The sequence below is a fragment of the Lemur catta genome, chromosome 3, assembly GCF_020740605.2.
Source record: "Lemur catta isolate mLemCat1 chromosome 3, mLemCat1.pri, whole genome shotgun sequence".
NCBI classification, from domain to species: Eukaryota; Metazoa; Chordata; class Mammalia; order Primates; family Lemuridae; genus Lemur; species Lemur catta.
The window spans coordinates 113,813,472-113,954,595 of record NC_059130.1 but is presented as its reverse complement, the minus strand read 5'-3'; the positions used below and the strand labels follow the sequence as shown (position 1 = coordinate 113,954,595).

Below are 141,124 nucleotides of genomic sequence, written 5' to 3'. Positions count from 1 at the left end.
AGGGGCAGTAGCCTGCTCGGTTTCACAGCACCCGAAGTGGCTGCACCGGGACTCCCCCTGGGACTGGCTCCAAGCCCAAGCCCTCCCCACTGCCCCCCACTGCCAAATACAGGATGGGGCAGTGTTCGCATCCTTGCACCTGTTCAGCAACACTGGTGCCAACTGCAGAATGGGTACAAAAACGCACTGAAGTTCATTCAGTAAGTATTCTTTGAGCACCAACTATATGCCCAGCTCTGTCCCAAGGGCTGAGGCAGAGCAGAGAATAAAACAGACAAAACTGCGCTCTGCGGGGAGTGGGGAGGAGGGACAGATAAACACCATGAATTAGCACATACATGTCCTGCCTGGTGGTGATACGGGCTGTGGAGTAAGATGGAGCGTGGAGGGAGGGTAGGGATGGGGGTAACGAACAGGAGGCTCAGGAAGGTGTCATTGAGAGGGAATGTTTGAGCAGAGACCTAAAGGAGGTAAAGGGACCAGCTGTGTGGCTGCAGCTTCCAGGCAGATGAAACGGCCTGTGCAAAGGGCCTGCGGCAGGGCCGTGGTTAAGAAACAGCAAGGAGGCCAGTGCGGCAGGGGCAGAGGGGAGAGTGAGAGGAGGCAGGTCAGGCAGGGCCCTGCAGACACCATGAGCACCCGCTGTTACTGAGATGAAATGGGAGCCATTTTGAGCAGGGAAGTAGCAAATCTGATTTGAGGTTTAAAAGGCACTGTGGACATTGTGTGGCTAATAGACTGTAGAGTGTTGAGGGCAGAAGCAGGGAGACCACTGAGGGCTGCCCAGCACCTGGGGTGACACGATGGTGGGTCAGGCTAAGGTGGTCAGGGTGGAAGAGGCGCGAAGCAGTCGGATCTGTGATCTGTTTTTGAAAGCACACACACACGTACACACACACGTGGGGACCAGCCACGCCAAGCCATTCACTCTCTCCCGTGGTGCCCAGGTGACCGGACTGCACACAGAGGCCAGAGGCCAGTCGGAGCCCAGCGTGGTTTGTCCATTTCACTCTTGCCCCAGAGCAGTCCTGTGCCACTGTGAGAAACAGCTTAAACCCTCAGCTCTTGCCAACCCCGTCATTATGCAAGAGGGGAAACTGAGGCACAGTGAGGCCAAGGGACTTGTCACAGTCACTCAGGGTGTAAGAACTCGAGTACAGGCTCCTGACTCCCTGTCCAGTGCTCTCTCTCTTATACCCCAAGCCAAATCTGCCTCTTAGGACTGAGTGACCGAGGGACAGGGGCTTGGTCAGGCGTGCCCAGCTTTTTCTAGACAAGGGGGTGATGGTGAGGGGTGGGAAGGGCACAGGTCAGGCCTCCACACTTCACCCCCCTCCACTCCATGCCACAGTTTGCTCCACCCAGGCAGAATCTGGAAGAGTCCCCTAATGGCTCAGATCCAACAAAGAACGAAGACTATCTGTTGTTTTCATAAGAAAGGACAAAAGAGTGACCGTTAGCCCTTGGCCCCTAAATCAGAGGCTAAATGAAGATACCAATGAGAAAGAAAAGGATCAGCATTAACATCCTCATCGCCACCCCCATCACCACCACCATCACCATCACCAACAACAACACCATCACCACCATACCACCATCACTATCATCACCCCCAACACCGTCACCATCATCCCCACCACCATCACCATCATCACCACCAACATCACCAATATCACCACCATCACCACCAACACTATCAGCATCACCACCATCACCACCATCACCATCACCATCACCACCAAACATCACCACCACCACCACCATTGCTGCCACCACTATCATTACCATCACCACCATCACCATCACCACCACCACTATGATCACCCCCAACACCATCACCATTATCACCACCATCACCAACATCACCATCACCACCACCAACACCATCATCACCATCACCATCACCCTCAACACCCATCACCATCATCACCAATACCATCACCACCACTATCACCATCACCACCATCAATGACACCAACACCATCACCACCATCAATGATACCAACACCATCACCAACAGCACCACTACTAACAGCGCCATCACCAACATAAACAGTACCACCACTGTCATCGCTACAACCACCGCCTTCACCACCAGCATAAACACCATCATCGGCATCTCCACCAACACCACCATCATCATCATCACCCTCACCACCATCAACATCTTACCGCCCTCACCACCATCATCACTGACCGAGCCAGATCTAGGTTGAGTTGCACCAGAGAGCAAAGAGGACCCCCTGCAGCTGACACTGCACCCAGAGCCTTCCTGGAGAGAGTGACAGTGGGCGGGGCATCTGGCCCCAGGGAGAGCCAAGTGGCTGAGTCAGTCAGCAGGGAGCAGCGCTGGAAGGTCAGAGACTGGGTTAGAGCTGGGACTGCAGAGTAGAAGCAGCAGTCGGGAGCCTACCCAGGGCGGCCATCAGGATGGCTTGGAGAAAGAGGGACTGGGGAGTCTGAGGAGCGAGACAGCAGCGGATAGTCGTCCTGGCGGAATGTCAAAGAGGGGAAGAGAGCGGCCTCCACGGGAGCCTGCTCGGGGGGCGAAGAGCAGGCCAGGAGTGGCAGCTTCTCCACTGGTACTGACTGATGCCACGGCTAGCGTTTACGCAGCGTTCACCGTGGACCGGGCACAGTCCTGAGCACCCGACACGGATTCCCTCACTTCATCCTCATGGCAACCCGACTACGCGCCGTCTTACGGACGAGGTCAGTAACGGATGAGTCGCTTAACTGACGGGAAGTAACCGGCAAAGCCAGGATCTGAAGGAAATCTGTCCACTTTGCGTGAGGCGGGACTGTTTCCCCCCATTTTACAGGTGGGGACGCTGAGGCTCTGAGAGGCAGAGGCACTTGCCCAAAGCCACACGTCAGTCCTGTCACTTGTCATACAAGAAGTAAGGACTGAGGCCTCCCCACTTGGGGCTCAACCGTCCTCCACCACCTCTCTTTGCCACGGCTGGACCCGAAGGCTCTTGGATGTCCCCGACCACAGCTGGTGTCAGGGAAGTACCCTGTGCGGGCTCTTCCCTGCTCCTCTACATTCAAGCTTAAGTTTTAGGAGACCCCGTGCCCATCCCAGGGAGAGAAGGCAGGGCCGCATCTGCCCGGCACTTCAGAGCTTTCTGACACTTGCTAACACCATCCCGCTCCCGTGCACGAGGCTCTGGTTCCCATTAGCACCCAGGCCTTGGTGGGCGGATGCAGGGCTTGGGCTCCGTCCAAAAGCGTCAGACTCCGCTGGGGCTGCTATAACTACTTATCTAACACGGAACATCAAATGGTTTGATCTGGCAATTAGGCTCACCCGGAGCTGCTAACTGGAAGCAGATGGGCCGGCATCGCGGTGTGGACGACTCACACTCCCCACTGCCCTCCAGGAGGGGACGGTGGCGCCCTGCCCCTCTCCGCTCGCCCACTTGGAAGCCCCCAGACGGCAGCAGGTCTAAGGGTCTCCTAGGGAGGCCTTGGGTGGGGGATTTGAGGCCCGGGGAGAGCTGGCCTCGGCGCCTATTCCCAGAGGACCGGAGGAAACTGTGGCTTCTGTCATGGCTTGGCCCCAAATCCCCAGAGTGTCCACGGGCTTCTGCCAGCTTCTTCCACCGAGTACCCGTGGGCCTGCCCTGGGACACCTTTATCCATTGGATCGGCACCAGCCGCAGACTGGGTCCCAGGCCCGCACAGGGGCAGGGGGACGGTGTGATGACTTCAGGGTGTCCCTTCTGACACCCGGGTGGCCCAAACCCACCCACCCAAGCCCCTCCCAGCTAGCCACTGCCCACACCAGGATCCCCACTCCCACCCCGACACTCCCACGGCTGGGCGGTCACCAGGACCGTGGATGCGGCCGCCACTGGCCAATGCCAGGCCACCCTCCTTGCTCACCTGGGCCTGGTGGCAGACTCTCAGTGGGCCTCCCACCTCCTCTCTCAGACCCCTGTAGCCGTTCCCCACCCTGCTGTCTCCTGGCTTCAGAAACCCTTCGAGGTTCTATCCCAGGACAAAGTCCAAATTCCATACAATCTCGGCAGCTGACACTTAGGGAGCGCTTGCACCTCTGGGTGTGTCCGTGCCAGGCACCCCGCCTGCTTCCCCGCGCCCTGGGGGGCTGTGCTGTCACCGGCAGCCCCTTGCACAGAGGAAGGGACTGCAGCACACAGGGGGGAGGTGACCCAACCAGAGTCCACAGCTGGACAGACGCCCTCACTCTCCCTGTCCCTCCCTCCCTCCCTCCTTCCTTCTCTCCTCCCCTCTCCCTTCTCCTCTCCCTCCCTCCCTCTCCTTCCCTGTCTCTCAACATTTTCTCACTCCCTCTCCTCCTCTCTCCCTCTGTATCCCCCGTCTCTCCCTTTCCTCTCTTCCGCTCTCTCTCCCTCCATCCCTCTCTCCTTCCCTCTCTCTCTCTCCTCTTCCCCTCCCTTCCCCTCCTCTCCTGAGCTCCCCACTTTCCCTCAAGCTCCAGCGCCACCAGCCTCCCTCTGCTTTCAGGACCTTCCCAGTCTCCTGGCCACTGGGCCTTTGCCCAGGCCACTCCCCTGCCTGGCACACACCCCCCGTGTCCCCCCTGCCTGGCGCACACCCCCGTGTCCCCCCTGCCTGGCACACCCCCCCCCCCCCGTGTCCCCCCTGCCTGGCTGACGGCCACTCCCCCTTCAGGTCTCTGCTCAATGTCCCTCCTCAGGGAGCCTTCCTCGACCTCCCCAGCAATGGGTCCTTTCCGGCTGTCTCCATGGCCCCGTGAGCCACCCCCTCACAGACTGTCACATGGTGTTGTGATCATCTGTGTGGTGTCCTGAGTCCTCCACTAGAACCTGTGCTGCTTGGGAGCAGGGACACGGCAGGGACTGTGCTGCAGTCCCTTCTTCTTGGGTATTGTATCCTCAGTGCCGCACAGAGCCTGACCTTAGTGCTCAGTAACCATTGGCTGAGTGAATGAATGAATGAGTGAGGGAACAAATGGATGGATGGGTGGATGGATGCTGGCCTCCAACACCCTCTCCTTGCTTCAGACGCACCCTGGCCATGACCCTCTCTACCTCCTGGTGTGCAACAGGCAACATGTTTGGAGAACAGCCAGGCATCCCCTGGGGTCCCTGGGGGCGGAGGCTGGGAGGTGAGGAGGGTGCAGACTTCGTAGGGCTTTGCATGCACGAGAGAGAGGTCACGCATGGTTGTTCACAATGGCATCAATAGGTTTTTGGAAACTTCTACTTTAAGCAAAACAACGTACAGAACGTCCTCGAATAAAGTCATTTTGTTCAACGTTGTTTCATTATAACATTGATAACAAAAAACCCATTAGTTTCATTATTTACCATTTCACCTAAAGTCAGTTTCCAAGAAACTATGGACGACGTTAACTGATGACTTAATGTATGAGCACCGGGAACCACCAAGTTTTCTCAGCTGGGAGGGCCGGGGACTGTGACTGAGTTCGGGGGCCACTGCTCAGGTGGCCAGAGACCGTGGATGTGGGAAGAATGACGGGGCCAAGGAGAGGATAGCTTGCCGGGCACTCTCAGAGACAGGTTTGCAAGTCAGAGTGTGTCCAAGGAGAGGACCAGATGGTGGTTACAGTCAGGTCCTAAGAACAATTGGGGACCTTGGGGCCAAAGAAGAGATGACCTGAGGAAACTCAAAAAGCTGTGACTCCTCCCAGATTCTCCCTTGAGCCCAAATTCTAGCTCCCCCACTTAAGAGCTGGGTGACCCTGGGTGAGTTAATCAGCGTCTCTGAGCTTCAGTTTTCTCTTCAGTAGTATAAGGACGCTTTGTGTTGCCAGGGGCAGAAAATCCAACTCAACTACCTTAAGCAATAATGGATGTTAATTGATCCATGAAATGGAAGGTTCCAGAGGTAGGGCTGCACGTGGGTGAGATCCATTAGCTCCAAAAGGATTCCAAGGACTCAGTTTTTCCGTCCTTCCATGATGCCTTCTGCAGGGCTCCCCGGAGGCTGATCACCTTGGGATCCCACAGAACTGCCCCCAGCTCTTGGGTCTACGGCCTTGCCAGTTCCCAAAGAATGTTTGTCCCAGAAAAAGTTCTGCAAGTCTCTCTGATGAGACCAACCAAGGGCCACCCCCTGAAGCCAGGACACGCAGTCGGCTTCCCTAGAGCCACATGGTGCCGCTGGGCAGGGAGGGAGGCACCAGCCCGTGTCCACCGCCGGTCATGCTGCCCATCCTGCAGGGGCATTGCGAGGATCAGAGACGAGGTGTGGGAAGTACCTGGCGCACAGTAGGTGCCCCTCAAAAGGCAATTATTCTTTTTGCTATGACATATAAATGGCCACCGTGAGAAAGAGGAATCATATTTAATTCATAGTCCTAAAAGATAACACTAGTGTCCATAAATAGAAATCCCATGGAGTCGGGTTTTAATTCAATCTAAGAAAAATTTTTCTAATGACTGGTGCTGTCCTCAGTGAGCCTCCTGTCACCGGGGAGAAGCAAGAGGGGTTAAGGTCGCGGCCGTCAGGGCGGCTGCAGAACCAGGTGACGAGCAGACGCCCTCCGAGGTAGCTGGGACTCCAGGATTCTCTGCTCTAACGGTGGCCACGAGGCAGAACCAAGAAACGAGGTGATTAGCTCTTTTTTTAAAAAAAATATTAAACCGAGGCATGAGAAGCACGCAAGAAAAGAGAATTAAGAGCTTAAAATTCCCTGAGCCCCTGACAATCTGGTCCCGAGGGCCAGGGGGACGGGACGAAGCCACATCCAGGAACAGACTATACCGAGTTGCTTCCCGAAAGCTCAGGGCTGAGAGGGGCCGCAGCAGAGGCTCTGAGCTCCCCTGGGAAGCAAGTGGAGGGGACAGAGAAGGAATGTTCCAGAAAGACCCCGGTAGTCTAGCAGTCTACCGCCCACTAGGCCAGGCCAGGGCTGAGGACTCTGGGAAGTGGGTGGAGCCAAAGAGGAGACCGGTCACAGTGACCAGAGAGGGCCAGATGGCATCTCGGCTGACCCAGGAGAGGGACAACCCAGCATGTGCACAGGATGCTGGCAGTGGCCACCCAGGGAGGACAAGGTCCAGACGCCCAGGGCTGGGACCCCCACATCCAGCCCCTGCTGCCCTTCCAAGCGGGGTTCTCACCGCCCAGCCACTCTCAGCCACCTGCTCCTCCTAGAACTGCCTGGGCTCCCTCCCGCCACACCTGCCCTCCCCCTCACACCCAAACACCTGCCTTCCAACACTTCTCTGTCCCTTAGGCTCTTTCCAAATGCCAGCTTTTCCAGAATTCTTCCCGGGTCACTGCCCCCACCAGCCACCTCCCTAAAATCTGAAGCCCCTCCCACAGTGCGGCCCCTTCCCTGGGGACACCAAGTCTTCCCTCTGTGCACTGTGGTGGGGACCGCTTTCCTGGCAGGGCTGTTGGGGTTTCACCCCATAGGGGACAGCAGCTCCAGCGGTGGGCTGCGTGCTGGGCTCAGATGAGCTGTGTGGCCCTGGGTGAGTGTCATAACTTCTCTGAGTCCCCTTTCACTCTCTGTAAAATCAGGATCCTAACAGTTCCCAACTAACAGAGATTTGGGAGGGACAAATGGATAAAGTAGTAAAGTTCTCAGCGAGGGGCCTGGCAGTAAATGTCATCTGTTTTCCTCACCGAGGTCAACGCCACCATGTGATTGTAGGTGCAAATGCTTGTGGGCACCAAGGTCTGTAATAGGTGAACTAAATTATGAGGCTGTGGCCCGGGAAGCGGTGACAGAGGAGAGGGTGCAGGACGTGTCGAGATTCAGCCGTTCGGTGGTACTCACAGGCACCGGCTGTGTGCCGGGCTCTGGGAAGAGAAACAAGCACCATCCCCACCATTGTGGAGAAGTGGCCCCAAAATGTGAAGGCCCCTCCCCCATGCACCAGATGATTCCAGCCAAGATCCCACCACCGCCATCTCGAAGTGTGACAGAGGTGAGCTGGGGACAAGGAGGAGGCAGCCCTGCCCTCCCAGCGGAAGTGGTACCTGCTGGGGTTGGCGCCGGACAGACTGTGAGTCCCTTCCAGGGCAGTTCTGAGAAGGCCACGACGTGGCACAGGAGTGGATTCTCGGGGAGCCTGGCTCTGCCTGAGCTCGGGGAACAGCAGAGGCGGCTCTGACGCCGGCTCTCCCACCTGCGAGCTGGGGGCGGCTGGGCCCGTCACTCAGCCCCTCCGGGTGGCAGTGTGGAGGCCTCAGCACTGGAGTCCTGGCTCCCTGGTGAGAGGCCAGGCCTGGTGCCTGGACAGAGGGAGTCAGGGCCCCCACCCCCCGTCTCTGGGGCCACCACTGGGGCTGGTTGGCAGAGGCCCAGCCACGCCCAGCAGCGTGGTTGCCCCAGGGTTCGACAGCACCGAGATGGCAGTGCCACCACAGTGCACACCGGCTCTGGGGCACGCCTGAGGCCTGAGCACCCCCAGGACAACACTCAGAGTTTGCCGAGGTGGGGTGGGGCTGGGGACCAATTTGAGGAAGGCTAACTTCCAACAGAAGCCAGTCCCAGGGACTAGAACCTGTGTCTAGGCATAAAAAACAAAAACACAACTTTCTGTTGTCTCCAATGGTTTCAGGGCCACATGGATTTGCAATGGTTGGCATTTATTGAGCACCTACTACATGCACTTCACAGACATTATCTCTGATCCTTAAATGTCCCTGTGAAGCAGCTATTGTTCCCATGTTAGAGACAGAATGTGTAGGCTCACAGAAGATAAACGACCCGTCCAGGATCACACAGCTTGGAGGTGGCAGTGCTGGAACTGAAACTGAAGTCCCTCTGACTCCACATGTTTTTTCTTAGGGGACCTCTGGAAACAGGCAGGAAGCTCATCCATTCACCCAAGTGAGGTTTATTCACAAGCACGTACGAGGCACCCACCATGCCCAGCCATCACTTAGACACAGCACAGAAGCCTGGGCCCGGGCTCTCCAGGCACAGGGACACATACCGCAGACACACGGGCCGCGTCACTGGAGCTCACGCACTGATCGGCGGACCCCACGGTCCCACCCCAACCCCAGCCCAGTCACCAGCGTGGCCCCTTCACCTGGAACTCAGAGAGGGGGACGAGCTGCAACCTGTAGATGCCCAGTGCGACCACCAGATGGCGACTGTAAGCTGCTAAATCGGACTGTCCTTGGCGACCAAGAGGTCACCTGGGGTCGCTGTTTCTAGAAAAGAGTGGCAGAGCCTGACAAGCAAAATAGCTCAAGAGAAAGGAACAAGATCACTAGGTGGGTAAAATGGCCAGGATGCAGAGAACCTCAGAGGGACACCCAATCAGAGGCCAGGGGGACGCGGTACTAGCTGCGGGTGGGGGTGGGGGTGGGGGGAGGGCTTCCCTGCATCCACCTGGGGTTGAACAAACGAGAGCCCCGAGAGCCCCGGCTCCCAGCCCCAACGCGGGGGACGCTAGTCCTTCCCCATGGTGTAGCCCTGGATCATGCTGTTGAAGTAGGCCTGCGTGTTGCGCTCCGGGTAGAAGAGGATCATGTAGCACTTGGGGCCGAAGTACCCCAGGCTGATGGCCAGGAGGTTGAGCACAGTGACCAGGAGGTCCATGATGGTGACCAGCACCCCGCTGTAGACAGACATGAAGGTGCAGAGGGAGACGGAGGAGGTGAAGTAGAAGGTCATGCTGAGGGTGATGAACTTGGCCTCGTTGTAGTTGGTGGGCAGCTCCTTGCCCACGTAGGCGAAGCCGAAGCCCGCCACCGAGAGGGCCAGGTCCAGGCCGGCGTTCACCAGCAGCAAGCTGCGGAAGTTGGGGTTGCAGGAGAGGATCATGACCTGGGGGTCGTCGGGGTCGGCACGGGCGGTGGGGCTGGGGCTCGTGGTCAGCAAGTTGCCCACCACGATGGCCACCTTGAGTGCCGTGGTGACCACCACGGAGACGTAGGGCCCGTGGTAACGGACCCAGTAGCTGTAGGCGCGCGGGAGGCGGCTGGCCATCTTGAAGATGTAGACGATCTGGAAGGAGCGCACGGTGATGCAGGAGATGCAGACGGTGAAGCAGATGGGGAAGACCGTCAGGCGCCAGAGGCACGTGGAGACCGTGGGCAGCCCCACGTACACCGGGACCACCGTGTAGGCCACCAGCAGTGGCGTCAGCATCAGGAAGCACATGGGGCCCCCCGCCGAGCGAACCACGGGTGTCTGGAAGTGCCTCCAGAATATCAGCAGGATGGCCAGCGTGCTGAGGAAGCCCAGGGCAGCCAGCAGGGCCACGAAGATGGTGGGCGCCTCGTGCCACTCCAGGAAGGCCAGCCGCCGCTTGAAGCAGGAGGTGGCATTCCTGTGGGACCACTTGGTACTCGGGCAGGGCTGGCAGTCATACTCATCTGCAAAAGCCCACGGCAACTTCCATCAGCCAATCCCGCCCTCTGAGCACCAACAGCCGCAGGCCCCGCACTGGGGCACCCCCTGTGTTCACAGCCAGCACTCCCTGAGTCCCTTACACGCACTGGCTCATCAAAGCCTCACAGCAGCCCCATTTCACAGATGAGAAAACTGAGGCTCAGCAAGGTTAAGGAATTTGCCCAAAGTCACGGAGACAGGAAGTTACACAGATAGGATTTGAATTGGGGTCTCCTTGACTCAGAGCCTACCAAGTAAAGCTCCTGCCTTCTAAGACCTCACTCTCTGGTATGAGAGGCTTGCAAACACTTATTCACATAGTTTATTCAGCAAATGTTTGTTTGAGCATCACCCACGGTGCTGGGGACTTGAGGTGGAAGGCCCAGAGAGATGCATGCACCAGCCCACGCCTCCAGGCTCCTGGCCAACCCTCAGGGGAAGGCCAGGGAAATCAATCAACAAACTTCTGTCCGGCACCCACTCAGTGCCCAGTGCTCTGCCAGGCACATAGTAAGTGCTGTTTCGGTAGATGGAATCATCCATTTAATTTGCATTCATGCTGTCATGAAACACATGTTTGAGCCCTGACTGTGAAGTGTACTAAACACTGATGTGGACACCTTCCTCGAGTTTATGTTCTACAGGGAGAAATGTTCATTCTTCTAATCAAGGAGGTCATTCGACAAACATTCACTGAGCAATTATATGCTCTGAACTACACCAAGCACTCGGGAGGCCAGAGAGATCAATCACACACTGTCCCTGCCTGCCAGAAACCTGCCTTCTAGTGGCAGAGCCATTCACTCACCCTCCAGCAGCTATTCCCCTGCCTGGCACCCCCACACCCTGCACTGTGTGTGGAGTGGGGCTCAGCTCCAGTCCTGCCGTGGGGCGGTTGTCCCTTCTCCTTCCCCCCGAACCAGCCTGTATTGAGGATTGTCCCCCACACTGGGTCTTGAGGAGATACAAGAGGAATCAGACATGGTCCTTGATATCTGGATGCTTACATGCCCTGGGAGAGACCCCAGAGGCCCTGCCAAGGGGAAGAGCCCTGGCGACCCCAGGGGAGAGCAGGGGCATGGCAGGGGCGGAGCCTGCGGGCTGTACCTGCGCTCTGGTTGAGGAAGGTACCAGGGAGGCAGTCAATGCACTCAAAGCAGCAGGGGTGGATGCCCACAGACTTCTTCCTTTGCCCAGGGTGACAACTCCTGGAACACATGGACAGGGGGACCTGGAGGGAGGAGAGAAAGAGACCCTGAGCCCTCTCTTCCCACTCTGTGGGCTCCACCTCTCCCCGCCTAGCAGGATGCTCCGGGGAGGGAAGCCGGGTCGCTGCCTGGGAGGGGAGGGGATGCTGGAACTGCCCTTATAGGGACCCTCCTAGTTTTGCCTGCTCAGGACCGAATCCACCTTCCTCCGGTATGATGAAAGCACCCGACTGTCGAGACAGACCCTCTGAGGTTCTGGGAGGACAGGACGCAGCCCCCGGGGCTGCTGGCAGCCGTGTTGTCACAAAGGGGCCAACGTGCCCATGGAAGGGTCTTTGAGACGGAGTGAAACCCTGGACCCACACCCACCTGAAGCTTCATGGTCCCCTCTGGAGTTTTCAGCTCTGTGAGGCAGTCAGTTAACTCCGCTGCTCATTGCTCCTAATGACGGCTGCCCACAGCATCTCCTGTCCCTCACAGCCACACCCCTCATGAACACGGCCTTTCCGGAGGGGCAGAGGTTTTCCAGGTGACCGAGAGCAGGTGGGCAGGGACCCGCCTATTGTTTTTACTGCCACATCTCCAGAACCCAGACGAGCACCCAGCACAGAGGAGGCTGCCGGTCATGGCGTATTGAATGAATGAATGATCACACGCAGAGCCAGCGGGAGCACAGGGGGGAGAGGGTGCAGAAGGGGGGCTTGTCCGTGGCACACGGACAACATGGGCAGGGGGAAGCAGCCGTGGCTCCCGAGTGGGCACGTGGCCCAGTAAGACCCGGGTTGTGTTAGGAGAGTGTTGCAAAAGCTCACATAAGAAGGGCCCAGACGAGGGGAGCCACCTAGGAACACTCGGCCCCAGAGCCCCTCTCTCCCGGCCCCTCCGAGGTCCCCTGCTTTCCTGTTCTGTCCCCCCAGCCACAGCTGTCAGATGACATTTCCAGACATCCCATTCTCCTCTCTGAAACATGTTTGTGGAAGAACCTGGGTGACTTTCCACCAGCCAAAATAAAACCTCTGACCCCTGCCAGGCTTTCGAAGCCCTCCATGGCTTTCCCTGCCGTGCACGTGACTGCACACGTGTGCAAGTATGTCCACACACACACACACGCACACCCCTTACCCAGACCCACACCCCACCACTCCCTTGCCAGGGATCCTCTCCTCACTTCCAAATTCATCTCTTCACTGTCTCCTAAATAGTCAAATTAATCCCACCTCGTACCCCTGGAATCGCAGCCTGCTATTCACTCATTCATTCATTCATTCAAAAGTTACTGGGCACACACGGATGCCAGGCACGGAGAACATAGCAGTGACCTAAATGAGTCAAAGTCCCTTTTCTAAAGGAATTAGTATTTTCACGGCTAAGAGAGGACAACAAATATACAAATATGTCATGTGATGGACCGTCAGAAATACCGCGATGAGAAATAAAGCAGTGCAGGCCGGGGGAGAGTGCTGGGGCGCAGGCTGCGATTGCAAACGGGGTGTGTGGGAGAGCTCTCGCCACGCACGTGACGCTGGAGCAGAGACCCCATGAAGACACCTGCTCCAGGTGGAGGGAACAGCACGTGCAAAGGCCCCCCGGTGGCGGAGACGTGGCACAGCAGAGGGACGGCCAGGCCGGCGTGGCTTGGGACGAATGGACAAGAGGGAGAGGGCAGGTCAGCTCACGGAGGTGGAGTCAAAATACTTTGGCTTTTACTCTGAAATGAGAAGCCACCAGAGGATTCCACGCCGAGAAGTGGCAGGATCTGACTTCGGGTCGGCAGCGTCACCCTGTTTTCTGTGTTGAGTATAGACGGTGAGGGGCAAGGGCAGAAGCGAGAGGCCAGTAAGACATCAGAGCAACGGCCCAGGTGCGAAAGGACAGTGGCTCTGACTAGAGAGGTAGTGGTGCAGGTGAGAAGGGGTCACATTCTAGAGGCAGACTGGACAGCGTGTCCCGGTGGATTGAGCGAGAAAGAAAGGTTCATGAATAGCTCCAGTGCTTGGGGTCTGAACAGTGCTGAGACGGGCAGACCCCAGGGGAGCAGGCTTGAGTAGGCAGGTGGATATTTAAGTTGAAGTTCAGGGGAGCAGTCCAGTCTGAAGATACAAAAAAACTGAGAGTTGTAAAAAATGTGGATGAGATTTCAAGCCATGTAGACAGAAAAGAGAACAAATCCAATCCCTGAGCCCTGACACCCTCCAGGGTTAAAGATCAAGGAGATGAGGATGAACCAAGAAGGGAGACCTAGAAGGAGCAGTCACGGGTGTGGGGAAACCAGGAGAAAGAACGGCCCAAATCCAAGTAAATGTATTGTGTTCGAAGAGGAGAAGTGATCGGTGTGTCAAATGCTGTCCACAGGCTGACCATGAGGTGACACACAGACACTGGTAACCTTGACAAAAACACTGTCAGAAGAGTGCTGTGGATGTGAGCCTCATCCGGGTGGCACAAGAGAGACTGGGGCACCTCCAGCTGACAGCAAGAAGCTTGGAAGTCATCACTCCCACCCTCACAAAGAAAAGCAGAACAAACTGAAAATCAACAACTCTTCTCAGATCCATCAGAGAATTGGGGTCACGGGGCAAACTGCAGCCCTCCAAGCTAGAGAGTCCGGCGAATGCAGACAGTATTCAGAGAATGCAAACAGAATTCAGCTCACCGGGAGCAGAAACCACCACTGAAGACAGCAACTGGCAGGAAAACGTAAAGAGAAAATGACTAATTGCCGGACACTGAGTGTGGACTAGCTTAGAGATGAAAATTTCTGGGGTACGGCCTTAGGGGTGCCCCAACATTTTCATAAGTTTAACCTCCAGAAGCACCCCCCCACTCAGGTTTTGGGGGTGAAAACTGGAGAAAAATCACCTTATGTTTCCAGCAGGGGGAGGGAAAAAGTAACTGTTTTGAAATATGCCCTTTGTTCTCCTTAACAAAGGCCCGCCCTCAAGCAAAGCTATTAATATTTTACCAGAACCCAACTGATGTGGGATTTTCCAGAGCTTAACTGCCATGGGGGAAGGGAAGCTCCCCTCTCCAAGCCCCCCTAGCCTGTCCGTCTTACCTAAGGTGGGGGAGTGGCTGAGAAGCCCTTGTGAAGGGCACAGCTTGGGGCCCAGGCTCAGTGAGACACTGAGACCTGATCACAGGGTGACAGAACACCCCTCTCCTCCCCACACCTCCCCACCACATCCCTCAGACTCCCGTGAGATAAGAGAAGATCACAGCTGAAAGACTCACAAAGCTCAGACTCTGTTTAAGAAGGAGTCTTCAGGGAAACCCAAAGACAACAGGGAAGACCAAAAAAAGGACATCCAAGGAAATTTTGGCCTCTGGCAACACAGCTATTTGTTTACTCCTCCCCAGATAAACATAAAACCTCATCCTAAAGGTTTGTTTATCTCAATTCATTTTACCCAATACATTTTGTTTGGCTTTCAACAAAAAGTGGCAAGGCATGCTAAAAGGCAAAAAAGCAAAACAAAACAAAACAAAAAAACCACATAGTCTGAAGCAGCAAAACAAGCATCAGAACCAGACTCAGATATGACAGATATTTTGGAATTATCAGATGGGGAATTTAAAATGGATTGATTTGCTAAAGGATCTAATTGAAAAAGTGAACAATATGCAAGCAAAGATGAGTAATGTAAGCAGAGAAGTGGAAATTCTAAGGAAGAATCAAAAGGAAATGCTAGAAATAAAAAACAAACAAACAAACAAGATAACAGAAAGGGAGAATGCATGTGATAGGCTCATCACTAGACTGGACGTGGCCGAGGAAAGAATTAGTAAGCTTGAAGATATGTCAATAGAAGTTTCCCAAACTAAAAAGCAAAGCAAAAAACCAGTGGAAAAAAAAAGAACACAATGTCCAAGAACGATGGGAAAATTACAAATGGTGTAACATACATGTAATGAGAATTAGCAGAAGGAGAAGAAAGAAAGAAAGAGGAAGGAAGGAAGGAAGGAAGGAAGGAAGGAAGGAAGGAAGGAAGGAAGGAAGGAAGGAAGGAAGGGAGGAAGGGAGGGAGGGAGGGGAAGGGAAGGAAAGGAGGGAGGGAGGGAGAAAGAAAGAAAGAAAGGAGAAATATTTGAAGTAATAATCACTGAGAATTTTCCAAAATTAATGACAGACACCAAACCACAGATCCAGGAAGCTCAGCGAACACCAATCAGGATAAATACCAAATAAACTATACCTAGGCATATCATATTCAAACAGCAAATAACAAAGGCAAAGATAAAACCTCAAATGAAACCAGAGGAGGGAAAATACCAACAAAAACAATTACTAGGCCAGGCGTGGTGGCTCAAGCCTATAATCCTAGCACTTTGGGAGGCTGGGGTGGGAGGACTGTTTGAGGCCAGAAGTTCAAGACCAGCCTGTGCAACATAGCCAGACCCTATTTCTACAAAAAAATAGAAAAATCAGCAAGGTGGGGTGGCATATGCCTATAGTCCCAGCTACTCAGGAGGCTGAGGCAGAAGGATTGCTTGAACCCAGGAGTTTGAGGTTGCTGTGAGCTATGATGACACCACTGCACTCTAGCCTGGGCGACAGAGCAAGACCCTATCTCAGGGGAGAAAAAATAGTAGCCTGAGAAAGCTGGGCTGAGGGACACCCAGGAAGAGGACTGCAGCTAAGGTCGGTGCTTGCCTGCCTCGTACTGGGAAGGCTACAGGCCTGGCTTTAGGGGCAGAGGCTGGAACAGACCCTCCCTCCTCCCAGCCCTCAGAAGGAACCAGCCCTGCAGACACCTTGATTTTGGACTTCCAGCCTCCAGGACTGTGAGACAACACACTTCTGTTGTTTAAGCCCCCCAAGGTGTGATACTTTGTTACGGCAGCCCAAGGAAACTAATAAAGACACCAACCCAACCACTCCACCAAACCCTGAGACGCTCAGGAATAGCAGCATCGGGTGCCTCTGGGACGGGGGATAAAGTGTGCTGTGCCGGGTGGGCGGAAGCGGGTATAGGACGTTATCAAGGGAGAGGGCTGAAGGCTCTTTGAGAAGCTTTTAGATCCCTACATCCCCTCCCCAGGGGTAAGCGTTGGTCTCTATCCCTCTGCACTCCGGGAGGATTCTGATGGTCTATTATCTATAGAGAGCAAAACAAAGGATCTTTAACTTGACAGATGTCAGACACCGTTGAGGGCACAGCTACCATACCAAAAATGTGAGTATTAAATGGCAGGATGTAGCCTAAATGCCATAGATAGAGAACCTCCACCACGGACAAGCTCTGCGGCCTCGGGCGGGTCATGCAACCTCTCTGTGCCTTCAGTTTCTGAATCTGTAACATGGAGAAAATGGTGGTATCCATCCCGTGGGGTTGATATGAGAATTGAATTCCTGGCCAGGCGCAGTGGCTCACGCCTGTAATCCCAGCACTCTGGGAGGCCAAGGCGGAAGGATCGTTTGAGGTCAGGAGTCTGAGACCAGCCGGAGCAAGAGAAAGACCCCATCTCTACTAAACATAGAAAAATTAGTTGGGTGTCATGGCACACGCCTGTAGTCCCAGCTACTTGGGAGGCTGAGGCAGGAGGATTGCTTGAGCAACCTCAAATCCAAGTTTGAGGTTGCTGTGAGCTATTATGACGCCACTGCACTCTACCCAGGCACTCTACCTCTGTGTCAAAAAAAAGAATTAAAAAAAAAAGAGAGAGAGAGAGAGAATTGAAGTCCTTAGCATGGGTCCTGGAACACACATGTTCAGTGAATGTTTACTTTGCAGAGGCCCCCTGGACCCCTCTGTCCCAAGGAGCTGGAAAGCGCAGAACAGTGATAGTTCTCAATCAACGGGAAAAGAACAGGACTCTGCAAAGAGAGGTCCCACCAGCTATAATAAAGACTTCCCAGACACCCTTCTTGATGAAAAGGGCCACCTGGCATGAGCCCCCAGGCCCCACCCCCCACCCGTCCCTGTGAGCTGACCGTGTTGTTGGGGGTGTGCCAGGAGATGGAGCCGATGTTCGTCAGCTGCCGCTGTGTGGGGTAGTAAGACGCGACGCTCTGGAACGGATTCTGATTCATGCCCCACTGCCACTGGATGACCTCCAAGGGTATAGGCATGTCCCCCTCCTGGTTGAACTTGATCTGGTGGCCCAGGAGGGTGAAGTTGACCTTCCAGAGTTCCTTAAGTAGCTGGGGGGTTGGAAGGAAGGGAAGTGGAGCTGGCATCAGAGTCAGAGCTAGACCTGGGAGAGTCCACGGTCCCACTAGCCTTGATTTCCACCACTGTGAAATGGGGGCAAGAAGTCTTCAGAAAGTGGCAGTTTGGGAGGCAGTGGCTCCAGAGAGCTCTGCTCTGGAATCAGATGCCTGTGGGTTTAGGCCCCAGCTCTGCCACTTACTGTGAGGGCCTGGACCTGTTGCTTAACCTCTCTGAACCCCGGTTTCCTCTTCTGCAAAGTGGGAGCAATAAAACCCCTATCTTCCGGGCTCTGAAGCAGTAAAGGGGTTCATCTACGTTAGGGGGTTAGAACAGTGCCTGAGGAACAGTAGGTACCCACTTCCTACTGGGGTGCTGTTATTATTCCTTTTTCCTGGAAGTCACTTCGGTCATCCCTCTGGGACTCAAAACGTGAGGTCCAGAGTCCACTGTCTCTCTCACCTGCAGAGGTCAGCTGGAATCTCCCCCTGCTCCCAGGGTCCTTGCTGTCTCCCCACACCTTAGGGCCAGCTCTCATTCCAATCTCTCCCAACGCCTCCACACTCTCCGTATGCAGAGCTCGTACCACCTAGAGCATGCTTTGCACTAAGCGTCCTCTGGCCTGAATTCCAGTCCTAGCTCTGTCCTCAAATTGCTGTGTGACTTTGGGCAAATCGCTGGACCTTGCTGGGCTGACCCTGAAAGGGCTTCCAGCTCAGATATTCCACCAGTCTGGCTCCTAGATTTTCCCTCCATAAATGGGAGAGTCCACTGGGCTACACGTCAAGAGCTCACCTCAGCTCAGGGACTGACAGACAGACACACAGAGAGCCAAGGGAGTCTGGGCCCTAGCCTCCTCCCTTCCCTGTTCAGGGGGTGAGGTGCTGGGTGTCCATGTCATACCCCTGCAGTGACCTGGGATTTGAGGGATCCAAGATATGACCCCCAAGGGGTCAGAAAGCGTCACCCTGTAGTTCTCCTGAGTAGGTGGGACCTGGACTGGCATTGGCAGAGACTTGGCATCTTGGGGCTGCCCCCTTGGGTCTGAGTCCTGTTTCCCCTTCCTCACCTAGTCCCACCCCCACCCCCGCACTGGCTCCACACCCAAGGCAGACAGACCCATGCACCTCTCCAGCCCACACTGTCTCCTGGGGCCAGGCACCTGGTGTCAGAAATGAATGAGGAAGAGGAAGAGGAGGAGTACATTCAGCCTCTACTCCGTGCCAGGTTATCTGCATACAGGCTTGCTAATCCTCTCAATAACCCAGCAGGGTACCCATGATGAGAAAACCAAGGCTCAGAGATATTAAACAGCTTGCCCGAGTTTGCAAGCTAGCGGTGGCAGAGCTGGGATTCCAATCCAGGTCTGTCTGGTTGCAAAGCTCTGCCCAGCTCACCACTACCGCCTGCCACAGTACGGACAGGTGGGCCATACCTGAGACACCTGAGCGTGCACAGAGGTGGAGAGAAGGGTATGGTGGGAGTCAGAGTGGATGGCAAGTGGGCAGCAAATGCACCAGGCTGTGGTCCCGGCTCCAGGGCAGGCTGGCTGACTGGAGGGTCCCTATCAGGGCCCCAAGGGCCCCATTTCCCCCACTTGGGAAATAAAGGGATTGGACCAGAAAATTCTGAGCAGATCTCACAACTCTGACCCTCTAGGATTCGATAACCTACTGAACATTGCCACTTGGACGAGCTCAGGACCCCCCAATTGGCCAGCTTGGGTTTACCCCCATGGGCAGCACATCCCCCCAGCACCACCCCAAGTCGTCTCACCAGCCCTCTGCCTCTCCCTCTGCCTCACTTCTCATGGGGTGCCCGTCCCCACCGCCCCTGCACTATTTCATCACCATCCCCTACCACCACCCCTGGCCACTCCCTAGCTGGGTGGCTGTCCCCTCTTGGAACCTCAGCCCCATCTGTATATGGGAAAGCAGCAGTATAGTAAGCGTGTCTACTCACAGAGTGTCTGGGGATGGACGATAATTCATATAAAGGGGTTAGCACAGCGCCGGGCATGGTAAGTGCCCATTCATTCATTCATTCAGGCAATAAACATTCACTGAGCCAGCCCAGGGCCAGCAGCTTGGGATGCATCATTGAACAGGGCTGATAAGGTCCCTGCTCGCACAGGCTTACATCTGGGGGGTGGGCTGGGAAATTGACAATAAATAGAAAAGCAAATAAACACAGTAACAGCTTGGGGTATGTGTTATGACAAAAATAAACAGGGTGTTGCGGTGGGACCCAGCATTGGCGTGGGGGAGTACAAGGACACCACACACAGGTTGCAGGTTTGTAGGCTGCACCCTGCACAGGTGGGTCCACTGAGGGCAATTGGGAGGAACAGCTGGAGTCCCGCCCACTCAGGTCACCAAGCTGGGCACCCCGCAGGGCTGAGTCCACACAGAGCAAAGGGCATCTTGGTCTCACTGGTCTGCACAAAAGGGCATCACCTTCTAATTCACAATGACACTGTTCATGCCGGTGGAGATGCTGGGTGAAGCCTGCACTGGCCGGGCTGGGCTCCCCATGCCTCTTGTCTCTGTCACCTCCCACCCCAATCCTAAATTGGCTTCTTGTATTTTACCAGCTGGCATCAAAATTCCTTTTAATGAATAACTACAGTTTTGTTTTGTTTTTTTTAAAGATGTGTTTAGGGTTGCAAGGTTAGGCTCTGAGATTATGGGATGGAGAGGTACAATTGAAATAGAATGAGAGAATTTTTAGAGAGCTAACTAAATTGCTCTGTTTGTTAAGGAAGTGAACAGTTATTTGGGGGCAGGGATCTGGGAAAGGGAGGAAGAGGACAACAAAGAGGGCAGGTGGGCAAGGTTTGGGGACATGGCTGAGCAGTATGGGGGCGGAAGGCCCCCAACTGTGAAAAAGTCAAGGAACTATTATATTTAAGAACAAAGAAGTGGGGCTCTCACTGCCTGTGGGACTTCCTTCCAGCAAATTCCACGTGAATCCCTGAGGACAGACTGTCTTGGACGGTGAGGGTTAAGTTAATTTAAAAAGGAATTTTGTTTGGCACCTGAAAGGACCTCTGGTGCTATGTGTCTGGAGGAAGGGGGGGGATGCCCCATGGCCTCTCCCGCACCCATTTGCCCAGAGCCCCCCAAGGGAGGTGCAAGCTAGAGCAGAGCTTGGGGGAGGGGGTGGCCCTGCGGTCTCCATGGCAACCGCGGAGTCTGCGCCTTTGGCTGGCTTTGGCTTTTCGCTCAGACCCGGCCTCACCTGCCAGGGATAGACCACCTTCTTGGTGCAGCCGGTCTCACTGCAGCCCAGGAGGTTGTGCAGAGCGTGCGCCACGGCGTAGACGGCCGTGTACACGCTGTAGACAACGCGCTCTCCCGAGAGCGTGAGAACGTTGTTGTAGTTCTCGGTGGTGTTGAAACACTCGTCGCACTCCTGGTTGCAGGTGGACGCCTGGCTGCTCCTGCGGGGCGGCGGCCCGGCCCGCCTGCTGCGCACACGGAACTCGCTGAAGCTGGGGATGGGCACGTTCTGGGTGGTGACGCCCAGGAAGGTGCCCGTGTGGCGCAGCTCGATCAAGTTGTGCAGGACCGGGTCGATGGCCCAGGACTCGGAGGCGATCCACACGGCGCCCGTGTAGTTCCGGCGCATCACCTCGAGGAAGAAGTTGTGCAGGGCCAGGTCTGGGGAGAACACGACTACCACGCGCGCGGAGCTCTGCTGCAGCTTCTCCACGATGGCCCCCAGGCGACTGTGCTCCTCGGGCGTCACCACCTGGTTGGGCTGCGGCACGGGCAGCGACTCCTGGAAGGCGATGCAGATGTCGTGGCCGGTCAGGCGCTCGCTGAGCCGCTGGCCGTTGTCGCGGCCGTAGTCGTCGCTGCTCACCAGCACGATGATCCAGTTCCAGCGGAAGTACAGCATCAGCTGCGCGATGGCCTCCACGTGGTGGTCGGCGCTGGGCATGGTGCGCAGCAGAGCCGGATAGCGCTGCTTGTCGCGCAGCTGGTCGCTGATGGCGCTGTAGGTGATCTGCGGGGGGGGGGGGGGGGGGAGGAGGGGCCGCTGGCATTAGCGAGCGCCATCGTCATCCTGGGCCAATTTGGGGAGCACCTAGTGCGAGCTACGCCCAGGCTAGGTGGTTTACACCATCATCATCACGGTCACAAGGGAGCAACATACAATAAGAACCTACTGTGTGCCAGGACCTAGGCTAGGTGCCTTACCTGCGCATCATCATGATTTTGAGCCCCTACTGTGTTCCATGTCCTGGGCCAAGTGATGCACACCGTGGTCACTAGCACGGTAGCATTTAGTGAGAACCAGCCCTGGGCCAGGTGACTGGCATCGTTACCATTCCCATCATCTGGTAACATTTAGTGAGCACCTGCTGTGTGTCCCCGAGCATAGTGCTTGCCTCATCACCATCACCATCGGGCTCATCAACTAACCACATTTCTCCCCTCTGCCTCCAGGTGGCCACACTCTTGGTTTTCCTCCCACTTCACTGCGTGGTCCATCTCCTTTGCTGGTTCCTTCTCTTCTCCATGACCTCTTAACCTTGGAAGACCCCAGGGCTCTGGCTCGGGTCACTGTCTCTTCTCCAGCTACTGTCCCTCCCTTGGTGATCTCCTCCTGCCCACGCCGACAGCTCCCAGTGTGTAGCCCTGGCCTGGACCTCTCCCCTGGACTTCAGACTCATGTTTGCAGCTACCTGCCTGACATCTCAAACTTCACACACCCAACACTGGACTCCTGTTCTCCTCTGAGCCTGTTCCACCCACAACCTTCCCCATCTCGGTGGATGGTGACTCCGTCCTTCCAGTTACTCAGGCCAGAAACTCTGGATTCATCCTTGACTCCTCCCTTGCACGTGCCACATTTGGTCCATTAGCAAACCCCACTGGATCTCCCTGCAAAATGTGTCCATCGGGTACCTACCACCTTCCCGCTCCCTCCTAGTCCAGCCACCCTCATCTGTGCCCACATTGTGACATTCTCCTCCCACCTTTCCTCCTACTGTCTATGCTTAATGTGGCAGCCAGGTGATGCTGCTTTCGTACACGTCAAGTCACGCTACTCCTCTGCTCAGGCCCCTTCCACAGCTCTGAATATCACCCAGGAAAAGCCAGAGTCCTTCACTGGCCCCTTAAGGGGCTCCATTGTTTGCCCAGCCCTCCCCTCTCTGATTTCGTCTCCTCCCCGTCTCCCCCTGGCCCCAGTTCTGCTCACCGAGCTCCATGAACAAACCAGGCACCTCCCAGCCTTTGCACTTGCTAACCCTCTTCCTGGAATGCTCTTCTCCTAGATCCTATGTAGCTCCTTCACTCCTTCTCCCTCAAGTCTTTGTCCAGGTGTCAGTAAGACCCACCTGACCACACTGTTGAAAATTGCAGTCTCCCTGTACTTACCACCGACGTGCTCGATCGCCTCTACCCTGCTCCACTTTTGCTTTTATCCATTGCACATCTCACCTCCTAACATCCTCCGTCACTCATTTATTTAGGCTTATTGGCTCTCTCCCTACCAGAAGAGAAGCTCCATGAGGGCAGTGGTCTTTGTTTTGTTGCCAGCTGTATCCCAGCACCTACAACAGTACATGGCACACAGTAGGTGCTCAATAAATGTTTGTTACATGAATTCAGTCCTTGACTGGTTCTTTCATGTCAAAATATTAACATTTCTTGAGTACCTACTATGTGTCAGACCCTGCAGTAGGTGGTTTGCATAATAAAAACTGTAGCAACAATTACAGTATTTGTGATGACCTACTATGTGCCAAGTCTTATGCTAGCTGCTTTTTTTTTTTTTTTTTTTTGAAACAGAGTCTCGCTCTGTTGCCCGGGCTAGAGTGAGTGCCGTGGCATCAGCCTAGCTCACAGCAACCTCAAACTCCTGGGCTTAAGCGATCCTCCTGCCTCAGCCTCCCGAGTAGCTGGGACTACAGGCATGCGCCACCATGCCCGGCTAATTTTTTCTATATATATTTTTAGTTGGCCAGATAATTTCTTTCTATTTTTAGTAGAGACGGGGTCTCGCTCAGGCTGGTCTCGAACTCCTGACCTCGAGCGATCCACCCGCCTCGGCCTCCCAGAGGGCTAGGATTACAGGCGTGAGCCACCGCGCCCGGCCCCAGCTGCTCTTTTAATTAACAGACACTCAATACCAGTATTGTACTAGGTGCTTTCAATCATGACGGTGATAATAGTTAGAATAATAGTAGTGATACTAATGGCCCTTTGGTGAGGACCTACTACTGCAAGGCAGACCCTGTGCTGGGGAATTGTACAGAATAATATTGAGCTTTTTAAGTTTTTTATCTCCTGTGCAAAATGCTTTACATGCTAACGATATGTTGCCATTGCTATTGACTACTGTGTGCTAGAAACTCGCACCCAGGTTGAACGCTCTAATCTTTAGACAGTCCTGGGATGGAACTCTTATCATCTCACTTTATAGGTGGGGAAACTGAGGCTCAGAAGAGTTAAGAGATTCGTCAAAGGCTTCACAGTGGCTAAGACTCAGTGCCAAGATGCACACCCAGGTCAGTCTGCCTCCAAAGCCTGAGCTCTTACCCCATAGCCTGAGCTGTCTTCTCAGGATTGGGGTTGATGTCCTGGCCCTGCTTCTCCTCCTACCACCCCCGTGATCAATGGAGGAAGGGGCTACTGAGCCCTCTGGACAACCACTCCTCAGGCCCCTCCCCAGTCCCTTCTCCAGGGCCCAGGGACCTCACCTGTGGAAGGAGAAAGAGGGAGAGAAAGTTGGCCACAGTCACAACGGCCTCAGAGTTGTCAGGGCCAATGACAGCCACCACCCGGGGCACATATTGGCTGTAGTCTTCCTGGATGGGCAGGAAGTAGTTGTCCTGCGCCAGGAAGTAGAGCACCGGCTGCACATTGTTGGAGACATAGCACACGTCCACCATCTCGTAGCCCAGCACCACGCCGGGCAGCAGGCTGCTGTGGTTGTTGATCTCCTCCACCGCGAAGCGCATGGCCTGCATGAGGTTGTAGCCCAGCACCTTCATCTCGTACCTAGAGGGGCCGCAGTGGGGGGAGGTCGAAGCAGGTCCAGAGTGAGAAGGGAAGGGAGTCGGAGAACCAGCCTGCTCCTCCTCCCTGCCACAGGTGTTGACCAAAAGGAGCCACTCTAGACAGTTCTGGCATTTTTACCACATCACTGTCACCATGCCACATCTTTAGGGTCACCATCATCCCTATGGCCACCACTGACACTATGATCCATGTGACCACCTTCACTACCATCCTTATAACCTCCATCACCACTCTACTGATGTCCACTGGTGTAACCACCATCACCCACTGTGACCTCCAAATCACCATCACCACAGTCACCATCATCACCCTTATCCCTATTACCAATATCACTGCCACTGCCCTCATTGTCACCACATCTTTGTGACTGCCATCACCACTACCACCATCACTACCAACACTACCGTCATCATCATCACCACCACCATCACCAGCATCATCACTATCGTCACCACCACCACCATCATCATCATCATCACCACCACCATCACCACCATCACTACCATCACCATCATCACCATAATCACTATCACTGCCACCATCACCACCATCATCATCATCACCACCACCATCATCATCATCACCACCACCATCACCAGCATCATCACTATTGTCACCACCACCACCATCATCATCATCATCACCACCATCACCACCATCACTACCATCACCATCATCACTATCACTGCCACCATCACCACCACCATCATCATCATCATCACCACCATCACCACCATCACTACCATCACCATCATCACTATCACTGCCACCATCACCACCACCATCATCATCATCATCACCACCACCATCACCACCATCACTACCATCACCATCATCACCATCACCACTATCACCACCACCACCACCATCATCATCACCACCACCACCACCACCATCACCACCACCACCACCATCATCATCACCACAACCATCACAACCATCACTATTACCATCATCACCACCATCACCACCATCCTCACCATCACCACCATACTCTTCACCATTGTCATGATCACCAGTATTTCATGATAATGGTATTACTGTTTATCAGCATTATCAGCATCACCACTTTCATCACCACCATCACTGTCATTATCCTCCCCGCCATTATCACAGGCATCATGCTTAGTACCATCACTGGCACCACTACCCTCAGCATTCTTAAACCAGCATGTGATCTTCCGCAGTGTCATAAATGGTGCATTTCTTATAGTCAACCCGTAGTCAGCTTTTACACCCTCCTTCCCTTCTCCCTGTCTCCCAGAATGCCTTCACCCTCTCTGAATGAAGTCACAATTTTATAGTCCCAGGCTGGCTCCATGTCCCAGCCTTCATCCTTGCATGAGGGTGACCCATCCAATCTCCAAGTGATGCCTCAGTCCCGATGGGCTCACAGAGGAGGTGAAGAAATCCCCTCCAGTCCTGGGAGCACCCTACCCACCCACCCACAGCCCTGGGGAAATGCAGACCTCCCCTTCCAGTCTGAGAACCTCCTACAGAAAAATCACATTTTGCCTCCCAATGATTTTTAGACCAGGCCTTGGCACAGACTCATCGAGGAGTCCCCCAGTTGCCAAAGTGGATGGGGTGGTTTTGATGGTCTCTAAGACCCCTCAAGGCTCAAACATCCTGTAAATCTTTATAAAGAAATGTGACATTGGGACAACCCAGGTCTGGGTTTCAGAACACAATTGCCAAAGATTTTGGTAAAGTGGATTGTGTGGGTCATCCCTGGGGACCAGTGGGCTGAATCCAGGATAGGGGATTTGGCCAAGAATGGGGAGGAATGATCTGAGCCCTCAGTCCTGGCCTGGCCCCCAAGGACCACACGACCAGCCCTGGCCTCCCACCCCACCCCAACTACCATTTCCAGCCTCACACTGGAGACTCACTCCTTGCACTTGGGCACCTGCAGGTAGTTGAGGTGGACAATGCCCTTCACGTTGGCATGGAGGGTGAAGAGGCCACCCAGGAGGTAATCTCCAGCCAGGTAGAAGTCTGAGTTCCCGGCCGGCTCTGCCAGGACCTGCAGCAGGAGGAACAGGGAGCAGAACACCCTTGCCCAGGGCCCCATGGCTAGGAAGTGTTGGTCTCAGGAGGTGGCCCTGCCTCACTGGAGAGGTGGCTGGTTGATACCCAGACATTTGCACAGACATTTACATAGCAATGGTCCTGCCATTGATGGTGGGGCACCTGGGACAGGTGGAGAGGTTTAAGGGCTCTGGGGGCAGGAAAGGAGGCAGGAATTAGGATGATCCTTTCTTACAGCACAGTGGGGCCTGGGTGCTCTAGGTGAACCCTATTTGGAGGGAGATAGAACATCCTGGTAACTTGGCCACACCTCAGTCTTCTGCCACTTTTTGTTTGAGACCAGGTCTCATCTCCCTGACGTTTCAAACATTTCCAGAGTAAAGGACAGAGGTGCTCTCAGGAGACAGAGAAGGGTGGCAAAACGAGCCCAAGCTTGAGCCTAGCCAAGTTGAGCCTGGCGTGTGGCGATGCACATGTGGCACCTGAGCCATTCGGTGTTCAAAAAGTAGTGGCCATTGTCAGTAAGAACCAGGCATCGCACTGAGTGCTGGCATCCATCATCTCGTTTAATGCTCCCAATAACTGGGACTATTAATAACCCATTTCACAGATGAGGACATTGAGGCATTCAAAAGTTAAGAAACCCACCCCAGGTTGCACAGCTAGCAGAGCTGGGGTTCAAGCCACACAGTCTGACTCCAGGGCTGGCACTTCATCGCCACGCCATGTTACACCGCGAGGTTAGTGTTTTCGGTGAATGGCAGCAGCAGAGAGAGTGGTGGGGGCGGGGGAACCTGGTCTCGCTCCCTCTGACGGTGCCATAACACGGCAGCCAGCTCTGTGGAGTGAGTCCCCTCTGGGTGCACCCCGCTCAGACGGCCACGCCAAGGGGCAGGAATGTTGGCAAAATGCAAAGCCGAAAATTCCTAAAGTCAAAGGTGACCACCCCTAAGGAATTAGAGGGAGGGAGACGGCTCCAGTGAATTAGGGACCCTCATGAATCAGAGACCCTTGGCCACCTACTCTGTTTTGTTCCTTTCCAGCCCTGACAAAGTGTGGCCTCGCGGGAGCCTTGGGACACCTGGCATATGATGTGGGGCGCAGGTGGTTCTGTTCCAGCCCATCACGGCTGCCGGGTTCTGGGGCTCTGATGGGCAGAGGCTTCCAGGTACAACACCCCGGCCAGGCCCAGCGCCTCCTTCGAGGCCCAGTCGGAGCTTCTTCTCCTCCAAGAACCCCCTGCTCAGAGCAGCAGCCACCCTCCTGTCTGTATGGTCACCAGCCACCTATGACCAGCCTTGCACTGTTGACCAACTCCTGCTGCAGTGCCTGTCCACCAGACTCAAGGAGCCTTGAGGCCACGTGACTCTGATCGACCTGGATTTGACATCAGCTGTTTGCTGTGTGAGCATGGGCAGGTTACTTAACCTCTCTGAGGCTGTTTCCGCCCCTCTGACAAAGACGTGATAACTCCAGCCACGTGGGTTTGATGTGGGGATTAAGTAAAACGGCTTGTGCGAAATGCGGGGTGCAGAGCAGACCCTGCAGCAAGGTGAGTTTGCCCAAGGGCAAGGTTGTCCCTTCTTGGAATGGAATGAACTGTCACAGGGCACCACCGGCTCTGTGCCCCAAAGCTTCTCGAAGTTACCCTGAAGGATGCTGGATGTCAGCAGTTCCAGAGCTGGGGGAGCACCCCTGCCTTGCCCCGACTTCTCCTGCGGTGAGGTCCTCCCGTGGGCCTTTAAAACATCAGGGAGAGCCTCCTGATGCTGCAGAAAGACTCGGGATTTGCTGTGTGACCTCGGGTCTGTTCCTGCCCCTCTCTGGGCCTTTGTAAACCAGTGGGTGGAGAAGGGGAGACCCCTAAAACACAAGGAAACGCCTGCATGGGGCTTTTGGAGGTGTGGGCTCTGGGCCTGACTCTCTGCTGAGTCTCAGTTTCTTCATCTGTACAATGGGGGGTCCTCTTCACACTGCCCTTCTCCCCATCCACGTTAGCCGGCCCCAGGCCCAGTGCTGACTGACCTCTGCCCTACGGTTCCCGCCAGACTCCCCATTTTCCACACCACACCCCCTCAGACCCTCATCACCTCCTTTCTGGACCTCTCCATCTGCCCCGTGCTGTTTAAATCCCCAAAAGAGCTCTCGGCCTTTCGCTCCTCTGCTCTAACACCTTTTGGGGCTCCCCGTCACCTGCAGGGTCAAGTCTGAGCTCCTGGTCCTGGCATTCGAGGCCTTACCAGCCTGGCCCGGCTCACTCATCCACCCTCTCCAGCCTTTGCAGCCTGCCATCTCCTGTATCACGTGCCCCAAAACACAGCCATGCCGGCCTGCTGGGATCCGGGCCCCTGCAGAATATTCTGGGGTGGCATTCTAGGGACCTCCAGGACGACAGTTGCCTGCCCTGCCAGACACCGAGGGGGTTATGAAGTTATAATAACAATAAATAGCACATTTTCCAGAGTGCATTAAACGCCAGGCACGGTGCCAAGCATTTTACACAGATATCATCTAATCCTTACAACTACTCTGCAAAGTAGCCATTTTTGCTTCCATTTTTAAGATGAGGCTCAGAGAGGCTAAGCAACTTGCCAGAAGTCACACAGCTAATAGGTGGTGATGCCAGAACTTAACAAGCTCTTAACCCCTGTGCTGCAAGACTTGGGTGTGTTCCGCCCTCGGTGGCTGATCTAAAAGCTGTCGCACTGACAGGGTGAGCTTCTCAGTGTGGGCTGTCAGTATGGACGGACGATCCTGCTGAGAATAAAATCTGAAGAAGCAGCACTAGATAGAGGGTCACAGTCCTGGCGTCTGGCCCAGCCCTGCCCCAACTTGCAGGCTGCCCTTGAGCAAGTCACTTCCGTTGTCTGGGCCTCAGTCTCCCCATCTGTAAAACGGACTCAGTGCTTCTCAGCATTGGTGTGGCAGGGGCCGTTTTGAGATTCTGACACACGCCCTGCGCGCTAACACACACACTCAACAAACGCAGCCGAGTGCGCAAATCCAAGCTGTTGCCAGTGCGCGCAGCTCAACAGAGAGCCCAGAGCTGAGGTGATCACTGCGGATCACCTAGGAGGGGCCAGCGGATGCCGCCCTGAGGACAAATGCCCGGGAACACCGAGTCACTGTGATTCTCCTTCAGTGCCACACACACAGCGTGTGCCCCAGGGTGGCCAAACACAGCCCAGACCCGACAGACCCGTCACCCTCATGGCCCCGTCCAGGGCCTGAGGCCCCCATGCTCATACCTGCGTGGCCACCAGTTGCCGAGGTGACGGACAGCGTGACAGACATGCAAAGCACGTGGGTGGGGGGGAGAGGGGAGAGTCGTGGAAGCGGCAAGCCCATAAGCCGCCCATTTGCCTTGGCATCTGCCTGCCCTGGTGCTCACGGAAACGAACGGGCATGTCGGCTGGGGGGGCTGCCGGCGGTTGGATGGGGGCTGGCCCTGGGGACCGGGGGCTGCACGGGCTCCTCTTCCCTGCCCCACCCTCCGACCTGTCTCTCTACCCACTTGCTCATCTCCCATTCACTTCTCTGCCCCCATCCCCTCTCTCTGTCCCCCAGTGCTCTCCACTGGGGACAAGATTGGGCTGCTGGAAACAGACCTCCAATCTGGCTTAGGGTGGGGGGATGGACAAGCAGGACCACCCCCAGGAGGGTCTGGGAGATGGGCAGCCCCTACGCCTCATCAGCCCTCCCAGCAGCTGGAAACCCAGGGGCCAGCTAAGGCCTGAGGAAGGGACTCTGCTGTGGTTGGGACACCCTCTTGAGCCCAGAGATCCACTCAAGCCTCCTCATGATACTTTGCTGGGTGATGTTGAGCAGGTTGAGTGTCAACCAGAAAAAGATCTGGAGGTTTCAAATGACCACAAGCTCAATAAGAGCCAAAAGGGTGATAGTCACTAAAGCCTAAAGGAAAGGAAGCAAACTTTATGGAGCTTCTGTAATGCTTTCAAACATCTCTGCACAGCCTCACCAGAGTTCTGTGAAGGATTTTTATCCCCATTGTACATTTGAGGAAACCAGGGCTCAGGAGGTTAAATGGCTTGCCCAAGGTCACTGGGATTTGGATCCAGTTTTGTTGCACTCTAGAGTTCATTCCATTGCATGAGCAGAAACCATCTTAAATTTAAAGTTATATCAAAAGAAGCAGATGATCCAGAACAAGGGAGGTGATAGTCCTGCCATGTGATGTGGTAATCAGACCTCACCTGGGAGGATGGCTGTAAAAGTAATGGCTCATGTCGACTGACCCTTCCTGGCCGCCAGGCTCAGCACTAAGTTCATTTTCATGTTTTAGACCATTCAGTCCTCACAACTGCAGGGATGTATCCCCATTTCACACAAGAGAATGAGGCTCAGAGAGGTGATGTGACTCAGCCGAGGTCACGCAGCCAGGATCCCAGTTCAGAACAACTCTAGACTGCACGCCTTGGGCCCACCAGAAGGTCACAGGTGGACAAAGGTCTGGAAACTGTATTCCACAGGGAACAGCTGCAGGAAGTGGGGATGTGCAACCTGGGGAGGAAGAGGTTCAAGGAGCCCTTGCCGGGGGCGTAAAGGGCTGAGATGGGGACAGGGCGTGGTCCGGTTCTGTGGGGCTCTGGAGGGCCCAGCCTGGCCCTGCGGACAGGGGCCAACCAGCAGGCTTTGCCTGCTCCCGGCTTCCTCACCTGTAGGATGGCCACAGCCACCCTCCAACAGTGAGTAAACGAGGTTAACGTGTCGGGCACCTGCTCAGTAAATGACAGCAAAGATTACACAGCATTGCTCCTGGCCAGCTTCCTGGCGTGCCATGGGCAGGGGACCCTCAGTCTTAGCCCCAGTGAAAGCCTGGGCTCTAGGACTCTGCGTGACTCTTGACTCTCTGGGCTGACCTACCAGGGTTCCATCCGGGCTGTGCCACCTGCTGTGTGACCTCCCCCAGGCATCCCCCTGCCAGAGCCCCACCGTCCTGGCAACGCCTGCCCCGCGCATGCCCCGGAGCAGGTGCTCAGCGAGCGTCAGCTCCCTCCGGCCTCTGCATGCCAGTGCGCAAGGGCTGAGGGTAAATGCCTGGGTGCTGAGGGCTGAAGGCAGGCACGGCACAGCCTGGAACAGCCTGCTGCTGTCCCTGGGGCACGGGAGTGTCAGGTGGCACCTGCTCTCCCCCCCAGGGTGGCTTTCAGCAACCTGGGCCAGGGGGGACGAGGCTGGCTGGTCGTGTTTGGAACCACAGCATCAGCAGTGCCCTGTCCCACCCACCCAGCCACCCACGGGCACCCAGGAGGCCACTGGGCTCCTGCGAGGATCCAGGACCAGGGGTGCTGGTGCAGCTGTCAGGGACAAGTTCTGCTCTTGCCCTGCCCCTTACTGGGCAGGTCTCTCTCCACCTCCCCGAGCCTCAGTTCCTCATCTGTGAAATGGGAGTAAAATGCCACCTCCCCCACAGGCCGGTAGGGTCCAAGGTGATCAGCGGGAACACCTGGCCCATGACCAGGTTAGCTCCAGCTTTCCCCTGGGTGCACACGCAGCCAGCACGGAGCAGTGTTAAGACTGAAATGGAAAGTTCACGTTTGCTGCGCACCTCACGGGCAGGACGCAGCACACAGCACTTCGTTTGAAGACTCTTCATTGGACCCTCCGCTCCCGGAGGAAGCTGCGGCGGGGGTGGAGGACAGGCCTGTCTGGCTCCGGGGCTGTGCAGTGGCAGTTACAGCCCAAGGCTTGGCGGTCAGAGACATGGGACTCATTTCCTTCTGCTGTACTCATTACTTGACCTCTCGGTGCCTCAGTTTCCTCATCTGTAAACTAGGGGTTGCTGTGATGTCCACAGCATTTGGCACAAGGCCTGGCACACGGCCTGTGTTCACGCGATGGTGGCTGTTACCATTTCTGAGCACGCAAGGATCGTGATGACGAATGGTGGCTGGAAGAGCCAGTGAGAATGAAGAGGCGACTCCCTGAGCAGGGCGGTCTGCATCCTGCCACTTCCTCTGGCCCCTCAGGGGCTCCAGGTCAGCCTGGTGGCCAGGAGCCGGCACAGGTGGCCCCTCATTTCCTTAGCGTGCACGCTCGGCTGGCAGCCCGTGGACAGCATTGGCAAGGACGTCCGGCCTCAGTCAAATGGTTCACGCTCACAGCCCAGGGCTGGGGCTGGGCCCCCCGCCACAGCAGGGAAATGAAGGGGCTCCTTGGCTTACCGCAGACACGGGGACTTACTGTGGTGACTGTGCAAAGAGGCCTCGGGTCCCCAAGCAGGCACGGGGCCCTCGAGAGCTGCCGGCCCCGAGTCTGGGGGACAAGGGAAAGCAGAGGGGGGTGAGTGACGGCTGTGAGCCACCTCGGCCCTAGGGAAAAGGGAGGCCCAGGGACAGGCTGGGAGAGGGCAGGGTAAAGTGTCCGTGGTAGAGGAGCTTGGAAGTTGAGGACCCACCAGAGCAGGTGCCAAGGAGCCCAGGCCATGGGCACCCACAGGCCCTGGTGCAAACCCGGCCTTCCTGCTAACCAGCTGCATGGCCTCGGGCTAGTCATTCCACCTCCGACCTCCAGTAGCCACGGTGACCTGGTAAGGTCACTGCCAAGCTCTATGAAACTAGGCAGGTGAAGCACTTAGCCAGTAATTAGTCACCTCTGCTAATGTAAGTCACACCACTCATTCGAACACATTCACAGAGCCTACGGGTCCCACCTACAAATGCAGGTGCCACCCTTCCCTTCTGTGGGCTCCAGCCTGCGGCACCCCGGGTGCTGCCCCCTGTGCCTGGGGGTGCCGGTGTGGCCTGGGAAGCAGCCCTTTCACGTTCGCTGCAGGTGGAGACAGGCCAGGACACGCATTTCCTCTCCCTCCAAGTCAGCCGGCCTGCATGGGCTTGGGCTCAAGGTTCTCGGCTCAAGCCAGCTGGCCAGTGGCTCCCCTCAAAGTCACCTGGTCGGCTGAGCAGGCCTCCCCAGGGCAGTCTGGCACAGGTGTGGATGTCGGGGTGAAGGAGAGAATGGTTCTTGGAATCAGACCTGGGTTTACATCCCAGCAATACCACACCCTTGGGAAGTCCCTTGACCACTTTGTACCTCAGTTTCCTCATCCGCAAAATGGGAGCATGGCAGTACTTACTTCACAAGGCTGTTGTGAGTGAGGAAACATATGCAGAGTCCTTGGCACATATATTAGGCAGGGTTCTCAAGAGAATTCTTCATTCTATTAAGGCCTTCAACTGATCGGACAAAGCCCACCCACACCATGAAGGGGTCACCTGCTTTACTTTTTAAAGTCCACTGAGTTCAATGTTAATCTCCTCCAAAAACACCTTCATAAAAACATCCAGAATGACTAAATATCTGGGTACCATGACCAGCCAAGTTGACACATAAAATTAACCATCATAGCACATGATGATGGTTGTTACAACAATAATAAATGGGTACCATTTTCGAATAATTATATGTCTGGCACTATTCTAAGCACTTATATGAATTAATTCATTCAATTTTCATTATAACCTGTATGTGTGTGGCGGTGGGGGGGTGGGGTGGGATTATCCCTATTTTACAGATGAAGAGACAGAAGGTCAGAGAGGTTGTATAACGTTTTGGAGATCACCCGGCTGCAGCAGTGGGCCAGGGTTTGAACCCAGCCCATCTGGCTCCAGAGCTCCTGCCACCTCCAGCAGGGATCCCAAACATCAGTGCCCACCCCTCCTCCCATCATGTTGAGGGTGCTATACCCCATTACCTAACAATGCACAGGCAGTGCCAACAGACTGAGACGGTATCAGCTGTCCCCCACCAGAAAGACCACCGACTGTTTGACCAAGTAACAGGGATTTTATTGGCTGGCATCAGGGTGAATCCCGCTGCCACCTCACAGTGCAGAACCCACACCTGGCCCAGGCAGCACTGGCACCAGCCCCCAACCACGGGCCATGGTGTGAAACGGTGGCACTTGGGGAATAGCCACACCAGGTCCATGGAGGCCCCGTCCAGCTGTCCTTGAGGAAGTCCCAGCACTTCCACAGTCCCCTAACAGCCATCCCTGAAAGTCATGCCTTGCAGATCCCTGACTCCCAGAATCTGGCAGGAGTCTGCAGGAGAAGTCACGGCCACTGACTGGCGGAGTCAAGAACGGGCCACTGAGGGGCCAGTCCACACAGGGCCCCTGACATGCTAAGGAGGGACGAGTCTATAGTCAACGTCCTCGGCCCAGGCAGACGGGAACCCATGGCCCGGTCTCGGGGGCTGGGAGACGGGTGGGGCACCATTGGCCTGGGCCTGTCTCACCATGGCCCAGCGGGGACCTGAGTCCCTGCAGGGAAACCTCAGGCCCTGAGATAGGCCCCAGGAGCGGACGTCTCTAGAGGTAGGACCAGAGGAGCTAAGGGCAAGCCCACCAAGGTTTTCCAAAATCCCAGCCCAAACAGGAAGGACCACCGCATCCCACACGGTGACAGGTGACCTCCAGAACCCCCAGGCCCTGCCACGTGGGGCAGGCCAAGAATCGCGTGGGCCTCAGGTGAACACAGTCACCCTGGAGAAAGGCGTGCAGGTGTCTAAGGCACACGGCTGGGCACGGGTACCTGCTAAGGCAGATGGTTGGGCACAGGTAAGGTGCTGCCTGTGTCCTGTGGGCCACCCTGGGTCACACTTCACCCTGGACACCTGGAGGAGCCGGGGCCAAGGCCAGCAGCCTCTGGGAGTGGTGAGGTTTGCCAAGGGGCCCAGCGCTGCCTCCTTTTCCCCAAAGGATCCCAAGAGCTGCTCGGTCATCACCCCCTGGTCCCTGGGCCCCAGGGCCCCAGTGGAGGGGATAGGAAGAACCCGCCAGGCCGCGAGGTCACAGCCCCCAGGTGGAATTTCTAGACTGACCAATGGGATAAGGGGTAGTAGCCCCGTCCTCCCCAACACGATCTCAAACCAGAGCGCGGGCATCTGACACCGAGGGGCGGGACAGGCCAAAACACAGGACAGCGGGGGCAGGGGGTCGAGCCTGGCTCTAGAGAGGGGGCCGTCGTGAGGAATGGAGCAGGGGCTGGGGCAGCGGAGTGAGGTCAGTCATCTGGACGGACGGACAGCTGGACGGGGCAGGCACCACGGGCCTCACTGCATGTACGAGTAGCGCCAGTCCCCCAGGGGCTCGTGGGTCTCCTTGATGACCTGGGGCGACGTCCAGCGCAGGATGTAGTGCCGGCCCCCTGGCTTGTCGTTGGTTCCTGTGGAAAAGACAGTTCTGGTTTCCTCTGGGGAGACACAGCGGTCGGGCAGGAGGAGGGGAGGCGCTGGCGGAATAGACAGGGCACCAGCAGCGGGCCTGCCCCACCGAGGTGCCGCGTGGGCGCATGCTACAGTCGGAGGGTCGGACAGGAGACCTGCCCCCGGGCTGCTGGGTGAGAGGTGCTGGGGAACTGGGGCGCCCCCCGGCAAGGGTGCCTGGGAGGCAGGTGCCGCCCGGGGAAGGCGCCGGACTGGGGGTCGGAGACCTGCGTGACAGGGGGATACCTAAGAAACACACACCTGGTCGTCACCCCTGGTTCCCGGCCAGAGCTCCTAACGCTCTCGGGGCTTCCTGGGCAGTGGGGTGAGGGGGTGTCTTCTGCGGCTCAGGAGAAGCCCCTCCAACCACACCCGGTTTATGCCAATGCGCTGGCTGTTTCAGGACGGGGCTGGCTGGCAGAGGAACCAACCCTGTCGTCAGAGGCTGGAACTCTCAGCACCGGGGCGGGGAGAGGGGCTGGAGGCTGAGCTGATCACCAACGGCCAGTGATGTCATTGGCCACGCCGGGGTAATGAGGCCGCCATAAAACCCCAAAAGGACAGGGTTTGGAGAGCTTCCCAGTCGGCGATACGTGCACGTGCCAGGAGGGTGGCACCCCAAACTCCAAGGGGACAGAACTCCCGTGCTTGGGACTCTACCAGACCTTGCCCTGCGTATCGCTTCACCTGGCAGCTCATCTGTTCCCTTCGAGATGTCCCCCGTACCGAATCCATAAAACTGCCTTGGGTTCTGTGAACCGTCCTAGCAAATTATGCAGCCTGAGGTGGGTCCTGTGGAACCTCCGATTTGTAGCCAAGTTGGAGAGACGTTGTGGGTGGGCGGGGGACCCGCCACTTGTGATTGGCATCTGAGGTGGGGGCAATCTTGCAGGACTGAGTCCTTAACCCGCGGGGTCTGCACTGACCCCAGGTCTGTCGGAATCGAGTTAAACTGTAGGGCACCTAGTTGGTACCTGCAAGAACTGAAGAATTGGTTGGTGCAGGGAACCCCACATGCACCTGGCTTCAGCCCTGGCCCTGCCACTCGGGAGCACAACTTCTGGTGAGTCGTTGCCCCTTCCGAGCCTCAGTTTCCCCTTGTGAAGTGGAAGGCATTGGACTTATGTGACGTTGGGCATGACGGTGGGAAGTGCAGGTGCTGGAGACAAAATCGCAACCCCACCACCTCCCAGCCATGTGGCCTCGAGCGAGTCACTGTCCCCTGTGCCTCAGTTTCCCCCCTCTGTAAAATGGGAAGAGGAATAGTACGTTGGCTTGGCCCACGGTGAGTGCTCAGCAAACAGTGCTGTTCCTGTTACTCTTAACTCCCTCAAGATGAAGGGTCCAGGGTCTCCCGCCAGGAACATGGCTGCCCTCTGGGAAGGGTGGGAAGGACCCACTCACCAGAGGCTCGTGAGCCCCCAAAGGGCTGCTGGCCCACCATCGCGCCAGTGGACTTGTCGTTGATGTAGAAGTTGCCGGCAGCGTTCCTCAGCATCTTTGTAGCCTCCTGGATGACCTCCCTGTTCAAGGCAGGGCGGTGGTAAGAGGGCAACCAGCCTGTCCCCGCCTCTAGCCCCAGATCCGACCTCCAGCATCCCTGCTCCAGCCCACGCTGGCTCTGCAGGTTAAGCACGAGACCAGCCCGGGACAGGGGCGCTAGCCAGCTGCCAGCTGTGGGCTCTCGGACAGGTTCCGTAGTCTCTGGGCTTCAGGAGAGGGGCTGGCACATCACATGTGAGGACAGAGGGTCAGGCCATACCTGAGGTGTGGCCCCTCCTGGTCCAATTTTCCTGCCTCTTGGGAGCAGGGGGCACTGCCAGACCTCCACCCTTCCTCCCAGGCTCCAAGCCCACTCCACTGTCTCGTAGAGACAGACTCGGGGTGGCAGCTAGTGCCGTGGGGCAAGGAAAAGGCAGAGCTTCCGGTTTAGCACCACGGGAGGGACCCAGGTGCCCATCCTGCCTCTGCGAGACCAGCACTGAGCCCCTGCCTTATTTCAACTCTGCAGCGTGGGGCTACCGCCTCGCTCAGTGGGACCCCAGCAGATCCGGGATTCCCGGGCCCTGCCCCCAGAGGTTCAGATTCAGCCGTCCCCAGTGGGGTCTCGGCACCTGGGTTTGTGACAAAGACTCGCTGTCGGTGTGGGCCTGTCAGGGGTACGGGGAGGGGATGGGGGCTGCAGGGCAGCATCATTACTAGGAACCACGGCCAGGAGGTGGGGACGGGGCAGAGAGCGGCAGGGACAGGACAGCAGGACTCCAGCGCTCGGGGCTGCGGCCGGCCACTCACTTATCCTGGGCGAACACTGCCCCCGTGAGGCCGTAGCTGGTGGTGCTGTCGACCAGCTGCAGCGTCTCCTTGTACTTGTCATCCGGGTAGACGTACACGGTCAGCACAGGCCCGAAGATCTCCTGGGAGACAGGCCTCGGGTCAGGCCTCCACCGGGCTGCCGCCCTGAGCACCCGCAGCATCCCTGCTCTGGCCACCCCCTCCCCTCCAGTCCCTGCACGGGGCCAGGTGCTGCCTGCTCCCAGGACCCTCCAGGACAGCCGTGTGCCCACTCCCTGCCCACTCCACCGCAACCTGGCAAAGACCCAACAACTTTCTGGCCCTCCCTGCCAAACCCACACCTGGAGGACAAAGGGGCCGAGCCCTTGAGAACGGGAGGTTTCTGGCAAGCAGCGAGCATGAGCGTCACCCAGCGATACCCCTTCCTCCAGGAGGGTTCACGGTCCCCTCTGCCACCAAGGGGCTGGGGGAAGACCTCGTTCTCTGGCACCCCTGCCCCCGCCCCGTACTGCCACCTGGGCCAGTGCCTGGATCTCTGGAGCCTCTGCTTCTCATCAATAAAATGGAACCAGTAACACCCACCTCATCTCCGCCAAGTGCCCCGCCACGGCCCACCCACACGAGAGTCTGTAACGTCAGCTATTGCTGTTACAATCACTGTGGTGGCCATGGTGCCTGTGGGCAGTGGAAGTGCTAGGACCCTGGCCAGCGTCAAGGACAGAGCACTGGATCTGGAGTCAGGAGGCCTGAGCTCAAGACCTGACTCTGCTCTCTCCAGTTTGAGACGTTCCCTTTTAAGGCCCCACCTTCCTCATCTGTGAAATGGGATAATGTCTCTAGAAGGAAACACAGTGCGAGTGCCCCGTGCATGTGCTGCACTCTGGTGAGACCGTCCTCATCTCAGCCCAGGCTGCCCGTCCCGGTCACCTCCTTCATGATGGGCTCCTGCGGGTCCTTGCTCTCCACGATGCAGGGCTCCACAAAGTAGCCCACGGAGTCGTCGCACTTGCCGCCGGCCAGGACGCTGAGGCTGGGCGAGGAGCGAGCGTGCTCCAGCCACTTCTTGATGCGGCCAAAAGACTGGGGTGGGCGGGGAGGAGAGGGTCAAAGGCAGGCTGGGAGGTCATTCCCAGCAGCAGCCCCCCAACACACTCACCCCAAAACACCTGTACCTGAAAAGCCCTACTTCTAAAATGGAGGGGTAGGATGGGGGGACCCCAAGGGCAAAAGCCAGGGTCTGGGGTGCAGTGGCCCCTGCCTATAATCCCAGCACTTTGGGAGGCAAGAGGATTGCCTGAGACCAGGAGTTCGAGACCAGCCTGGTCAACATAGCAAGACCCCATCTGTACACACACAAAAAAAAATTTAAAAAAAAAAAGGCAGGGTCTGGCTGAGCCATGGCAGAGACAAAGGCAGACGTGCACGCTCGTGTGTGTGTGTGTGTGTGTGTGTGTGTGTGTGTGTGTGTGTGTGTGTGCGCGTGCGTGTACATGTGGCAGAACCACAGGGGTACTCACATATAAATATACACACGCATAATGGATAGATAGGCATATGCACAGCCACATATCTTTATGTTTAAGCATGTAGGCATCTGTATGCCTTATACATGTGTCTGCATGAGGGCAGACTTGTTTAGGAAGACATGTGTGAGCTCATGTGTGCATGGATGTGTATGTGTCTATGTGAGTAGACCTACATGTGTGGCTACACAGAGATCGATCCAAACGTGTTCGTGGATATGCATGCACATGTACACGTGTTCTTGGGTTTATGCACGTATATACGTGGGCCCGCCGGTGCACATGCACGTGCACTTATGAGGGGCTTGCGAGCCTGGTTCCAGGGTGTGTGGGGAATGAGCTCTTTTCTGGTTAGGCATGACGCTGCCCTTCCCGAAGCCGGGGGTGTGCGTGCGGCTGTCGAGCTGCCTTGATCAAAGCAGGGGGGCTGGGTGGTTCCTGGGTCAGGGCCCCGAATATCTCCTCCTCCCTCTCCCTCCCAGTCCAGGGCTCGACCCCCTAGGAACACCCTGCTTCCTGCCACGTACCTTGGCATCAATCACCGCCGAGAAGAAGGTCCCAAAATCCTCTGCAGGCTGGAGGCAAGGGAGATGCCAGTAGAGATGAGTCCCCGCAGGCCGAGACAAAGGGAGCCCCTCCCCACACACCCCAGCCCGAGCTGCACAGGCGCCTCCAGGGACCCAATCCCATCAGCCCCCCGCAGGGCCGCGACAGCACTCACGTCGCCCACTTTGATCCGGCCGTGCTCCTCCAGCAGCCGCCCTTTGATCTGCGGCCACAGCGACTGGGGCACGTAGAGGCGCGAGCAGGCGGAGCACTTCTGGCCGCCGTACTCGAAGGCTGAGCGCAGGGTCCCGCTCACCACACTGTCCACGTCGGCCGAGCGGTGCACGAAGTGGAAGTTCTTTCCGCCACATTCTACAGGGGCAGGTGTGGGGATATGACTGGGGGAGCTGGCTTCACCAGCTGCCAGGGGCCCAAAGCACCACCTACACCCGTCCCTGGGGCGTGACCGGCACGGGCCCTGAGCGGCCCTGAGCAGGAGGCCCAGGGTGAGCACTGGCCAACATCCCGTAGACCAACAAGCCAGGCCTGCTCTCCCACTCCACAGATGAGGAAACTGAGGCCCAGGGAAGGATGAAGGGCACCAGAGGTCATCAGGCCCAACTCCCCCATCACACAGATGAGAAAGCTGAGACTGCCCAACACAAAGGCAGAGGAAGAACCAGAACCCAAGGCTCCCAGGAGCCAGTCCCTTCCCAGAAGTGGGTGCAGCTTTCTTTGAGGCTTCCCCTGACACCCAAGAGTCCACCCTCCTCGACTGCCAGGGCTGAGCCCCACTCCCCACCCATGGGGGGACATCACTCCAGTGTCCCCTCCAGGCAGGTCACTTCACCCTCCCAACTGCTATTTCCCTCCTTGGGGGAAACACCAGCTAACAGCAGCTGCCAGGCTCCAGAAAAAGCAGGTTGTGCTCCGTCTGACTGAGGCCTGACTGCAACCTCCCACTGTTACTCCCAATTTAAAGACAAGAAAACTGAGGCACAGAGAGACGACATCACGTGCCGCAGGTTGGGAAGTGGGAAACTGGTTTCAGGAGGGGTGGGGAGGAGACAGAGCAGAAGGCCGTGTGCGGCCCCACGGAAGGGCTCGCTGTCTATCTCGTAAACATGGGACTGGGGTGCAGGGGCGGCAGGGGCTCGCCTTCCCTGACACCCCCATCGAAGTTCCCATCACTCAGGAATGGGGTCCAGACCCCCCTCCATGGGCTCCACTCTGCCCTGGGGACAAGAACAAGGAACCACCAGCCCCAGTTCTGCTGTTAACATGCTGTGTGGCCCCAGTGGCCTTTCCCCTCTATAGTCTCGGCACTTTCCCAAAGTGTGTTCCACAAGGCACTTGATCCACGAGGCCTCTGCAAAAATGGGGTTCTGTGGCCCAGTGGGTTTGGGAAACACTGCATGGCAGACCTTGCCTTTGAAGATGTGCAATGCATATTAGAGCATTAAAGGCTCTGAGAAGTCCTGCAGGAGAGGAACCCATTTTGCTTTAACACACATAGCACATGCCAAATTTCCTTGACCGTGAAACTGTTTGTTTGTGGGAAAATTTTAATATGCCAACAAGATCTGGCCTGCCGACCTCTCCGCCCCAGCTCCTACCAACCCTCTTCCCTCTCTACTCCAGCTACACTGGAGAGCACGGACGTGGAATGCTGCCGCCACTGCAGAAAGTCCTCCTGGACAGTGCCAGCGCCCGAGACACTTCACTGCCTGACCTGGGGCCGCGTCACCTCCACCTCCTCTTTCGTGATGGCCAGTGGAGGTGTCCCTGGGGCTGCAGGGGAAGAGGGCGCAGGGAGAGGGGCCCTTACCTCCAGCCAGGCGTGGGAAGGTGCGGAACCGGTCCAGGTTCTGGGCCACCTGCTTCCACAGGCGTTTGAAGGTGCTAGAACCAGAGGAGGACAAGGCGGAGATCAGGGAGCCAGGCTCGGGCACCTGGGAGGGTGAGGGTCCTGGGGTGAGGGGAGCAGGCCCTACCAGAAGGACGGGGTTGAAAAGCCCAGGGAGAAGAGCCCGGGGCAGCAGCCCCGCAGGAGGTGGGCAGGGTCACAGTGGTCGTGGGGGGGCCACACGGGTGGTGGCAGCTGCATTCCAGGCCTCCAGGAAGGAAACAAAGGGAGGCTGGGTGGCAAGATGGTGCGGACAAGGTACAGGCTTTGCAGCCAGGTAGTGCTGGTTCCAGCCCTGACTCAGACACTCAGGGCTGTGCGATCTTGGGCTCATTACTTAACCTCTCTGAGCCTCAAATTCTGCACGTTATCTGGGAACTGGAGAGAATCATCCCCACCTGGCAGGGCCGTCTGTGATTAGCTCAAATGTGAGTCAAGTGCTTAAGACCGTGCTGAGCACACTCCAGGTGCCCGATGGGGACGCACACTGCCGTGGCCTGCGTGGGCACCCCCAGCCCAGCGCCCTGGCCTAAGAGGCCGAACCCAGGAGGGTCCTGGGAGAGGGAGCTCAGGGCCTCGCCCCAAGCTGCCTCCCTGGAGGTCCTCTCCTCCTCCCCAGGCTGAGTGTGACCAACCTCAGCGCCACAAAACAATAAAAATGCTAATCACCCGGGAGCCAGCGACACAGTAGCTAATACTAATTTATGACTTTCCTACCTTTAGCTGCCGCTCATCAGAGCGTGGTAAATGGGGCCAGGCCCGCTCCGCCCGCTAACAGGCAGGGCCCGCGCGGCCCGCGGCTGGCAGGGCAGGCCTGTTGCAAAACGGCCCTCCTCAGCAATTCTAACACCGCCATTGCCACCCGGCATACCTTGGCAGGACAGAGGGTGGCGGAGCCTGAAGCCCGGCAGAGGAGGGGAAAAGCCACCTGCAAGGACCCCGAGCTGCAGGCCCAGACACCCGGCTGCCTCCAGACATCGCCACCCAGATGACCCTCGGGCACCGCAAGTGACCAACATGTGATTCGTCTGCCCCAAGCCCACTTGCCTCCCTGTGTCCACCTTGGCAATCCCCTCCCCTTCTGCCCAAAGCTGGGATGTGCCCGCTGACTCCCAGCTCCACGGGCAGGTGACAGCCACTATGCCTCCCTGCCACCTTCTCACTGGAACCCGCCCACTTCTCCATAGCACACTCTCTCCACCCCAGCCCGGGCCATCGTCTGTCCCTTCCTGGGGGTGACAGCTCCCAGCCAGCCTCCCGCTTCTGGCCACAGAGCTGTCACCTAAGATAGATGGTGCACACACAGGGGCCTGGAGGGGCCACCCAGCCACCTCCAGCCAGTGGTACCACGGGAAATGCAGGCCCTGGGGGGTCGGGGTGGGGGCAGAGCATCCAGTCCAGGTGACCAAGAGAAGCCAGCATTTGGATTTTTGTATGAAATTGCCCCAATTATACAAAGTTGGGCCATCACTATTAGGAGTCAAAGAAAATAGAGCCACTTGCCAGGCCAATCTGAGGGCCACCACTTGCAATCTCCGTCTGCAACAGAACTCTGATGCAGCCGCTCTGCCTGCTTAAAACCTTCCATGGCTCCCGTCACCTTCAGGATAAAGTCCAGGCACCTTCGTAGACTCAGAAGACTCTTACAGTCACTGGACTAAACCCCACCCCCTCCCCAAGAGCCTCGACCTGTCTCTGCTGCTCACTCACCACTGAGCCCCGCGTGAGCATGGAGGCCAGCGAGGGCTCTGCAAACCCCTGCTCGGTCGGTGAGCGAGTCAGCGGTGCAGATCGGGCAGCCGCGGCCTCCCCTACCTCATCTCAAACCACGCTTGCCCTTACCTTCTTGCCCTGTGGCCCCCAAACCTCACAGCCCAGCCACACGGGACCCCGCCACGCCCTAGAGCACACGTGCTTTTGTCTCGAGGCCCTGCATGTGCTGTTCCCTCTCCTAGAACTCTCTTCCCCTGTCCTCTCCCCTCTGCCTGGCCAACTCCTCTGCTTAGATGCCACCTCTTCCAAGAAGCCCTCCTGACTCCCCCTCCAATCCATTCCGTGCGCCCTCGTGCCCTTCCCGGTGGCAGAGGTGGCGCTGAGATCAGTACCGCCCAACATCTGCAGGCCGCCCTGCCAGCTGCGAAGCTCTTTCCTGTTTGTTAACTCATTTAATCCTCACGCTCGCTCTGCAAGGCAGGGATCATCACTCCCGTCGTGCAGGCAAAGAAATAGGGGCTCAGAGGGGTGAAGAGGCTACCCCACAGCCACACAGCGAGTAAGCGGGTACAGTCAGGGCGTGACCCCCGGGTCTGCAGCCCCGGCCTGTGAACGTCCCCTAGCCACCCCACCCTACCGCGCCCCCAGGGACCTACGGCACACTGCCTGTGAAGTTGATGCCGCAGAGGTGCTCTGAGCTGGTGATGGTGTCCCCAAATGTGGGCCCGTCAGCTGGCACAAACTGGATGATGTTCGGGGGCAGGCCGGCCTCCCGGAGGATCCGGTAGACGGCATAGCTGGCCAGCATGGCAGTGTCACTGGGCTTCCACAGGACCACGTTGCCCTGCCCGGGAGGTGTGACAAAGACTCATGAGGCTGAGGCCAGCAGCCCCCGACCCCCACCCCAGCCCACCCCACAGCAGGGTCGGCCCTCACCTTGAGCCACCAGGCCCCCGTGTTGACCAGGATGTCCCCTACCCAACTCCACTCCTCCAAGTGTCTGGCACTGTGCCCCAAAGCCCTTGCCAACGAGGGCACAGCCCGGCCCCGTCCGGCCCGTGCTCTGGCCCAGGCTCCCTTTCCCCAGAAGCCTGTGCCGACTGGCCCTGCCATCAGCCCCAAGCAGTCTGTTCTCGGGGTTTTGGAGCCATTGGGTGCTCACTGGGCGTGGCTGGATAAGTGCGCACGGGCCTTCTCTGCACGTGTCCTGGGTCACGGCACGTGCAGCGCCTGCGTGGGTGCCACATCTGTCTGTGCACAGATGCACGAGGACATCCCCGTGCATGCGCCCAGCCCACACCTGGGCGTCAGCAGCTAGCCACCTGACCTGGGGCCCGGGGCTCCCAACGACTGTCGACCCTCTCCTGCCCAGGCTGTCTGAGGGCTGGGCTGGGTGTCCCCCATCGGCTGGGACCTCATACAGTGACAGCTACCTCCACTCTGATAATGGCGGAGGAGCCCAGGGACTTTAAGAGCTCCGGCCCTGAAACAGACTAAGTCTGCATCCTTCTCTGTCCCGTCTTTTACTAGTCATTTGGCCTTGACAAGCAAGTCGCCTCTGTCTCAGTGTAGTCATGTGGCAAAAGGGCATAACCAACGACTCCTCTCTCCAAGCTGATGAAGAATGAATGCGATCATCTATTAGGTGCTTGGCAGTAGCAGATATGCAGTAAGCACTCAACGTGAGCAATAGCTGTCACCATAAACAGTCACCAACACTAAGCCGGTTCTGGGCCAGACCTGCCTGCTGTTAGATGTGTCCCGTTTGATCCTCACAAACCTGTCACGGAGGCTTTCCTATTATTTCCACTTTGCAAATGAGGAAACTGCGCCTCAGAAGTTCAGGGCTTTGCCGGGGCGTCCCAGACAGAGAGGGGCAGAGCTGGGATCCAACCCGGGTCTCTGACCCCAAAGCCTCCCCCAGCCCCACACTGCCTCCACCCTCTGCACTTCTCCCCACGAGCAGGCCTGGGACCCAAGGGGTTCAGGGTGGCCTCTGTCTGTTGGGACAAAGAGGATGACTAGCTGTCGCTGTCCCCACCTGCACCCAAAGCTCACCATCAGGGCCGGCACCCCCGCCAGGTTGCCGCCGATCGCAGTGAAGTTGAAGGGGGAGATGGCCGCCACAAAGCCCTGGGGAAGGAGGAGGCGGTGAGACCAAACTCGGGCTGTCCAGCACCCCCGCCTGCCCGCCCGCCACCTGCGGGTACCTCCAGCCCGCGGTACACCACGCTGTTGGTGCTGGGTGGCACGCTGATGGGCTGCTCCCCCTGCAGCTCCATAGCAAACTTGGCATTGAATCGGTAGAAGTCGATGAGCTCGGCTGCGGCGTCGACCTCCGCTTGGATCACCGTCTTGCCCTGCAAGGCAGCCGGAGGGGGGTCAGGGGCAGTGGACAGCCTCCCACCAGCCTCTTCCCTCGTCCGACCCTGTGTCCACAGTGGGCCTCGAGCTGGGCCCCAGCAGGGCCAGAGAAACCTTCAAAGGGCTGACCGGCCCGTCCGGGGGCTGGGGAGGGAAAGGATTCACGTCTCAAGACCCTGAGCCTGAGCCGCCACCTCGCGCAGTCGGCCTATTGCCCTCTGGGCTGGGTTGGGATCTGTGGCGTTTACTGACCCCCCGGCACGGGCTGGGCCTTTCAGATGTGCTGTCCTAGTTTCACAGCAACTCTGAACGGTGGCACCGGGGAATGATCTGGGATCATGATCCTCAGGCCAAATCCAGGATGGGAACCTTCCAGACAGAAGGGCACATGGGCGCGGACAGCCAGGGCAGGGACGCTGTGTGCAGCACGCGACAGCCCCTCCCCTGGGATTGAGTATGGGGTCGCTGGTTCGTCTGGGCCAAGGACCGGGGCTGATGACTGCAATTCCCTTAAACTGTCCCCTCTTCCTGACCGAACGTGAGCCGAGGGGAAAGGACCCCGGGCAGCAAGGACGGGGCTTTCCCAGCCCAGAGCGGCCCCTCCTTGGCGTGCAAGGTCAGTGGCAGGTGCAGAGCGGAGGAAGCCGAGCTCAGATGTGAACCGTGCCTCCTACAAGCTCCCGAATCTTACGACAAATAAAGAGGAAGCTAATCTGATCTGAGAGAGAGACAGAGAGTGTGTGTGTCTTCCTTCTTGCCAATGTGCAGCTCACTGGGAACACTTGGGGCCTGACACCCGCCCAGGGACTGCTAAGGGGACCAAAGGAGGCACTGACAGGGTGTGGGGCCGTCACGCCAGCCCTGGGCAGCAGAGGGGGCCCTCACCATGGGGACGGGTGAGCCCGCAGGAGCAATGGGCTGAGCCAAAAGGCAGCCTGGGCTTTGGCTTCTGTGATTTACCCTTCAGAAACCCAGGTTAGCTGGCACCCCGAAGGCACAGTCCCTGGAGATGGCAAAATTAACCCGTTCTCCCTCGGCTCCCGCCCCCAGCACACTCTGCCTGCCACAGCCACTCCTCGCTCAGCCTGCATCCACTCAAGACCCGTTCACCAGGAGCTTGGACTCCTTGAAGGCATTGTGTCAAGCCATGATTGCTACGTCCAGAAAGTTTGTCACGGGGCAGTGAGCACATACGAAACTCAACATGCCCCAGTGCGATGGGAGCTGTGACTGATGAAGGAACAACACGCTATGGGAGAACAGCAGCGGGTCTAGTCCTTTTGGATGGAGAAGTTTCGGGAAGCCTCATGGAGGAGGTGATATCTGGGCTGGACCAGGAGGTAAGAGTTCACTGGCAGAGAAAAGAGCAAGCACTCCTGGCAGGGGACACTGCAGACAGAGGCAGAGAGGACACCCACAGTGTCCCGGGATACCATCACTAAGTCCAAACGGGTTGTGCCATGGGCAGGATGGCCTGGCACAGAAGGGCAGAGCAGCTGGTGAGCTGGACAGAGCGGGCCTGGGTACGGGGCTCAGGACTTGCCACTTGCTCTCGGTCATGGAGAGGTCTCGGTGGTTCGCAAGCCAGGAATGACCTGCTGCAGGTGTGGTGGGGCCTTTACCCAGCAGAGAGGGTAGGGCACTGCCAGCCAGGCAGAGTGACAAAGGCCTAGGAGCCAGGATGGAGACGGAGGGAGGGGACATTTCCACGGTAGCACACACAGGCTTAGCTCAAACTGCCTTGTCTAATAATTTATGTTCATCCGTCCTGACTCCTAGGTCTTGTTCCCTGAGGACATCTCTGGGTCTCCCACGGCGTGACACCCAGAAGCTGTCAGCTGGTGTCCACTGACATGGATGGGCACAACTGCGTCCCACCCCGCCCCACCCGGGCCCCCCAGCACCTCACCTGTCCCACCATGGTCTTGGCGAGGACCTCAGCCCTGCGCGGCCCACTCAGCATATCTGCCGCCTTCAGGAAGATCTGGGCTCGATCTGCGACAGGCTTCAGGTCCCACTCTTTCCTCGCAGCCAGGGCGGCCTCGATGGCTTTGTTGAGCAGGCCCTAAGGAGAGGGAAAGGTTGGGGGCCGCCCCCTGCAGCAGGAAGGCCCCAGGGAAGTAGGCGAGGGAGAGATCTGGAAGGCCACCTTGCCCCCCGGGAAGATGCCTGGCTCCCTTGGCCCTCAGACCCCGTCCCCACAGCTGCAGGCACTTTGTCCCATCACCGGCTGGGCCACCCCTAGGCTGGGAGCCTGTCCTGCTGCCAGTCTGAACAGACCTGCCAGGTTGGCCGCATGCCAAGGCCTGGGCACCGAGTCCCTCAGCTGTTAAACTGGCTCCGCTTTCTCTCATGGTCTAATCAAGGCCACACTTTATTCTTAGGACCTGGTGCCCCTGAACCCACTGTCCAAAGCCTCCAGCCCTTGAGGTCAGAACCGCAGTCTGAGATGCATACCTGCGCTGGCAGCCCAGACACCAGCTGCACGCATGGCTGCACGACACCAGCTCCTAGACCCCCGGCCATGGGCCACACCCCGGCCCCCGCTGGCCTGCCCCGATGCCAAGTCCCTGCCCTGCCTCCCATCTACGATGTCTTCAGTTGCCCTGACTCAGCCTTCCAGAATCTACTTCCTCCCCAATCCCAGGTCGGCCCCACTGCAACGGCATGTCCAGGGACGTCTCGGCCCTGGCCCAGCAGCTCTCACCTGGCGCAGGTTAACCTCGGCATGCTTGGCCCTGTCAAAGACATGCCCAGGGACTTCATCTGTGCCAGCCGCCCCCAGCCCCGACCTACCCCCATGGCCAAAGAAGGAAACAGCGACTGAGGCCCAGGCTACATCAGCAGCTGGCAGGGTAGGGCAGCAACCCCAGCCCCAAAGTCACCAGCACTCACTCACCTTGTCTGCATAACAGAACTTGGCCACCTTGTGTCCGTGGTTAAAGGGCTAAAAGAAGAGAAGGGTGAGGTCACTGCTCAAGAGAGGGGTGCCAGGACAGGTGGGGAGGGCCCGGGCATGCCCGCTCTCTCCCTCCCTGCCCTCGAAGCCGTCTCCAGCCACCGGCCCACACTGGGGGTTATGGAGCACCCGCTGTGCGACGAGTGAGGCGTGGCTCCTGTTCTGGAAGGTTCGCGGTGCAGGGGAAAGGCATAAACCACAGGGTCTTTCAAGGAAAGCCTGGACTTCTGTGGTCAGACACACACGGGTTTGAATCCCAGCTCTGCCACCTGCTGGCTGTGGGGCCTGGCATAAGGTCCCTTCCCTCCCCAAGTCTCATCTGGGAAGCGGGCATTGCACACTCTTTCCTAGCATGGAGAGGAGGACCAAACAGGATCACGGATGAAAATTCTTCCAAACCCAGCCCGGCATGAGTCTGCGGCTCAGTAATGGCCGAGTGGCAGGGGCTCCAGGACACCTCCGTGGACAGCTCCAGCCCCAGACTGTCCTTGGAACCCTCAGAGTGGGAGCCTGGGTCCTCCTGCCTTGTTCATCCCCCCGCCCCCTGCACACACCTGCTCAGGGTTCCACCTGGACAGAGCCAAAATGCACTGACCTTGTTTGCAAAACGCTTTCCTCTCCCCCAAATTACAGACCCCTGAGTTTCCTGGCCCACCTACAGTGTGTGCAGGTTTCTAGAAGGGTATAAATTCCAAGAAGGGGAGGTGCTAGCCCAGTGCCATCTGAGGGGCATGGGGCTTAGGGACCAGCTTTCTGCCAGTAGTTTCCAAACCCCCTTGTGGAGAAATCCATCAGGAATAACAGAAGATGCCGTGTGGCCCCTTTATTTTTTTGGAGATAAGGGTCTAGCTCTGTTGCCCAGGCTGGAGTGGTGCAGTGGCGCCATCATAGCTCACTGCAGCCTCGAACTCCTGGCCTCAACTCATCCTCTCACTACAGCCTCCCGAAGTGCTGGGATTACTGGCGAGAGCCTCCACACCCGGCCTTCATGGTCTTTCTTGCCTGTGGACGGGACTCGGTTATGGACTAGGTGCAGTATGGGCACAGCCCTTTGCTTTTGGAGGTTTTACTGGCCACAGAATTCAAAATACGGGAGAGCACCACAAAGCCCTTGAAGTCGGAGCCCACACGTTACAAGCTGTCAGGGAGGGAGACGGCAGATTCAGGGGAGGGGCCGAACCCCGCCTGCCCGCTGGACGTACCGACACCTGGTACTGCACGTCCGACGTCCACACCTCCTCATCCCCCACCACGCACGGGATGGCTTCCGTCCTGCCCTTCAGGTCCTTCAAGGCCTGGGGAGAGGGACAAGAGCGCGGATGGGCACCTCCTTCCTCTCTTCCTCCCGCCTAAGCCCCGATGAGTCAGCAGACGGAGGTGGCCAGGCAGAAACGTAAACGAGGGGGGACCAGGCCTGAGGTCACCAAGCCTGCGGTCACCAAGAGCGTGTCCTTCCCCAGGGGGCAGCAGAACTTGGCTCCAGCCACTGTCACCCTGCAGGAAGGTGAGGCCCCATCACCAGGTCTACTAAGTACCAACAAATAAAACACTGTGTCGGAAATGTATGTGAAATCTCACAAGTTTTAAAATACTGGTAATTAATTGGAAAGCGCTTTTTAAAAGTATAAAACATCTGGGCTTATAACCTCTGACCTGGCCTGAGAAGCCCCTAAGTTCTTCCACCCTCCGGTCCCACAGCCCTTCCCAGACCCCACTTGTCCTCCCAAGGCTGGGAGCGGGGGCAGAAGCGGGTGCTGGCCACAGGCAGGGAGAGCTGTCTCGGGCACTGCTATCTCCATTCCGTGCTCTGCGCCCCCCACTCTGCCCCCCACTCCCCTGTTACCTTTTGCAGTGCGTCTCGCTCGGGGCTGCCCTGCGTGAATGCTAAGACGGGTTCGTTGGCCACCTTCAGGGAGGAGGTGTGCTTCCACCGCAGCCTGGGCACAGGGCAGGGAACAGAGGCAGACAGGTCAGCAGCGGCCCCCAGCTGCAGGGCCCCAGCCCCTCCGTCTCCCACAGGGGCTCAGAGCCTGAAATCCAGAGCAACTCTCGAGCTGGGGGCAAAATCTGGCCTGGGGTCCAAAACCCAAGGTTCAAGTCCCAGTCATGCCACCACGCCCTTGGGCCTGCGACTTGCCTCCTCTGAGCCCGTTTATACATCTGTTAAGCGAGAACAATCACCAGACTCACGCGGTTGTTTGAAGTTGAAGTGCATAGATGCAAAACCAATTTCAAGTATTAACATTTCGCACACGCAGAGGGTCACCCTCCCGTCGTTTCCCCACGGTGCAGCCTCATCCCAAACAGACCCAAGTTGCTTCTTTCTCTAAGCAGCACATTCCAGAGCCGAGTCTCCTCAGCATGGGAACCAGCTGAGAGTCCCTTGGCACAAAGCGCCGAGAGCTCAGGGTAGGCAAGAATGTCCAAGACGTGGATCGTGAACTTGGAAAACTGCCCTGGGCTCGGCTCACAGCAACAGGGAGGCTGCTCTGGGGGTTCAGTGTCTGACTCCAGGGTACTGAGTTGCAGGAATTCTTTGCTTGGATCCTGCAATCTCCCTGACTAGTGACCACCACCCCCTGTCACATCTGGAGTTCTCCAGGTGGGAGGACAGGCGGGTCAGAGCCCCAACTCTGCCACCTCCCAGCTGTGGGACTTCCCCCCCAGGCCTCAGTTGCCCCCCTCCGTAAATGAGGGCAGTAACGATGGCAAAGACTACCTAATGCCCACAGGGCACATCCTCCCAGCCACCATGGCATAGGGTGGGCCTCCCCAGCCGCCCCTTTAGAGAAATAGGTCATTTGGGTCCAAAAAGGAGAATGACTAGCTTGAGACCAAGAGTAGGAGAAATCTGCCGTTGAGTCCAGAAAAACCCAGATATCGTCTCCCTCTGGCATCAGCGGTCCCCACCAGAGACTGGCAGGGACACAGCTGGAGCTGGACGAGTCGGTTCACAGGTCGCTGCGGGGAGGGGGAACACAGATCACCGGGAACCGCAGCGCATCCCGGCAGAACGCTGCGGGACAAAACCTATCACAGGACTCGGGCGGGTGAGGTGGGGAGGGTTAAGGCGCTGGCATTTGCTCCGGATTGGACTCTGTCTGGAAGTGGGAGCAATTTGTGACTGAGCAAAAACTAGCAGTTCCTCATTCAGCCAGAGAAGGGGCATCTGCTACTCTGTGGGTGGCACAGCGATCTTGCTTTTTGTCTGTACGTAGACAAAATTATGAAAGAGGCTCATTGTGTCTCGTCTTATCACGGTCTCCAGAGTGACGCAGTGTGAGGCTGGTGTTCTGTGAGCTTGTTTGTGCCCCACAGGAGGAGAGAATGGCCTGGCTGTGCGTGTCGGGGGACAGAGGAGGCTGGGGGCTCAAAGATCCAGCCTGGGAGGCTAGGGGACGGACATAAAATCAGGGGCCCTGGGGGCAGGCCCTGCGCTCATTCTACAAGGGTGACCGAGGACCTACTGCATCTCTGATGCCTTCCTAGGCCCTAGAGATGCAGCAGTGACTGAGACAGCAAGGCCTCGGCTGCACCTGCTGACCTCCAGTGCTGCCATGGCCGGGAAATGAGCCCGATAATGACACATGGTGACTCTGAAGATGAGTGACTAAGGGGAAGGGCAATCAAGGAGGGCCTCTCCAAGGAGGTGACCTCTGACTGAGACCCGAAGGAGGCTGTAGAGGTGATGGACAGAGCAATGGACAGAGAGAAGAGCAGAGACAGAGACTGGGCCACACAACACCCTGATGGGCCGTGTGAGCAGATGGGACCTTCCCCTCCTCCCCCACCACACCACACCCTTGCCCGCCCTTCCCTGAACCAAATGAAGAAAAGCAAGACCAGGGTACACCTGGGCTCCAGTCTAGCTCTGCCTCCCATTAGCCGTGTGACCTTGGGCACGTCACTTGTCTCGAAGCTGGTTTCCCTGTGTCAAATGGTAACTCCTATCTTATGGGTTACTATGGAGAGTTTACACGGATATAAAGCCATAGATGCACCCAATAAACTAAAGTCCACACATCCTCCTTCCACTAACTGCCATGGAAAGAAAGGAGTGTCCCTGGTCCCTCAGGAAGGGGGAGGGTGGTGTCACGTGTTTGGAAGTGCAAGTTTAGGGGTGCCCAGCTAACAACTGTCCAGCGCTTGATAGTCTAAAGGGGGAGAGAGAAAGTATTTGAAAACTGGCAGGTGGAGAACCTTAGAAAGCTATAATACCTGCTTCTGTGTGTTGTATGTCTGTATGTTCACATGTGTCATGTGTATGTGATATTTCACTACTAAAATATAAGAAAACTAATTAATTGGTTCAAAAAAAGACCCTTAAACCAAATATTTTATCAGAAAAATAGAAACCAGCAAGTGGCAGGTTTGTGGAAGATTAATCTCATGAAAGGAATTTTATGTGTGATCAAGTTAGCTAAAATTAGAAGGGAATTATTATAAGTTTTTCTAAAACTTCAACATTAATATCAAAAACACACTGATACGAGGCCAAAGCCTGGGCCCCTGTGTCAGAACAGGGTTTTCTCGAAGCATCAATCTGTCGATCTGCTCTTTAATAGAAAACTGGATGAGGTTATACGAGGCTTATGGAAATCTTATCTTGTGTAGTCAAAGCCGACTGAGATTGGATGGATTTGTTTACACAGTTTTATTAAAATTAGCTTTAGTCTTGATAAGACGCTAATAAAAGTAAAATTTGGTTTCCTCGTATGAACAAGAGTATCGTGTAGTATCAATAAGAGACAGTAAAAGATTTGTTTATCTTTTGAGTAAACTGCAATAAAAGAGGGGAGGGGAGAGTTTGCCTCACCTGTCTTTTTTAGGTCTGCTCATTGGAAAACTGAGACTATGCTCTATCAAAGAGTAAAAGTTTTTACTTCTTGAAATCTTTGATTTATCAATTTGACTAAATGAATGACTAATATTGTACAGCGACCTGTGATTCTATTTTTATCACGTGTTTTAAATCTTTCTTATTTTATTTTATTTTATGAATTTATTTATGAGACAGAGTCTTTACTCTGTCACTCAGGTTAAAGTACAGTGTCGTCATCATAGCTCACTGCAAATCTCAAACTCCTGGGATCCAGTGATTCTCCTGCCTCAGGGAGCTACAGACGTGAGCCACCAGGCAGGGCTAATTTGTTTTGGTTATTTTATTTATTTATTTTTTTCTAATTTTTGTAGAGACAGGGTGATGGGGTCTCGCTCTTGCTCAGGCTGGTCTCGAACTCTTGGCCTCAAGCGATCCTCCCAATTCAGCCTCCCAGAGTGCTAGGATTACAGGCTTGAGCAACTGCACCCCGACCATTTTATTTTATTTTTTCTGAAAAGGGATCTTGTTATGTTACCCAGGCTTGTCTTGAACTCCTGGGCTCAAGTGATCCTCCCACCTTTGCCTCCCAAGTAGCTGGGACTACAGGCATGTACCACCACACCTGGGCACCTGGCTCTTTCTTAAGTTAATATCAAGTGTTTTAAACATTTGCAAAACCAAACTGCAAATTCTAAATTCAGTCTTTTTGACCTGAAACTAACTTTCTGGACATTAGGGCCCCTGGAAGTCCGAGAGAGGCATGTTAGGCTTAATATGTGCTAAAATCATACGGGAAGCATTGTCAGATAAGAAGCAGTTTAACTTTCTTGGAGTTATATTTATATAAATGTGTTAATAATGTGTTCCAAAAATATGAGATTCCCAAAATTCTGATGTCTTGGTATATGTTATCAGTAATAATTCTGATTCTTATATTACTATATGCCACAGATATAACCAAATTTCCTTCTCAGTTGTGTTTTTAACCATGGCTATTCTAAGTCTTTTGTCATCCACAGACATTTATTGTTTTTTTTATTTTGATTCTTCTTGGACAGTGGTTTATAATCAGCTACAGTTCAAAATGTGCTGCCTCTTCAAGGAAATTCATGGAAAAAGATCCTGACAAGTACTCTTGAGTACAGATTTCTGAAAACTTTAAACATCATACCACTGGACTAAGTAAAAACTCCCAGAATTCTAATAAAAAAATGGATGTATTCATGAAGATTGCTAATCCAGCATCAAGCAGAACAAAGATTAATTATACGGGACTGAAGTGATCGAGGATGGAAATGATTTTTATGACTTTTTTTGTTTGCAACATCGCTGATCCTTTTTACTAATATATTCTGTTTCCCAGAGTCAAGAAAACTTTTTTTCTTTTCAGCTAGTTAGAGTTTACAACAGTTGGGTAAAGCATACTTCTGTGAGCAAAACAGAAACATTTACCTTTCTCTCTACCTGATTTCCCCCAAATTTGGCAACTATTTGTGAGTATTCCTATTTTATGGCAATACAGTTATCTGCATGAGTTGAATAAACATATGTTTTCTTTCGTAACAGGACACGTTGGAGACACTGGCAATTTTACCAAGGCTTTGACTGGAATAATATATTCTCAGATAAGACCAGACTGCTCCAGGGAACTGATGCTGACTTTATAGAGCCGATAAAAAGCCCCTTGGAAAGAAAAGCCTGGTGCGTTGTCTGCACAGTTTCCTCACAAGGTTCCTGACCTTGCGGCAAGTAAAGAATGTCACTTTCTGCCAGGCTCAGGAAACTCAAGATATTTTGGGGACTTTGAGAAGGGGGGAATCCACCCAGTTTGTACAAGTATTACAACCACAATCCGATGTTGAATTCCTGGCTTGGCTTCTTAGCTTTGAGAGGCTTTTAAAAGCCTAATCCGAAATTCCCTGTGAAAAAGTTCCAGCAAAGCCAACTTAAAAAGAGCCTAGATGGCCCGTCGCTATTCTTGCTGCGCTTTATGCAAATCATCAGGCCAAGTATAATGAGACTAAAACGTACTTCGCAAGTAAATGGGTCCTAGTAAGATTTATCTTTGGTAGAAATGGGGAACTGGAGAGAGAAAAACGATGTTTCAGAAGAAAACGATAGTATACCTGTTATTAGATTCCAGCCCCAACCATTGTTTTTTGAGTTTTTAGCAGTTATTTTCCTACAACGTGGACTGAATCCTGAATTACTTCTTGGCTAAGTCTCTAAAGAAGGACCAGGTTTTAATTTCCCTCATGATGTTTTTCGTTGACTTCCCAGTGGAACAGGTTTCTTCCACTCTGCCATACAAATGCTCTTTTTGATTAGCATCTGTACGTACATACACTGTATTTCTGCTATGTCTCTCTTGTTTTACTTCTTCTGAGAAAACTAAACTCATGGTATTCTGAAGACTAGAAATGATTCAACAAGCAGCTGTATAAACCAGGGACGTGACCGGGGTCTCATTTCTGCCACCCTGTGATGCCATCCAGTTTGGCTTTTGGGGCTCTCACAATGCCTCCCTGAGACGTCTCCTCCCCACCCCTGTGGGGAACAGGAACATCCAGGAATGAGCCTTCCTGGCTCAGCTCCAGAACATAAAAGGAGCCCAAAGCAAGTTGGGCTTTTGGGGGGCGGAGGGGGTGGGGCGTGTGATTAAAAAAGAAAAATGGAGCAGTCTGAGCTGTAAGAGGTTTGCAAAATTCATCAAGCCCCAGGAAACTGTAGGCCCAGCGCACCCGCCCACGCCCACGCCCAGGGCAACTGTTCAAAGGCATTTTTGTTGCTCACTAGCTGCCTCCCCCATTACCGTCACATCCCAGGAATTTGTGATACCAAGAACAATGTATAAGCAATCAATAGCTTACCTTATTTTAATGTAAAATTTTGGTCAACGCTTTAGGAACTGCCTCTTCATTTTTCCTTAAAAACCCACCTGTAACCGGGCCAATGGGAGTGTAAATTCTGAGCAACAGGCATCTACATTTGCAGGTGGCCACCCTCAAGCTCCTAGTGGAATAAACTCCACACTCACAAGCAGATTTTCTGAATCTCATTATTTAAGGTAGACGCTACGTCCCTTGCAAGGTCACTGGGAGGATTAAAAGTGTGGGTCTCTCCTCACCCGTCCTGTTCCTGGGCTTTTCTGAGAAAACCGTAAAGCTGTCCCAGAATCTATTCCACTAGGCTGGGCTTTCAGAGGCAAAGGGGTTCCCAGATGCCCCCAAGGAGCACATTCTCTTAGCACCAAATTCCACCCCCTGCTTAAACTGTAGTAACCCCCAGCTCTCCTCGCCCTGTTCCCTCCCAGGAACAGTCAGAGGCAGGAATCCTGCAGACCCCCCTGCGCCTTGCAAAGGACAGAGGTCCACGGTGGCCTCAGGATCACATGCCCCTCTGATTTCCTCCAGTCCTGGAACGAGGAGGCCCTGGCCCAACTGTTCACCCATCAGTCCACGTGTGGGGCACAGAGACAAGTTCAAAGTTCAGCCTGAGTCAGCTGCAGCCAAAAATAACCCAGGGACTTCTGTCCAACATTTTTTTGGTCAAACTTCTTTTTCCTTGTGGACAATTTTGGGTTAACATGAGTACCCTTCCAGGGGCTCAGAAGGCAGAGATGAACCCCTCACAGGACTTAGGGCCTCTATGAGGACCTGCGAGGACCTTCTAGGCAGGACCACGTTCCTCATCCATTCATGTGCTCAGTTCTTGCAAGAACTGGGACCTGGGCCACAAAGGCCACACACCGTTTTACCTCCTGCAACGGGCAGTGCCAGGGCTGCGGGCCAGCCAACCCAACCGTGTAATCCACAGATGGCAAAACCTCAGTAGTCTACCAGGTCACTCCCTCAGCCTCCATCCCGTCCAAAGAACTGGTCACTTTCACCTGGTTATTGCAACACCCGTCCTGCCCCCGTGTCAAAGCCACTCACATCCACACTGCAACCAAAGTTATATTTTAACATGAAAATCTGATCATCAGAGAGCGCAAGAATGCTCAGCTAAAAACTACTCAGTGGCTTCTCATTCCTTCTAAAATAAAAAATCAGAATCCTTAATGAGGCTTCCAACCCCACTCCCCATCACCCCATCCCATCTGCTGCCACGCAGCCATCCTGGTCTTTTCTGGGGTCTCCTCTGCTAACCTCACACAGTCTGAATGGGGCTCCTATCAGATCAGCTCATAGTCCTATACTTTTCTCGAAGCACCGGTGAAAGTCCTGGTCACAGAGCTCTGACTGGCCACCTGTGCTCCTGCCAGGCACAAGCCCCACGCAGGGCGCCTGTCCTCTGCATTCACCACCGGACACCGGGGCCCAACACACTGCCCGGCTCGCAGTGAGCACTCGAGAAAGACCTTTGGAAAAATCGAGGCACAAGCCATGTAAGAGTTGACATCAGGCCCCCAAGACTGGACTCTGAGGCTAGTGGTCTTCTGCTAACACCTGGGGCTGGACACAGTTCCCTTGGGTTCCCCAGTGGCTGCGTGGCCAAGGCCAAGGCAGGAGAAGTAGGAAGGAAATCACCTTGCTTCGCTCAGCCTCCTGGGCTTCCCGCTGTTATCTGAGGCCTGAGGCCCGATAAGGCTAATCCGCCTTATCACTGAGATAAAGACAATGGCAGGGGAGCAGGGAAAGTGCAGCGCCAGGCGGTGAGGAAAGGCCTGAAGCCCAGGATGCGCTGCCTCAGTCACTGTCCCTTTGTGAGCGCGGACACGCTCACTGGAGCATTCCGGATTTCAGGATTTGAAATTAGGGAGGCTCAACTGGATCTGCAAATGTTCCAAAATCCAACAAAGTCCAAAATCCTAAATACTTCTGGTCCCAAGCACCTTGGATAAGGGACACTCAACCTGTAGTGCAACAGCCATTTTACAGAGGAGGGTCAGGGACCGCGGTACTCACTCAAGGCTCAGGGTCACAGCTCACAAGTGACAGGGCAGGATCCGAGCCCAGGGCTTCCTTACTCAGGAGACACACACTCTAGCTGCAGTACCTGGAACGTCTCAGAGACCCACGATCAGACGGGGCTGATGGGACAGGCCAGTCCTCCTCACCATACAGCTAGAACGTCAGTTCCCACCTGGGCACAGAGGCTATCCCGACATGGGCAGTGACCTACCCGAGGTCACTCGGCTGCCCGCTGGCACCACGACTCAGCCCCAGGGTCTTCCACTGCAGGCCCCGGCCTCTGCCAGGAAAGGTCTGAGGGGTAAGGAGCCCCTAAGAAGGGCAGGAGTGAGCAGGGTCAGCAACAACGGCAGAGTTCTGCATCTGGGATAGCTAATTAGAATAAAGGGAAGGGACTGAGGACATGTGAGTTCCATACCTCCCGCCCTGACACCATCCTTGCTGCTGGGACCCTCTTGTCTTGATATTCCTGATAAAGGTTGATCGCTCAGGTAGTCCATGGTGGGAGGGGACCACGATAATAGTCACAGCAACATTTACTGAGCATTCCAGGTGCTGAGCACAGATCGAAGTGCTTTAATCCCCAAGACAGCCCTATGAGGTGACTACTGTTGTCATGTTTATTTTCAACATGAGAACATGAGACAGCACAGAGAGGGTGAGTAACCTGCCCAGGGCCACAGAGCTGCCAAGAGGTGCAGCCAGGATCCACGCCGTGCTGCGTTCTGGGCCATTCCAGCAGCAACTGTTCAACACCTACCGTGTGCCAAGCCAGGTGAGGGCACAGGAGGCAGAGTGCTCTCAAGGGTTCCAGCGCCAAAGGCTGCCTCAGTGGGGACTTTAACAATGTTAACGGTATTAGGATAATTGTAGGTTCTATTTATTCTTCCTCTCACATACTTACAGAGCACACATTAGGTACCAGGCACCCTGCAAGCCACGGGTCATCACTAACCCTTACAACCACCTGCTACATGGCTGTTGATATGATCACCCCCATTTTGCAGGTGAGGATGTGGAAGGGCCAGAGGACAGCTGCCTCACCAAGGCCACAAAGCGCTGGGTGAGTACGGGTTCACTGAGGTGGCCGGGAGGAGGGCGTTCCAGGCCAAAGACACTGCCCGCCATTGCTTGGAGGAGTTTAAGAACGGAGTATGTCCACAGAATAGTAGGAAGTGCCAGCTCCATGCCCACGGCACTCTGTGCCCATCCAAGGACTGGGCAGGCTGGGAAAAGCACTGGGTGGTTCTGATACTTTGAAAGTTAAACAGGCCGGGTGTAGTGGCTCACGCCTATTATCCCAGCACTTTGGGAAGCCAAGGCAGGAATATCACTTGAGGCCAGGAGTTCCAAAACAGCTTGGGCAACATAGCGAAACCCTATCTCTACAAAAAATAGAAAAGTTAGCTGGGTGTGGTGGCATGTGCCTGTAGTCCCAGCTACTCAGGAGACTGAGTCAGGAGGACTGCTTGAGCCCAGGACTTTGAGGTTGCAGTGAGCTGTGATCATGCCACTGTACTCCAGCCTGAGCGACAGAGCGAGACACTGTCTCAAAAAAAAGAAAAGAAAAGGAAATTAAACAGGCAGATTTAAATAGAGAAGAGTCCAAAATCACCAAGGATAACCGCAGGGCACAGTTTCAGTCCACGAGCTCTCTGATGTCAGGTGGGCCGAGTAGGAGTCATCTCTGGATTTAGCACAAGGACAAGGGGCAGAAATCAACATTTCTTGTAAGCCTACTATGTACCTGAGTTCACTTGTTTATTATCAAATTTACACATAAATCTGTACCCTGTCTGTTTCCAAAGAGAACTTGCAGAGAGGTGTGAGGACACAGATGACAAAGTTAGTAGAGAAAAGAGCAGAAAGTCAGGGCTGAAGGAGGAAGGAGCCAGTCAGCTGGGAAGCCTGGTCTTCACTAGCTTGAGGTCTTTGACTAGTTTCCCTTAATTTCCACGGGCCACAGTTGTTTAATCTGTGACATGGGGAGAGTAACGCCTACATCATAGGTTGCTGTGGAGCTAAGTAAAATAATCTGCATAAAAGGCAAACGGTAGCCATTGTCAGCAGCCACCATCCCTGGGCCCATCCAGGAAGGCCACATGTTTGCGGCGACTGTTGAGACTGCAACCAGTGAGAAACACCTGTTGACAAGGAAGGGCTCACATGCTAAGTTCATTCGTGCACCAAAGGTTTGCCAAGGGCTGACCAGGCGTCAGACACAGTTCTAGGTCCTGGGGACATGCAGTAAGGCAGACAAGTCCATGATGGGAGAAAACACACTATAAAAAAAAGTATCTGCAGGCCGGGCGCGCTGGCTCACGCCTGTAACCCTAGCACTCTGGGAGGCCAAGGCGGGAGGATCACTTGAGGCCAGGAGTTCGAGACCAGCCTGAGCGAGACCCCGTCTCTACTAAAAATAGAAAGAAATTATATAGACAGCTAAAAACATATATAGAAAAAATTAGCCGGGCATGGTGGCACATGCCTGTAGTCCCAGCTACTCGGGAGGCTGAGGCAGTAGGATCGCTTGAGTCCAGGAGTTTGAGGTTGCTGTGAGCTAGATGATGCCACGGCACTCACTCTAGCCTGGGCAACAGAGTGAGACTCTGTCTCAAAAAAAAAAAAAAAAAAGTATTTGCAGACAAGCCTGTTTTTATGTCGCTTTTTTAAAGCATATATATCCATGGAAAGTTAAAAGGAAATCAAAATCAAAATGTTGACCAGTTACCTCTGTGTGGTGAAATTACAGGTGACGTTTGCATTCTTTTTTGCTTTATCCGTACCTTTTACAATGGGCATGTATTAATTTATTAAAAATAAAACACACTATCAAGGGTATTTTAAAAAATAGGTTGAGATTCCTGGCACTCCAGGCAAAAAAGGAAATGCTAAGGACAGACCCACACTGTTCCTCAAAAGAACAGTTTTTCTCCGCACCAGAGTTTGACACATAGAACACTGAGAGAGATTACTAAAAATGCCCTACAACTGTTTCTCTACAAATGCAGACCTGGCACGCCACAGGCGTGTCTTAAATGTTTGTCAAATAAACGAACAAGTGATCAAATACCAAATAGCAAAGCTGTTCTCCTGGACCTAGAGCAATGACTCTCAACTGGCGGGGCAGTGGAGGGCATTAATTTTGCCCCCAAGTGACATCCAGCAATATCTGCAGATATTTTTTAAATGTCATGACTGGGGGTGCTACTTATCCGGTGGATAAAGGTGGGGAGAGGGATGCTGCTAAACGCTCTACAATACACAGGGCAGACCCCACAACACCAACAATCTGGCCCCACATGTTAATGGTGCTGAGGTTGAGAAATCCTGTCCAGGGCATGGGGCCAGCTGCCGCATCAGAAGAGGTAATCTGAGCCTGGGAACTGGTTACAAAATGCTCTCTCTCCCTTCTCAACTGAGGAGTCCTCATTATTAAGAGCATGAATCTGGAGTCAGACCAACTGTAATTTTAGTCCTACGTGTGCCTTAACTGGCAGATAGGTTCCCCATCTGTAAAACGGGGATAATAATATAGTGCTTATCAGCATGGTGTTGGCCCCAGGACACTTGATGTCTTGATAATTATTGTTACTATGGGCTTTTCTTTTAGAATATGGATTGTTTTCTGTCGAATATTAGACTTTTTTATGTCTAAGCACTTCTCCTCCCCCAGTAAGCTGAAAACGCCTCAAAGGCCCCACCCACATGTAAATTGCCAGGGTATCCCTCACCTTCAGTGTGTTTAGCAGATCACTGCTCATGGCAGGTACTCAGTAAAGATGTGAATCTACAAGGTGGCCCCACCTCCCTGGGGCTTGCATCTGGGGTTTGAGAAAGGTGGTCTCAGTGCAGGGAGATGCCTGCAAATGCAATCACACTCAGGGTGTGGCAAGGTGGCCCCTGATCTGGGCCTGGGAAGATGAACCCTTCTGTCCCATGTCCTCTTCTTGTGCCCTTTCCTCCCCCCTCCCACCCAGAGGACATAGAGCAGTGTTGAAATTCACCTGTGCTCAGAGCATCCTGTGCCATCCCTGGTGGGGGCAGGGGCAGTAGGGGTGAGGGGTGTAGACAGACACTGATTAACTCAGAAAGGGCACAGCTCAGCAGAAGAGACATACCAGGATCATGCAAACAAAACTCAAAAGTACAGGGCTGGGGGTGGGGGGCCCTCCACAGGGAGGTGGGGGAGCAGCTCTGAAAGGGAGGACAACGTAAACACTGAGGGCAGCCCCACCAGACTATGAGCCCCTATTTACCTCCCCCACCTAGCCCAGAGCGGGCTCTGAAAACATGTGTCACTGAGTGGGCAAGGCTCCAGGAACCCAACTTCACAGTGTCAGGATTTGCAAATCTGAGTCTGAAGGGCAGCTCCACCTGGGAACTGCTCCTCGGTTTCTTCATTATTTGGAATAATATCTACCTCCCAGGATTGAGAAGTTTAAATAAAAGTGATAACGACGATCATGACAATAATAATAACTGGGCACTCACTGCCCAGGTGCCAGGCGCTGTTCAGTGCACTTTCCATGTATTAACTCATTTAATCCTCACGGTAAGACACATGCCAAGAGCCCAGCACAGCATTTGGCACATTATAAGCACCCCATAAATGTTATTTATCCCACCTACCAGAAGAAAGAAAGGAGTCTCTCTTTTCTGCCCAACATTTAACTTAAAAAAAAAAAAAAAAGGAAAGAGTAAAAGAGGTCGAAGTGCCCGTAGAAGAAGAGGACTCGGGGAATTCCGGGGGGGCGGGGGTCCTGCACGTGAGACGAGGGCTGGAAGGCGACAGAGGTGGCGTGCTAAAAACAGGTGCCCCTCAGGGGAAGCCGGCCAACTTCGACGGTCCAGCTTCAGGAGGACAGCGAACACGAAGGCTGCTTTCCAGGCGTGGGACCCGGCAGCGCCCGAGGCACCCCACCCACCCCACCCGGTGGCAGGACTCGGGAAGGAGGGTCCCCTAGCTAAAGGGAGGTGACTCCCGAGGGAGACGGGGCGCGGGGTGCTAAGGGATCTCGGTAGGAGAAAGGCCTGAGTGGAGGCCGGGGGGCACTAGAGGAAGCGACCTCGGGCGGAGGGGCGCCCCTGGGGAACCCGGCGGGGACCGGAGCAGCCCGGGGGTCGAGCAGGGAGGCAGCGCGGCGCCCAGCGACCCCCTGGCTCCCGTACACGCTCCCGCCGTCCCGGGCCCGGCGCTCACTCACCTGGCTCCCCTCCAGGGGCGGGCCAGCAGGGCCTGGCGCAGCGCGGGCCAAGGCTGCGACATCTCGGGCACCCGGCGGGGATAGTGGCTAGAGCGTCCGCCCGGGCACCGCGGGACGGCGCCGCCCCGCCCCGAGCGCACCATCTCGATGAGCGGGGGAGGACGCATCACCCCCAATGTCCTCCCAGCTGGAGATCTGCCAGAGTCCCTCTGCATTTACCTTTGACAAATAAAACTCTACACTTGTTGGAAAGATGGAGGAATTGCGTAGCACAGGACAAAGGAACCCGAAAGTCAAGTCCTAAAATATATGCGTTTTCCCCTTCTCTCTTTTTGGTACGACCCAGGGTGGGAGAGGGCGTGAACCTCGCCAACCAATCAGAGTGACACATGGAAGCTCCTGAGCCAATCAGCGGGGCGGTCAGGTTGCTGCCTTTCTAGGCCGGAGGAGAGAGGGGCCGAAAGAGCCAATGAGAGCGCCGGGGTGGGGTCCTGGGCGCGCCAGGTGCAGCGGGCGCCAGGCCGCCAGCTCCCCGGTTGCGGGACCGGCGGGCTGGGAACGTGCCTTTTGCCAGGCTCGGCGACCCGCAGGCCGCACCGCGTCTAAGCCCCGTCCCCGCCTCTACCGAGAGCCGCGGGCCGCGGGCCCCGGGCCGAGCCTGCCTTCCAGCTTCCTGGCCGGGCAGCCTCCCTCCACCGCCCGGCCCGGCGCGGGGCCGCTCCCCGGCCTGCCCCCCTTGGCTGATTACCATCAGCACAAGCTAAGGCACGAGCCGCCCATGCCTGGCTTTTCCTTCAAAGCCTCTGGCCGAAAAACCAGTTGTTCCTGAGCTTTTTCCCCCCCGTGTGAAAATTTCAGTTTTCTCTGCGAGCAGTTGTTTGCTTTGGTGAACACGCGAAAGTTTATTGAAAACTTGGATTCTTAGGTCTTCTCTGATGAGCAGGTCTCAGGCACCCAATTGGCTCCCAAAGTGCTATTATGGGTTTTCTCACCCTCCGTTCTAATTTGTGCTTCCTCTAGCATCGCGAGCCTGGCACCTGCTCGGGAGTCAGTTCTGATGCGGATTCCAGGTCCTCCGTAGGAGACTGGGCACGTTACATAACTTCTCCGGCCTCAGTTTCCTCCTCTGTAAAATGGAGGTAATAATAACCCGCTTCAGAATGCCCGCATCATCTCAGGCCACTCCTTTTCCTCTAGATTACACCATTTAAGACAGGAAAGGGAAACGACGTAAGTACAAGACTTAGAAATAGCAAAACGTAAACTGGAATTACTAGCGGCTGTTTGTCTTCATCCTTGAAGAAGACCCTGGTCAGGTGGGCTCAGTTCACACTGGGGCAATGTTGTCCTAATGCAGCAATGCAGCATTAACAAGAAGAACTAGAACACTAGACAGGATCAAACCCAGAGCCCTGGGAGGTGGCCTCTTGTGGGCGGGGTGGAGAGGCTTGGGAAATGGGGGCTTTGTTGTGGTCATAAGGACCTCAGTTCCAAACCAGGCTATGCCAGTTACGTGGCTTGTGATCTCTGTGGTTCTCTCTTCCCCTTCCATCAAATGTGTAATAATTCCTGCTTTATCTTCTTCCAAAGATTTTATTGTGAGATGCGAATGTAACAGGTGACATGAGATTTCCCTGTGTTATCACTGATTAGCTAAAGAGTTTATTGTAGTGTCTATATGGCCCCAGTCCTCTCACCCCTCCCCCAGCACCAGATTTATCCTTAATTAAAAAAAAAAAAACACCATCAATTCTAAGACATTTCACTTTATTTAAAAGAAGCCAATATACAGGATATAAAGGGCATGATATTTACAACAGTACAGTAAACAGGTTGGTTTCCGGTAGGATCAGTAGTCTCAGTGAGTATAAACCCCGCTTCCCGGTGATGCTAGACCCAGCTGGCAGACAAACGGCAACAGTAGGGTGGGATGGAACCATGGGATATAAAGTCTCCCTGGATGGGGCTAAAAATCAGGTAGATGCTAAAATGTCCACAGAGGGGTCTTGTGAGGAGGAGGGCTTTGCCTCATTTCTTTGAGGGCTTGGGAGGGAGGGGCGTGGTGAGGGATTTGCCCAAGACTAACACGCAGCCCACGCTGGGCCCGGGAATCCTCCACTCGTGGGGGATTCTCTTCCAGGTTGAATCTGGCTTTACATGCACCCGCCCGGCCACCTCCAGACTCCCCACTCTAGCAGAGTATCCCTCTAGAGTGAGAGTCCGGTGTCTCAGGGGGAGGACCCGACAGCCCCACTGCCACCCACGCTCTGCTGCCTATCAACCCTCTCCCAGCACAGCCGAGTTGGAAATGGATCTTGGCAGACCAAAGTTAGAGTGACAAATCAGAGCCCATCCTCTGCAGCAGAGCTTGTCCCTGCCTAATGCCCCCGTTCCCTCCCCACGGCCACCTCAATTCTGAATTCCCCACAGCCCACTGGCCCCCACAAGTGCCCCTCCAAGACTTCCAAGGAGCTGAGGCATCAGGGGAGAGGGAAGTGGGGTGAAGTGGGACCTGTGCTCTGCCGAAGCTGCTCCCGGGTGTGGATGACCAGAAGTGAGGACGGAAGACAAGCCGGGGGAAGGGTACCGATTAGATTCAGTCCTGCGGCAACATGCACCCTATCTTGTCCACGGGAAAATGCTGGGCTCCCACAACTGCCTACCCTAGATTTAAAAAACCTTGCCTTTCATAAAAATAGATGAGAGTCTCTTGCTTTATAAATAGATTATATTTAGCTTAAGTTACACCTTATATTATCCCCGACCCTGCCCCTCTCCTCCCATCCCAAGCCAGGGTGGTTTGAGTCTCCCTAGGTCACCTGAGCTCTACCACTGAGCTAAGCCCATGTCTGGTGCTTCAGGGACCTCAAGACACATTGCCACAGGAAAACCAGATATGTTTGCTTGCCAATAGTATTTTTCCCTGTTCAGAGTCCCAGAGGAGTGAGTGTATGTGTGAATTTCACAACGAACCAGGGAGCCAAAAGGACGCTGCTCTCCCTGCCCCTCCCCAATCCTCTGTATAAAACCCCCAAAAGCAGGAGAGTGAGAGAGGACAGCACAGGAGAGCCCATCTGAGAACAATTCTAAAATACCAATGTCAATATGACACTGGGCTTAGACATAGAAAATCAAAATCAAGTATTTACAGCTTTACAAAGGACGGACCAATTCGTCCCAGCTAGGCCCGGTGCTACCCCAGCAAGCGTTGGAGTCTTTCTTGGCAAGCTGTGGGCTCGTGGCAAAGGGACAAGCAGGGCCCACTGGCAACTAACTGGAAAAAGCACATGGTGGGGAAACGGGCAGCCAGGCCAGACCCAGGAACCAGCCCAGGGGGACAGGCCGGTCACACCCGTGCTCTCCTGCCCCAGCCACCTGCCCCAAGTCCTTGCTCCCAAGGGGAGGGCAGACACTGAAAGCCAGCACTCTCAGGCCAGTGTCTCTCTGGCTCCTGCTGCTTTCAGACTCCCTGGGCAAATTCAGAGCACCCTCATCCCCAAAGACAAATGACCTATGTATACAGGGGGGAAACAAAAATAATACCACGAGACACCAATCACCATGGTAACCTTAGTTACCCTCAGACTCTTAGCACTGCCACCTCACTGTCTTAACTCCAAAGATACGTCTGTCACCCTCCCGCCACCCTGAGGAACGGCCCAGGGCCGCTTCCTCTCCACCCGCCCACCTCCCCAGCCACACACAGTTCCTTGCCTCCCCCCGCCCTGGACGGAGGGACCCACGGGGCGGACACTCTCCTGCCCTCGTGGAAACGGAAAACCTTTTCAGCAGCTGAGGTCCAAGCCCAGCTGGCTCTGTTAACCTTTGGTTCAAATAAAAATAATAAAACAACAATAACAATAAAAATCAGGTACGTTTGAACCCTGTAACCTTTAGAACAAGGGTCAGTGAGGAGGAGAAAAAGGAGCTGTCTCTCTTCCAAAACCATTGTCCCTCCGAGTGCCTCTGCCAAAAGGGACTGTTTGGCTAACAAGGGACGCTGACCATGGAAGCCTCCGCAGCCAGGCTGCCACAGGGGACCAACTGGGATGTTCCCCCAACAAAACAAAACAAAGGAAAAAACTCATGATGAAGGCCACCAAATTCTGATAAATTACATCACGCACAGTCACTAACACATTCTCACTTTCTCTCACTATACATATATATGAGTACTATGTACAGTATTTTTAAGACCGTAAAACAGGGGGGCGGAACGGAAGAGAGAGAAGGCCCTTAAAGGTCCGTGGTACCCTGGGGAGACCACGACCCCACCCAAACCCAGGGCCCCTTCCTCTGCCTGGGGAAGAGGCAGTGGGTAGCGAGTTCTGGTCCTTGGGCACATTTTGCTCCTGTGACCACCAGAGGGAGCTCCTGGGCCAACAGCAACAACAAAAAAACGATACTCAGCCATCAGCCCCACTGCAGTGGGCACAAAACATCTAAAAAATAATAAGAAAGCAAAGCCTGCTCAGCTGGCTCCAAGCTGAGATTTGGTGGGTGGTCTCCACACAGCGCCCTGCAACTCGGGCCCACTCAAGCCCTGGGGAGATACTGGCTCAGATTAACTCCCCAACTGGTCAGTCGAGTGGGTTATGCAGAGAGGCTTGTGACTGTCCCCTCCCCTTGCCGATGCCTCACTCCCGCCAGGGGCCGGACAGTGGGGCAGTGGAGAACCCGGCCGGCCCCGGCCCAAGGCCAGGGGAAGGGAGCAAAGACCAGGCCTGGCCCCTTCAGACTTTCTCACAGAGAAATTACAGATCTAGAACCCCCGTACTGCTGGCTGGAGGGAAGAACATTGAGTCATCAGAGCAACAAAAGACCCCCACGCCCACCCCAAACCCACAGAGACCCCAAGGAGAACAAGCAGTCAGGCTGCCGGTCAGTGCCCACCCTCGGAGCTGCGAGAGAGACCACCCTAACCTGGGCCCCCTCCCAGCCCTGGGGGGAAGCCAGGAGCCTGGGGAGGGCCCGCCTTCCACAATAGTATAAGGCAAGCTGCTTTTTTTTTTGTTTTGTTTTTTGCATAGTAGTTAAAACACAGTGAGGCTCCACCTTGCCCCTCACAGTGCCTTCTCCCCCATGTTGCCACTCGATCCAAAAAGAAAATAAAAATTTGTCCTCCCCCCCTTCCTTCCACCCTTCTCTCTTTCAGAGACTGAGAAAATCTGGGACACCCCCACCCAGGCCTGGAAAGGTCACAGAGGCAAACAGCCCCTTCCCAGGGGGAGGTGACCACCCCGAGCTGAAGGTCACAGGTCGGCCGATGGAGGAAGGGAGGGCACAGCTCTCCGCCAATCAGAGGAGCAGGTGGGAGGGTAGAAAATCGCATTACACCTCGCCTGGCCCCGGCCCTCACCTTAAGAGTTTTGTATAAAAACACCTGCTAGGAATAATTCTTTGGAGCTCAAAGTGGCTCAGCTTAAGGGAGAAGGCACCGTTAACACTGCATCGTCCGGACAGAAGTCTGCATTTGTGATGTGGAGAACAATAGAAATTGACAGCACCATTCCTTGGGTGGGTGGGTGGATGGAGACGGTCAGTCGGTGGTGGGGGTGGAAGGGAGGAAGGAAGCAGCGGTCCCTCGGGGCCTCCAGAGAAGGGAGGGCGTGGGAAGTCTGTGTGGGGAGGACTTGAGCCCCGCTCCGAGGAGCCTTCCTGGCCCGTGGGGAGAGGGGCAGGGGCCCCACCACCAAGACCACCAGGCGCGGGGCCTCGGTCATCAGCTGACCATGGGCTCCACGTCTGCCTCCCGCTCGAACTCGTCCTGGATCTCGTCTGTGCTTCCTGAGTCGCTGCTGGCCACGGAGCTGGGGGACGGTGAGTTCCTGGAAGGCACAGGAGGATGGGGGCACTCAGAGAACAGCCCGGGGCCCCCGAGGGGTCAAGGAGCCGGAAGGCTGAGCCACTCCTGTCGTGGCCACCCTCGCGGGGTGGGGTGGGGGGGCCGCCCCGAGACCCTACCCCCAGCCCCCGCCCCGGGTTCCCTCAGAATCCTTTAGGCTCACGGGTTGAATGTGGCTCTCCAGACCTCTTGGGACCCCTGCCCCAGCCTCTAATGGGCCTGGGTGTGTTGGCTTTGCTAGACACAAAGCCCCTGGGGAGCAGAGACCATGGACCCAGCTTGGTTCTGACCCTCCAGTCACCTAGCACAGGTCTGGACACAGAGGAGGAGCTCAGAAAACCCCAGGACTCAGCACTCAAAGGGAGGCCGCGCCGGGTGGTGGTGAACACCGGGTTGGAATCCTCGCCCTGTCTCGGATGAGGCGGGGTGGGGGGCCTCAGGCAAGCTCTTTAACCTGCCTAAGTGTCTGCTCCTCCACCGGAATACAGGTGGTGACAGCAGCAGGTCCTGGGGGGTTGGCGAGTTAAAGAGACGACCGGCCAGGCCGAGGCCCCACGCGCTGCCACCCACGGCCCCACGCACTGCCCCCCACAGCGCTGCCTGCCTCACGTGCATCCTGCAGCCCCAGCCAGAAAAGCAAGTCCAACAACACGTATCTGTGCTTCGTGCCAGGCATTCTCCCTGCACTATCTCATTTTGTTATCGGCACGTCTGTCCCCCAGCAAGGCTGTGCGTCCCCTGAAGGCAGGGGCCCTGTCTGTTCGTGTGTCAGTTTCCTGGGAACAGACCCCGGATGGAAGAAGGGAAAGGAAGGGGAATCTCTTCCTACAGACAAACGGGGGCCTCATCGGCAGCGGTGGGGAGGGGCGCCCTGCTCACCCCCTCCACCCCTTGGGTCAGCAGAAAGGGGGGTGTGAGCCCCATGAGGGCAGGGGGTCCCCGTGACCTTGCACAGAGCAGTATCTGCTGAATTGGGGGGTGCGGGGCCAGTGCTGTGGTGGGAGTTGCATTTAGATAGGTAAGTCATCTAGCACACAGTGGGTGTGCTGATATTCAATGGATGGACGGACGGACAGACGGGTTGGGAAGATGAAGTGCGGCCAGGCTGCAGGTCGCAGCCCCGGAAAGTCCCCTCCCAGGAGGATGGGCCGGGTACCTGTCTGCGGAGCCTTTGATGAGCCGGCGGCAGGTCTCCATCTGCACGTCCAGGCCGCGCTTCATGCTGCACATCTCCATGTACTCGTGCAGGTGTCGGTTCATGTCGCTCTTGGCTGTGGCCAGCTCCAGCTGGGGGAACCACCGGGCAGTGAGGGTGAGAGCGAGTGATCCGCGCGCAGAACCCCCAGCAGCCTCCCTCCCCGATGCCTGGGTGGGGGCACCGTCGAGGCCGCCCTCTGCTCTCTGCACACTGGGCCTTCCCCCCAGAACTGTGTGTGGCCAAAGAGGAACGGTTGCTTAGCAACCCCAGAGGCAGCCTGCCCTGACAGACCCCGCAGTTCTGATAACTCCACTTTACGCAGCAGCAGCATGTCTGGGCTCCTTTATGTGGACTCGATTAGAAAAATCCTCAAGTCCCTTCCATGTTTCTGACCCTCTCCTCTGTCAAGTGATCCTTCCCCTGGTGAAGGTGCTGGGCTTCCCCTTCTCCTGCGTGGTGGCAGCAGGCACTGACTCCCACCTGCACAAGTGGTCGAGTGCACGGCCCTGGGGCCAGAGAGAGCTGGCCCTGAATGCTGCCTCTCGGCTGTGAGGCCTCAGGCAAGTCACTCAGTCTCTTTTAACCTCCTCTCCCCCTCTGTAAAATGGGCGCATAGTCCCTACAGCATAGGGTGGAGGTAGGGATCCTAGGAGGGTATACTCAGTGCCTACTGTCACTTGGTGTCATATAAATGTCAGCTCTGGTTATTATGGGATTGTCATCAACTCAGCTAATTTTTTTTAAAAAGCTCTCTGGGGCAGGCAGGGATCACCACCTCCCATTTTACAGACTAGGAAACTGAGGCCCTAACAAGGATATGACCCGCCCAGTGCCAGGCGGGGAATTGGGAGGCCTCCTGACTCCCGATCCTGTGCCCTGCCCGCGTGGGCATGTGATTTCCAGGGGTCTCAACTGCGTGGACCTCAGGGGAGCCTCACTCGTGGGCTCATGGCCCACGTGCTCACCTCGATCTGACCTATCGTTTCCTGGTACTCCTTGTCTCTCGTCTTGAAGAAGGATTCGGTCTCATGGATCAAGTTGCCCAAGTTTTCCTCTTGCTGGGGAAACAGAACACAGGGGACAATGTAGCTGGGTGGTGGGGGCTGCAGGGGAAGAATAGGAAGAAGAGATCTTTGAAAGGAGGTGCCCCCTAGACCTGCAGCCCCTGGGCTCACCTCGCCCTGCAGGTCGATGGTTGGGTTGCAGTTGGTGAAATCCTCCCAGAGCAGCAGTGTGTCCTCATTCTCTTCCCACGTCAGGCTGTCACAGTCGTCGTCAAAGTCAAAGGTCTCCCGCCTGTGGGGGCGACATCGGAGGGCATGACGGAACAGAAAGAAGCCAGGCTCCAGGGGCCCATCCAGGGGACAGATGGGGGTAGCTGCCCAGTGGGTACACACCTACAAGGCTGCCCTCAGAAAAGACAGGGGTGGTAGCCAAAGGGGACAGTCACCTTATCCAAAAAGAGTTTAACTCTTTTAAAATGCAAAATGCATTTATGCATTATTTGTACAATTTAAAAGGTGTATTTTTAAAGATTCCGGGCTTTCATTAATGGAGACTAAGGATATTTTCCTCCCATGTTCCAGTCTGGGTGATTTCCCTCATTCATTTAACAGCTGTTTCTTGAGCCCCTACTTTAAGGGAGACAATTTATATCATCTTCTCCACAACTCAGCAAGGCCGGTCTTATTATTCCCATTTTACAGATGAAGAAATTGTGGCTTGGAAGGATAACTCACGTGTCCAAAGCCACACAGCCAGCATGTGGCAGAACCAGGGCCAGATCTTTCTGTTTCCCACAGCTTCCCCCCCCCATGGAGACATTGCCAAGCATCCAGTATGTGCTGGGCACTAAGCGTGTATTGAAATGCAACCAATTCCACCCTCAAAACAATCCTACCAAGTGAGGATTTTACGGGAGAGGAAACTGAGGCTCAGAGGGATCAGGTGGCTTTCTAGATGGTTACACGCTGTTAACAGGATTTGAACCCAGAGCCTGCAGGATTTCAGGGCCTCCCTATTGGCTAGAACTGGAAGTAGAGTGACCTACCAGGTATGCCTAGGACCAAGGGTTTCCCAAGAGGCACTGGTTACCCCAACTGGGGGAGACCTGAAGATCATGCCATCCCACGTGCCCATTATGCAAAGGCTGAGTCTGTAGGAGTTAACTCACTTGGCCAGTGAACCAGAGGCATGGGCGGGCATGGATCCTGTCTCCAGACTCCCACCCCGGCCTCTCCCCATCTCCCACACTCCTCCCCTCAACTCCTTCCTGGATGCCCCGGGGCACTGCTCCCAACCACTGGACAACAGACTGGGTTGGGGACCCTGGGAGTGCCCACTGGAATCCCGCCACCTGGCGCCCCGCCTGGCGCAGTTCCTGCCGGCGCCTGCAGGTGGCCCAGCGAGTCCAGAGAGCCGCGCTGGGGCCGGGAGCTGCGGGCGGTACTGGTCACTGCACTGTGTGCCCCACTGTGACCGCACTTCCTCCCCAGCTCTGGGATCTAAGGGAACCCCAGCTGAGGGACAGGAAGCCAGAAAGGACAGCAAGACAGACTAGGGAAGGGACTTAGAAGAGGCACACCCCCACCCCACCCCTAACAAATCTGGAGGACGGGCTAAGGCAGCAGCTTGGCCCGGGGCAGGGAAAGCAGCAAAGTCCTCTCCTCCTCCTTGGTCTGAAGCCCAAGCAGCAGATTTGAATCAGAACAAGACACAGCCCTGACACGGGTGCGTTATTCCAAGACTTCGCTGGAACTGGCCTGGGGCAGCCTGGCTCGGGTCCTGGCCCACCGGGAGCGGAGATGTCCGTGGGAGAGGGCCAGGGCCCCGCCCAGGGTGGGGTCCACGTGGCCTTGCCTTAAACTGCAGGATGGGGTGGGGGGATCAAATTGATCAGGGGATTTTTTTTTAATTTAGGCAACTGTACAACCAGATCAATCTAATTGGATACTGAACCGGGTTCAGATCTGTCACCACTCAGGTGCCCATTTCTGCAGCATGTTCTCGCCTGGCTGTGGGCTGAATGCTCTCTCTGCACACAGGAGCCTTTGCCAGTAGAGCCCCCCGGACTCGGCTCTCAGGATGTGTCCCTTTGTAGCTCACCCCATTCCCAGTCAGCTCAACGATCCCCTGGGGAGTTTATAAAAAACAGGGACAGAGATTTCCTCAGATAAGCCCTTTAAAGCAACCAGATGAACCCAGCCTGAGGTTTCTGGTGCATACGATGCCGTCTTAGGCTCAGAGATGCCCAGGGCAACACTCAGAAAACCTAAACCCAACCACTGCTTCTTTTCAAAGGCCCCCCTTGTCAGCAAAAGATGAGAATATGACATTTGGGGGGAAAGTCAAAAGATGGAGAGTCTAGGGGCCTCCTTGTCACCCTCAAATAGCAAACCCCCCGAATACAGCTCTCATCTCAGTTCCGTTCCCAGGGGATGACAGGTTCAGGGCAGTATCAGGCAAAGGAACTCCCATCCCCCGTGGGTTCCGACCCCTGCTCCCACCTCCTTGGCTCCCTGTGTGTGTCGCCTGGAGAAAGGACCAGGGTGGGGACAGTGATGCAGCAGAGGAGAAGAGGGAACTCCCTTCCAAGCATGAGCACAGCCGGTGCTGGGGACCCAGCCCTGGACCATGAGCGGGGAGCCTGGCTGTGTCCTAAGGCCTTGCCATCCCCTCTCCGAGCCTGTTTCCTCATCTGCACGACGGAGGGGCTGGGTGAAGTGATCTCTAGACTGAGTGACGCTGAGCCAGCCTCAGAGCTTCACAAAATAGTTAGGAGGGACCCGTGTCCCAGATTTTGAAGCAAGTATAATGTCAGGGGCACTTGCTAGAAGGAGCATGCCCTCTCTGGAGGGGTTCTGGGAGGTTCTGGGACTGCCCATCAGAGCCAAGAGCTCAAACCTAGCCCTGCTGTTGGAAACGCAGGCCACAGGGAAGGGACACCAGCGAGAAAGCTTGCTCAGCCCTGAGGCTCTGGTGCCGGGGGTATGGTGAGGTGGGAGGGGAAGGGTGCGAGGAATGGAGTCCCAGGGGAAAGCTGAGTTCTCAGGGTCTAGGTGCCCGACTGCCAAGGACCCCAGAGAGAGCAGAATGGTGGGCCAGGAGAAGGCGGACCCCGGAGACCAAGTCCCAGCCCTGCCCTTCAACTCAGGGCCCCTTAGGCAAGTCACCAAGTGGCTGCAGCTGCACCTGTCCCCGCCCCTCCCCGCCCCACAGTAGGGCACTGTGGATTAAAGATGGATCAAGATCAAGCTTATGGCACTGACTAGCCAAGGCCTTAATGCCATCCCTGCTCCAGGCCAGCTACCCCCAGTGAGGGACTGGCACACCAGCCCTCTGTCGGGGTGGACGAGGGGAACTCTGACTGGGGGCATTTGCTAATTTCCTACAATGGCAAATTTAAGCTACTGAGGTGACATTACTGAACCTGGAGTGGGCAGACAGGCACACCAGCAGCTTTAAGAGCTGGTACCAGCCGGCTCTGGCCCCCACTTGGCTATGCCCAGCCCAGACTCTGCCATTACCCCCAGCGGCATTCCACACTGAGGCGCTCCACAGTGACAGGCGGGCCTGGCTCTGAATCCCAGCTTGGCAGCGTATCAGCTCAGTGGCCTCGACCAAGTCACTTCTCTCAGAAGCCCAGTTTCCCCGTCTACAGAAGAGCAGTGATCCCCCCACTCCCAGGCTGAGTGTCTGGAGTCAGCGAAGTGACGTTTGTGACACACCCTGGGTGTGAATGGCACGAGCCTTTCCTGTGACGCGTGTGGTCAGCTCCGCCAGCCCACCAAAGGGACACTAGTGAGGGTGGGTCTGTCTCAGGTCTGATCAAGAATAGTCCACAGGTAAGACCCCTGCTGCCACTGCCCTTTCTGGGTTCGTTACGTTATAAGACAGACACATCTACACGTGACGAGATGGGGACAGCCTGGCCCCTGCATCTCATGGGCAAGAACAGCCCCCTCCCCAGCGGAAGCAACTCCCTCCTCCCACCTCCATTCCGGGGCATCTTTGCAAAGGATGGAAAGAGGAAGGTAGGCAGGTAACGGAAAGCCTGTTCCGATCCAGCAGCCACTGTCCTGCCCAAGAGAAGCTGAAAATACGAAACTTCCCAAATCATAAATGTTGAAAAGGAATCCAAATCCTTCCAGAACATTGTGCTACTGGCTACTCTCAGCCCAGGCCCCCAGGGTGCCACGAGGATACTCACAGCTGGTTGAACATGCGTTTCATCTCGTCCGTGATGTTCATGGAGCCAACCTCGTCATCCGAGAACCGGTTCACCTCTCCGTCCTGCTCGGAGATGTCATCATCTGAAGCCACCTTGCGCTCTTTCTTTTTGGGGACCACCTGAACCAGAAAGGAAGCAATCAGGGTGGCTGGAGGGCTTGGTGGGGAGGGAGGGCAGGGGCGGACTGGGAGGGAGCTGGCATCCCACAGGACGGATGAGCGTGGTGGGGCAGCCCCTGCCAGGAAAGATGCACAGGGCCTCTAAGAAGCAGGCGGCGTTAGCAGGAAGCATGAGGTGGGACACATGCAGGTGAGGACACGGACGGCCCTGGACCCTTCCCTGCCCTGGGCGGCCCCGTGCTTGGGCCGCTCAGCTCGCCCTTCACCGGAGAAGCAACCCCATGATTTGGGGAGAGGAGTAGGCCAGATTAGGTCACAGAGTCCCCTGGGATGTCTCAGAGCCAGCCAGAGAGATGGAGAACCCCTGACAAAGGCCAGAATGGCTCCATGCTGCCCAGAGCCCGCCTGCTCACATGCAAAGGCCACAGAGGGGCAGCCCAAGGTTCACCAAGCTTCCACGCCCAGCAGACAAGACACGAGCAAACGGCGGCTGCATGGGTCTCCCTGCTTCCCAGCACAGGGGCAGCAAGACGGCATGGAGGCGGAGCAAGAGCCCCCGGGAGGCCCAGGTCTGGCCCAGCTACGTCCAAAGTCACACACATAAAGCCACAACACACCGTTTTGCCCTGGGCTCAAGCAAAAGCCGAAACACAACCCAGAACTCAAGAAGCAGCCTTTGGAGAATGACATGTGCCTCATTCGGCCAGACTACCTCCCAAGCCCTCTCCGGAGGACAGCCTCCCTGGCGCTAACCTGATCGCCGTCTCGCGGGGGCACCCACACTTGCACGTTAGGCCGGGGGGGCAGCGAGAGCCTCTTTGGGGGGGAATGAAAAATAGTCAAAGGCCAACAGCTCCTCCTCTGGGTTTCGAGGCCCACCTGCCAGGGCTCAGGCCAGCTCCCCCAGTTCTCCCCACAGCCTGGCCAGGGCTCCCCAGCCATGGGGACGATGCCCAGTGCCGGCACCCAAGGGAAGAGGCAGGAATTGGGGCAGTGGACACAGTGTGGCCGGTGGCCCCGGCCCTGGTGGGTCAGACCTGAGCTCTGGCCCAGCTCTGCGGCTGCCTTCCTGAGCACGTCACAGCACCCCCAGGCCCTGGGCCCCGCAGCCACAGGAGGAAGCAGTCGGACTTGATGGCGGAGTCAGACAGGCCTACGAGTCCATGAGTCCCTGACTCTACACTTTCCTGGGGAAGCCAGAGGCTCGGGGGCAGTGCCACCTCTCGGGGGAGGGGAGTGAGTGGGATGTCGAGGGAAATAGGGCTGGCCAGGCAGGGGTGGAGGCCAGGGCTGCTCTAGGGGGCAGAGGGGGGCGGCTGGTGAGCAGGGTGGCCCTAGTCACCTGGAAGATCTTGGACACGTCTTCCGAGTTCCGCTGCTGTGCGACATCGCACAGCTTGGCTGTGATATCGATTCGGCGGCAGATGTCCATGTCCACCTTCATGGCCTTTTCTTGGATCTTTGTGTCCAGGTCTGTCATGGGCTGCAGGGAGGACAGCAGGGGTTACGTGAGCGAGGGACGGAGCAAGCCTGGGGGTGGGGCGGAGAGGCGGGGACCCCTAGGTGTTGGCAGCGGTGGGGGGAGGCCCCCAGAGCCTGAGGGAGCCTCGGGCTTTTCCTGGGCGGGGAGGGCTGTGTCCGCACTGCTGGGGATGGGGAAGGGGTGGGGGCCTGGGGGTCGGGGCTTCGGCGCCCGCCTTGTGGACAGCATGAGACCGTGTGTGCTGGTCTCCCTAAGGGCTGGAAGGCGTCCCCTCGGCAGACACAGGGTCACTGTTCACTTTGTCAGAGCAAAGAAAGAAGACATCCATCCCTCTTTCCCACCGTCAGCCCCGCCTGTCCCCACGCAGCAGCGCCTGCCAGGCGGCTCTCTCCTGGGTGCCCCCCACGCTGGCACTGGGGAGTCGCACTGCCCACTGAAGGCGGCAGGACACCCGTGTCCCCAGCAGCAAGGAGATCTTTGCTGCCAACAGCTCCCCCCACCCACGCTTACTCCGGGGGCCCCTGATTGTCCAAAGGACACACACACCGGCCTTTCCTGACTTCGCCACGCAACCCGCCGAGGGCTGCTGGGCCCGGGCGCCTCTCAGGCCGCCACTGACCAGACCGCACAGGCCCTGACCCGCCAGCGTCCCCTGTGCCCAGACACACGCCGCGGCCTGCCCTCCTCACGCCAGCTGGGAAGGAGTCAGAGCAAACACACACAGACCGTCGGGGAGCCCGGGAGGGCGGGATGGGTTAAGCGGCAGATTAATGCATCTCTACTCAGACCGAAAAGCGAAAGTGGGGGGGGGGGGCCTGGTCTCCGATGCATCTGTCATCCTCACGGTCAAACGCAGCCAGCCAGGACTCTAACTAGAAGCCAGCTCAGAGCCTCGGAGTGAATGAAGCATTCTGCATGATGGGTGTGGGGGATCATGACGCCCGGGCGGCAGTGGTGGCACTTACGTCACTCATGAGCCCCTTAAACACCACCAGCTCGGCCTTAAGCCGCTCGATCTTCTCGTTCATTTCCTCCTGGATGGCGTCAGCCTCCTGCGCCGCCTGCGGGGACCGAGACGGGGAAGCTTCAGAGGGGACGTCTGGGGACACACCCTGGGGGAGGAAGGGACTGGACACCTGGGTCCAGGGCCCCGGGCACCGACGTCCAACCAGGCTGGGCCCCTGCATGCCAGGGAAGGGGTGCCAAGGACCTCACCCCAGCCTGGCTTCCCGCCGAGCCCCGCTGGACACTCAGAACACTGTTCAAAGGATTGCTTATCGCGTGGAAGAACCCATGGCAGATATTAGGAGAAAAAGAGCAGGTTAGCACGCTATCCCAACCGTTGACACATTAGGCCGGTCTATGGGAAACTGCCAGTATTTGACCACCTCTGGTTTCAAAGATGACAGTGTCACGTGTGCCAACCTAAGGTGTGCATCTAGAGAGTGTAGGTGTGGCTGGGGGGGGGTCTGCATAGAAAATTTGGACAGTCACATACCAGCTTCACTGGAGGTACTTTTTTTTTCCTTTGTGCTTTTCTGAATTTTCTAAATATTTGACCATGAACATACTATGTTTGTTTAAAATGGGGGGAAAAAAATACTTTCATTATAAAAGAAAGGGAGACGTTCATCCTTTTCCAAAAGCTATTTTTAAAAATTTTTGAAACAACTTTTCATGCCGTCTTATGGGGTCGCTGCTCTTGTTCCCATTAGACTGAGAGGGAAATAGAGGCTGAGAAGGTAAAGTTTGCCACTCAGGGGACACCGCAGGCAGGTGAGGAGCAGAGCCCAGAGTGCAGAGACAGCAGCTGGAGCGGCGAGGGGGACGTCCTCAGTGTCCCCGAGGAGAGCCTGCTTGGGCTGGGAGCCCCCGTCCCCTCTCCAAGGCATTCAGCCCCAACTCAGGGCACTGCAAGCTGGGGGGCCTTAAAGACCCACTAGTCCCAGCCTCGGGTGAGGAGGCAGAGGCTGGAGAGAGGAGTCACTGGCCCCAGGTTGCCCAGCAAGCTGGGGGCAGCTCCGGGACTTGGACCCAGGCTTCCCAACTCCCGAGTCTGAGCTTTTCTGCAACACTGTGCTGGTCCGTTCCTCGCCTCGAAGCAGAGGAAGCTGAAGAGACCTCTTGGCTCCACAGAGGAGAGACTGAGGCAGCAGGAGGTCACACTGCTTGAATAGGGGCTGTGCCCCATGAAGACTGTGCTCCATGACCACATGCCTCCCACACGTGCCTCTCCTGGTCAGGACCTCTGAGGGCTCCTACCTCTTGCAGCGTTTCCACCATGGTCTGAAGGTTCATGCGCTTGGCGAGCTCCTCCTCCCATCTGCAAAAGCCAAGAGGGACAGGGGGTCAGACGGTGGGCTCCAGCCCGTCCAGGCCTCAGACACATCCCCAGCACCCACCCTGGGTCTGTCCCTGGGCTGGGAGAGGAAGGTGCCTTGGTGAATCCATCCCTGCCTATCCTCCAGGAGCTCCCGACCTAGGCAGGGCGGTGTGAGAGGACAGGGGAGCAGACGCATAACCAGAATACCAGGTGGTGGTGACAAGTGCCACACTCTAGGCATGCGCCCAGCACTGTGGGGAGACAAAGGCAGGAGGACCACCCCACCCTTCCTTCAAGCAGACTGCAAAGTGCTGTCCCTCCTGCTGTTGCTGCAAGATGCACTTGCAAAGCCGGCCCTTAGGAGCCAGGCTGCAGCCAGCTCTACCCTCGGCCTCTTCTTTGCACTCACAAGAAACAAACTTTTATTGTGCTAAGCATTGCAATCTTAGAATCTATTTGTCCTGCAGCCTACCCTAACCAACACAGAAATCTCCTACATAGGTGTCATCATCCCATTTTACAGATATGGAAACCGAGGCTCAGAGAGGTTAAACGTCTTGCCCAAAGACACACAGCTAGTCAGTGGGTGGAGGTGAAGTTCAAACCCAGGTCTGTTTTATTACATTAAAAGAAACCCCCCAAAATACAGTTCTCACTTCTTTAGCATCTATTAGGTGCCAGGCCCCACTCCAAGGGCTTTCCACGTATCGTTTCATCGTTTCATTCATGCACGGGTTGGTTGAAGCTCAGCAGGAAAGGATAAATACCAGGAACACCTTTACTGAGACTGACTTTGCACCAGGCCTGTGGCGTGGGTACTATCATATCCCATGTACAGGTGGAAAAGGAAGGCAGAGTCACAAGCCCAAGGTCGGAGTGGGGGACAGTGGAGCTAGGACTCAAACTCAGGTGGGGAGGCCCCAGACAGACCGTGCAGAATCCCCTTGGGGAGCTCCCCGTGGGTCCAGGCAGCACCAAAGCCTGAAGGCCCCAACCCAGCCCCCAGCACAGAGTGTCCCCCCCCGCCCCGCCCCACGCCCCCCCAGGAAGCTGGGGGCAGGTTCCTTCTCTCTCTCCCTCCAGCCTGGGACAGACAGACAAGCTCCTCTCCCTCCTTGCCCCACTGCTGCCCTCCCCCCATGGCCTCTGAGCAGGGTAGTCTGGAAGCCTTTTAGGATGCTGTCAGGGCCCGCTAAAAATAGGCCGGAGGGGAGGGAGGGATGAAGAGAAGGTTACGTCACCGGCTTTTGGAAACAAGAGAAAACGGATACTGTTTGCACACATAGAGGAAAATTCCTCCCCTCTCCTACAGCAGACGGCCCTGGCCAGGGCTCCCCGAGGACACAGGCGTGCTCGCTCCACCGTTCTCTCTGCCTTTACCAGCCCGATGTCAGCTGCCAGCCCGTGGGCTCCAGGGTCCCGACCTCGAGGGCAGGGGCTGGGGCTCCCGCCGGGAGGGAGGGAGACAGAGGGAGCTAAGGAGGGCCAGGGAGAGAGTCTAAGGGACCCAGGCAGGGCCATCTCACTGGAACCCCTCGTTGCACAGATAGGGAAACTGAGGCCCAGCGTAGCCAAGCCCAAGGTCACCCAGTACGTTAGGGGCAAGGCTAAGAGGCCAGCCCCAGGCCACCTCTCGATGAGGACAGGCCCAATGTTGGGGACAAGAATTCCAAGTGGGGAAAAGTGCCAGCCAGCCACCCCCACCCAGCAGCATGGAGCATCTGGGGCCTCCGTCGAGGGCGGTAAATGCCCTGGACACAGGTCCCGAGCTGAATCATCTCTCCTGGCCACGCTGCTCTGCGGGGGGAAGGGGACGCCATTCCAAGGCCACTGAGCAGAGCGGGTGCAGGGAGAGCCGAGTGTGGCTCCGGCCACCGCCTGGCTTCTGGGCCCAGCCCACCACCGTGTCCTAACAGCAGGAGCAGCCGAGCAGGGGGCAACAAGGGGTGGAGAAAGCCACGGCCTCTCCCTCGGACTCAGGCAGCCAGGGGCATCTTGCTGACACACCCCCACTTTCCAGAACGAGGCACAGCACCCCACACCTTTTCCTCAAGCAACCATCTCACAAGGAAGGCGGGGCAGGGGTCAAAGACCCATTGTACAGATGGAGAAAATGAGGCCCAGGGAAGGAAAGTGACTTGCTCAAAATCCACCCAGCGTGAAGGTATACGCCCGTATCTTTGGCTCTCCAGACGCAATGGCAGCAGCAACCCAGTCTGGGTCCCACGCACCGGGCTCACTGCCTTGTATACATACACCATCGGCTTTCACGTGAATTATTAAACCTCTCAGGGGGAAAATTTTTTAACCAAACCCATTTTGTAGATGCGGGAACTGATGTTCAGAGAGGTGAAGTAACTTGTCTAAGGTCACACAGCTAGTAATGAGGGAGCTGGGACTCAAACCTAGTGCACTCTCCAAAGCAGCGAATCTCAAACTAGAATGTGCACACGAATCGTCTTTGCAGACGAGGGGAGCTAGTTAACATGCAGACCCTGACTCAGCAGGCCTAGGGTGGGGCAGTCAGCTCCCTGGGGGTGCTGGTCGCAGATGGCACTTCGAGTGGGCCAGGCTCTGGAAGGCCACGCAGTCCAGTCCCTCTACCTTCACCCCCCGCCTCCCGCCCGAGCTGTGCACCCGCCCCACACCTTGATCATGTTTCCTAAGCTCACCCCAGAGGATGAGCTTGCACAAATGGTTTCACGAGCCTTTTCTTCCCAAAGCCGGGCTGGGCGGGCGGCTGGCTCTCCTGCTCCCAGGAGGTCGAGGACAGACCCCGCATGTGGACAGCAGCTGGTTTGACAGACAAGAGCCTGCTGCCCACAGTGACGTCCCTCTCAGTGGCGGTGGGAAAGCCTGGCTCAGCTGGCTCCAGTGTTGACAGAGCAGAAAAGCTCTGCCCTTCAGCCGCTCTGACTGACTGGGGCGAAGGGCCAGGTGGGCGACGTGTTCTCGTGGTACCCCAGACACCCACCTGCTGCCATTCGGTCCAGAGCAAGGGAGCACCCAGCGTGGCTAGAAGCTGGTTGACCAGGCTGCTGGCTCGGTTACCTGCTTCCCCATGCAATCCCGTCCCCTGCTCTGGGTCTATCCACCAGAGCAAGGCTTCGGTGGGGAGGGATCGGCATACACAGAGAGGCCAGCGGAAGGCAGGACCCGAGCCGTCTGCCACCAAGACAGGACGCACCTGCTGTGGGTCAGGGTTTGGTGGATGGCGTTTCCTTGCAGCCTATGCCGTCCCTACTCTCAGCCCCAGCCCACAGCCGAGCAAACGACTCGCCCAAAGTCACCACTGCTAGGAAATGGCAGAGCCTGGGCTCAAACTCAGGTCTGGCCAAATGCAACTCCTGGGCCCCGTAAGGCTGGAAGGGGAAGGCAGGCTGGGCTGAACTTAAAGAGACCAGCTTGGGGGCACAAGGGTCCGAGTTTCCTCCAGTTTCCCCAGCAGTCCAGGAGCTGTTCTGTCGGCTGGGGAGGGGTCTTTTCTGGTCAAAGGACCCCACGATACTGAAGGGCGTGTCACTGGAGGAAACTGGGGTGACATACACCCCCCAACTCTCTCTGTGGGGTGGCCGGCCCTTTAAATATTAATACATCTGCTCGATCCCACTGCCTCAACGCAGTGGGCTATGAAGCTACCCTGTACCCATTTTACAGGTGGGAATATGAAAGTCCAAAGCCTATGGACGACTCAAGCCAGAGCCGAGATGGCCTGAATCACAGAGCGTCTCCCCTGCCCACCCTGACCTTCTCCCTTCAAGCGCTGGGTGAGAGAGGGACACTTGTTGGTCACCTTCTCAAGGCTATTCACCGTGTGAGGCGTTCACACCTGTGTATATAAAATGTCAGTGACTCCTCCCCCGAGGACAGTCTCCATTCTGCAGATGAGGAAGCAGAGGCTCTGCGGTTAGGCGCCCGTTTCCCCTTCCCCTCCCTCCTCAGCCTCCTGAAACACTATCCCTTCTCCAGGCTTGTCTCAAATGGCATCTCTTCCCCAGCCTTGGCATCCGCTGCAATTGTTTCCCCTCCTCCGGCTCCACCAGCTTGAGGCATTGGCCCGATCGCAGGGCCCCAGGACCTTGTCCTCCCAGGCAGGCGGCTCAGCTGTCCCATTGCACACAGCTCTCACCAGCTCAGCCGCAGTGTCCCATTGCACACAGCTGTCACCCAAAGGAGCAGGCCCCACGGCGCCAGGGACAGCGATGGACTCCCCTAGGCAGTCACCTTCGTCTGCCCCACCATCGCAGGGGGCTGGCACCACCTCAGGGGGTCTCAGGCACAGAGGAGGGACAAGGAGGAAACCAGGGTGTGATCCCTGCTGTGGGTGTGTAAGAGCATAAAGGAGGAGCCGGGTCTCAGGCTGGGGACCAGCCCTCCCACCATCCAGGGAAATGCTTATAAAGACCTCACCTGTGCTCAGGAGTCAGATATTCACCACGTGGATTTGGTGAATGAGTGAATCCAGCCCCCTGCTCACCCCTCCCGAGCCTGAGCCCCTTTCCCCCGGGCATCCTTAGCCTGCGCTGTCCCAGCCTGGGGGCTCCCGGAGCCCAGTTCCCGGCACAGCCTCTGCCCTCAGCTCCTCCACGTGGCTTCGTCGCCTCTCCCAGGAGAGGCCAGGCCAGGGGGAGGGACAGCCGGGGCAGGAAGCAGGCAGGGAGAGGGAGAAGCCTTCCCTTTCCCACCTCCCACAGCCCTGGGGGCAGGCGAGGCAGGGGCGTCAGGACAAAAAGAGCGGGAGAGGAAATGACTGCACAAAAGGATTCTGCAGCTGAGAGCCGGGGCCTGGGCCACCATCTTAGCAGAGCCAGCACTCTGAGGCTGGTGGCCAGGAGGGGGAGGTGGCAGCACCGCCCAGCCAGATGTGGTCTCTCCGCATTCCTGAGGAGCCTCCCTGGGCCCACATGAGCTACCAGAAGCCTCAGCTGGCTGCTGGGGGGAGGGGTGGACAGCTTCATCGCCAGCCCCCACCCCCACCCGACATTTGGCCAGGGCCTCCCCCTCCCCCAGCAGCTCAAGATGACACAAGATGACACACAGACCCGCAGGAAAGGGGCTAGCAAGCCTGGCCAACAGAGGGCCGGAAACCCAAGCTGAAGTCACTGGCAGAGCGGCTGACTCACAGGCTTTGCACTTCCTGTGCCGTCGGAGAAAGAGGCTCCCGGGCTCAGGAGGAAAGTGGGTGCAGGCCCAGCAAAACAATTAAGGCTCAGGGACAGCCCTGGGGCTCCCGGGCAGAGAGTCTGGAGCAGCAAGGGTGGGTTCCAATCCTGCCCCACCACTTCCCAGCTGTGTGACCTTGGGCGAGTCAATTACCCTCTCTGGGCCTCAGCTGCGCCCTCTGTGAGTCGGGAAGCGCACCACCCGCCTTAGAGGGCGGCTGTGGGAAGTCCATGAGGGGCACAGCGTGGGTGAAAACACCCAGCCCCACCCCTGGCACCCAGCAGACGATCCGTGGGGCGGGCTCCAGAGCCGGGCAGAGCGGGGGAGGGAGCCGCAGGAATGGCCCGCACCTTGCCAGGGAAGGCAGCGGCCGGCACGCCCAGGCCGACTCACTCAGGTGGTGGGAAGCAAGCTCAGGTGAGGCTGGGCCGGAGCCACCAGTGGAAAACTTCATTCTGGGCCAAGCGTGGGCCTGGCCTCTGGCGGAGGGCAGGTGGGGGCAGAGAGCAGCTTCCTCCTTGGCAGGTGGAGGGCTGGCGCCTTCTCTGCTCCACCCTGGCCACGGGGACCCCACCCCACCCCACTGCAGCAGGGCTGGGTGCAGGCTGCCAGGGGATGGCCAGGGGACAGCCAGGAATGTGCTGGACACTGAAGGCTCTGACCACAGGAGATTTTGCCCACTGGTGCCCCTCGGTTCTGCGCCGCCCTGGCCTCTGAGCCAGCCCACCCGCAGATGCACAGGGGTACTGTCCCATCCCTGCGTGGACGGACTGTGCCTTGCCCCAGGCTGCACAGCTGAGCTAGGCCGAGCCCGGGGGCCCTGACTGGCTCCCTGACTGGCTCCCCTCTGGAATGATGTTGGCGCTGGAGGCACAGGCTGCGGCAGAGGCAGACCAGGGGTCCTGTCTTCAAATGCAGCGTCCCAGAAGCCCACGGGTCGCACAGACCGCTGTGGACTCCCCTGCAGAGTCAGGGCCCGGTGAGGATCTGGGGCCCTCGCTTGCTTCTGCCGGGCCCTTCCAGAGAGTCTAGAAACCACGACTGAGTCACCTCCCTCCTCCCACACACCCCCCTTTAATGCCACAGACGATTCGTGTTTGTGGCAGAAAACAATACAGATAAGGGAAAGGGAGTGGGGCGGGGCGGGAGTGCGATTTGGGGAACCCAAGGAGAGTCCCGCCACCACTGCCACCACGGGGCTCGTCCCCAGCAGCTATGCGCTGGTCCTCGTGGGGACTTTGCCTCCTGACTTCCTCCTACACTTGGTCTACCATGAGCATCTCTTCTCGCGGGAAATGGATGGCCAATAAGCTCCAGCTACCTGCCTGCCCCGCAGGGCCACCCGGCACCCCCTCTCACGGCCACCCTGTCACCCTCCTGCCTGTGGGCTCTGCGGCTCCCATCTCCACGGAGGCCCCGAGCCCGGGAAGGGACGCCTCGCAGACGTGCCCATCAGAGCCCGGCTGCCCAGCTGTACTCTGCTGCTCGCAGAAGGAAACACAAATTAAATGCCAACTGATCGTCTCCACGGAGGAGGTATTAATTTAATGTGAACACTTAACCAGGGCAGCCGATTCCATTACAGGCGGGCGGTAATGGCCCGGGCAGGCCGAGCACGGGGGTGGGGGCCGCGTTTGAGAAGCCACTGGATCAAGTATGCCCCTCCAGCCAGCACGCTGCCACCCGCGGCTGCTGCCAGCCTGAAACAGCAGCCTCCTCCAGGGATCCCACTGCAGGTCCGTGCGAGGCCACCCAGGGGGCAGGCAGGGGGCTCTAATGTCTTTGGGGAGGAGAGGGTACCAGGCTAGGAGGCAGGAGGTCCTGGTTCAAGTCCTGGCTGTGTTGCTAATTTACTGCACAACCCCGGGCAAGTCCCTTCTCAACCCTGGGCCTCAGTCTCCCCATCTGCAATACGACCTCTGAGAATCCCACTGGATGTGATATTTGCAGTGCCACCTGTAGCCCTGGATACCGCCCTTCCTTGGAGCCCAGAAGAGGTGACAGCCTCCAGGACTCCAATGCCATCCAGAGTCACCCTGGGTAATGACAGGCCTCTGGCGCCCTGCCCTCAGCAGCAGACACCCCCTGAGCACCTGCTCTCCACCCAGCGATGGGTGGCAGCACGCATTCATTCGTTTGTCATTCATTCCACAAACAGCTCCTGAGGGCTTGCCTCGAGCCGCACAGGCCCTCCAGGATCAAAGACTGTAGGGTCTCTCCAGACCTCACCAGGAAGGCCGGCAGACTGAGAAAGCCATCTGCCACCGTGTGATCGCCAGAGGCTTGCTCCCCTCTAGCTAGAAACCTCAGTCTCCACTTCTGTAAAATGGGAATAGCGGTCCACCTTGTAGAGCTGGAGTGAGGCACCCAGGTGCCCCTGATGGACAGAGACCATGCTCACTAGTATTGCCCCGGTAGCATGGCCTGGGGGCGGCAGGAAGGGCAGGTGGGTGGGTAAAGGCCTGGCCCACCTAAGCAGGAGCACTTCTCCATCCTGTCCTGACTCTCTAGGATCCAGGAGCAACTGAGAGAGGTGGCACTGAAAGTCGGTAGCTAAGGAATTTTCCCCGCAAGGAGGTGAAATCGAGTCCTGCCGATGGGCAGTAGGGATGAACTGCACGGAGTCATCCACATTCCCCACCTGTTTCCTGGAGACCAAGAGTGCCCTTTGCAGGACAGCTGGCTGGTCTCTGGGCTCTTCATGGGGAGCCACCAGGCTCCCCTCGAGAGAGGCGGGAGGGAGAGAAACCCCGTCCCCCAGCACACCTGCAAGTAACAAGGCGGCCAGTGCTGCACAGGAAGTCCTGCATCCGGTCCTGCCTCTGCCTCTACCTGGCTGTGTCCCTTCCCCTCCTCCAGCACCACGGTCCCGTTAGTGACACAGTGGTGTCAAACTGGACGGATTCCAAGGGCCCACCCAGCCACACCAGAAAACACTTCCATGGTCCCTGGACAAACACCTCCTGCTGACCACAAAGCCATCTGATAAACCGCAAAGTCTCAAAAGCCAGCTGGGGCAGCAGTCCTTGAGTTCAAACCAGTGGTGTAGTGGAGACAGGAGCAGGGGCTCTGGAGCCAGAGGGTCCTGGGATCAAAGCCCAGCTATCTATCTTGCAGCTCGGCAACCTTGAGCAAGTTACTGACCCTCTCTGAGCCTTGGCACTATCACCCATGTCCTAAGGGTTTTTGTCCGGAGTAACACAGGGAAGGTGCCCAGAACATGCAGTTGGTATCATCAGCCTCACCCTCACGACCTCCCAGTGACAGACAGAGAGGTTGGGAGAGGCTGGGAGAGTGCTCCGAGATCTCGCGGTAAGTGATAGGGCCAGACTTGCACCCAGGTTATGCTGCCAGAACAATCATGTTGATGGTAATGACAATGAGTTAGACACCACTGTCACCTGGCTGGGTGGCCAGCAGCACACGGGGATGGGGTAGCAGAGGGAAAGAAGCCAGAAGCTAATGTCACAGACTCCCCTGCCAGCAAAACCCAGCAAACATCTGCCTCCACCCTCCACACCCCCTAGACATACCCCAGGAATTAATGGGCACATGCGCAGCCCTTTGAGGTCTGTCTTGACAAGAGCCATTGTGGCAGCAGGTGAGCCCAGGGCAGGAGAGCCCAGCTGGTCTCACGGCACCTCCCAACAGGCACAGGCATTTAAGGGTGTTCTCCCAGGCCAGCGGCTGAACCCCTGGGTCACCTACCCCAATCCCAGTCTGAGGTTCCAGCTGTTTTATGAGCCACCTGTTCCAATTCAACGGCATCAGTATGTGCCCAGGTTCCCAGCGTCACTCCCACTCAGTATCACTGAAAACACCCTCGGAGAAACTGCAGCCATATGGTTGCTTGTAACCCAGAGCAGCGTGCTGGGCAGTGCCTTTTAAGTGCTTCTGTCTAGAAATCACACCCAGGGGGCACTGCCCCGCACAAACCAGGCTACTCTGAGAAGGAAAGTGACTCAACCAGTATCTCGCAGTGAGGAGGAATCTGCATCCCAAACTGCAGGCCACCGTCAGGTTTCTGGGGCACCACCTCCAGGCTCCAGGCTGGGATACACCTTCATCACCTCCTCCAGGGAGCCCTTCATGACTTCCCCAGGATGAGTCATCTATGCTGGTGTTCCCAGTCCCGGGCCCAGGCCTTCATCACAGCATGCAGTATGTGTAAATCCTCACTCCCCCGCCTCTTGCACCAGACTTTGCTCTCATACAAGGAGGAAAGGATTTGCATCTATTGTAAAATGCTTATGAGGTGCTAGTCTAATCATTTTACTCCCCCATCACCTCTAATTTGAACCACACTTCTGTAAGCCAGGTGTTATCCTTCCCACTTTACACGGGAGAAACTGAGGCTCAGGTGAAATGACTTGTTCAAGGTCAACTCCAGGTCCATCTCACTCCCAAAGTCTGAGCAGCCTCTAAATTTTTTTTTTTTTTCTGAGACAGAGTCTCGCTCTGTTGCCCTGGCTAGAGTGCCATGGCATCAGCCTAGCTCACAGCAACCTCAAACTCCTGGGCTTAAGCAATCCTTCTGTCTCAGCCTCCCAAGTAGCTGGGACTACAGGCATGCGCCACCATGCCCAGCTAATTTTTTCTATATATATTTTTAGCTGTCCAAATCATTTCTTTATATTTTTAGTAGAGACGGGGTCTCGCTCTTGCTCAGGCTGGCCTCGAACTCCTGACCTCGAGTGATCCACCCGCCTCGGCCTCCCAGAATGCTAGGATTACAGGCGTGAGCCACTGCGCCCAGCCCAGCCTTTAAATTTTTAGACAGTGTTAGACAATGTCTCGTTGGCTCCATAAACCCCTACCCATGTCCCCAACACAATGCTCAGAAATGCCCCCAGGTAACAATGCCAGGGGCAGGTGCACAGAAGTGTACACATTTGGGGTTGCAGCCACTGACTTGGAAAAGAGCCACTTAGCCAGGGCATTTGCTTTGCCCATGGACCCACCTCTCAGAGCCCTAGGACCCAGGTGGAGAAAGGCCTTAGCATGCCCCGACTTCCACCAGCCAAGGCCAGCTGGGGCCAGCACCTTGTGAACAAAAAGGCCACTACCTTTGGAGTTGGGTGAAACTAGGCTCAAACCCCAACATTACTGGCCACGTGTTCCTGAGCAAATAATTTCGAGTCCTCAAGCCTCCCCATTTCCCCTAGCGGAAGCACCTACCTTGTGACCTAGCGGAGCTGTTATCGTAAGTCAATGCACGTTAACACTCAGCACTGGGCGAAGCTCCTGGTCAATGTTCAACAGATGGAGCTACGATTAGTCACGGAACACGGGCTTTATGTAGTTCTGCATGGCGAGGGGCTCCGCCGAATAGACCACACAGGGCTCCGGGCACCAGGCAGGGCACCTGGTGCCAAACCAGCCCCACTGCAATCAGTGCCAGGCAACACGTGGGGCTGCCAAAGGCATACGGGAGGACGTCTTATGTCCCCCGTGTCCAGTTCAGCACCACATCCCAGTGCCTGGCAGGAGACCGGGCACTGAGGGAGCCTCAGCGAGCGAGTGTTCAGAGTTTCTGGAGACACCCAAGCCGGCAGCCTTGGAGTGTCTGCTGCAGCCCAGCTTGGCTGGCGGCTGCTTAGATTTCATCCTCTTCCCCCAGGACAGATACAACAAACATTTCCCAAGTGCCCACTCGGGAGCCAAGTGCTGGGGACACGGAAGTGGCTTAAGTGTATTCTCCTTCCATTGAGAGCGGGGAGGCGAGTTCCGGCGCTCTCTCCAGGGCAGGACCTCTGGCCGCCTCGCACCCTGGCAGCAGGGGTGGAGGGGGTGCTCACCCTGGGCTCTTGGGGGCAGGAGGCATCTTCGCTCCGTCCACGTTGCCCTTGCCCGTTGGTGCCCAGGGGCAGGAGGAAAGCAAAAATCCACCATCACGCTGAAAACACTGATTGCCTCCAAAGAGGAAACTGCATGACTGGGGCATGGGGGGAGGGGGATCATCACTCTACCCCCTCTGCATCTTTTTTTAAAATTGTGGTAAAATAAACTTAACATAAAATTTACCATTTTAAGTGTATAGTTCAGTGACACTAAGAACATTCACGTTGTGTAACCATCATTACCATCCATCCCCAGAACTCTTCTCATCTTGCAAAACGGAAACTCTGTCCCCATTAAACAACTCACCACTGCCCCTTCCCCCAGCCCCTGGCAACCACCACTCTGCTCTCTGTCTCTGTGGACTTGACCACGCCAGGTACCTCGTATAAATGGACTCAGACAGTATATGCGAATGGTTTATTCCACTCAGCATACTGTCCTCAAGCTTCGTCCATGCTGCAGCATGTGTCATTGTTTCTTCTCCTGTATCTGTTTAATTTTAAGTGATGTCATGTATACCTAGTCAAAAAAAAAATCAAAGCCACTTACATTTTAAAAAGACAAAAACACCTGCTCATTTTCCCCTTGTTTTAAATTGCATGGGTGTTTTACAATGATTACACAAGAAATAGAAAAAAAACAGACAAGCCAAATTTAAAATTTTTAATTTTTTTTAATTTTTAATTTTTTTTTTTTTTTTTTTTTTTGAGACAGAGTCTCACTCTGTTGCCCAGGCTAGAGTGCTGTGGTGTCATCCTAGCTCACAGCAACCTCCAACTCCTGGGCTCAAGTGATCCTCCCGCCTCGGCCTCCCAAATAGCTTGGAATACAAGTGCGCACCAAGACACCTGGCTAATTTTTCTATTTTTAGTAGAGACGGGGTCTCACTCTTGCTCAGGCTGGTCTCATACTCCCAAGCTCAAGCGATGCTCCCGCCTCGGCCTCCCAGGATGCCAGGATTACCAGCGGGAGCCACCGCGCGCCGGCTGGTCTTCCCTTCTCAGCTCTTGCAAGATCAGTCCCCTTTCTGGATCACAGCTGCGATTCCAGTGCCCAGCACAGAGCCAGGTACACAGTACACACCAAATAAATGTTCCTTGGCTAAAAAGTGCCCATTGAATGGATCTCCAGGGCCTTCCCTAGGAGATCAAATCTAGCCAGTGCAGCACCGACTCACTGTGGCCTTGGACATAGCCTCCCTGGCGCCTCCATATCAGCCTCTGTCTCCCCAGACAACCTCCACTGTCCAGGCCAGCTCTGCTTCCCTCTTCCCTCCACCTCGGAGCCTGGGCCTACCTCACCTGGGACAGATGATGGGAAGGTCAGTGCCCATGCTCTCCATTCCCGGGATGCTGTCTCTTGTGCAGGCCTTGTCTTTTGCCAAGTCCCTAGAGACCCTGCAACCCCACCCCACCCCAGTGTCACGGCAGCTCTCAGCCTCCAGGGCGCCAACTCCTGCCCAAGGCCAGAGCCAGTAGGGAGCCTGGGAACCAAGTCTCTGGGTACCCAGGTCAAGAAGCAGGAGGCCTGGGGGGGGGGATCTGTGCCCAGGAGGGTGTGGGGGGCCCCACCCAGGGTTATGTTTACAGCTTTGAGAAAAACAGCAACTCCCAAGGCTATTTTGGAAACCTAATATGTACTTTGGGTCTCTCCATTGTTTATTCCAAGTAACTGAGCTGCCCCGAAGATTAACACGGCACGGTGAGTCTCAGCTCAGCGTAATCTCCCATCAGAGACTCTCCCAGCATCCTCCCCACCAAGGGCAGCCCTGGGGCCAAGTGGATTCCGGGTTTCCCGAATCATCTGCAGCTTGGCCAGGTGAGGAGCCAGCAGGCAAGCAGAGCCCACCAGATGGGGGTCACACACACCCCCAACCTAAGTTTAAAACAAGGCTCTGCAGCCCTGAGCCAAGTCCCCTCCCTAGGGCTCAGTCTCCTCACCTGTCAAATGGGTGAGAGTGACCCCACTGGATTAAGTGAGGATGGGCACGCAGAAACTGGCTCCACATGGGGTGCAAAAGCACAGAACAGGGATCCGAGGATGTCAGGGGGATGCTCAGAAGTCCAGGCCATTCACAAAGGAGAAGCCCGAAGCTCTGAGTGTGAAGTGTTGTGCCCAAGGTCCCTCACAGCCAGGCAGCGGCTGGCTCAGTGGGACTCCAGAGACACGTGCCGCTGGTGAGGGGAGGAGAACATTCCTGGGCAATCCCCAGGAGGAAGAAGGGAAGAGTGACAAGGACCCGGCAAACCAATTATTTGTGGGCTTGTGCAACTGAGGGTGGGTCGTGGCGAGGACCGCCTGTGTGTCGGTGCCATCATTGTCCTAACTGGCCAGGAAGGGGCAGGCTCCAGGCACAGCTGGGACAGGTAATTAGACTGCAACCACCCGGGCCAGGAGAGGGATTAGTGACTAAATACAGCTCAAGGGGACAGACTCATTATTTAATACCAGCCTCCTGTCTTCGTGGTGGGTCCTGGCATTCAACTTGATGTGAGCCAGTGGGGAGGGTGGAGGCAGGGCACAGGGCACCCCCAACAGACGCTCGTAAGAGTGCTCCTCCCACCTGTCCAGGGGACCAGGCGCTCCTCTTAGGGGAGAGAGACATCAGTCCCCTCGAGATGGGAGGGGAATGAAATGGAACAAAGTCTCCCAGAGATACTTTGGTGACAAGAAAGCCCCTGACAGAGCACCTTATGGGAACCTCTTATTTCCTTGTCCCCATTCTGGCAATGGGGAAACTGAGGCTCACCAGTGAGGTGAGGTGACTTGTCCAGGGTCATATAATGACAACAGTTAACATCATGAATTGTTAGTATGTGCTAGGCACTATTAAGTGATTTAATCTACACAACGACCTTGTGAGATAGATACTATTATTGTGCCCATTTGAAGATGAGGAAACTGAGGCCCAGGGAAGTGAAGCAACTTGCCCAAGGCCACAGAGCTCAGAAGTGGTCAGACTTGAGTCCACGCAGCCGTGGGTTCCAGAGCCCAAGCTCGTCACCACCAGACTTCCCTGCTCTGCTCGCCTGATGAAGTGGCAGGTGTTGGTCTGATCCCAAAGCCTGGGCTCGTGTCTCTGTGCCGGGTGGCCTCATATTGGAAGGGAGAAGGTCAAGGAGTATGTGCCTCAGTCTCCCAGGGATCAGAACGGACCCCAAGTTGCGTCATCCCCAAACTCCAAGAGTGAAGTGCTAAAGGCCCCACCTGGGCTGCCAGGCTGGGGCCGTGTGGCCCTACTGTGCAGCCCCTGGGGTCGGGCTCCCACTGGCCCGGCCCCAGCCCCTGTCGGAGATCCCTGGGGCCCTCAGGTGGACAGACAGTCCTGCACGGGGAGTCCCCCAAGCACTGCCCAGATGCCACCAGGTGCCCAGCCCAGGGGGAGGCCGAGGGTCACCAGCCCCAGCTATGCCAAAGGACCGGCCCCAGTACCACCTCTCTTCTCAACTCAAACCTGGCTGGGGAATCATTTCCCCCTCAGATTTGGGCCTCCAGCCACACAATTCTTGGCCTGGACTCAGCAAAAAGCCAAAAAGGAGATGATCCAAGACAGAGGGACAAGGAGGAGCCGTCCTGGGAAGGGGTAAGGCCATTTGCACCCATCCGCTGCCCCTTTCCCCAAAAATGATGTCGAACAGACCTGGGATGCATGCCCAACTCGGCCACTCCCCAGCTGGGGAGCTGGTAAAGGTGACTTTACCCCTCTGAGCCTCAGTTTCTTCATCTGTAAAATGGGTAACAACAGTATGTACCTTATTAGGTTGTGGGAATTCCACAAGACTGAATACCAAGTGCCTGCCATCGGTCTGCTCGTTAGTGAGCAGGCCCCACTTCTAGCTGCTGGGAAGGCCGTTACAGCATCGAGGGCCCCGGGCGTGGCTGCGATGTGCCATTCTCCCCTACGGAGGCCCTGCCCTCTGGGTGCCCTCTCTCCCACACTGGGACCGAGGCGCTGTCTGGTATCCAGAGTCTCCAAGTGCCCGGCACATAGTAGGCCCTCAACCAGTACTTACTAGATGAATGAGCCTGTGGGCCGGGCCATGCAGTGCAGCAGCCAGCAGAGCCTGCGTGCGAGTCCCACCCCGCCTACACTACTTGCTGTGTGACCCTGGGCCCGCCCTGCACATCTGGACCCATCTGCACAAGGAAGCCCCGACTGCCCCTGGGAGCTCAGACTCTCCCTCCTCCCACCTCGGGGAGACCCTAGAAGCCAGTGACCCAGGGCGGAGGGGAGAGTGGCCAGAGGACAGCCTGCCCGGTGGCAGATCCTTTTCCAGCTGCCCGGGCCTCCCAGGGCCAGACAGCCGGGTCCACGCCCACCCCAGCAAGCTCACAAAGGCAGCAGGAGGTCTCCTCCTGGTGACTTTGCCTCAGGACAGATGGGACACAGTGTGGTATCTGTCAGGCCAGATGGCCTGGTTGGCCCGAGGGGCCAGGACACCAGCTGGGAGTCCAGCCCTGGCAGGCAAAACTGCTTAACCTCTTCCTGCCCCAGCCACCGGAGCCAGTGTCCCCTCGGCAACTTAATCACTGACACGCACTCGGGCCTCCTCTCCTCTACCCGTGGAGGTGAGGGGCCTCCCTGGGGCCGAAAGGGAGGCTGTGCAGTGAGAGGGGACCACAGGGTGGTGGAACGGACGAGGTGCCATTGCTCGGCTCTGAGGGCAGCCCTGGACCGCGGGGAATCTGCCACCCCGGAGGGCCAGCGGGCAGGGGCACTGATTCCGGGCCGGGGAGCCCTGTGGAGCCACGTGGTGCTGGCTTCCCTGCTCCTGGGATACCTGGGGCAGGGACCACCAGGCCAGGGGGCCACCAGCCCCCTACACAAAGCACAGAAACAGCATCGCCCCGTGACGGTGAACACCCAGCCCCACCAGGCTGGCTGAATGGCTGTAGACATGTTGCTCAACCTCTCTGGGCCTCAGTTTCCCCACTAGGAAAGATGGGGCCGGGGGAGCCCCGAGCTCCAGAGCCACTTCCAGCTCAGAGGGCTCCATGAGTCCTGGAGAAGGACTGTGCCTCCTTCCCAAGAATTTGCAGGATCCTACAGGGACCGGCCAGATCCCTTCCGCACAGAGAGCGTGTCCCAACTCGCGTCTCTGAGTCAGGCCCAGGCTCTCTCAGGATGCTGAAGGAAGCAGGATTTTAGGCGGGAAGGGGGTGCGCTCCTGGGGTTTAGCAGGGAGTGGTGCTGCCTGGAGAACTACCGCGCAATTGGTGTCCACCCACTGTCCTACTCCAGAGAAGGCTAAACAAGGGGGGACTGCAGCAGTAGGGATTATGGCTAGAGACCAGGAAGCACTTCCCAATGGAAAAGGCCACAAGGACACCGAAGAGCATATCTTGGAGAAGGCTCTGGAATGCTCTTCCTAGGCGGTAAAATCTTTAAGCAGGATTTGCAATGATCCTAGCCCCAAGGTGAGAGAGGAAAAGGTGACCTCTGGAGACCCCCTGGGGACAACGAGCAGGTGTTCAGCTGGTAAAGTAGAGTCTCAGAGTCTCTGCCCTGGGGGGCTCGGCCAACCTGCTGTTCCAGACCAGCAAGGGTGTCCTCTCGGGGCAGAGTTCTGCAAGCTCAGCTCAGCCTGGGGCCTGCATACTGGTCCAGCAGCATCCCCGGTGTCTCTCAGAACAGAGACTGAGGACTCCAGAAAAGCCCAAGAACACATCAAAATAGCGGAGGAGGGAAGGCCTGGGTAAGGGGGCTGCCAGCCGGGAATTTGAGCCGTTTGTCAGCAATACAGAGAAGCCGGAACATGGGGCTGGAACCCACAGACCTGACCTTTAGTCCTAGCTCTGCCACCAGCCTGCTGTGCAACCTTGGGCAAGTCACTGCCCTCTCTGACAAAAGGTGGAGAGAAGTAAACAATCTCTAAGGACTCTGCCAGCTCTCATGTAACATTCACCTGGCAAACTCCCTGTTCATGCAGCGTCATCCCAAAGCCTGAGCACAGGGGCCCAGGAATAATAGTAGATGGACAGGTGGATGGGTGACAGAGGGATGATCACATGGGGCAATCCTGGAAAAGAGCAGAAGGTCCTAGGTGTCCCCTGGGACGACTCCTTATACCTGCCCACAAGGCCTCACTGGAATCACTTTCCACTGATACGGACCCTCCACCCTCCAATCCCCTTCTCTAACTTGCACACACATGTTCCCGTACACAGACATACACGCGACACAAACTCCAAGCACAGTGACCCAATTCTGAATCTCAAAAACAGAAATTAAAGCTCCGGATCCCCTAAAGCCATGAGGTTTTGCTCCAGCCTGACCCTAAGGTGTCTTGGCTTTTGGAAGTCCCCTCCCAACTGTGTGTCTGACATGAGACTCAGCGGTGGTGGGACCCAGTGGTGATCTTGGAAGCCAAAGAGACCCGAGCTCGCGTGCCAGCTCTGCCACTTTCCAGCTGTGACAAGGAACAAGTCATTTCCCCTGCCAAGACTCAGTTTTCTCATCTGTACAATGGGCGTGACCACAGCCATCTTTCTGGAGTGATCACAAGACAACATGTCCCTGAAGCTTTGCACCGCAATGGGCAGGCGGGATGCTCTTGGGCAATGGGAAAATGGGAATTACGGGATTATGAGACCCTGGATCCCTCTTGGAGGAGCTGAGGGCAAGCCAAGCCTCCCAGGGCTCTCTGTTTGGGCCCTGCCATCCCTTCCATCTTGTTTCCCATCTTGGGGGGTGATGTGCCTGGACTTAAACTGGGCAGAAGCTACAAAGCAGCCTTTGTTGCATAGACGACACCCTAAACCAGATGCCCTGACGTCAACCCTGGAAAAACAATGCCAGACCGGCCTTCAACGTCACCCCCCTGCCAAGGTCTGGGAGTGAGCGCTTCACCCACAAGGACTCGCAGAAGCCGTCCGTGAGAACCCAGAAGCTACGGAGGGCCAGAAGGCAGAGCATCTGCCTCGCTGTCTGCTGGGGCAGGGCAGGACTCGAACCCCTGTCTTCCAACTCCCATATTGCAGCCCCAGGAAGGCGGCCAGGAACATGAGGCCTGTTCCTCAGCCTGGCAGACTGGGCCCACAAGCGGGAAGTACCCCTGCTTCCCAATCCACACAGCAGGGAAGCTGAGACATTCCGTGATCCCCAGGGAGCCAGGAACAGGGCCAGACTCCCCATTCATGCCCATGCCCCATTGAGCCCTTCCAGAAGCCATAGGCACCAGACGACACCTTTGACCAGACGCAGCCTTGAAGGCCAGGTCTTGCCCTCCCAGTCACCCTGCGCTGACAGTCTGCTGGGAAGGAGAGGGGACGTGACCTCCTCCTCAATGGCCAGGCAGGCTGCTCCACTGGGAAGAGGAAGTGCCTGGAACACAAAAGGCCAGTCTGCAGTGGAAGGGGGAGGGAGTAGGCAGTTCTCACTGCATGGGGCCTGGGGGCTGGGGAGGGCCGGGCCAGGGCGCAAGGGACAGAGTGGTAACACCTAAGGCGCCAGAAGGCGCCAGCGCCACGCTTGGCTCACTGAATCCTCACTGCACCCTCATGAGCTAAGGTTGTCATCCCCATTTTCCAGATGAGAGAACTGAGGCTCAGAACAGGATGCAAACCCAGGGCTTTCTCACCCCAGGGAGCTCCCCGCCAAGCATAAGCCCAGACCACAGGCCAACAGGGAACACCAAGGAAGGGAAAGCAAAGCAATTTCTTGTTAATTCCTCCAAAATTTAATCGTGCCTTAAGGCTCAGAAAAGAACAACCTACCAGGTGGGGGTCCCCAGAACTTGGCATCGGGTTAATCCTGGCTCTGCCACTCGTAGTCTGCCACGCTCAGGCCTCCAGTTTCCCTAAGTCAGTTAAGTCCTGACGTTTTCGATGCTAGTATTTTCTTTAAAGGCAAGTGTAAAACCAATTGCAATACCAAGACTTTCCATACAAAGATATGAACAAACCCAAAAGTACTATTTGTCAGGCCACACTCCCCAGACGCTCTGGAATCATGGTCCTTGTGGGGAATGGAGAATCGGCTTTTATGGTTCACCCAACTCCAACATTCTAGGCAAAGTTCTCAAAGCTTCCAGCTCTAAGGCTTACCCCACAGCTGGGGGATGGGCCAGCTTCCCTGGGCCAGGCTATCAACAGCCCTGTTGGTCTCGCCATCCCTTTTTATACAAGGGGAAACTGAGGCACAGAGGAACGACACAGCCAAGCCCATGGCTGGTAGTTGGGGACGGTAGTTCAGTCAGCACCCAAGACCCCCAAACCAGGGAAGTGCCTTTTGTTATAAGGAGACAAACCCCGTGGGCAACCTCGGATGTCTCTTTTGCAGGCTGAGAAAGCCTTGTCCACAGCACCAAGGACCTGGATGTCTGGCACCTCTGGCAGAGGCTTCTTCACTCCAAGTGCTCCAGCCTTGGGGAGTTTTTAAAACCCCTCCTGAAAGCACCAGCCTCAGACAGGGACAGGCCATGGGTGACAGAGCTGGCCACAAGGAGCAGGGGCTCAAAACAAGAAAGAGGAAAGAGGGGGAGGAGAGAGGAGAAAAGAGAGCAAGACAGACAACGAGAGCCAAGAAGGCCACGAGGAGGGAGGAGGACGAGACGGGAAGGAGAGAGTGCAGGACAGGCCAAGTTCTGGCTGTGCCAGACTCGAGCCTGAGCATGACGGGGTAGGCTCCAGACTGCACCCCGCGTGGCAGCCTCACCTCCAGGCCTTTGCACAAGCTGTTCTCTCCACCTGGATCACCCTTCCTCCTTCTCTGCCACTCTTACTGGGCCTTCCAAATACAACCCAGGTGATGTTTCCTCCAGGAAGCCTTCCTTGACTAGCCCTAAACTGGCTCAGGTGCCTTCCAGAGTCCTTGGGTTTTAGGCACCCAAGGGTCTCATCAGCATCCCACCCAGAGCTCCAAGGCTCTCTGGTCCTGACTTTTCAACAAGCTTCCCCTAAAGCTAATTCCACTACCACCCCCCAAGATGGCCTTCTGCCCACAGTGGGCCAGGAGCAAAACAGCGGTGCCAATGGGCCCTGGGAAGAAGTACCGACCCTGCCCAGAGAGGAGCCTGTCTGCCAGGGAATGTCACAAGGTCCACTTAGACCAGCAGCTCTTCTCCTCCCCCAAGACGGCAAACAGGCGGCAGCAAGCCAAGAACCATCTTAAATAACCCAAGTAATAAAAGTGGCCAATTAAGAGGGTGGAAAGCAACGTGTTCACTGCGGGGGCCTCTCTCCGTGGAGCAGCAGGCGAGCAGGGGGCCGTGTGAACCTGCACATCCCGAAGTCAGAGAATGCAGGCTGGACGCGCTGAGCAAGCATCTCCGAGACAGCACAGAGACAGCACCCCCAGCACAGCCACGTGGAGGGGCTCTGCCAGGGCCAAGGCCTGAATGCCACTTAATTCCGCCCAGCTCTTCTCTCCAGAACCCCCAGCCCCATTTAAGATCACCACGGCAGCACATCGCTTTCTCACACTATCGGTGCATTGTGACTACCCCATTTTCCAGATAAGGCAACAGAGGCTCAGAGAGGCAACACGACTCCCCCAAGGTCTTGGGGCTGATAAGCAGTGGAAATGCCCCACAGCTTCCTCTCTTCCCAGCTTCCCAGTTCCGCACTAACGCTCTGCTCTGAGCTGTCCAATTCAGCAGGTTTCTGTCCAGCCTCCCATCCCAGCCTGCCTCGGGATCCCGGGGAGGCGTGAATACAAGGGCAAGGGGGGAACAGGCATTTCACGGAGCTTCGGGATGCATGGGAAGTTAGAGAAGAAACAGCAGTGTGGGTAGAGCCCAGGGCTTCCAAGGATTTAGTCCCCACAGGCACAGCACTCACCAGTTTGCAAAGTGCTTCCACAGGCATCACTTCCGCTGGTCTTCCCAGCAGCTTCAGGAGGTCAGATCTATCACCCCCATTGCACAGAAGTGAAAAGCAAGGCTCAGAGCAGGAGTGCTGCCTGCAATGGGCATGCCCCTTTCTGGGTGCAGCACAGACAGACGTTGGATCTGGAGTCTGACTTCCCTGCTGTCCTGGCCCAGTTCCCTCAATGTCCCTGTGGCTCAGCATCTCTACAATGGGCTAACAATCGTCCCCACCTCACTGGGTCACCAGGAGCATCCATGAATTAAATGTTTGTAAACTGCTTTGAATGGAGCCTGGCAAAGAGTTAAATGCTGCATAAAGGCCGGGCGCGGTGGCTCACGCCTGCAATCCTAGCACTCTGGGAGGCCGAGGCGGGTGGATCGCTCGAGGTCAGGAGTTCGAGACCAGCCTGAGCAAAAGCGAGACCCCGTCTCTACTAAAAATAGAAAGAAATTATATGGACAACTAAAAATATATGTACAAAAAATTAGCTGGGCATGGTGGCGCATGCCTGTAGTCCCAGCTACTCGGGAGGCTGAGGCAGGAGGATCACTTGAGCCCAGGAGTTTGAGGTTGCTGTGAGCTAGGCTGACACCATGGCACTCACTCTAGCCCGGGCAACAGAGCGAGACTCTGTCTCAAAAAAAATAAATAAATGCTGCACAAATATTTGTTGAACAAATTAATTAATGAATGAATGTTTATTGTGCTCCTAATATGCACAGGCACCGTTCAAGAAGGCACTTGTCACATGCTGTTGTCACATGATATTCTCACAGGGCATGACACATTTGCCTGTGTCCCCAGACTCTGAGCTCCTGAGGCCAGGGGCTAGGTCTGCCTCCCCTGGTGCCCAGCCCGGGGCCTGGCACGCGGAGGGTGCTCAGCCACCGTCACGAAAACAGCAGGACGGTGGCTTCTCAGACATCTGCACACAGCAGTCTCATCTTCCCCAACCAGAGACTCGAAATGACTGTAGCAAGTTCCCCGTGCCCTGGCCAAGTTCACAGCACTGACTAAAAGCAAAAGTTAGGGAGACTCCAGCCCCGGGCGGAGGCCAGCTTCCAAACTGCCACCAGAACCCCAGTGTTCCCTCCTGCTGGTTATCAGCAGATGGGAACCTATGGTCACTGCCCTGGGGACACTTAGGGGTCAGGCAGGATAAAAGGCGCAGTAATTTAGAGTCTGAGACCCACTGGCCGGGGCTTTGCTATGTGACTTGAGGCCAAATGACTTCTCTGTATGCCTCAGTTTCCATCTTGCTGAGCTGCCACGGGGCTTTAATGAGATCACGTGGAAAGCACTGAGTGGTAACTCCCTGTTCCCCGTCCCTCCCCCTGCCAGCCTGCCAGCTTAGGAGTGTCACCCTCTGTGGCTGACCTGGAGCTCCCCTGCCAACCCAGGGCCCGGCCCCCATCAGGGCCTTCTCCAAAGAGCAGGGGGGCTGGACGGGCCTGCTACGGTGGCCCCGGAGCCTCATGTGCCTGCCACTGCCAGTGATTCATTTGCTTCTCAAGAAATAATTACCGTAAAGTGACAGCAGGGAGTCTTCCCAGCACAGCAGCCGCCTCCTGTTCTGCCACCTGCTGCGGCAATATTGTGACAGGCGCTGGGGAGACCTCGCACCTCGGCCTGCCTCCTCACCCTGGGTCAGCCTTCGCCAACCTTCAGGGGACACGGGACAAGGCCACCTCCTGGGAGGAGCACTGACCTTGGGGTCTGGAGACCCAGGCTGTTCTCACTGCAAGATCTGGGACAGACGTCTTCACCTCTCAGAACCTCTTGTTTGTAAAATGAGCTTAATCAATTCCTACCTCTTGGAGTTGCTCTCACAATTACCACGTATTTAAAGAAGTCATCACGGAGCCTCGCATGAAGCAGGTGCTCTGTAAATGGCAGCATTAAGCCATACTGACTGATTCTTAAACCCTTTTTGAAAATGCTTTCCTACTCCATTATTGCAATTGATTTTTATCTCAACCCTGGGAAGCAGAACTCATAAAAAACCTTACCCCCATTTTACAGAGCAACACACTGAGGTGCAAGAGATTAAATGGCATGTGCAGAATCCAGACTGTTCCATCAAAGTTACAGAGAGGACACAGACTTCACAGGGTGCTGGGTGAGCCCACCTTCCCACTGTCCCCATTCCCAGGTGGGCAGAGCAAAGCTCAGACCACGTCACAGGCCAAGACAAGGACCTGGGCGCCACAGGGCCACAGACCCTTGAGAGAACCAGAGGCATTTGCCAGGTTTACTTTTGGGTGACAACTACCCTCTCCTGTACTAGGACTAGAATGAGAAACCACATCCTGCCCAGGAAGCCAGGTGCCCAGTGCCCCGTGGGTGGAAGGGCACTCCTCTGGTGGGCAGGCGGCGGCATGAACCTTCCGCGGAGCCTCCCATCTGGCCTGGAACCCCCTGAGCACCTCAAGCCTGGCATTGCCCAGAAGCTGCACAACCCACAGAGCCTGCCAGCTAAGGGCACGGCCCACCCTCTCCCAGCCCCCAGCTTGGTTCTCGACCTCTGCCCACCTCACGGGGCCAGTGCGGCTCACCCTCCACAGGACACCCACCCTCCACCCTGTGAAATCCTCCCACGTAACTCTTTTGAAACTTCACTGTTTACGTATACCATGCTGTAGCCGGTGAGCCCGTTTACACCTCCCACAACCTCAGGATGAAGAGCTCAGCATCCCCATTTTACAGATGAGGAAACTGAGGCTATGAGGGGCAGTGACTAGCCCAAGCTCACTCAGCTTTTAAATCTTGCACTGGGGCCCCAGCCCCTGGTACCAGGCTCGGGGGATCATTCAACGTTTTTGAACCGATGTCTTGGGACTGGAGCCTGAGTCCGCTGACTCCAAGTATAGACCCTTCCCTCCACTAGTAGCCAAATCCCTGGATGTGGTCTGTGTCACCTGTCTTATGTCCCCAACCCCCTGGAGGCCTATGAATGAGCACACAGCAGGCAGACACAGAGGCTTCTCCCTCACTGCACGAATATTTACTCAGTGTGGACTCTGGCCCGGCCCTGGTGGGGCTCTGCCCGCAGGAGAGGAACACAGACCCTTAGCCGGCCCCCCGCAGAGCTTCCAGTCGCTGGGGGAGCAGACACATCCCCGGCAGTTACCAGTTACGATTCAAGGTGTGAGGGGCTGTGATGCGGGAGGCAGTGGGTGCTCAGGAGTGCCTGGTGGAAGAAGTCAGGGAACAGCAACACATCTCCAATCCTGGGCAAGGGGACAGCGGGGCTGCATCCTTCCCTGTCCCCAGCCTTCAGCCATCCACAACGTAGGAAATAAATAGCCAGCCGGGCTTCACCTCCCCGATGGGATCAAAAGCCAGGACTGCAAATGCAAAGCCCACAGCTTCCGGTATCACTGATAACACAGCACGGTTTAAATCAATGCTCCTGGAAGTCAATGCATCTCGCTGCGGCAAAGGGAGTGTTCAAATTCCGGGTCTACCCGTCTGTGTCCTTCAAATACCGGCACGTACAGGGATGCGGGGCACAGGCGGGAGAGCGAGCCTGGGTGTGTGTGCATGTGCATGAGTGTGAGAGTGTGTGTTAGTGAGTGTGCACACTCACTGGGGGGACCCAAGGGCCCTGCATCCGGTCTGTGCGCCCAGGCAAAGCCCCGCCCCGCATTCCTCCGAGAAGGAATCTTCAGCGTCAGCTGTCTCCCCGCTTCCTTTTCTTTTCTGGGACCTCATTCCCCTCCCTCCAGCTTTTAAGGCTCTGAGAATCTCTCCCAAATTTGTCCCCAGTGAGAATGCCAACCCGGCCAAGGGACTCTGTAACATAGTTCTCTAGTGAACCAAAGAGCTAGAAGGGGGGCAGGGGGTGCGTGTTTCTTTTAAAGGAAGTTGGGAGAAAGGGCTGGGGGTGGCGAGAGATTTCCGGAGGCACAAATCAACTGCTAAGAGTAGATCAAACATCCTTCTTAGATGCCGGACAAAGAAGCAGCCCTTTTCCCTCCGCCCCCAACACCATCTCTGGCGCCTTCCATGGGACTGAGAGCGGCGACGTGTCCTGAAATGGATTTGTTGGGTAGTCCAGGGCTGAGCCGAGAAAGCCTCATAAAATAAGGGAACAGAATTTGCCAGAGGAAGGAGGTGGGCTGGGGTGGGGACATACCGGAGCCTCCCAAGCCCCAGGTGTCCTAACACAGGCGCTCACATGTTCCTTACCAACCCCTGGGAGAGCAACAATATTATCCCTCTTTTACAAAAGAGGACACGGGGGCTCAGCTCAGAGAGGCCAAGCAACTTGCCCATGGTCACACAGATAGTGGCAGAGCTGGAATTGGAAACTTTTTTCTACCATCTACCCAGGCTTCCCCACTGGAAAATCAGAAATAAAGAATCTACATCAGTGGCAGCTTCAGAAATAATGAAAGCGTCAATGGACATGTAAGGGGACAAAGCCCTCTGACATCTTTCTGGGGTCTTCCGGCTTTGGGGCATTAAGGGGCCAGAACCCACCTGCTTGAGGGCCTCCCTGGGGCATGATGGGAAAAGGCAGGGGACATGCAGCTGACCCACCCACTGTCCCTTTTTGGAGACCTCCATTCCGGCTGACAGCCCAGCCCCTTCCGGCTCACAGTCAGAAATAGCTGTGACAAAAGTCCCTCCCATCCCAGAAAGCAGCTTTTTAAAAATTGCTTTAAACAGACACACAAGAGGTAGAGGGGACTCTGCCAAGCCCCGACTGCAGGCAGATGATGTGGGCATCACGTCGGCTCTGAACGGCAGCGGAAGTTCTGCCCAGGCCTTGTGTGTCGGCCCCCTCTGGGCCTTGGTTTCCCCATCTCAAAAATGAAAGTTCTCAGTTTCTTTCTTTCTCTCTCTCTCTTTCTTTCTATTTCTCTCTCTTTCCTTCTCTCTCTCTCTCTCTCTAACAGCAGAACCCTGTTTTCAAAGTGAATCAGCCTCATACTATCAATCTGGGAGTCAGACAGGCATGGAGCTCTGTGGTTGACGTGGGTCAAATCCCAGGTGCTCACCTCCCACTGTCCCCAGAATAGTCACCCTAAGGCACCCTGCTATGGACTCCAGGGCTCTCAAGAGCTCACTTGAAAACCACCAGGCTAAATGATCATGGTGGTATCTCTGGGCTTTCAAACCACCCTCCAATCCCCTCAGGCACCAGGGGTGCATACACTCAGCAATCTGCATGGGGAGGGGACAAAGCCAGCCAGCTCCAAATCCCACTGGGCTTGGGGAGGCCAGGAGGGCTGCAGGGGCACCCAGACTCCCAAAAGAGTCTCCCTGTCCAAAAGGCAGCTGGGCCAGCACCACCAGTGCCAGGCAACTTCTTCTACCAGCCATGGCAACTCTGCCCCCAGCTGCCAAGCCAGAGGGACCTTTTTTTGACAACCTCAAAGCTTTCCTGCTTCCTCCTGGAGCCAATGAAGAGAGAGGAAACTTGAAACTCCCCATGCCTGGAGCCTGGACCCTAGTCATCTGAGGCAGAGGCAGGACAGGGAGGGAAATGCCCAGAACAAAGAAAGGCTACAATAACACACTGTCATTTCAGGAGGCAGAAAGATCAGTCATGACCCAGGCCCCTTCCAGTCACAGACCTAAAGTATAGAGCAAGCTGAAGGGAATCACCTAAAGGAACCCCCGCATGTAAAGGTGGTTCTGAGGACCTGAGGCCCAGAGAGGGCAGAAGTTGGCTGGAGGTCACACAGCACCTAGTAGAGTCCAGGTCTCTTGGATGCTGACTTGTTTCGTTCTGATAGATTGAGCAAGAACCTCCCAGGGGAAAGCCCCCAGCTTGCAAAGTCAGAACAGGATATTTTGGTGGCACTGGGTGGTGACAGAGTAGAGATGTTTGTTTTGGTTTCCAAATCAACGCTTGACAACCTCGTCCTTGATACAGTTTCAGCGACCTGGTTGCCCACGCGGTAAAGACCTGGTTGGGCCAAGGGGAAACCAAAGCAGTGGTGCCCAGGGCCAGGATCCAGGCACCCCAGGCCAGGGGCTCTGGTTTGGGTTGGTGTTTGTAAAGCAAGTTTTGTGTATCACTGAAGGCACATGAGATGATGTTAGGCAGTACACAGGTGACGTTTTAAATTTAAAATATATTGAATACATAGGTGAATGGATAAACAAGATGTGGTCTATCCATACAGTGGAATATTATACAGCAATAAAAAGGGATACCCTATGGATACATGCTACAACAGGGATGAACCTCAAAAACACTAAGTCAAAGAAGCCAGACACAAAAGACTATCTATTGTATGATTCTATTTATATGAAATGTCCAGAAAGGGCAAATTTATAGAGACAGAGAGCAGATCATTGATTACCTGGGCTGGAGTGTGCATGGGAATTTTCTGCAAATGGGCAGAAAGAATCTTTTTGGGGGTGACACAAGTGGTCTAAAACTAGATTGTGATGATGATTACACAACTCTGAACTTACTAAAAATCTTTTACTTCTACACTTAAAATGGGTGGCTTTTGTGATGTGCAAACCGTACATTCATAAAGTTAAAATATTTTATCTAAGTAATAGTACAGGTAGTACTTGGATACGGCCACAGATCCCGGAGGTAGAGCCCAAAAAGCCTACAGCTTGAAGAACACCGAGCTACACATCACAGGCTGCCCTTTGGAGAAGCAAGTGGGGGTCTCCGGAGCTGCAAGTTCTTCCGGGTGAACCAGAGGAAGCTCTGCAAGCTTTCCTCTCCTGGCCGGGCTCCTTCTATCCATCACTGCTTGGGGTTCCATGATAGACGCCCCAGGAGGATTGAAAACAAACACTTCCGTCTCGTCCCTCAGACCGTGACTCCCCTTAGGGGCAGAGGATCAGAGGCGGGCTGGCCACTCAAACCCAGATTTATAGATTGTCAAGGCTGGAAAGACCCTTTGAGATCATCTAGCCTAGTGATTTTTAAATTTTTGTTAATGTTGAGCGAATGTCCACTCTCCTCCCAAAAGAAAACTTTTACAAGAAACCCAAATATACTTATTATATTTGAGGTTCTTGTAAATGAACAAGTTGGCCTGTTAGTGGATACAATGAATTAATACTAAAGAATTTAAAAGTGAATGAGCACATTTTCATCACTATATTAACTAACATCTTAATGTGCTTTTACATGATAATTTTTATTAAACATTCAAGAAACTTCTAAAGCATCTCTAGGAAGCCTGGGGCTTCAAGGAGCACAATTCTAGCCCACCCACTTTACTTTACAGATAGGGAAACTGAGGCCCAGGAAACGGAGTATGCTTGCTTTGGAAAAATTCAGTGTGAGTCTTGAATCAACTTCAGAAAAGATGAGTCTTTCCAATTTACCAAAAAGTGGAGGAAGAGAAGGTGTGCAAGACCCCAGAAGGGCAAGAAGAGAGTCACCCGCGCTCCACCTGTCTCAGCAGTGCCATCTCATTCCAGGCCAGCGCCAGAAGCTGACATCACACCCCACACCCTGGGTGCAACTTGAATAGAGCATTGCTCAATGCCAACCCATCTCCTCTATAACTGGGCACGGTTTTTCCATCTACTTAGTGGCCAGGTCCAAAAAGCACACACGCAATAAAACAAACACAACACAAGCCTGAGGCATGACGACACTATCAACAGTAGCAGACAGGAGGGCCCGGCCCATCCCTCCCAGTTTCATCATCGAAAGCAAGTGCCTGTTTCCCCAGCCCACCCCAGCGAGGCTGACCATGAGGGACAGAGAGGTGGCCTCCCTGTGGCAAGGCACTGGGCCACTCTCAACTCCTCAAGAGAGAAAGGTACCCCAGGAGAGAAGCTCATCTCCCAGTAGAGTGTAAGACCTATCCCCAGAAAGCCAGACTCTGCATGAGAGAGACTGGACACTCCAGGCATGCCTACTCCCTGCCAGTTTGACAAAGCGCCTATCAATTTTAACAACATCAATGTGATTACTTTATACCTTCCAAAAAGCACCACTGTCCTACTCTCCCCTCGAGCACCTATGGGCAGATTTTATTATTCCCATTTCTCTGATGAGCAAACAACCTTCTGAGTGGTTCGACAATCTCACTGGCAGGCGATAGAGCAGGAATTTGAATCCTACCCAGTTGCTAGCCTGCCCAGGAGGGGAGAATAAGGAAGGAGACCCATGCCCAGCTCTCTGGGCAGACCTTTAGAGATAGAAGGAAAGGTCCTTCTCAACCCATCCTCCAAGCCCTGGAGTTCAGAGCCACAGCTCCAAAAGCAGAGTGGCCCATGCCTGGGACAGCAGCAGTGAGGGCCAGAGGGCCCCTCCCCCACCCTAGCTTGAGATGTAACACAGACCCCCTCCTCTTATCGGAAGGCAGACAGTACTGTCTGCCAGGCTGCAGGCAGGAAGCAATGACAGTTTCCCAGCTGGGGAATCTGGGCTGGGCAGTCACTCTGCCTCCAGCTCTAGCCAGAGACGGTGGTCTCAACAGATTTTCTTCTCCTGGGGGCCCTTAGGGATGAGTTTTTGGGGGCTCAATAAACCAGGAGACTTGGGGAATAGGGAGAAGAGGGACGAAGAGAGGCATTTTTAAAAGGTTGTGGCCAGTGTGATGTGGTTCTTGTTATCCATTCCAGTGAGCTGGACCTTACAGAGCTGGAGCAAGACTGCTGACCGTGGCCCTAGGGGGCAGGGACAGATCCAGCCACTTTCAAATACCTGATCTCCTTTAATTCAAGGAATAAAAAGGCAGTGTGTTGGCTAAGAGTATTTTTCTTTTTACCCATTGGGGGAGGGAAGCCTATCTCCTACATCCTTGGGAAAATACCTAGGCTGGGAGACAGACTAGCCAGGGGTGGTTAAAACCACTAGTTCGAATTCAGGTTTCACCACTCATTAGCCAAGCCACCTTAGGCAAGTCACTCCGTGCTTCTGCACCTCAGTTTCCTCATCTGCAAAATGGGGTAAGCCTATCCTACACTGCATCGTGTGAGGATTAAAGTGAGACCACATGAAACACAGATGGTTATTAAGTCACCTAGAAAACAATGTGCTTGACCGATGACGGCGCCGAGGGCGCTGAGGTGTCCCCCACCGTCTCAGCGCCCGCCCCCATTCTTGGATCTAGAGATAACTGAGTCTTCCTAGCGTGCGTACGCGCTCTGCAAACACAGCTTCCAGCCCACCCGCCAGGACCAGCTGCCCGCCCGGGACCCTTCCGCACGCACATGCCGCGGCTGCGGGGACCTGGCTTGCCCAGTCCGGGAGCGGCAGGGGGAGGGGCGGCTCCACTCACCTCCGCTTGTACTCGTCGCGCTCGCGCTTCACCTTGGCCAGCACGTTGTAGAGCGCGCGGATCTCGGGCGTGATGGTGTCGATCTGAACGCCCACGCCGTCGGGGTGCACCCACGACACGCCGGGGCCCTGCACGGTCTCCACGCCGCCGCCGCCGGTGCGCCGCACCTGCGTGTAGCTCCAGATGGTCCCGGGCAGGCGGCCGTAGTGCTGCAGGTGCGGGCCGCCGCCGGGGGGCAGGCCGCCCAGGGCCACGGCGTTGGCGTTCACGCCGGCCGCCGCGCCGCCGCCGCTGCAGTGCCCGGTGCCGGGCGCGGGCGGCCGCAGAAGCTCAGGCCCGGTCTGCACGGCCTGCTCGCGGGAGAAGGTCTTGTAGCGCAGCCGCCGCTCGCGCTCGCTCTGCTGCTGCTCCAGCTGCTTCTCCAGCAGCCGGTTGCGCCGCTCCAGCTCGTGCACCTTGGCCAGGAAGCAGCGGAAGCGCACGTTGAGCCCCTTCAGGAGGTGGATGTTGGAGCCCAGGTCGTCCCGCAGCGCCGCCGTCACCGGCGACGGACCCGGCCCGGCCCCGCCGCCGCCACCGCCTCCGCCGGGGCAGCCCCCGCCGCCGCCCGGCGGGCAGCCGAAGGCCAAGGCCATCTCCCCGAACAGCAGCGAGTTCACCATGCGCCGGCTGCGCGGCTCCGGGCCCCGGGCCCGTGGCTCCAGGTGCGGCTCCAGCTCCGGGCAGGGCTCCCGGCGCGGCCGGGCCAGGGTGGGCGCGGGCTCCAGCGCGGCCGGCCGGGCGGTTCCAGATGCGCGCCAGATGCGGCCTCCGCAGCGACGGCGGGCGGGACTCCCCCCGGATGTGGGCGCCGCGGCGAGGGATTGGGGATCGGCCGCTCCCCGGGACACGATGGAGGCCGCGGTGGCTGCACGAGGCTAGCGAGGGTCGCGGGTCCCACCGCCGGCGCTGTCAGAGACGCTGTGGATGGGCCGCGGCAGCCGCACGCAGAGGACTCTCGGCCGGCACTGCCCCCTCTGCGGCGGGCCCCGCCCACTGCAGACCTTAGCCCCGCCCCTGATCTAGTCCCGCCCATCCCTCCTCCCTCTGCGGCGCTCCACGAGCCCGAGGCTCCGCCCCCAAAAGCCTGCAGCGCCGGGCCACGCCTACATGGCCATGGCTCCGCCCACTCCGGGCTCGCCCGGCTCTCTCCGCCTCGTAGACCGGCGGCTGCAGCTCTGGCTGGGCTCAGCTCCACGGCTGGACCACGCCCTCTCCCGCGGCTGGTCCCGCCTCCCCGCCGGGCTCTGAGTCTCCGCCCGGGAACATGGACCGCAGAGCTGCACCAGAGACCTGGTTAGCTGGAGCCGCCGCAGAGCCAGCCCGGCCCCTTAAAGGGGCGGCGGCCTCGGCCACGCTCGCTTCCCCCTTCAGGACGCGCCTGTCCACGTCGTCTGCTGAGGGGGCTCCGCATGTCTGTCCTCTCCACCCCAGCTCCCCCAGCCCCACGTTCCCACAGACGCGGCCTAGAAGGGCTGGGGAATCACGGCGTCCGAAGGTGCAGCGGCACCCCCACCCCCACGCCAGCCCGGTGGCCTAGATCGACCTTCCCGGGATCCGGCAGCGTTTCCGCCGGCACGTCCCCACGCGGCGGACCCGGGGTGGACTCCTCGGACTCTTGCCCCTCCTCCAGCGACGGGCCTTGTCTGCCCGAGATCGGCCTGGGCACTGCCGGGTCCGCTGGTCCCCAGACCTACGGGGACGCTGGGCCGCGGGGGGGGGCGGGGGGGGGCAATCAAATGCCCTCCTGGAGTGACATCCGCAAGCTCGGCCTGGGCCTGGCCTGCTCTGGGCTGCTGCGGCTCCCCAGCCCTGACTGACCCTCCCCGCCACCGCACACCCACACGCAGAGGCGCGGCTGCCCCAGAGCCGAGGGTCCATCTCACTGAACGCTGAGCGGGCAGCATGGGGGCGGAACCGGTTCCGAGGACTGAGCCAACCCAAGGACCCACTCATTCATTTATTCATTCATTCAAATACTTTTTCACACCTACCACCCTAAAGGCCAAGTTATCCAGTCTCCTGGTGTCTCCTGAACCAATTTGCAAATAGTAGTGTCTGTCAGGCTTCATACTTAGTTATTGTCCCCATTTTACAGAGGTTCCCGAGACCTGAGAAGCCACGACGACTCCAAAGCCCACGCTCAACCGGCCTTCCACCCTGCTGGCCTCTCCTCCATTTCCGCATTTGATCCTTGCAAACCACAAACCTCACGGGGGAAGTGACCCCCACCTTTCAACGCCTGTGGCTTGCATTGTGTGCACTTAACCAGATCTGTGGCATGTTCTGGATTCTTCCGGCTGCATATTTTGAATTGCAATTTAATTTTTGTCTTGCTATTAACTTTTGTGTTTGTTTTGTCTCTTTGTAAGCTTGAGGGCAGGTACCCAGTCTTATAGGGACAATGCCTTGGTATTCTTGCTGACAAAAGGGACACAAAGGAGACAGGAGCTTGTTCTAGGGTGATGCTGTGGCTGTCATGTTAGTCTGCTGTGTTTTTGATTCTGCCACAAAAGCAGACCCTCCCCATATTTCCTGCCCTCAACCCCAGCTCCTTGCTCACTACCAAAATGGACTCACCTTTTACAATACCCAGATCGGAAACTCTCTGTCTTGAAACCTTTCCCGGCTTAGCCCAATCCAATCTGGTCACTGCTCTTTGTTCTCTCATCCCTTGATGATTTTCTTGTTTATCTAACCTAAAGAAGCAGAACACCTTTGCCTTGAAGTAGGGATTCCCAGACCCCCAAGAGGACTAAGGATAGAATTCTGGGGCTTCTATGACATTGGGATGGATAAAAGTTATATCTTTATTTTTACTAATTTCTGTATGGTTTTTAGCATTTCCTTTCATTGTGAATGTAGGCAGCAAGTAGAAGCCCCATGATTTTGTCACTAGTAGAAATCCCAGGTATGTTCATATCACACTACAGTTACTGTAAATATCTCAAGATAACATGTAACCTACCGGAACTCTGAAATTAAGGTCATATTAGACCCACAACCAAATCGTATTTAGTATATTAATAAAGAAGCACATATGTTACCATATCACAAATTTCTTTTGTTAATACTTTGACATCTGCATTTTAGTAAAATTGTTTTCATTGTAATCCTAATACATTTTTAAAAAATTGTTCTGAGAAGGGTCCCCAGGCTTCACCAGATGCCCGAGGGGACCCATGGAACAGAAGGGGTTAAGAACATCTGGAGAATGACTCTCTGCAACCTCTTCCTGGAAGGATCTGTCTTGCCAACAAAGTTGCCCTGGAGAGGGGGTATGAAACCCTGTCCCGGGCACTAGAGAGGTCCAGACATCCCATGCTCATTTACTGAGCATGTGCTTCAGCACAGATCCTGCACTACACACAGGAAGGGGCTTCAGGGGGTCTGGGGAGATGATGAAGATGACCAAAAAAACCAACCTGAGACGCGGAGTGAGGGAGTGTGGAGCAGGGAAGCCTGGCCCGGAGGAGATCATTGAGCAGAGACCAGAGATCTAAGGGAATTGGCAGCAGTGGGAAAGGGTTTACAGCAGAGCTGTAGAAACATGATTCATACAAAGAAAATGTCTAGAAAACAGTCCTGTGGCCACATAGGAGCAAAAGTGAAATGCCATGTGTCTTGCTCATTGCAGGTAAGATGAGAGGGCAGTTTAACCTAATGGTCTTCCAGCTCGAATGGCCAACTGTCCCAATTTGCCCAGGACCGAGGGGAGGTTTCTCCTGATGCAGGACTTTCAATGCTAAAACCTGGAAAGTCCCAAGCAAACCAGAACGAGTTGGTGACCCTACTTCCAGCCCATGTCCATCTGGAGACTTCTGAGGCCAGAAGTCCTGGCTACCAATGTCAGCCAGCCCAAATGCAGCGAGCATTATGCTCCCTTTTTAGGGATGAAAGAACTGAGTAAAGCCCAGAGAGAGGTAGGGACTAGCCCAGGTCACCGGATAATTGGTGACAAAGCCTGGTCTAGAATTCTGGTCCCACTCCCTGTCTAATGGTGGATCCTACCCCTAACCGGACAATGAATTCAGTGGCCCCTTCCCCTCAGCCCCGGATACCCTTTGGGTTGGCTCCCCCATTCAAGATCCAAATGGGGCAAAATATGGGTCCTCATCAGGTGGGGAGGTCATTCCAACAGACAAAGGGACATCATGGGGGGCACATCATCCTCCATCCACTGGACAAGGATGGGTTTTTTAACAAGGCACCTCCCCAGGGCCCTCAAAGTCACAGTGGTATGTCTAACCTGCCTGGATAAGAGTTGGGCCTTTGAGACAAGAGACTGGCTGAGGCTTATATCTCTGCTCCAGTGTGTAACTTGGAGAGTCACTTCGCCTCTCTGAGGCTCCACTTCCTCATCAGGGAAATGGGCACAGCTTCACCCATGAGGCCTTTTCTACACCCCCGCCTCATCTCTTACAGTCACCCTGCCTGCCCGGTCAATGTGCCAAACGTGGCAGGTTCCCAATGAGTAGTTGCTGAATGAATGAATAAAAAATTAAGGAATGAATGAACAAATGACTTTCATTCTTCCCACCACCTCCTGCCCAGCCATTTCACCTGGTAACTGCTCCTCAGCCTTCAGGTCCCAGCCTCACACACAGAACCTGCTCTGCTTTCCCAAAACGAGCCAGGTCCGGGTTGAGGCCCCATCAGCACTGTGCACCCTGCAGGAGCCCCAGGTACACTCTCTTGTCATTGCTGGCTTTCTCGTCTGCACCTCCCTCCCTCTGACCTCAGGCTTCCAACACTCACTAGACCTCGCTCTCCATTCCTCTACCACTGGAACCTGTGTCCTGGCTTGGTACCCAGCACATGATAGGTGCTCAGCAAAGATGAGTCCAGGTAAACCAAGGAATGAGCTGTTAGTACTGGAGAAATTCCAGTAAAGTGCATAAGGGGTGCTCAGTAAATGTTATATTTGCAAATTTTAATTACATTTCTTTATTTTACAACTTTACTGAAGGATACTTTACATATCATATAATTCATCTACTTCAATGGTTTTTAGTAAATTTACCAAATTGTGCGACCATCACTATAAATCAGTTTTAGAGTATTTCATCTCTCCCAAGAAGATCTTGTGCCCAGTTACTGTTAATCCCTATCCCCACTCTGCCCCCGACAACTGCTAATCTACTGTCTGTCTCCATCAATCTGCCTTTTCTAGATATATCCTATAAACAAAATCCTGCAATATGTGACCTCGTGTGTCTTTCTTTCACTGAGCATAATGTTTTTGAGGTTCATCCATACTGTAGCTTATACCAGTAGTTCATTCTTTTTTATTTACAATCTCTTTTTAAATTTTAATAGTCTGAATTTTTCCTTAGCCTATTTCGTTTTCTGTACTTAGTTCCTCATCCAGAAATAGGACTACTATGAATATCTACCTCATAGGGTGGTTGTGTTAAATGAGTTCACACATGGAAAGTCAGCATGTTTGATAAATGCTCAATAAATGTTAACTATTATCATCATCATTTTTTCACTTTTTTGTTTAAGCAAATGTGGAAAGCCCATCAATGCATAACGAAACAGCAAAAAAACACAAGCATCTCCCACCATCCCATAGCCCGTGGCCCTCTCTGCTGCCAACGTTCAGTCCTGCCACGCAGAATAAACTGCTCCCCCAACCCGCACCCCCATCCCCACCCCCAGGCTGCAGTTTCTAGAACATTCCCGTCAGGTTTCTTCATGGTGAAATGGAACAGAACACAGTAAAACATGACGGCACAGAGGAAAGGGGAGTGGCAGCGAGTGCACATGATGCTGCAGGTGAAAATTAATCCCTTAAGCAGGCAAATTCTTGAGCTGTACCATCTCTCCTCCCAAAAAACAATAATGACAACAACAGCAAAAAAAAAAAAAGCTTGGCAGAAAGAGTGACTCTTGCTCATTTGGGCGGCAGTGGCACGTTGCCGGGCCTCATCCTCCCTGGGCACCTCCGGGCCTACAGGCGGCTTAAGCTGCTTGTCGACTCAACAATTATACTGGGTGGGTTTGTCTTCCTCGAAAAGGGCGTGGACTTCGCCAAAGTCAGGGGCGCCAGGGTGTCCCACTGGCTTCCCTGACAGTGCTGGTCTCGGTCGGCAGCCTTGGGGGAGCCCCGGTTGCTCCTTCCCGGGGAGGAGGCCTTGTGAAGGCCAGCACCTCGTTCTTGCTGTGGGGTGGTGTGGTTAGGCACAGGGGACCCCCTGCCAGGCTCCATCAATTATGCATCAGGTGACCTTGGGCAAGTCACTCAATCTGTCGGTGTCTCAGTTTCCCCTCTGTAAAATGGGATGGCAGTAGTTCACGGGGTTGCTGTGGGGATCAAACAAGTCCCTGGGTGTGAAGCACTTGGAACAGTGTCTGGCGTGTATCAAGCATTAGCTGTCCTGAGCCAACATCCCTCGAACCCCTAGTATGTGCCAGGCACTGTTCTAGGAGGTGGTTTGAGCTCCGTGTGACAGAAAATCAAGGCTGGGGGTGGCAGGGGCCTATTCAGGGCCACACCAGATCATTCTATGGGGAGCCAGGGGTTTGGCGTGGGGCCCTTGCTTTCCAGCCTCATTCCCTGATTCCCATATGACAGGGAATCGCCACCCTGACTCTCTCACTAAAACTCCATACGTTAAGAAGACCTTACAATTGGGGAAACTGAGGCTCACAGGGGCAAAAGGGCACAGAATTCATGGCACAGCTGAGCTTCGAATCCAACTTTGAATTTCAAGGCCAGTCCCTCCTGTTCTGGTTGTAGTTCCTTCCGCAACAACTCAAAGGTACAACGCTCAAACATCGTCTGGAGGAGTGAGCTGCTGAAACGATTTCTGCCAACCTATTCCACGGTGTTAGCAGAAACCTTCATGAGTGGAAAGAGGCGTAGAGAAGAGAGGGACTGGGACAGCATCCAATGAGCCCAGAGCCAGGACGAGAAGCACTCGTGCCCCTGGGCCTTTGCACAAACTGGCTCCTCCTCCAGGACACGGTCCCCCCTCCTCACTGGCTAGCTCTCACTCGTCCTTCAGATCTTAGCTTTGGTGGCACTTCTCCTTCGTTTGTTGTCGTGTTTTGACTTTGTGTAAAGTGCACAAGCATTGTGCATACAGCTCTATGAATTTCTGCAGATGCTCACCCGATGTACCCACCAGGTCCTCTCCCACACACCAGAAGGCACCCCCTGGCTCCCTTTCAGTCGAGAGCTCCCAAACGGAACCAGGCGCTGACTTCGCTCACCCTGGATTCCTTTCGAGACTTTTCTAGAACTTCATTAAATGGAATCGTAGAACTTGTTTTTGGCTTCTTTTGCTCAACCTTATGTGTAGGAGATTCACCCCCTAGTTGAGTAGAGCAGTGTTTTCCTCCTTTTCTTTGTTATGTAGTGTCATGTGCTGTGAGCATTTCACAGTTTGCTTATCCTTTCTTCTGCAGATGGACGTTGGGTTCTTTCTTAGTTTGGGGCCGTTGGGAGTAAAGCTGCTATAAACCTTCTCGTATATGTCTTTTATACTTGTTCCTCTCGGGTAGAGCCCTCGGGGTGAGACTACTGTGCCATGGGGAACGTGTGTGTTTAGCATCATCGCGTACTGCCAGACAGTCCTCCCAGCTGGCCATACGATTCTGCCTCCCCATCTGCAGTGTGTGAGAGTTCTGATTGCTCCACATCCTGGCTAACATTTAGTGCAGCCAGTCCCTTTTATTTTGGACTTTCTGGTGAGTGTGAGGGCAGCACTTCCTCCTAGAAGCCTCCGCACACCCCCTAAATCAGGGTAGGGTCCTCCCGTCCTTCTCCATTAGAGCATTCCGTTCTCTGTGGCACTTCTACCAGGTCACTGTCCCCCTCGTCTCAGGAAGGGAGGCTGCCTTGAGGGAGAGGAGGACACCACCTGCCTGAACCACAGCTCCCTCCAGAAGGAGAAGCCAGACCCTGTCACCCCAGCCCCTAGCTGGGCACCCCCCTCCAGACACCCCCTGGCCCACAGCCAGAAGTCCCGCCCCAAGGATGCTCTCTCTTTGACGGGCTCTCGTTAATTTAAAGCCCAGTGCTTAATGAGATGGCTCCTCCTGGGTGTGTGATACTGGGCCTCTCTCTGAGCCTCAGTTTCCATATCTGTAAAATAGGAACGATACCTCCGCCCCGTAGGGTTTTGGAGAGGGCTAAATGAAATGCCATGCAAGTCCTGGAAGAGTGCCTGGCGGGGGAAGGGCTGCGTAGGGCGGCCCTGGGAGGCCGCTCTAGAGCCCGCAGCCCTCTCAGGGGAGATGACCTCTCGGGCCTCATTCTTACCGTCACTGGAAGGCTTTACCAAGTGCCGGTGGCATGAATTGCCACATCCATCTCTGCCCAAAGAGACGGATCCCCGACCTCAGGAACCAGCGCGTCCCGAGCGCCTTGTCCCTGCTCCGCACGCAGCATCTCAGCCATCCTCGCCCGACCCTGCTCGGGTCACGTCCAGCAGCGATGTTTGTGGAGCCCTTTAGGACATGCCGGGCACCGTACTGCGTGCCTCACCGCATCCTTCCGTTCTATCCTAACCTCGTCAATTGGAGGGAGGATCATCACTCCCATTTTATGCCTAGGGAAACTGAGGCTTGGAGAGGAGTAGGTCACCGAGGGGAGATTCTTTCCTCCATTCTAGGGCCTGGGAATCATAGGTCCAAAATCTTAAGCCAGGTCCTGCTCGGATACTGCAATGTCCACACAAACCTCAGGATGAGGGGGGGTCTCTGCTGCTGCCTGGGGGACCAGGATGAGTGGATGTTGCCAGGGAGACCCTGGGAGTGCCAGAAAGCCCAGGGCAGGGGATGGCAAGGGCAACCTGACCTTCGGGGTCCTTCTTGTCTTCTCTGCCTAAACCCCCACGACCTCTCTGATTTCTGGTTGCAAATGGTTCTCTCACGTGTCAGGGAAATCCCTCAGAGGGAAGCAGGGCAGGTCCTCTGTGGCCTCATCGTCCTAATTCTGCTGAAACAGATGTCCCAGCCCTGGGGACATCCCCTGGGAGGTGACTGCAAGAAAAGGGTGAGTCAAAAGGCCTTCTTCCCAGAGGGCTGCCCCTTCCATGCCGTGAAAAGGAGGAATGCGCCTGAGCTCATCCCAGGCCCTGTAACAGGAATGTCACCCTAATTGTCCTTAACACAACTTCCAAATTCCTCACCAGCCAGAAGTCCCTGTGTCAGCTTGATGACTTCCCCAGTGGCTGTTGTGTAACCACAGAGGCCTCAGCTGACGGGAGGTTTCCTTGGTCTCCGCCTGCCCCGCACCTTCCAGCCCGACTCAGCGCAGGTGACGGGAACACTAAGTGCCACCACCAGGGAATGGACCCAGCAAGTCATAGCACATCGGGAGAAGCCACACTCAGGGCCGTCTGCAAGGACGAGACACAGCTACAGTTATTGGCATGGAAAGAGGCTCCACTTACTGTCAAGGGGAAAAGGCACACCTCAAACGCAGAACGATCCGTTTCGAAAAGTGTGTTCGTTTTCTGTCTGTGGGGTTGTCTACATTTATATATGTAGAAAAAAACAGGTAAGGACATCCCAAAAGGCCTGCAGATGATTTTTACTTTTTTGAAACACTTTTATGTGTTTTCTGAAACACTTTTATGTGTTTTCTGAAACACTTTTATGTGTTTTCTGAATTAATGGTAACAGTAAATAGAAAGTTCTGGGCCAGGTGCTTTCCCAGCATCATCTTGTGTAACCTCACATCCAGATGAGAGAAGGAGGGAACGTTCTTTGACAATGGGCACTTACTACTTTTATAAGGAGAAAAATGGAAAGCTATTTTCACTTTTTTTAAAAAAATCACACACTTATTGGCTCTGACTGCATAAAAGGCACGGGCTGGGCAGGAAGTCTAAAGATGCATGGGACATGGCCCTGGGTTCGAGAAGGTTCCAGCTCCAGGCTCCTAACCAACTGGAACACCAGTTCACATCTGGTAAGTGGACCAAGAGAGGCACCAGGGAAGTGTTAGGAGAACACAGAACAAGACGTGTCTTTACGGGCAACAAAACGATATCAGTTAAACAGCTCCTGCTGCCTTCCGCTGCGAGCACCTTATCTCATTTTGGGCTCACAGTGGCCTTTGAGGTGGGTACAGCTCCCACCCTTGCACTTTGGAGGAAATCCTCGCCCAGCAGGGCTCCGTAATTTCCCCAGAGCCATGAAGCTAGTAGTAGTGGAGACGGGATCCCAATCTCTGTCTCCAAAGCCGAGGCCATCTGTCCTGCCCCGACCGTTCCCACCGTCCCCAGTGGGGTGTTGAGGACGCAGCAGTTTTTGAGTCCAACCTGGCTTCATAGGCAATATTTCAACAGCAGGAGAGGCAAAAGAAGGCAGTTCACGCTCCAAGCCCCAGTCTTCTCGCCTGAAATTGGGGGTAATAACATCTGCATCACAGGGTTGGTGCGAGGATGAAAAGAGAAGCATAATGGATTACAAGGAGCATGCAATAAAGATAACCAGGCGCGTGAAACAGCCTGAAAACACACCTGGCCCCCAGAGAGTGGTGAAATAAAAGTCGTAGTGTGCTCTGGAGTCAGCCTGCCTGGGTTCGCATCACTTCTCTTACCGGCTGTGTGACACTGGACAAGTTACTTACCCTCTCTGTGTCTCAGTTTCCTCGTCTGTAAAATGGGAGTGACCTCATAGTTTTTTGGGGACAATTAAAGAAGGGAATGCATGTAAGGGATGCATGTCTGGCACCTACTAGGTAACTAATAAATAGTCGTTATTATTATTAATATTAATTTGTACTGCAAAGACTTGTGAAGTCATGAGAGCCTGATCCTTGCTGTTAGGGGTTTAAAAGGCTCCCTGTATATGAAAATGTTCCCAGGAAGGGTAGTAATGCCACTGGTTTCTATCTGCTGACCCGCTGGGGAGAGGGGAAAGCCGGTGTCGCAGGTAGTGATGACGGAGGGAGACTCAGGGACCAGAGGGGCCTTGGAGGGAAGAGGAAGATCTCTCCTGGGAAAGCGTACATGGGGAGGAAAGATCACCATGGCCGTAACTCTAACATTTCGCACCCAATCGCAGCAGCTCAGGCTGAAATAGGTCGGGCAGAAAACAAAAATTAATTTTAGCTGCACTTAGCCCTACCCGAATAACCAATCATATCCTTCTCACAGCAATGCCATGAGGACGTGCTCACACTCCCACTTAACAGATGAGAAAACTGAGGCCCGAGAAGCTCAAGTGATTTGTCACACAGCCAATTTGTGGTATGACCAGGACTATAACTCAGGCTGTACAAACCCAAAGCGCCTCTTCTTTCCCTAAGACACAATCTGTCGCTTCGACTTGGCACTCCCCTTGATGCAGTGGATGGAAACACACCTCCTTTCTTCCCCTGCCCCCCCAAGTCAGATGGGCCCCACCTCCTGTGCAGCTGAGGTGAGCCTCTGACGTCAGGTGAGAACCCATCCATGGGACCTTCTGGCCTCCTTCGGTGACAACCACGGGTTTGGTCTGTGAGGAAGAGCTAGTCTGACCCAGTGCCAGGCATCCCCTAATCCCAGCCCTCCTCCTCTGGTGGCCCCACTCCAGGCTGGCCACCGTTCCCATCTATTAGGAATTTTCCTGGCCCACATCCAGGACTGCGATGTCTGCTTTGGAGGAAGCCACTGGGAAGGAGCAGCTCATCCCCTGTGACTTGGACACTGGTCACCCAACCTCTCATCTATGCCCTGGACCAGATAAGAGTGTGGCACATAGCCAGAGCCGCAGTGCTCAGGAAAGGAAAAGCGGGGAGCCCCCAGGAGAGCTGGTGGGACCCAGGGACAAGGCCACGGGCTGGGCCTCACGGCAAGCCCACTTCTGTCCTGCCTGCCCTCTCCAGCTGAACACTGTGAGGGCGGGACCAGACCATCTCCGGGGACCTTCCAGTTCCCCCAAATCCAGCTCTGTGATAGAGCTTCCTTCCTTCTTGGTGCTCCCAAAGGAACAGAAAGACACAGTTCCCACCCTCAAGAAATTCAAGTGGAGAGGCTGGGGTAGTGTGCAGACAGGGAGATTCGCAGCCACAGAGATCTGGGTTCAAATCCCAGCTCTGAGTATGAGACCTCCAGTTACTTAACTTCTCCGAGGCTCAGTTTCCCCTCTGTAAAATGGGCGATAAAACCTACCCTTACAATCACAAGGAAGGGCACCACATGAGATTCCACTTCGCATCCACTGGGATGGCTACTATAAAAAAAAAATGAAAATAACAAGTGTTGGCGAGGATGTGGAGAAATCAGAACTCTGTGCTTTGCTAGAGGGAATATAAAAGGGTGTAGCCACTGTAGAAAACACTTTGGTGTTTCTTCAAAAAGTTAGACAGAATTACCAGCAATTCCACCCCCAGGTACATACCCAAGAACTGAAAGCAGAGACTCAGATACACGTGCACCCACGTTCATAGCAGCATGAGTCACGACAGCCAAAGGTAGGAACAACCCCAGTGTCCATCAGTAGGTGAATAGGTAAACAAATATGGTGCACCAAACAATGAAGTAGTATTCAGCCATAAAAAGGGAGGAAGTTTTGAGATGCACTACAGCACGGATGAAGCTAGGCAGCATTATGCACAGTGGAATAAGCCAACGCAAAAGGACAAAAGCTGTGTGATTCCGCCTCCGTGAGGTTGCTAGGATAGGCACACGCATAGAGACAGGAATAGAGGTCTTCAGGGGACAGAGGGAGGAGAGAATGGGGCCTTATTGTTTAATGGGTACAGTGTTTCAGTTTGGGATGATGAAAAAGTTCTGGAAATGGCTGGTGGTGACGGTTGCACAAATATTGTGAATATACTTAATGCCACTGAACTGTACACTTGAAATGGCCAAAATGATAAATTTTATGTTATGTGTATTTTATTCCAATAAAACAAAAATTTTTAAATGCATCATCTGGGGCTATCATGGTGGCTCACACCTGTAATCCCAGCACTTTGGGAGGCCAAGGTGGGAGGATCACTTGAGGCCAGGAGTTGGAGACCAGCCTGGGTAACAGAGTGAGATCCTGTCTATTAAAAAAAAAAAAAGGAGATATATCATCTGAAAAAAACTATGCGGGTTAAATGAGACAAGATATGTAACTCCCCAGTGCATATGCTGGCAAAAGAAATGTCCCCAAACAATGCTGTTTCTAGGAAGGAAACAAGAGACATATTAAAGTCACCAAGCAAGGGCCTGCACCCCCCTGAGCCCTGGGCAGGCGCCGGGGCAGTGAGGGTTTGCAAGGCTTTACTGCCCACCCTCTACTGGACCCCTGCCCTCGAGGAGTTTCCACTGTCCAGTGGGGGGACCAGGCAGGCCCACCAGTGATACCCACAGAAGGTTGACAGTAGTGAATGACAAGGTCCAGAATGCTCCAGGAGATCAAAGGCGTTCAGAGGTGAGAGTGGGTTCACCAGGCTGGGAGGGGCAGCAGGTGCTGGATGAGACATTGCCCCATAAACCAAAGTCCTGAGGAATTCTAAGTAAGGGCAAGGACAGCAGGGTTGCTGGGAACCTGGGAGGCTTCCTGGAGGAGGTGGCCTTGAACTGAGTCTTGAAGGAGGTGAAGTTAGGACCCTCCTTAGGGACTCCAAGCTTTCTAGCAAGCCGTCTGCTTAGGCTGGATGCAGCAAAGAACATCTATGGAGTTTCTACCCAGTGCTTAGCTCATACAACCCTAACAGTGACCCTGTGAGGTGGCTGTCATTGTGCTCATGTTATAGACAGGGAACCTGAGGCTCGAAAGACTGAGTAACTTGTCCAGGCTGGTGGCATGAAGGTTGAAGCCCAGGCCTATCTGATCCCCAAACCCGTGTCCCTCACACAGTACAAACCCACCCCCTAAGGATTAGAGCTGGTCCCACTCCCCATGGGACTCCCTCCCGCTTCAAGGCCTGGGTTCAATCCAACCTTACACCTTCCTTGCTGTGCTACCTTGGAAAATGTACTCAAATTCTCTGATCCTTGGTTTCCTTATCTGAAAAATGGGATAACACAAGTCCTTACCTGGAAGAATTCCTGTGAAGATTAAATGAGATACTATATCTACTGTGCTCAATACAGTCTCTGACATATTATAAATACCCAACAGTGGATAGCTACTTCATTATTATTATAACTACTGTTTCAATTATTATTAAAGCAAAGAAAATCTGTTAAGCAGGGATCACAATTTCAAATGCCCACAGAGGCTGAGCAGGCAACACAAATCTATGAATTGGGAAGTGCAAGACAACAGGGTGTGGTGGGGTCTGTGGCAAATTGGAGTGTGCATGCCCCTGCTGAAAAACAGTCTATAGTAAAAGAAAAAATGAACTTTTGATCTTTTTGTCTGCAGAGGGGAGAGGGGCTAGAGATTGAGTTCAATCGCCAATGGCTAATGATTTGATCAATCATGCCTAAATAATGGAGTCTCCATAAATACTGCTAAATAATGGGGTTCCGAGAGCTTCTGGGTTGAGGGCAGGTGGTGCCCCGGAGAGGGCATGGAAGCTCGGTGCCCTCCTGCAGCACCATGTCCGAAGTATCTCTCCCGTCTGCCGGTTCCCGAGTTGTATCCTTTGTAACAAATCAGTGAACACACGTAAAGTGTTTTCCTGAGTTCTATGAGTCATTCAAGTAAATTATTGAACCTGAGGAGGAAGTCATGAGAGCCCTTGATTTATAGGCATTGGTCAGAGGTATGGGTGGCCTCTTGGGGCTTGTGACCGGCATCTGAAGCGGGGGCAGTTTTGTGGGACTGAGCCCTTAACTTGCACAATCTGCACTAATTCCAAGTAGTTAGCGTCAGAATTGAATTGAATTGAATTGCTGGACACCAGTTGGCGTTGGAGAATTGCAGAATCCGTGTGAGAAAACCCCACACAATTTGGGGTGAGAAAAAAAGACAACACATGGTCAAACTAAAAATAACAACTTTTCAAAAGTCCAGCACAGGGTCAAGTGACCGGAGAGGGCCCAGGGTGAGTCCCGGGGGCTGCCCTGCCATGAGCTCGCTCTCCCATCCTGCTCTGTGGCTCCCCAGCTGCTGGCCCTGTGACAGTTCACCGAGCCATTTAGTCATGTCCTGCGCATGTTTCTATGTGTTACTACTTCACAATATGCAATAAAATCCCCAGAGTTGTTTTTTAAACTTAACTATACCAATCAAATAAAACACATCTGAGGACCAGATCTGGCCCCAGGCAGCGAGTTTGCAGTCCCTGAGTTGGGGACTTTCTCCCAGGTGAAGAACACCAGGATCACCGGGGGACCAGGATCACCAAGGGCTCTCATCAGGCAAGAGCTGGCAGAATTGGAACAACACCAGAAGAGTTCGTCTGGCCCAGCCCCCTTCCTCCTGCACATAAAGTATTATTCCCATTGCTCAGATGGGGCCACTGAGGCCAGGGATATCAGAAGACATCATCTCGCTTGGGCCCTGAAAATTCCCAACAGCCTGACTCTTACCTCCTCTCCACAAGTCTCAGGAAGTCCCCGAGTAAGCCACTGTCTACAAGAGGCAGGTGGGGGGACAAGGCTACCCCAGTTGGCTTTAACATTGTTGATTCATCTGTGCTACGATTTTAATCATCACTTTAGCGATGCTTTTAAAAGATGCTCTGAGGCCTTCGAGCGCTAACATTGCATCAACCCAGATTCATCATAATTGTGATTAGTATTTTATTAACAGTAATAATCTCTGCCCTGGCCATCAATTTGTCCACAGCCAATCTCGGAACACTCAGCAGAGGTTGACGCATGCCCTACAGGCTGGTGAGAGACAGCATCTTTCTCCCCAGAGATTCAGCAACCTTGATTAGAACTGGGGACACCGGTGACACTGCCACCAGCCATCCCCAGTAACAGACCCAGGCTCGTCACCGGGCACCTGACGCAATCCCAGCGGCTCTGTCTCCCACTGCGACTCCCGGGCGATTTCAGGCCATACAAGGCACGGCATTAAATAACGTTGAGTCACCAAGGAGATAACATCTTGTTCATTCCTTTTCAGGTTTTTTTCCCCTGAATCTGACAAGAAGAAAATCTCCGTCGTGTTCCCACCTGTCCTTGACACCTTTCTATCCTCTCCAGCAAAGAGAGAACCGGCCCCAGCCTCGGGCCCTTCCCGGGGCCTGTTTAGAATTTAATAACATCAGTTTGCTTTTATCACAGTTATTTTTATGGTCATCTTTTATTGATGTTAAGTGAAGCTGGTGTGATATAAAGTTTCCTTTTCCAGGGAATTTATTTAAGAAAGGAAAAAGTGACTCTAAAGAAAGTATTAAAGGGGTAACTAACCGTTTAGGCCAGGGGGCGGCAAACTGTAGTCCAAGGGTCAGATCCGGCCCTGCCTGTTTTTGTACCGCTCATGAACTACAAATGTTTTTACATTTTTTAGTGGCTGGGAAAACATCAAAAGAATAATATTTTGTGATATGTAACAAATATATGAAATTCAAATTTCAGTGTCCGTAGATAAAGTTTAAATGGCACACATTCAAGCTCATTCATTTACATCTTGTCTAAGGCTGCTTTCGTGCTACAGTGGCACAGTTGAGTAGTTGCAAAAGAGGCCGACCGAATGGCCTGCAAAGTCTAAAATATTTATTATTTAACCCTTTATAGGAAGAGTTTGCCAACTTCTCGTGGAGATGGTTGGTTGATACGGCAAAGATGGTCCCAGAGTGAGTGAATCCATCATTGGAACTCTGGGAGATTGTCATCATTTGTTTCTATTCAGTTTACAGGTGAGGAAGAAACTGAGGCTCAGAGAGGTTTAGTGACTTACCCGAGGTCACACAGCTAGTTAGCAGCAAGCTGGGATTTGAACCCAGCTCAGATTCAAACGGGGCAGAGAGTGCACAGGGCTGAAAATAGCATGAGATTTGCTGATCCTTCTTCCCACAGCTCCCATGCCGTCAGCCCCTTGTGGCCTCCAAACACACCTGGTGCTTTCTAACTGCTGCACCTTTGCTCTTATGCCTGCCCTCCTCTTCTCATTCTCAACCCCGGCAAGATGTCCCCTCCTCTGAGAAGTCTCCCCAAGTGCCCATCCCTCTCAAATCCACGGGAGGAGGCTGTGGATGGTTCATCACCATTTCCTAAGGCTGCGGCCAACCTCCCCAACCTCAGGAGAGGCCCTGGAGAGCAGGAACGGTGTCTTATCCAAGCCCAGATGACCTAGCAGGACAGAGAGGCCCTCCGCACCTGGAGCCCCACCTCCTCCTGCTCACGCCTGGTGCTCCGGCAGTGCTAAGCTGTGACTCCCAAACCCCACGCGAGCTCAGGACTCCGCACCTCTACACAGGCTGTTCCTTCTGCTGAAAAACCCTCCCAGCTCCTCTGCACCCAACTCCTATTCATCCTTCAAAGCCTCAATCAGGCATCAGTATAAAGACCACTGTGTACCCCATTCTCACCCCCAACAGAGAAGATCCATGCCTCCCCTGGGCTGCCTCCGTGCCCCCCACAGTGGGTGAGGCCATACTACGGGTGCCTTACCCTGCAGAGTCTGCAGCCAAACAGGCTGGGTTCCAATCTGGCTTTTTTCAGTTCTGTGTTCTTAGACAAGCAACTGTGCCTCTGTCTGCCTCAGCTGCTTCCCCTGTCCAACGGGGCATGACAGTAGGTGGTGCCTGGGGTCGGAGTTAGGACTGAGTGAGATAGTGGCCGTGGAGCCCCTACGTACGGTAAGTGCTCAATAAAAGTTTGCTGCTGTTACCGCACTATATTTGTCATTGTTGGTTTCTTGGTCCCCCAGCCCTGCGAGTGTGTTCTGTGGGACGGGGGACCAGCTCTTACCTACATGGGCAACTCCCTCATGCCTGACGCAGAGTCGGGTCTGGATTAGGTACTCAGGACAGGTGAGTTCCCTCCACACCTGCACCTACCCTGCTCCCAGCCAAACAAAGCAAATCGCCTGGGATGGGGGGAGGGGACAACTCAGCCTGCCCAAGTTCAAATCTGCTTTCTCACGGGGGTCCCAGGGCCACGCGGGAGCTGCTCCCACAGTGGCCCTGCCAGCCTCTTGCGAATCAGAGGAGAGCTCCCCACAAATGCTGGTTTACGGGCCATGAAACAGACTCAGAGGTTTGCCTTGTCCCTGAGTCCGTGGAACCTCAAAGGAGGCCACAGCAGCATCCTTGTTCCCCGTCCAGCCCCAGGCTCTCTCCTGCGAGCAGGCTCCCCCAAAACATAAATCTGTCAAGAACACAGCCCAGCCAAAGCCACGTCTGCATGGCGTCCTCGCAGCTGGGCCAGGGGCCGAGGCAGCAGGACGCAGAGCACGACGAAGCCTCCAGCAACACCAGAGCCCCGAGTCTAAACGGAAAGGAGATGGGTCGGCCGCAAAACAGGCTCCACCACAGGCGGGTCGCACAGTGGCAGAAAGCTTGGACCCAGGGTTCAAGTTCAGACATCACAACGTGATAGCTGTGTGGCCTCGGGCAAGTCACTTCACCTCTCCAAGCCTCAGTTTTCAACTCAGTACAATGGGGATAGGAGCTCCTGTTTTACAGAGCTGCCCAGGGGACGCACCTAACACTTGGGGAGTGCTCTGCACACAGTGAAAGTACAGGCGGCCCCGTTTATCTGAAGTTCCACTGTCTGTGGTCTCAGTTACCCGAGGTCAACAGGGGTCTGAAGGTAGGTGAGGACCTGTAGTACAATAAGATACTGTGAGGGAGGGAGAGACCTCATTCACATAGCTTATAATTGCAGTATATTGTCATAATTGTTCTATTTTATTTTTAGTTATTATTGTTAATCTGCTACTGTGCCTAATTTGTAAATTAAACTTTATCGTAGGGATGTATGTATAGGAAAAAACATAGTGTATATGGGTATGTAGGGTTCGGTACTGTCTGCGGTTTCAGGCATTCCCTGGGCATCCCGGAATGTATCCCTTGCAGACACGGGGAACGACTGTGACCCCTCAGTTGACCCAGCTCTAACCATCATTGCAGGCACCTCCTCCAGCTCCCCGACAATCCCTAGGTCCCCTCCCCTTCTCTGGGCCTCAGCTCCCTCCGGGGTGAGCCGTTCCTCCACACACTCGCCTGCTCAGTAAGGAGCAGAGCGTCAAGGCTTGCTGAGCGCCGGGAGCAAGATGCAGCTGGGCTGGCCGGGGTCACCAGACACCAGTGGCCCCCTTAGGACCACAGTCTCCACTCGTGCTTGGGAGCACTGCCTCAGGCGGGGTGATGCTCCCAGGAAACACGGGTAGGGGAGTGAGGAAGACGGAACAGGGAAGGCAGCCAGCCGCCTCCGTGGACAGCCAGAGCTCAGTGCCCATGGGGCAGTCCTGGGAGGCAGTGTAGACTGTGAGCCCAGGGGGCCAGGGTCTCCTCTCCAACTCACCTGTCATTTAGCCAAAGTTGAGGACGTGCCCAGGTAAAAATACAAACCACAGACAAACATGTGGCTGTTTTTTCCAAAGGGGGATTTAGAATTCTTAGTATTTAAGGGGGAGTAGGGTGTACAGGAAGGAAAAGAAAAGGCAGGAGGTGGGGGTAGTGAGACAAATGGTTACATTCCTATGAGACCCAGGAAAATCTACATTTCACCTAAGATAAGGCAGATGTTAGAAAAGGAAAAAGGAGGAAAGAAAGTATCAGTTCTGTGGATGTCCCTGGGTAGGTGGGAGAAAGTCTGATCCTGTCTTGTCTCTGTTCTACACCTAGGAAGATAAACTTGTCATTCATTATTAGTGTGGGACCGAGCAGAGTTTAGTTGGAGGAGCCAGATGTGGCCGGCAGACCTAAAGTTACAATTCGCACATCCACACTCATGGGAGGCCAGCCAGGAACGTCCTTACTGAATGACCTGTGGGGCCAGTCCTTCCCCGGGCCTGAGGCCTTTACCTGCCCTTCTGCATAAGGATTGGGGGGGGGGGGTTCCTGAAATGTTTATTTTCTTTTTACAGTTGTATGGACATGCCACATTTTGCCTATTCCTTCATCAGTTGGTGGCAATTTGAGTTGTGTCTGCTTTCTGGCTGTTATGAACAACGCTGCTCTGCACGGCCACATGCAAGCATTTGTGGGGACACGTTTTCATCTCCCCCGAGTAGGAACTCAGGAGCAGGATTGCTGGATCATATGATAATGCTGGTCACCATTTCAGAGGAGGCTCTTCCCAAGCAGCTGCCCCTCTCGGCATTCCCACCAGCAGTGCAGGGAGGGTCCAGTTATTGACACCCTCACCAACACCTGTTCCTGTCTGTCCTTTTAGACTGGCCACTCAGGTGGGTCTGAAGTGGTGACTCACTGCGGTTTTGATTTGCATTTCCCTAAGGGTGCAAAGCACTGAGGATGTGCAGCAGGTCTTCGTGTGAACATCTTCTTTGGAAATGTCTATTCAAATCCTTTGTCCATTTTGTATTGGATTATGTGTCTACTTCGTTATCTCCCTTTTACAGATGCACAGACTGAGGCTCAGGGAGGCAGAGCAGCTTGCCCACAGCACCACAGCTTGCGGGACCGGGCAGCCTGACCCCTCGGCACTGCCCTTGACACTACCCAAGCTGTCTCCACAGTTGGCCTTGTTCCCTGGAGGCACGTTTGGAGGTTGGGTGGGAGCTCAACTTTTGGTTCTTTGGAAATGGGGGTGGGGAGGGAAGCTGGGAGACTCCTGGTCACTCCCACTTCTAGAGGTCTCGGAGAAAAGCACTTCACAGCAGCCCACTCCCCTCCCTGTGTGCCTGTGCCCCTCCCCAGCACCAGGGACAGGTCACAGCAGAGCCCATCCTGCCAGGAGCTGGAATTTGCAGCCATGTACCACGTGGCTCCCTCAGCCTCCCACCCTCCTCCCTCTGCCCTCCTGGACCACCCTTCCCCGGCCCCCGCTGGGCGGCGTGGCCTGCTTTCTCCTGACCTCAGGCCCGGCTCTGCTTCCTGGCTACTATTCTCGTCCCTTCTCCACGCTGCAGTGACTTCACTAATGGCCTCTGGGTAACACCCCTGCCGGCCTGACCCAGCTCTCCTCTAGAAGTCATCAGTCAGTCCTCTCTGCGGACATTATTTTAGCACCTGCTGGATGCAGGATGCTGAGGACATTGAGAGAACAAGACAGTCTGTGCCCCCAGCGAGCCCCCAGCCTGGTGCTGGAGACAAAACCATAAGCCACTGAGGGCAATGAAGTTTTATGGGAGCGATAATCCACGTGAGAAGTCTGCACAGGAAGACGTGGGGTGAGGGGCAGGAGGCGGGGTCTGAGCAAACACCCCAGGCGGACTCACTGTTGGAGAGGAGGGGCAGGGAAGGGAGTTCCGGCAGCGACAAGCGCCATGGCAGAGAGGTGCAAAATACGTTTAGGGAACTGCAAGTAGCTCTGGGTTGCTGGGGTGTAAAGGGCAGAACTGGGGACCAAGTAGGGCAGGGATCATGGAGGGCCTTGAATGTCACACAAAGGAGTTTGGAGCAGGGGGAGTGGAGGAGGGTTTTAAGCAAGGAAGGGGCTGGGCAAATCTGTGGTTTGGAAAAATACAACCACGCTGATCAGTCTCCTTAAATTCAGCCCTCTCTGCCTCCACTGGGCCTCTGTGCTTCCGGGTGACCCCACCCCATCACCCAGTCCCTTCAGTGACCACTTCACACCTTCCCTCTCCCACAGCTCGGACACCCCCTCCCCTCCTCCTCCCCAGCTGATGACCTTCCACCCTATTTACTGGGGAAGCAGAAACAACCAGAAGAGACAGCCCACAGCCACCCGTCACCTCACTCCCAACCTGCCTGACTGCGTGCTCTGCTGTTCCTTCTGTTGCTGAGTGAGCTCCCAGCTCTTGCCTGAGGCCGGCGCCTCCCCTGCATATTGGGCCCCTTCTGCTGGGATGGACACGCCCCGTCAGCTGGCCCCTGTCTGCTGGTCACTCTCCTCGCCGTACAAATCTCTGCCTTACCATAAGGTAATTTGTTGATCTTCACTTTTCTTTTCTTTTCTTTTTTTTTTTTTGACCCTAAATCCCCCTCCAGCTACCAGCCAATTTCTTTAATCATTTTCACAGGAAAATTTTACAAAGGAGTTAAAATTTTTCTCCAGCACATTCAATTTAAAGAAACGAATCTCTTAAAGAGAGTATCAAACTGAATGTGGAGCAAGAGACTATGAAATGACCATGAAGATTTTAAAAAGAACCAGATAAAACTTCTAGGAATAAAAAATATGTTAATTGAAATTTAAAAGCCAATGCTTGGACTAAAAATCACATTATACAGGGCTGAAAAGATAATTGGAAAAATGGGGCCAGGCATGGTGGCTCACACCTGTAATCCCAGCACTCTGGGAGGCTGAGGCGGGAGGATCGCTTGAGCCCAGGAGTTGGAGGTTGCTGTGAGCTAGGCTGACGCCACGGCACTCTAGCCAGGGCAACAGAGCGAGACTCTGTCTCAAAAAAAAAAAAATGTGGTTATGTTATACATCATTTTAATGTGCATTTCTTGCCTTATTTTTTTTGCTAATGACTTATTACTTGTTGTTTATTTTATATTTATTATAGACTATGGAAATTATGTTAGACAAAAAGCAAATTCCAGCGATTTTCTTATTCGAGTTCAAAATGGGTCATAAAGCAGCGGAGACAACTCGCAACATCAACAACGCATTTGGCCCAGGACCTGCTAATGAACATACGATGCAGTGGTGGTTCAGGAAGTTTTGCAAAGGAGACGAGAGCCTTGAAGATGAGCAGCACAGAAGCTGACAATGACCAGTTGAGTGTAATCATCGAAGCTGATCCTCTTACAACTACAACGTCGACCATTCTATGGTCATTCAGCGTTTGAAGCAAATTGGAAAGGTGAAAAAGCTCGATAAGTGAGTGCCTCATGAACTGACCAATAATCCAAAAAATCGTCATTTTGAAGTGCTGTCTTCTTTTCTTGTAAGCAACAACAAACCATTTCTTGTTCAGATTGTGACATGTGAGAAAACGTGGATTTTATACGACAACCAGTGACCCCCGACCAGCTCAGTGGTTGGACCACAAAGAAGCTCCAAAGCACTCCCCAAAGCCAAACTTGCACCAAAAAATGTGACAGTCACTGTTTGGTGGTCTGCCGGTCTGATCCACTGCAGCTTTCTGAATCCTGGTGAAACCATCACATCTGAGAAGTGTGCTCAGCAAACGGATGAGATGCACCGAAAACTGCAACACCTGCAGCCAGCATTGGTCAACAGAAAGGGCCCAATTCTTCTCCATGACAATGCCCGACCACATGTTGCACAACCAACACTTCAAAAGTTGAACAAATTGGGCTACAGAGTTTTGCCTCATCCACCATGTTCACCTGACCTCTCACCAACCAACTGCCACTTCTTTAAGCATCTTGACAACTCTTTGCAGGGAAAACGCTTCCACAACCAACAGGATGCAGACAATACTTTCCAAGAGTTCGTTGAATCCCGAAGCACAGATTTTTATGCTACAGAAATAAACAAACTTATTCTCATTGGCCAAAATGTGTTGATTGCAATGGTTCCTATTTTGATTAATAAGGAAGTGTTTGAGCCTAGTTATAATGACTTAAAATTCATGGTCCAAAACTGCAATTACTTTTGCACCAACCTAATATGTATAACATAATGAACTTGCCGGAGGACGTGGTCGAAAATAAAATGCAGCCAGAGAGAGAAACAACAGGCTACCAACAAAGAAACAAGGACTAATGGGCAGCTGACTTTTCAACAGTAACTACAGTAGCCAGAAGACAGTGGAACAATATTTTTAAAGGGCTAAGGGAAAACTGTTTAGAATTGTGCACCCAGCAAAACTACCTCTCAGGAACAAAGACAAAATTTTCAAGCAAACCAATATTTAGTGTGTTGGCCACCAACAAACTGTCACCAAAGAAACTTATAAGATATACCTCAGGAAGAAGGAAAATGATCCCAGATGCAAGGTCTAAAATGAAAGAAAGAACCATTAGCGGGGAAAAAAAGAGGCAAACATTTAGGTAAATATCCATAAATATTAACTATACAAAAATATAATACCTGCACAAGTTAATTTATTATTCAGTGCAGCTCCAAATAAAATCCAACCAGGATGTTCATGGTGTGTGATAATCTCTTTCTATAGTTTATAAGAAAAAGGCCAAAAAGAGCCAAGACATCCCTGCAGGAGAGTAATAAGGAGTAGAATGTGGTCTACCAGGTCTCAATACACACAACAAAAAGGATAATTGAGACTTGTTTTAAAGCATTAATAATTCGGATACTGTGCTATTGATTTGGGGATAGACACATAGACAATTGGATCAGTTTAGAGAGTCCAGAAGCAGATTCAAGCATAAATGGAAATGTGATCTCTGGAAGATATGGTTTTGCAAAACAGTGTCCAAGATGAACTATTCAATAAACAGAGATTAGGCAGTTGCTTATCCACATGGAAAAAAGCTGAAACTGGATCCTTATCCATACAAAATCCATTGCAGGTGGATTTAAAACCTCAATGTGCAAGGCAGAACTTTTAGAAGAAAACACAGGGGACTATTTCTATGACCTCAGGGAAGGGAGGGATTTCTTTTAAAAGACGCAAAAAAAGCACAAACCATAAGAGAAAATGTCAATAAATTCCACTACATTAAAAATAAGAACTTCTGTTCACAAAAGCACACCATGTAGAAAATGAAAAGACGAGTCATGGATTGGGATATGATACTTGGAACGCATACAATTTACAAAGGATTCGGGTCAAAATATACAAAGAGCTCTGAAATAATCAACAGGAAACAAGCAACAACAGAACAAGGACTGGCTGGGTGTGGTGGCTCATGCCTGTAATCCTAGCACTCTGGGAGGCCAAGGCAGGAGGATTCCTCAAGCTCAGGAGTTCCAGACCAGCCTGAGCCCCAAGCAAGAGTGAGACCCCATCTCTACTAAAAGTAGAAAAAATTAGCTAGGCGTGGTGGCATCTGCCTGCAGTCCCTGCTACTCGGGAGGCTGAGGCAGAAGGATCACTTGAGCCCAGGAGTTTGAGGTTGCCGTGAGCTACAGTCACATGAGCTACAGTGGCACCCTGGCACTCTAGCCCAGGTAGCAGGGTGAAACTCTGTTTCGAAATAAAAAATAATTTTCAAAAAAAGGACTAAAAACACAACCAAGAATTGCAGAGACAACGTAACAGATATTGCCAATAAACATGAAAAGACATGAGGAATCCGGGAAATGCAAATTTAAAAACTCCATAATATGCCAATTGACACCCACTAGATAGGGAAAAAATGTTAAAGTCTGACAACATCAAGTGTGGTTGTAGGGCTATAAAACAATGCGAGCTCTTGTGTACTGCTTGAGGGAGTGCACATTCCTACAGCCACTCTGGAAACCAATGTGGTATTGCCAGATCCAGTTCAGATGCACCCACCTCACTACCCACCAATCCCATCCCATGCACCTTACCTGGAGACTCCTACACATACGTATCAAGAGATGTAATAAATATCAAGAGGAGACAGGAAGGATAATCTGAGGTTTATTAATACAATACAGTATGCTATGGCAGCAAAAATGAATGAATTACAGCTCTACTCAGCAACATGGTGAATTCCACAAACAGTGTGAAACAAAACCACACAAGAGGTAAGAAAACATGTATGGTACAATTCTATTTCTCCAAAGTTCAAAAGCATGCAAAACTAGACAATATATTTTTCAGGACTGCATCCATCTATGAGGAACCAATAAAGAAAAAAGCAAATGAACAAGAAATACAAAATTCAGGGTAATTATTGCCTCTGAATGGGAGGGAGAGAAGAGCTTAAGGAGGTCCTGGGGAAAACTTTAGGAATTTGTCATGTCAGCTCTCCTAAGGTGGATGGTGGATATGTGGATTTATTATTATTATTATCTTTTTTTTTTTTGAGACAGTCTTAATCTTTTGCCCCAGGCAAAGTGCTGTGGTGTTGTCATTGCTCACTGCAACATCAAACTCAAGCGATCCTCAAGCAATCCTCCTGACTCAGCCTCCCGAGTAGCCAGGACTACAAGCACGCACCACCACACCTGGATAATTTTTTCTATTTCTAGTTACCCAGATAATTTTCTTTCTATTTTTAGTAGAATCGGGGTCTCCCTCTTGCTTAGGCTGGTCTTGAACTCCTGGCCTCAAGCGATCCTCCCACCTCGGCCTCCCAGAGTGCTAGGATTATAGGTGTGAGCCACCATGCCTGGCCATTATTATTAATATTTATATCTTACATATAAGATATGTTTTACGTAAATGGGTAGTCTTAATTTTAAAAAGGAAGTGATTAAATATTGGATGAGAGACCCAATAATTATATTACTGCATATTACTGTTTCACTGTATGTATTAATACACTTGGTGGTATTTGCAGAAAACCAAGCAGGGTCTAGCAAGGAGAAGCGGTTGGGGGTTCCAGCAGCGATGGTTGTTTCCGCTGCATGTTTGGGTCATGCGGACGGTTATTGTTATCAATATGCTGTGTGCGCTGGACTGAAGAAGGGAGATGAAGGGAGTTAGATGGCGAGTTTGTACAAAGGATGGAGAATGAGGATCTGCTGGAAGACCTGCCCCCACGTCTGCCCTAGGGGCCTCATGCAGACCCCACTGTTCATGGGCGAGGCTGCTCCAGCCCCAAGGCAACTCCAGAGTTTGCTGGTCACATTTTCGGCTCCCCATGGAACTCTTCCACCATACAGCTCTCTCCTTGCCTCTTAACAATGTCTGGCATCTTGTTTTGGGAGGTGTAGACAACCCCTTGAAGTGGCTACACTTGGAGGTTGTGGCAAATCCATGCAGGGACTCTGTCTCTGTGGACATCTATGGAACTTGAACTCCTAACCTGAGCTCTCTGAGGACAAAGTCTTTGGAGACGCACCCAGGGGCCTTGGCACTCACAACAGGGGTCAAGGTTAACTGTTATCCTTGATGCTGGTTCCACAACTTGTCTTGTCATCAGAACCTCAAATCCATTTCTGGAAGAGGCCTCAAAATGTCACCTGGGCAGCTCTGCCCCTGGAGACCAAGACAGCCCTGCTCAGCCTGCAGTGGGCTCCCACTGATGGAAGGCAACTGGGCAACGTGTATCAAAGGCTTTAAAATACCTGTAGCCCAGCACGGTTCCCTAATGAAGTTTTCCTAAAGGAGCAATTGGACAGCTGTATAAAGATGCACTTCCAAGGTTGCATATAATAAGGAAAAATTAGAAATGAGCTATGAGTCAACCTCAGGGGATATAAATATATAATGGTAAATCCAACAAACATAATATGATGCATCCATTTAGAAAAAACCTAGCTTTGGAGAATATTTCATGACATGGAAAGATAGTCCCAATATAGATAAAGTGTTAAAAAAAAAAAAAAAGAGAGAAAGTTGTAAAATGGTATGCTTAATATAATCATGTTTATTTTTTAACCTAGAAAAATGTAGAAAATATTTGGAAAAATACGTAGTGAGATCTTAATAATAGTTACCTTTGGGGAGGAGTATCATGGTGGTTTTTTCCCTTCGTTTTGCACAGCTGCATTTTCAGAGATCTGTCAGGTTTAGTTGTAAGTTTTTCATTACACAAGCAATGCATGAAGACAGACTCATGGTGAAATATTCAAACAAAAACAGAAGGCCAGCATCATCGTAACCAAACCCCCCACCCCACGCCCGTCCCTGCCCACGCGTGACCACTGTGATGAATTTAATGTCCTTCCCTTGAGTCCTTTTCCTGCGTGTTTTTCTTGCTGCCCCTGCTCACGCCAGTCTAGGTGCCCCAGCCCTTTCCCCTTCTGCAGAGATCTCCCAGCCCCTTCTTGCCTTGGGTCCTTGCCCGGGCTGTTCCCTCTGTTAAGGACCTCCTTCTTCCCAGGCTGCCCCTACTCATCTTCCGGGCCTTGGCTTAAGTGCCTCGCAGTCCAAAATGAGTCTTCCCCACTGTCTTCTAATTTTCCGTCCTTTGCCTTCGTAGCACTTATCAGACCAGAAACGCAGAACTAATCTGTGTGGGGGTCTCGGGTGTTTCAGCTTCATCCTCCCACCAGACTGGGAGCCCCTGAGGGCAGGGACTTGTCCACCGTGTGCTTCCCTGTATCTCCAGCACCCAACAGCGCCTGGCACGTGCCAGATGCTCAGTAAGGACCGACGAATGAATGAATGAATGAATGATAATGGGACATCCCCAGAAAGAGGGAGGAGAGGCAGCCTGGGAGCCAGGGAGAAAAGTGAGAGAAGTAAGGGCCTGCGGAGAGGGGGTGAGGAAAGCCTTTAGCAGAGAAGGAGGGCTCAGGGGAGACCTTGGCCAGGAAGGAGTCCCAGGAGGCAGTGATGGCCCGGAAATTGCTAAACGATGGGCATCTAATCTCATCCCCACGTCCTGAGCCCATACCGTGCTGCAAGCCCGTGCTGCTCAGGTGAGTGGTACCCTGAGGGGCTGTTAAAGGAAAACAGGGCTGCTCGTGAATCCACGTGGGGGTGGAGAGAAGAGAACAGCTGCAGGAGGCCAAGGCCACGCAGAGAAACACAAGCCCCTGCGAATCCTTGGCGATCTGGGCCGGGTGGGGACACCATGGGTGTCACTGAAGGGAAACATGGCCTCATGAGGTTAGAGGAATTTGGCCATTACATTTTTCTGCCAGATTCACCACCTAAAACTTCAAAAGAAAAGAACATTAGAAAAAATCAGAAAGAACACAAAGAATGAGGCGGCTTATGCCTCTTACGGCTGGGGCGGGGGAGGTGCACGTGGAACGAGCCTGAGCTTTGGGCACAGATAAGGTTTGGGTTCCAGTCCCGGGTCCTCCCCGGCACCTTCCTTTCCTCATATGTAAAGTGGGCATGAGAGACGTTGTTTACGTGGGATGTTGACATGACATGAGATAACAAGTCTCTAAAGCGCTAGCTGACAGCTTTTGGCCTCTCTCATGGTGGAGAAGGGAAGACACAGGCCAGTGCCAACACCAGGGACCAGGTTTGTCTGCGTGTGTGCAGGGCCAGCTCCTGGGATGTGACCCGTGCAGCCGCCCAGGGCCCATCAGAGGGCCTGAGCTGGGCTGAATGTTCTGCCGTCACTGTCTTGCTATTTCTAACTCTTTTTTTCTTTTTCTTTTTTTTGAGACAGGGTCTCGCTCTGTCACCCAGGCTGGAGTACAGTGGTGTATCATAGCTCACTGCAACCTCAAACCCCTGGGCTCAAGTGATCCTCCTTCCTCAGCCTCCTGAGTAGCTGGGACTACAGGCATGCACTGTGATGCCTGGCTAATTTTTCTATTTTTTTAGTGGACACGGGGCCTCGCTCTTGCTCAGGCTGGTCTTGAACTCCTGAGCTCAAGCGATCCTCCCAGCTTGGCCTCCCAGAGTGCTAGGATTACAGGAATGAGCCACCGCGCCCGGCCAATATTCTTAACTTTTGAAGAAAGGACATCACATCTTCATTTTGTACCGAGCTCTGCAAATATAATTGTACAGAAGGTTGTGCACACACCTGTGTGTGTGTGTGTTTGTGACAGAGAGAGGGTAGCTGTCATGGGTACTCAACAAAGGGATGTTACTGATGGCAACCACGCCCCAGCCAGTACCCACACACCAATAAGCTCATACTTTGCCTAACAATAGCCCTCTCAGTTCCAATCAGCAACAAAAACAACCCCTCCTAGCTTTAGGGCTGTAACCCAAACACCCCCGCACCCACAGGCCAAGGCCCGACACCCAGCAGCTCCAGGTGTGGGCTCCCTAGGATTTTCCCAAGGTCTCATCTAGCCCTTGAGCAACTCCACCAGCCCGGAAGGATGTCTGCTGGAGTTTCTGTGCAGGAGGCACGCGATCTGCTCGCTCCCACAGTGCGTGTGCCGGGCCCACGCCACCTGTGCACACCCTGGATGATGTGTTTTTACCACTCTGTCCTCCTGGGCCAGACATGAGCCCCTTGGGGACAGGAGCTGGGCCCTCTTCATGTCTGTGTTCCTAAGGCCAGGTGCAGTGCTGAGAACACAGTAGGTGCTCAATAGATGCTCACTGTGGTGGTTTATGCACCTGTTCCACACATATTTATCATTCAGTGGTAGAGACTGGTCACAGACAAGATTAACAGAAAATAAAGGAATGATGAGAAGTTTACAGTCTGGGGAAGAATTTGAGCCCCAGCAAGATCTGGCCCCTCACTGTGTTAGGCGGGGCCTTCTGCAGGCTGAGCAGCGGGGAGCAGGCAAAAGCTTGTCTGACTCTACTTCCGAAACTGTTGCTTCTTGGGTCAGTGCTCGCTGTTGTGCTGCAAATAGCACAGGCAGTGAAGTGGGGCAGAACGACCCCGGTGGAGTCAGAGGACCTGCGTCCTGGTCCCACTCAGCTCAGTGACCTTGGGTGGGCCACGCCCCCTCTGGACCTCACTTGCCCACTGGTCAGGCAAACGTGCTGGAACAGGGCTGCGCTGTCCAATCTGGTAGCCGCTGGCTTCAAATGTGAACAGTGACACTGAAGAACTGAATTTGAAACTTTATTTATTTTTAATTCATTTAAATTGTGAAACAGATACACAAGGCTCTAACTGGAGAATTTTTAAGTATGAGGGGACTTCAAGAAGTTCATGGAAAATGGAATTAAAAGATAAAAATAAAAAATCTAAAAGTTATTTCTCAACATATGCTCCATCAAATTCAAGACATTTTTGTAAGTGATGCTACCAGCCATTTAGTCTGTCCCTAAAGAATTGAGGGT

The 141,124-nt window shown here is 54.8% G+C and overlaps 3 protein-coding genes across 3 annotated transcripts; all 3 read right to left on the bottom strand.

The window, feature by feature from the left end:
* Window positions 1-9,391: 9,391 nt before the first annotated feature.
* On the bottom strand, window positions 9,392-26,804 carry TAS1R2 (taste 1 receptor member 2). The gene is made up of 6 exons (XM_045546474.1): window positions 26,623-26,804; window positions 24,409-24,709; window positions 20,934-21,704; window positions 17,477-17,686; window positions 11,444-11,567; window positions 9,392-10,320 (listed from the first exon to the last, which is right to left on the bottom strand). Exons 1-6 carry the CDS (start codon window positions 26,802-26,804, stop codon window positions 9,392-9,394), a joined length of 2,517 nt encoding a protein of 838 aa, XP_045402430.1.
* Window positions 26,805-34,547: 7,743 nt separating this feature from the next.
* Window positions 34,548-64,416, bottom strand: ALDH4A1 (aldehyde dehydrogenase 4 family member A1). The gene is made up of 15 exons (XM_045548570.1): window positions 64,235-64,416; window positions 51,136-51,229; window positions 50,495-50,587; window positions 49,233-49,280; window positions 48,243-48,398; window positions 46,180-46,329; window positions 46,028-46,102; window positions 44,626-44,813; window positions 42,179-42,252; window positions 40,526-40,722; window positions 40,332-40,379; window positions 39,209-39,361; window positions 38,282-38,403; window positions 37,394-37,512; window positions 34,548-35,949 (listed from the first exon to the last, which is right to left on the bottom strand). Exons 1-15 carry the CDS (start codon window positions 64,399-64,401, stop codon window positions 35,837-35,839), a joined length of 1,797 nt encoding a protein of 598 aa, XP_045404526.1. The 5' UTR covers window positions 64,402-64,416; the 3' UTR covers window positions 34,548-35,836.
* A 1,568-nt stretch (window positions 64,417-65,984) lies between these two features.
* Window positions 65,985-111,132, bottom strand: IFFO2 (intermediate filament family orphan 2). Its single transcript, XM_045548569.1, has 9 exons — window positions 110,471-111,132; window positions 80,372-80,432; window positions 79,075-79,170; window positions 77,969-78,109; window positions 76,487-76,626; window positions 72,453-72,573; window positions 72,243-72,335; window positions 71,236-71,366; window positions 65,985-70,062 (listed from the first exon to the last, which is right to left on the bottom strand). The coding sequence occupies exons 1-9, from the start codon at window positions 111,130-111,132 to the stop codon at window positions 69,957-69,959; spliced, it is 1,551 nt and encodes a 516-aa protein (XP_045404525.1). The 3' UTR covers window positions 65,985-69,956.
* Window positions 111,133-141,124: the final 29,992 nt, after the last annotated feature.

Bases quoted from the DNA above. Each gene is read 5' to 3' on its own strand.
- TAS1R2 (XM_045546474.1), bottom strand. From the start codon at position 26,804: ATGGGGCCCTGGGCAAGGGTGTTCTGCTCCCTGTTCCTCCTGCTGCAG. The intron at 17,687-20,933 runs GTGAGGCCGGGT...CCAACCCCCCAG, and splicing joins AGGTGGTCTATCCCTGGCAG to CTACTTAAGGAACTCTGGAA. The intron at 10,321-11,443 runs GTACAGCCCGCA...GGGCTTTTGCAG, and splicing joins CTTCCTCAACCAGAGCGCAG to ATGAGTATGACTGCCAGCCC.
- ALDH4A1 (XM_045548570.1), bottom strand. From the start codon at position 64,401: ATGCGTCCTCCCCCGCTCATCGAGATGGTGCGCTCGGGGCGGGGCGGC. The intron at 40,380-40,525 runs GTGAGTGCTGTC...CCTTGCCTCCAG, and splicing joins GCCGGATCAAAGTGGGCGAC to CCTGCAGAGGATTTTGGGAC. The intron at 35,950-37,393 runs GTGAGTGGGTCC...TCTTTTCCACAG, and splicing joins TGGGGGCTCACGAGCCTCTG to GAACCAACGACAAGCCAGGG.
- IFFO2 (XM_045548569.1), bottom strand. From the start codon at position 111,132: ATGGTGAACTCGCTGCTGTTCGGGGAGATGGCCTTGGCCTTCGGCTGC. The intron at 72,574-76,486 runs GTGAGTATCCTC...TCGCCCCCACAG, and splicing joins AAACGCATGTTCAACCAGCT to GCGGGAGACCTTTGACTTTG. The intron at 70,063-71,235 runs GTACCCGGCCCA...TGTGCCTTCCAG, and splicing joins ATCAAAGGCTCCGCAGACAG to GAACTCACCGTCCCCCAGCT.